Here is a 118,639-nt window from a genome sequence, read left to right as displayed (position 1 = left end):
AAACATTTATACACTCACTCGAGGGTGGGGACATAGACAGAGCCTTGTGAGAGGCAAGGGGGGATTGAGCCCCTCAAATTTTAAAAATTTTTAAGAATTTAATAATAATTAAAATTTTTTTTAATTCTTTTATTAAATTTTGATGAGTTTTAAATTTTAAAAATTTTAAGTGAGTCTAATAGTAATTTTATATAAAAAAAAATTTAAATTTTTTATTAAAAGAATGATATAATAAAATATAAATTCTTGTACCAAAAAAAATCTAAATCGTTATTATTTTTATCCCTATATTCTTCATCAATTTTATTTTATTATTTTCTCATCTAATAAATTTACAATAACGATTTTTGTTCTTTAAAATTTAAATTATTGAATAATATTATTAAAGAAAAATCTAATATAATTCTCTCATATTTTTTCATCAATTTAAAACAATAATAGCTTTCTTCTTGTAATCTCATTATCATTTTGGATATTTTTTTTTACTAAAATATCTTCATACTCAAGATAGGAAAAAAAAATCTTTCATAATATTAAAAGTTAAACCATATTATTTATTTTATTTAATCTATAATTTTAATTGAATTTATTTTTCATAATTTTTTATTTTATTTAATCCATAATTTTAACTGAATTTGCTTTTTATAATTTTTTTTAAAGAAATATATTTGAAATAAATTGGATAAATTTTTTAATATTAGATCATCAGTATATTTTAGCTTTAACAAATCACAATATTAATCATTCATTATATTTACATTATATTGTTAAACTAATAGTAATTCCATTTAATTTTAGCAAATTAACTTTTTTTTAAAAAAATTAAAGCACTTATTTTTCTTGTTGCATTTATTAAATATTTTTATTTTATAATTATGAAACGATTATCATCGTTAATTAATAAATTTCTTCAATCAAAACTTACATAAGTAATTTATTAATAAATTATATATTTTAATTAAGCTCACTAAGCTAAAATTTCGGACTTCGTCACTGGGTGAGAAGAGAAACCCAACCCACGATTGGGTAGGAAAGGAAGGTCCCCTACCCTCGTCGGGCAGGAAAAGCCGCATGACTGCAAAGGAAACTAATTCAACTCGTAATTAAAATTAATTAAAATCAAATTTTGAATCGGGTCGAAAATCATCTAATACAATTTCAGGTCAAATATTACATTTTCATTTATAATCTCGAAAGTATATAATAAACTTAATCTAAAAAATTTAATAATATACAACTGTCTTCAAAAATGATAGGAGGTGACCATTTTCACATCAAAATTTGATCCAATTTTAAAATCTTATAACTTGAAAAATCTATCATTTTCAACTTCTGAAAACTTAGAAGTGGGTGAATTGACAAATGTTCAAAGCTAGTTACAGGCGTTGGCTAACGGGGATGTGTAAATTTCAGAGGCAATATTCGATTGGGATCAGGTTGTCTAAATTCAATGAGACATTAAAGCTCCTGGGAATTTGGGTTGTGCCCTCAGAATCACAGCCAGGGAATCAGATTTGCAGGGCCAGGGTAGAAAGAAAATCCCATTTGTATTTGTAACTTTCGACTCTGAAAATAATATAAATAAATCAGAAAAACCATCAACCACACCCCTTCTTCTCAAGAGGTCAGATAAGAGGTGAACCTAATCGTGGGCCCAGATCTAGTTCAGGGCTTGGGTACCTAGGAAGCCTACCAGTGAATAGCGAGTGCCATAGTCACCAGCCAATGAGCATAAGTTGAATTAGGAATGCAAATCAGCATAAGTTATTAATGAACCTTAAACAAATGTAAGAACTATTAACAAGACCCAAGCACTAACCATAATTTCCTTGAGAAATCAAGTCATGCAGGATGAGGTTAGGCCTTTGCTACCTAAAAGCTTTTAAATCTTCACAATTCTTTCTGTTTTTTCTATGTACAAAATAAACAGGGAAATCTGGGCCCCAAATGCAGACTGCAATGCTCATGCTGATAAGTTAAAAGGTAAGGAATTGCAAGGGGAAGCCATTTTAATGGCTAAATTAGATCGATATCCACCCGTTCTGGATTTCCTCTTTCAGTCTGGTTGTCCACAAGTTCTATACCCAGCTGCCCTTTGTCTCCTGCTCCGAATGCATACAGTTTTCCAGATTCAGTAAGTGCAAATGTGTGAGCATTCCAGTATATGGAATTGGTGAGGCTGATCTGTACCACTCGCTCATTCACCTCTTTCAGTGATGTTACTAATTCTGGGCTCAACACATTAGCATGCCTATTTCCCTAAGAAAAACAAAATACAGATTTTGACATCAGTAATTTAATCACTTAATGCAACATCAATTCTTATCAGCTCGCTACGTTACTAACAACCATCAATCTCTTCTCTAAATAGGTAAGTTCCCAAATGTCCACCTGATACAACTGATAGGGTGCTAGAAAGTAAATAATCTTTAGTTTTAATGTCAGCAGAACACAAACAAAATTAAAAGAAATATTCAGGAATTAAACCACCAATTTACTATTGCATTCAAAGGGTTAATTAAGGAGGCTTATATCAGACATTGTGCATACTCAAGACCTGTTTAAGTATCAGCAACTTGGGCATTTTGTTTCCCATTATATTAATTTAAAGCACATCAACTAATAAACAAAACAAGGAACCATGAAGGAGAAGACCATACCTGTCCATCAGCAACAGCAGCAGCAGCAGCAGCATTATTATGTCCAAGACTGGCCGATTCCCCACAACCAAATGAGTATACATCACCCTCATCAGAAACCACAAAGGTTGTGTAATCCCCTGTAGCAACATGAACAGCTTTGACCTTGCTTAATGCTTCCACAACCTTAGGAACCGACTCGCACTCTTCATTCCCATGACCCAAGCACCCATAACGTCCCCAACCCCATGTGCAAACCCGTCCATCTCGCCCTACCACAGCTGCATGCCAAGCACCCGCTGCAACCACCATAGGCTGAAGGTTCAAAAGCTGAAATTGTTCAACTAATCGAGGATACTTCTCATCAGTTCTTGATCCGTGCCCCAGCTTCCCACCCAAGCCGCATCCAACAGAGTACACTGACCTGATATACATAAAACAGAATTGCACATAACTTAGAAACAACATCCATTGTTATAACTAATTAATTAGTAATCATGGTCATGAAGCCACATAAGTCATTGCCAGATGAAATCAATTGCAGAACTGTCTCGATGAATTTAACTACAATATCACATTCAACCATATGCCTGATTAAAATGCAACTGTAAGAAGATTTTTCTTCCCTTTTTTTTCTCTGGTATATCTAGGAATGTTTTCTTAAGGTAAAACAGATGGAGGAACTCACATCCCACTAGGTTGGCAAGCCAGAGCAAGAAGGTAACAGTATCCAGCTGCAATTTGTACCACCGGTATATTCTCAAGTGCCCCCAACAAAGGATGAGGTTCCACATCATTTGGCTCAGTCTGGTGACCAAGTTTGCCATCACTGCCCCAAGAAAATGTATAAACCCTGCCTTCTCTGGACAATACAGCAGTGAAAAAATTCCCTATTGCAGCTTGGACCACAAATATGTTTTTCAAAGATTCAACCAATTGTGGAGTCGTAACCAATTTAGTTCCTTGAACTCCATATTCAGCTTCACCGAAGGAGTCCTTTCCAAAGGCATACACCTGTCCAGCATCACTAATTAGCATTGTCCTGCCAGGTCCAGCAGCTGCTTGGATAATTCGAATGCCTTGCAGGGATCTGCAACATAGCGAAGTTCCATTAACTCTCTCTAGACAACCATCTCCCTTTGCTTTTTTCCTGCATTCACAATATCCGGTCTTAAGTAATGATCATAGAATTAGCAACCTGATTTGTCGAGGTCGCCATTCCTCTTCAGTGGTGCCATGACCAAGTTGTCCTGAGCTGTTAGAGCCAAAGGAGTACACTACGCCCTTAGATGTCACAGCAATACTATGACCAGGTCCTGCTATCGCCTGGGACTTCTCCCTCCTGCAACATGCTTCTCCGGCCAGTAAAAATCTCAGAACTAGTTTCCATGAGCCCCCACAACTTTGCTTCAAATCTTGACGTTCTTCTGGAGTCATAGGCTTAAATATGGCTCTCTTTTGGCACATATCCAGAGCTGCAAGCTCTGATATGGACAATTCATAGTCAGGGGCAAAATTTGCAGGCAGCCTAAAGAAGGAACATGTTGCCTGTAATAAACACATTCAAAATCAAATCAGCAGCATTATCAATTCTAACAGCTAAAAATGGTTTCATAATTAAAAAGAATTGCAAAAGGGAACTTGCCTCCAGTTTTGCAAGATCTTGAGGATCCAAATTACAATCAGTAAGCACATGGAGGACAATGGATGGATTAGCAGCCAAGGGGAATTCTCCAGGAGTGGAGTCCCCAAAACAATGGCGTTGATTTCGTTGAAATGTCGATATAGGAGCAGCAACAATGGCAGTAATGGGCTGGTCGGTTATGTTATGATATTGTATACTTGAGGTTCCACTAGTTGTGGCATCCATGGGCACTGCTTAAATTATTGCAGTGCCCAAACTTGGCAGAAAAGACTATCTAAGTTGCTGGATAATTAATAGAAAAAAAGACACCAAAATCACTAAATTAGTCTCTCCAATGATCCAGCATATCACCTATAGTTTATAAATTTATTACTGATATTAGTTTTATATAGCAAATTAAATCTTGGTCCAAAGTATCTACCTTAAATAATGCACTAATCAGCAAGCTTCAATTCTCAAACCTACAAGTGAAAATACGCTCAGAAAATTTCTTTACATGGCAGGAAGTTGAAAACAAATTGAAATATCAGAAAAAACTCAAACCAAATGGTGAAGAAAAGCAAAGGGTGCTTTAAGGTATCAACTGATGTGTATATAAATAAAAGGGAACACTTTAGCAAACTAATGAATTAGATAATCTAATGAAAGAACAAGCAAAAAAGATAAAACCTAGAGAAGCAAAAAGGGAGACCTGATGGTCCAATATTAAGCTTGTCCAAAGCAATTTAGACCATCCAATTGAATTGGAGACGAAATGGCAACCTATAGAAACACGTAACTGAGAAATAGTAACAAAACTCGCGGATATCATCGACAGGATGAATTGGAAACTTAGAATAGAAGAGTACTATTCTTGGATGAAAGGATATTCCGCACCCAAAAGAAACTCAGAAAGCAAAGAATTCCAACATCAAAAGAGAAACTTCTGTTCACGTAAACTCATTAAAACAGCCCCAAAAAAATTAATTAATTAAAGTCTATTGTCGACCCGATCAAATAATATCCACACAATCAAAATCAGAATCCATGGTTTCAAAACCCAGAAACAGGGGATGTGATTATCAACACTCTATACACAAAGAGAACTAAAAAATTTTAGCTTTTTTAACATACCCAGATCATAAAAACATCATCAGATAATAGACTGAGTACACTTGACCATGCCACCCACAAGAAGCACAAGAGAATCGCAAGACAAAAAAAAAAAAGAACACAAAACACATGCTTTAACAGCTTTGTCATCTGTACATTAGGATCGTTACAGATCGTGATATAACAATTAAGAAACGAAGATTACATATGATAAAGGCCCGTGATTGCTCAAAACCCAGCTGCATCCATCAATAATTGAATAGAAATTCAAGGCTTCTTAGGCAAAAAACTTTAAAATTTAGATCAAATTGGAGAGCAGAGTGTTAGTATTCTGATCAAAGATTGCTCTGCTCTCTCAAAGAGTGAAAGAAAACAGAAAAATATTGCAAATTGGTTCTTTTTTGAAGGTTATTACAAGAGAGAAAAGAGAAAAGAAATGGATTTTTTTCTGTTGAAGGACAGTGAACGCAAGAGAGAGAGAGAGAGAAGAAGTGTCTCCCTCTGCTTTATGTCTATACGTTATATAAAGAGATGAGCCGATGAGGTGTCTCGTAGGTGGTGAAACAAGTAAAATTGCGACAATCTACTCTGGATTTTAGTAAACTTATTACGCTGTGTATCTGTGGAGAGCTGAAGTTCTCACGAGGACGATTATATTTAATGGTAAATTGAATTTTTATATATAAATTTATACATATTTTAATATAAATATTTAATTTAATAATAATTAAAATAATTTTTATATAAATTTAAATTTATATTACATACATCCAATATATTTAACTCTCCTCATGTAATAAATAAATAAATAAATATATGTATAATATAAAAAATAAATTTCACATTTATATTTTATTTATTTTATAAAAAATATTTTTTATTATTTAGTTATTTGTTTATATTATATATATATAAATATTTTCAAATTTAATAAGATTTTCAAAATTAGGGAGAAAAATATTTTATTTAAAAATCATTTATTTTTCTATTGAAAGTATTTTTTCAATTTTTAATGCAAAGAAAATAGGTACACCTTTTATTCGAAAATAAATCAAATATTTTTGAAACTTCATTCCATCCTAATGTGATAAACTTGACTTAAATTGGGGTATGCATTACTTGGTTATAATCAAATAATCGAACTGAACCGATAAAATTTAATATTTCGATAAAAGTAAATACAGTTCAATTTAGTTTATTTTTTATTAATAGTAATAAAAATTTTCATTTTCAGTTAAATAATCGAACTAATCAAAATAATGGAATTTCAATTAACTAATATATTAATTATAATTTTATTAATATTATTATTTATAATTATTATTTTTATGATTTTTTTAATAATATTTAACTTATAATTATTATCTTATTAATATTAAATTATATTTATTATTTTTAATACATAAAAAATATAAATATATTTCATTAATATTTTATTAAATAATTAATAATATATATATATATATTTTTTTTTTCAGTTAGTTCAGTTATAACTGATAACCAATCAAATATTTTCGATTTTGATTAATTTTAGTTTTCTTTCAATATGTTTCGGTTTGCTTAATAATTTTAAAGTTGGTTAATGATTCGGTTAGTTGAAAATTCAGTTTAGTTCGGTTCGGTTCAGTTAACCGAATGCTCACCCCTAAACTTAAATGTTATATGATTGAACTATAAAATTATTCGTACTAATGTATGTGACTATTAATAATTTTAATTTATATATTTTATTTTTATTTTAATATATATAAACAATATAATGTCTTAAATTTTATATTAATTATTTGATATTTTATATTTATTACTTTTTTCTCTCAAAATTTTTAATAAAAATTTCATAATAGGAATAATTAATATATATATATATATAATAAGTATAAATATATATAAATATACGTAATTAATATATGTTAATATATTGTAACTTATTTAACTACTTATTATAAAAATAATGATTACTATTAAATAAATTATAACTTACATGAATATATAATAGAGAGTATCAAGTGCTAGCATTTGAAAGAGAATGCTATGTGTGGACTTATTGAGAATATATGTCTGTTTTTATATATAGAGAGAGATTTTTAAAACAAACTAAAATTTAATAATAACAATTGAATTTATTTATATAAATAAATAATTAAATATAATATATATTTTTATAATATTTATAAAACTTTTGAGCTCTTAATTTTAAATAAATTAATTTAAATATTTTAGGAAAATATTTAATTTTTAAATATAAATTATTAATAAAAATATTTATGCCCCGCCTACGCATTTAAAATATTTAAATTTTTTCTATTATTCTAAATGTGACATTTTAATATTAAATTAATTATGAACAACGCCATATCATCAATTAAGCAAAGCACAAATTTATATATATTTTTATAATATATATAAAGTGAGAAGAGAATAACTTTTAGATGAAAATATATTTTATTATTTATATTATTTATAAATATATATATATATATATATATATATATGAATTTATCGTTAATAATATAATTTAGTGATAAAGAATCTATCGCTCAATTTGGAGTTACTAAATACCCCTAATTAGTTTTTGAAATTTTAAATATTGAGTTGAGTTTAGAAAAAAAAAATTTAAGCAATATAAATCAATTTATGATTAAACTCTGAAATTGATTATTATTTAAATTTTCCAATAGATTGCAATCTATTTTCTTAATCAAAATCAACTTTGTTTTAAGGATTAGAAGTAATTTTGCAGTGTATAATAACAATGATATACCAACACACAGAAAAATGGAAGATAAATAGTAAAATTTTGGGGGAAAAAGCATGTTATTGTGTGGGTTTGCAAAAGAAGATTTTTTTTCTTTTTTATAATCTATAGCTTTTAAAGTAAGTTTTAGTATTTTAATTAAAATTTAAATATTATATCTCTTATTTATATTATTTAATAATATAATATTTATATTAGTATTCAAATATTGAGACCGTTCATAAAAAATTATTCCTCGTAATTTTTAAAAATTAAGAGAATAATTTAATTATAATTAATAAAATTATATCATTATTTTTATATTTAATAGGTATCCAACACTTATATTATAATATTTATATAAATAATTAATTATTAATAATTAATAAAATAATTAATAATCATTAAAACGGTTAATAATAAAAATTATCAAATGGTACCTAAAATAATAATAATTTAAATCTGGTACCTGCCAAATCAGCGATAGCCTTTAAACACGGCCCAGCTTGCAAAAGAAGACTTTTAATTTCCAACTAGACAGAAGTGGACGTGTGTGACAAGGTGCATTATTTTGGGCAACGCAAGATGTAAGGAACTTTTCAGGTCAATAGGAGAAATTATTTGGTAAAATTTAATGTATATAAAATTGTTAATTTTGATTAGACTTACATAAAATCTATTAAAATTAATAATTAGAATAAAATTTATTAATAAAATAAAAAATACTTATCATTAAATTATTAATTTTGCCTGACCAGAAGTTGGAGAATATAATATATATCTTAACATATGATAATGGATATGAAAATGGAGGGATCACAAACAAGCTTATTAATTTATATTTTTTAACAGTTAGCAGTCTAATTAGCTACCCATTTCATAAAATTACATTGCTGAATAGATTTTTTGGAGAAATTAGTGAATTTAGTCAACCTTGTTAGGGATGCCAAAGTTGAAATCATGTGCAATCCTGTGCTCAGATGTTGTGGGTTTGCTGATTGATTAAAAATTGACATTGACATGTTATTGCTCTAATAGAATGTGCTAATACTTAGTTTGGAAGAAAAAAAATAATAATTGAATTTTCACATAATTATTTATTTTTATTTTTTAAAAAATATTTTTTAAATTAAAAAAATAAAATTTTAAATTTAAAATATGAAAATTGACAAAAAAGAAATTAATTAAATTAAATTTTTATAAAGTTTTAGATTCCAAATAGTGGATGAGTGAAATTGAGCATTTTTTTTCCCATAAAATTGCCTCTTTTATTCTCAAGAAAGATGAAATAATGATGAATTAAAATTATTTTTAAAGGTAAAAAATTTTAAATGAAATAAAATTAATTAAATTAGAAAGATGGAGAATTTGTGTACAATTACATATATGCAAGTTGAGGAGAATTTTGATATTTCACAATAAATAAATAAATAAATATTTTTAGTAGATTTGCTTTTGATTTTGGTTGGCATAGAAAGGAAAGGAGGGTTTGAACAGAATAAAGAAGAAGAAATATTCTTGGATGTTCTTCTATGGTTAATAAGGCCTTTCTATGGTTCTTTTTAAATTTAGCAAAGGGAACACACAACTTGCACCACAAATTAAATTCTTATTATATTAAACCTTTCTTTTGATTCTTTTTTTTAGAAGGCTGTACTTGTTGAAAAAATCTCTATATGGATTTAATACATAGAGAATTTAATATTAATAATTTTAAAAATAATATATATATATATATATATATATATTTATGATTAAAATATATGAAATTTGATTATAAATTAATTTTTAATATATTTTAATTAAAAATTTAAGAAAATATTTTTCTTGTCAATGCTCTAACATTAATACTAAGAGGGTATTTATCTTAACTTATAGATTGATTTAACTAGCTTATAAACTCTAAAAATAGACCAACTTATTTATTTATATCAATTTTTTAATTTATAAATTGAGTTTATAAGTTAAAAAAAAAAAATAAACTGAGAGACCTAATTTTTTATTTTAGTACTTAAAAATTTTGTACTTATAAATTAGTTTGACTAATATTTTACTATATTAACTTTATTTAATTTTTTAAATTTCATCATAAATTCTATTTAATATTATTTTTATCATTTTAATGATAAATTTATTTATAAGTTATTTTTTACCAAACATATCAACTGATTATATGTTACTTATAAAAATTTTGACCAAACATATAATTACTTAAACTTTTAAATATTTATAAGTTCAAATTAACTTATAAACACTTAGTACTTATGAACTAATTTTAATAAGTTAAGCCAAATACCCTCAAAGCATGTTCTCTTATCTTGTCTTAAAATTTTCATTACAAATGTGAAAACTGGCATGAAATTATGATCACTATTTAAATTCTACTCTAAACACTAACGGTATGGTTTCATTAAATTAAAAGTTCTACTTTGCTCCACAAATAATCATTATAATTTCTAAATAATGCAACTAATAATTCATGTTAGATGTAATTTATGGTCTAATGGAGTTAGGAAAAATACCACTTTGGGCATTCTTAGCTTTTTTGTTGCCGCCCTAGAGTGTTTCATATTGGGGTCTTTTTTTCAAGAAAAAGAAAAGAATTGAAAGAGTAAATGTCACTTGTATACTTGTCTAAATATATATATTTTTTTAAGTAGGTAGATTAAAGAAGTGAATATTTAAATCTGAATAACATGCTTTTAACTATTAAATCAAGCTAAGTTAAGCCGTCTAAATAATTTTAATATATAGGTTATGGAAAATGTTTGGAACATTGAAACAATAATGAAGGATGGTTATGGAGTCATCTTCATCATCCATTATTTACAAGATTTATCATATGTTAATTAAAAAAAACTACTTTTGGAATAGACTACCTCATGTCTCCATGTGAAAACTTACTTTGTTTTTTATTTCATATCTTTGTGCAACTCAATAAAGACGCTCACTAAATTATTCCTTTCTTCCCCACCACATACCCTTTTATTTCACTCAACCACTATTTTTATTATAATTTGGAAGTTACCCAAATAAGAAAAACATTGGATTCATGACTTATGTCACGACTCAACCTATAGGCCGGACCGGCACTAGGACCTGGACAGGTATAAAGCCCTCGAGACCCGTAGTAAGTCTTACTGCTCTCAAACCCATGACCAAGCCCATAATTTAGGCCCAATATGCATATAAAATAATTTAAATTAAACTGTTAAAATTTTATTTCGGATCAATTTAACCCAGTAATTATCAAAAACTAAAATTAGGGAAACCCAGCTCAATCCTGTTACATCATTTACAAACTATTTAAAACTCATAAAAAAATTTTATTTGTTAATACAAAGCTTAAATTCATGCAGTTCATGAGAGGATTAATGCTATTACTAATACATGCGGAGTTCTAAATTACAAATTTAGATAATAATAATATAGTTAAGTAATTTTTTTTCATAACCTGAGAGGAAAGGAATAGGTTATTCTGGAAAAAATATGGTGAACAGGAGTGAGCATTCGACTCAGAGAGTAAAATACCAATTTTAAGTACAATTTCTATAGCTATCTAAAGCTAATGCATCCTAAAGAGTGGAATGCAACACTCTCAAAATTTTTATATGCATCACATCATAACAGCAAAAAGGCAATTTGGAGCATTCACACACCCAACACTGTTCAAACAGTACATATATGGGAGCCAATCTCCTATACAGCTCTTTTAATCTAACCTCTGCCAGCAAGTGTCTCTCAAGCCGGACTTTCGCTTAATAAACCAAATACGGGGTCCCAGCGAGTGTCTCTCAAGCCGTGTCTACCTCGACTTATCCATAAAGGACCGGGTCCTAGTGAGTGTCTCTCAAGCCGTGTCTATCCGTCCTGTTCATATCCAATACCATACCATATGCATGCCAACGAACGCACACTACTCCATATAAGTGATGCATGAGCATGCCTGAATATATAATAATATTGAAATTATAATTAAAATTAATATTTTACTCACAGACTTAACTGAGGTCACTGCGGCGGCTGGACGGAGGAGAAAGGCTGTCCCGGCTCACCTGAAAAATTTTATTACAATTATTTAATATATTTGACTCGATACAAGCTTAGAAAAGATCAAAGACACCCTAAGTCATGCCGAAAATCCGGCAGAGTCTCTCCTATACCTATGACCTACTCAACCTGTAAAAGGGTTTAAAATACACTTCTATATCCACAAATCTCACATTCACAACTCAATCACATCACATAGCCCCTCCTGGGCCCATCCAACAATCAACAATCACAATGTGAAAAATTACAGTTTAGTCCTTACAATTAACCCCTTTTACAAAAACTACCCATATGAGCTCTAAAAATTCTAAAACTTTACCTCGCGGTCCTTAGCAATATTATTAGGCTAATGCAAAAGGAATTATAATTTTCTAATCACCCATGAATATTTTATGAATTTTATTCTAAATCGGTATTAGCCGGAAATAAGCAACTTGGAGTTCGAATTTACCTATGTCAATTTTGACACCTGGAACGCGTCCAGAATGTTTAAAAATGTTAGAATTGACTATAATATCAATCACATTCTGAGACGGGCTGTCGGATCCGGCTGAAAATGTGATCCCGACTCTAGTGAGCTATCCTCGATCCGGTTGCACCTAAATTAAGTCCAAATTGTGTTAATAATTATCATAAAATTATTTTTAAATTTTAAAAATCGAAAAAGTGTGAAAAACTCATAAAGCGATTTGGACTGTCCGATTATCGCCTTTTTCAAATGATGTTCGATCGGAGCGAGACCAGTCCTATCTCGAAGATTTCGTCGGCCTGAGTCCATTGGTGATCTCAGATTTTCGATCCAACGGTCAAATTGCCGGAAAAGTGGTCGAAAAGGTCGAAAATGCTCATTTTTCTCTCTCCTCGATTTGGGCAAATCCGATGATGGTTTGCGACACCGATGATCAGAAAAGGGAGCCCGTTTCGTCAGGAGTCCATAGCCACTCGTCTCACATGAAATTGAGGTTAGAATAGCCCGGAATTGACCGGAGAAGTTTTAGCATTTCTCTCTCTTCGCCTGCCGTTAGAGCTGCTGCCATTGTCGAAAAACGCGGCTGCTTCGCCCACTGATGGTGTCCTTGCCGCCTGGAGCTCCTACCAGTGTCGCCTAAGGGAGGAGGTGTGAGGTACGCCGGCGTTGTGGCCCTTGAACGGAAATAAGAATGAAGAAAGGGAAGAGGAAGAGAGAGCCGAAGGGAGGGAAGGAAAAAGAAAAAAAAAAAAAAAGCTATTGGCAGGGATGAACCTGGACATAGCGGTGTCTAGGTTCATTCTACACATGCACAAATCTATGTAAAATTTTATTTTAAATCCTAATCTTCGAAGGATTTTTCATGTAAATCCAAAACTTTTTCAAATTAGTCCAAATTCATTTTAACTTATTATTATTATTATTATTATTATTATTATTTCACCAAATCCATTAAAACAAACAATTAAATAACTTTTGATTAAATTTCCTTAAAATGCACTAATTAGTAATTTAAATACTGTAACCAAATATTTATGTTATTTCATTTAACTAAATATAAATGAAAATATAAGTATAATTAAAAAGCATGATAATATTAATACTTTAAAACAAATTTATATATATTTTATTTAAAATTGAAACCTTAAAATGATTTTGCAAAATATGTTTAAGAATAGCATTAAAATTTATGCATAGATGAATATATTACAAAATTATAATTTAGCTAGATAGCTTTAAAATAATATTTGAATAATGTAGAAAATACAAATTTTATATTTTAAAAGAAATTCAGGTTATTACTACTTAGTGACAAAATAATACCTTAAAGTTTACATTAAAGACATTTGAGTTCATTATATAATCACAAAATAATATCTTTAATATGACATGAAATTGTTTAATATATTTAGTATAATATATTCTGAATTTCCTCACAACCCATTTATAAGTATAGTTGTTAGATTGACATGTATCTTTTTATGCATCAAAGTATTGCGAATTGGCAAAGGAACCAAAATGATTTCCTACCATCATGCCTCACCAAGTAGCAGAATGCTTGGAACTTACTTAACCAGCATGTGTACCAACATTTTGATACATCAAAAGGTCAGGTTAAGGTCTTTTACAAGTTGAGCGTCTGCTGCTGTCTCGTTATTGCGTATAAGAAATTAAAACTCAGATCTCACAATTCTGAAAAATGATTCGAATGTTATTTATCTAAAACTTGTTAATAATGATATGTATTCTCAAAAAGCACAATAAGGAAAATGAGACTCAAGATTCAAGAAGCCAAGTCACTTGGTGGAAGGAAGTGAAAGAAACATGCAAGGAAGCAAGCAATGATCCATGTTCCTGGTCAAGAATGCAGATTTTCTCAAAAATTTTGTTCATAAGAATCAGGATGGGCTAGGTAATGCAGTCAGTCACCGAATGAGAGACATGCCACAATTGAGTCAACCCAAATATCAGCACTAATAATTGTTATATTTTGGCTCAGGTGATCATTTGTCATCTCAGCATATAATGGAAATTTACAATTTAGTCCCTATGTTTTGCTCTATATTGTATTTTAATTTTTAAATTTTAGAATTAATTATTTAGTTCCTGATTTTGCACTATATAACACTTTGATTTCTGAATTTTTGATAATAAATTATTCAGTCTATGTAATTTTAATATATAAAATAATTTAATTCTCCTATCAATGGATGACATTATTATAAACATTTAAGTTACAAGGATTAAATTATTTTATATATTAAAATCAAAGAAACTAAATAATTTATTTATCAAAATTTAGATACTAAAATGTGATATAGTATAAAAATTAAGGACTAAATAATTATTTTTCAAAATCTAGGGACTCAAGTGTAATATAAGACAAAATCTAGGGATGAAATTATAAATTCCCCTACAAATAATCATTTCTAATTCTAGCTCAAAAATCCTACTCTGTCTCTCATCACCAAGGATTAATACATTTTTTATATATATTTATAAAGAATATTAGCCTTAAAATTTGATCTCAAAACTTTTTCATATTAAGGATCTCTTTCATATTGTTATTAAACAGAGAAAACTAATTTTTTAAATAAATTTGTGAATATTAAAAAATAATTTGATATGTTTTAACAATATAAATATTAAAAGAATAAAATAATTTTTTAAATTACTTTATTTTCTCTTCGCTCCTTTTAATTTAGTGATTGTAAAATATGTGCAAAACCCAGAAGAGTTGCAACGTCTACGGCAAGGCATTCAAAGCATATTCATCTAGACCTCTCAATTTTTCTAAGCCGCAGTTTAAAATAACAACACCAAACAAGACCTAGATCAGTCTACCTTCCATGCTAGTTTCCCATTAGCACCAAATAAGTTGAGCCCATTAAGGCCACCAGTGGGGATTAGCATTAGCAATTCTTGAAACTTTATTGTCTGGTCTAAAAGCCTGAATGCTAGAATGCTCTCTAATAGATGTATGAGTCAATAATAAACAGTGAATACAACTATTTAATGCTCTGCAAATTACCCAAAAAAAAAAGTACCAATCAAAAACATCATTTCCAATCCACTCTGCTTGCAAATGAATTATTACCCTCGAGTTTCTTGCAACCATCAGTGATGGCACCAGGACAATAAACAAGCGTGGCCAACTGGCCATGGCACCAAGCTTAAGGTGAAAGCTGAGAAATTTGATAGCCATGATAACAAACATGAGCATGGCTTCCCGTCACTTCACTCTGGTGACAAGCAATCATATAACTAAAATATCATATGAAAATAGTCCATTATTCTTATACAACATGCAGCAAAATCAACTTTCTATGATAATATGCAAGAGCTTCTGCATGATATGCCTAAAAAAATAAGTGCAAAAACTAATTTGTGAAATTTCTCCACATAATTCATTATTTCTTCTCTTCTTCTAAAAGATGGAAAAAAGATTTAACTCCTATTGTTCTACTTGTACAGTGAATTTTGTTTCCAAGAATCTGAAAGTACATAAAATTGCCTTTGATACAGACCACTTAAAAAAAAAAATTTCCTATCAAATGGGATGCCCCAAAATTTCTACTGATTTAACCATTCTACCAATCCTTTACACCCAATATGCCTCAGAGAGGTCACCAATCAGAAAATAAAAGAGATACAAGTGAAGGCTGCTTGCTCACATGCTCCTTTTAGCAAGAAGGATACAAAACCTTGCTCTCCACATTCAACATAACGTGTAAACAATAATGCCTGTTAATCTTGCTTCATTTGGAATACCACTATAGTGGCCATACCCCTCTTTCATCGCTCCCTTGTGGCTTGATGCACGTCTTCTTCAGAAAGTTTGCTATCTGTTATCATGCTACCATGTACTTCTACTTCCTGAGTGTTATAAATTGGCAATGACACAAGTAGAAAAGAAATAAATAAAGATAAGTTTTGATTACTTAAAAATCAGAATTAAATGTAGGAAACAATTTACAATTCCCATATCAAACTCTCAAAATATAAAGAAACAAATTTCAACATTGAAGGCTACCCCTGAAAGGAGGGAAAAAACCAGGGTTCACAAATGACGATCGAATGTATGAATATAGGAACTAAGAAAGTGAAATTTTGGTTATGGATGCAATGCATTAGCTGGAAATGATTAGAGGTCAACTTTATTTCTCATGCCTACTGTGGAGCAGCTCTGGTATCAATATGATCCAAACAAGATGCCACCAATATTGACTGGTAATTGTTGGGAATACTTGTCCCACATTGAAAGAACATAAAATGAAAGGGCTATATATAAATGGTTGGATTGTAATATTAAAATTGACTAGTCATTTTGATGTGTAAAATAATCCAATCACTTATATAAGCCCGAATTAAAATGATAATATGTAATTTGCCTAGCACTCTCTAAAATTTAATAATAATTCATATAACAAACATCTCATTGCATTCTGCATGCATTTTTGCCACATAATGAAGAAAATAGATGCCCCCATAAATGAGATTTTTACTGTCCACACTTCAAACACCAAAAGACAGTTGCTACAAGAAACACAAATCTACTAGCCATACACAAGTAAATTCCACCACTGCCTCAGTCAATCTCCCTTCCCTTTGCATGTGCATGAACTAATCTAAATTTATGCATGACCAAATCCCATGGATATTCAAGAAGAAGAATTTTCCAGCCAGCTCACCCTTCTCTGCTCAGTCATTCAACAAAACAAATAAGCACCATGAAGAACAAAGAACAATTAAGTATTGCACAAATCAAGACAACAATATGAATTCATAATGCAACAACAAATTTGATCTGATTGTTATCAAATAATGAAGAATATGTCAGTTCCAGATCATAAAGCATTGCTACAATTGTACCTTTTGTTTATTTTCATAGGACTGATGTTCAACCCTTCCAGAGGCCTCAGAATTGGAAACTTCACCTTTTTCCGTACTCAAAATTGAAGTTGTCTTTTCATCTTTCTTAAGGTTCTGCCCAGATAAATCAACTTTTACAACTCCAACAGTAGAGGAATTGTTAATGCTGTTTGCAGACTTCTCGTCAACTACATCAGCACTAGCCATGCTTGCTCCATTATCCATATCAGATGCATTTTCAGGACTACCATTTACTATTGAACTACTTTTTGCAGCAGCCTCTTCAGCTTTCCTCTTCTCTTCTTCTCTTTGTAGTCTTCTTTTGGCCTCTTGCTCCTTTAGCTGTTTAAATCTGATGAATAGACAGATTTAGACCATAAACAACCATGATTGGTGGAAAATAAGGCAAAGATTGAAAAACCGAAGAACCTTTCGCCAGGACGTAACCCTTCTGGTGTCAAATTTTCAACTTGTCCAGCCTTAGTTTTTGTGGAATCTTCTGGTGTCAATTTTTCAACTTGTCCAGCCTTTGTTTTTGTGGAATTTAATTCAGAGACTGACTTCTGAATCCAGAGTTGGTCTTCTTGGCTCACAGGATTCTTTGCACCTCCCAACTTCTGAAGCCACACCTGTTGCACTGTGCTCAATATGTTATTTGTGAACCTGCACAACATCACAAAGAAGTTCTAAAACAATATATATGGAAAAATATGGTGGGAAACATTTTTTATGAGAATGCCTCTAAAAATATTCAAAAGGAGATGACTCTATGTTCATAGAATTCAAGGGCTTTGCATCTGCTCACCAATAAAGGCTTAGACCAGAAGGAACTGAAAGAGAAAAATAACCAATCATTAGTGGAAGGATCTTCGTTATTGCTTGAGAACTCTTCATGTTTGGATCATTTGTCTGCAAAAAATAACAAGTGCTAAAACATGAAAATGTAATGGATTCTGGCATCAAATTAGTATTTTGCAAACCACAAAAATCTAAAGTTTACACTATCATCGAGAAACTTGATGAAAAAAGAGAAACAAGTTGGCAAAATCAGATAGACATGTTCTATTTTCTTCACCCAAACCCATTCCAACTTGAGGCTTTAGCTCGTGGGCTGGGTACATACTAAGTTCCTTAAAATGTGTAGAAGAAACAAGTCAGTCAAAACACAATGCTTTGATAAAATATAATGATTTTTCCTGGTCCATGTTAACACCACTTTCTTGGTTGGATTAAAAATTAAAAATAAATAAATAACTTGTCATATCATTCACGAGAAAAAAATTTACAATAGTGTTCAGTTGTGTCACAAATGACTGCACCAGTTCAGTTCTCTTTTGACTTGACACACATAGGCTCTAACAAAGTTCTAATTTGCTAAAAGGTTTGGATATCATAGCCTATAGTTAAAAAAATGGCATCTACACAAATAAGGAAAAATTGGAAGAAAAAAATATCCGACAGACCTGAACTATTGGTACAACAAATTAGTTGAATATATATATAGAGGAGTAAATTCACATTTGGGAAATGACTTACCTGTGATGATTGCATGATTTGAACAGAGATGTATTGTGAAACAACCAGCAATACTGGCAAGACAAGATATGCCAAGGTATCAGACCACCCAAGCGGTGGATGTCCATCCTGAGGGGGAAAAATCAAACCATCAAGATTTTCACAATTCTAATTTCCAGGACAAGAACCATTAGGCATGATAACTTGACTAGAAATTGATTTATTATTTTTTTAAGAACAAGAAGAAATGAGAGAAAGTGAATCTTAAGTAAAATACTATAAATTTCTGAATATATATATATATATATATATATATATATATGGAAAAAACCAAGTCCTTATGCTTTCAGTTGAGGGCCAAATAAGCCCAAAATTTATTTTGGGCTAAAGAAAAACTGAACTTTCTAATTAAGGCCAAATAAATCCTCAAATAATAAAATATTAATTTTTTTATAATAAAATATTATTTTTTAATAAATATTAAAAATTATTTATTTTTAATTAAAATAAAATTAAAAAAAGAAAGAACAACAAAAATTATTAATATTAAAAATATTTTTTAATGATATTTATTATTAAAAAATAGAGAAAATAACATTTTATTTTTTTTTTGGGCCAAAAATTGGGTCTATTTGGCCTTAATTAGAAAGTTTTGACCTTATTTGGCCCAAAATTTATTTTGGGATTATTTGACAATCACTGAAAGTACATGGACTTATTTGATCCTTTTTCTTATATATATATATATATATAAACCAACTCTCTGAAGACTGCATTATTTGATTAAATACAATTTGCACTTAGGAAAGCATGATAGAATTTTTTTTTTTTTTTTTGAACCAAGGAGAGCATGATAGAATCAATAAATCTTTAATGTAAAAAGAATGATGGTTCAACTCATTCCTATCATATGAAGAGCAACAAGATGCTTGCATCAAGTATGATACCCACAAAGTTCAAACATATTTAATTTTTGTATAAAAAGAATACAGAATTTGAACCAACAAACTCACAACAAAAGGGAACAGCCAAGAGATGCCACTGCCATTTTGACGAGCTGCAACTGTAGTTGGACCAGCAAGGGATGGTATCCAAAAGAATCCTTCAGTAAGAAGTCCCTTCATATCAGACAGAGGGATTCAATTAGAAGAGAGAAATAAATAAAAAGCCAAAGAGCTAAAAGCAACAAAAAAGAAACAATCAATAAATTAATAAGAAAAGAATGGTACCTCATCTGCTACATTCGAAAGGGCTCTATATAGTCCAATCCACACAGGTATTGTGGCAAGAGTAGGTAGGCATCCTGTCAACAACAGTAAAAAGACATTAGAGAGGCTGTGAGTTTAGATTATTTCCTATTGAGAGGAAAAGAAAATCTATTCAAGTAACACCATTAATCATGCAGTTACAGTCGAGATAAATTGCAGAAGGTGAATAGATAAAAAAGAATTAATAGTTCCTGTAAAAATTCTCTTTTTTTAATTGTCTAAATATAACATTTTTATTCAGATGCTACAAACAAACTGGAAAAGGTTTAAAGCCGGAGCCTTAAAAAGAACCATTAGTGTCTTCTAGGTGGGTACAGATGAAGTTCCCAATTATAAAAAAATTTTGAATCAGTTCTTAGAAACTTTTATTGCTACTAAGCTGAAGCTGATAGCTCGTATATAGAAGTTTGCTTAACTTCACAGAGAAGAGGGATTGTTTATAAGTGCTTGAATTTTTCTGCAAGCTATCAGTATTTGTAAACACATCAATGCTTGTCCAAACTCACTCAAATCATCAATGAAAGCATAGTGATATCCCAATGAATCATAATTTTCAGTTAGAGACTGTAGAAAATCTGTAATAACCAAGTAATAGAAAAGCACCTGCAAATGGGTTTATGCCAGCTAGTTTATACAATCTGGCTGTCTCAAGTTGAATTCTCTCCTGCCGGTAAACGCAAGTAATAAACTTGATCAATGAAAAGGGAGAAGCTCAAAAGTTATAGAACTGCTGTTAGTTTGTACTTTGTACTGACAATACATAACGAAACATTCACCTGATCTCCAGGATACCGTTGCTGAATAGCCTTTATCTGAGGCTGCAAGGATCGCATAGCCATTGCAGATTCTACCTGCCCAAAACAAATTTACAAACATATACAAAATTCTTCACACAAAAACTCAAAAGAAAAGCTTCAACATTGACACAAACCTGCTTCTTAGTCAAAGGAAACGTGGCAGCTTTAACAAGAACAGTTAGAAGTATAATAGCGAACCCATAAGCATAAGGAACATGCAAAACAGATAACCCATCTTTTAAGACCTGAAATGAAATTGAAATACACTGCCATTTTAACTGGAGAATCCCTGGCTCAATAAAATTATACAAAAAATGTGAAAGTGAAAGAACAAACCTTTAAAACACTTTCCATATAATAGGTAATACCAGAGAGCCAATCATTGTTCTGTTTGGTTGTAGCGGTAACTGTATCCGAATTTGATACAGCAGCATCAGCAATCGTATAAAGAATACTCTCAGCTCTACTAAACAAGTCCGTAATCACCCCCTCAGCCGCGCCATCCCCGTCCGGAAACAGACCGGGTTTGAACCAGAAACGAGCGACACAGGCCGACCCACGAAGAAACGGTTTGTGGGTAGAAAGGGAAGCGAATTGGGCGCGGGGAAGAAGAAGGTTTGGGGTTCTGGTTCGGTCAGGAAAGGGCGAGAAGACGAGGTTGGGTAACGAGGAAGACAGAGAAGTGAACATTTGGTATTTGTTACTCTGATTTGAAGGTGAAGGGGTGAGGTATCTATGTAAAAGACTAGGTTTAAGGATAGCGAGCTCGGAGTCAAAGAGTCCGTCGCGGAGTAAGCGGGTGAGGTGTCGTGGCCGGAGACGAAATTTGGGGGAGGTGGAGGAGGAGACGTGAGCTTCCACCTCTGGAACTGAGAGTTTGAAAAGTGTGACACGTTTCTGCCCATTAAATATCCGTTTTTTCAGGTGACCTTTTTCAATTAAAATCGTGGGTATCCTTCAATTTTTCTTTTCTTAATTATAAATAAAATAAGAGTAATGCTATATATATATATATATATATATATTTTAAATAATGTGCACAGTTTAATTTTGATGTTAAAATTCTCTCTCATTATGTTACTCTTTTTTATTTTTTATATACTTTTATTTTTTTATTTTATAGTATAATTGAAATAAAATTTTTTGATATTAAATTAGTTAATTATTATAACAAAAGGTCTTAAAAGAAATATATATATATATATATATATATATATATATATTAAAAATTAAAATTTCAATTAATGTTCTTTGACTCTAAAATTTTATCAATACTTTTGTGATAAATATATTTTTATTATATACACTCATACTGCTTGTTTATTTTTATGAAAAATATTTTAACATAATGTATAAAAATTATTATTAAGTAAATATTAATGTTTTTATAATAATAATAATAATAATATTAATAAAAAATATTTTTTCATACAATCTCTTATTTAATGGAGAATAAAATTCTAATTCATCAATTAATCTTTTATTATAAATTTATATTTATAATATTTATATATATTAATTATTATATATATAATAATAATTAAAATGATCTACTTATATATTTTTAGATTTATATTTTGTATATGATTATAAAATAAAGACAATTAGATATATTCACATAAGTCTAGGTATGAGGTAGCGCTAGGGATGGCAACAAAGTAGATTTTTGTGGATATCCGATCTAACATAATCCTAATATGATGGATTTGTATAGCATATGATCGGGTTTGAGACGAGTTTGTATTCAAAATTTAATATACGTGACAGGTTCGAGTCGATTTTGAGTTTTACACGTTAGGTATCTACTATCTAAACTTGTTTATATAAATATTTAATTAAATGTAAAATATATATTTTTTTATAATAATAATAATATTTATAAATTTTTATATATTTTATTTTATATAAAATTAAATTGAAATATTTGATGGAATTATTAAATTTTTAAAATATAAATTATTAATAAAAATAATTTTTGTATTATTTTTAATTAAGATATAAAAAATTGAATAGGTTCAGATATTTTTCAGATAATAATAATCGGGATTGAAATATATTCGAATTTTAAAAATATTAATCAAGCTCGGATTAGAATAAGGTGATCTATGACTTACGTTCATGATTTAAAAAATGATCCAAAATTGTACACTCAATTTTACCAATTTTTGGATGACCGTATACTTATTGTAAACTGTAGGAGCGGAAGCATGAAAATTGTTAAATTAGAACATTGAATTCAAAAATTTCTTATAGGGTTTCATGCATCATGTCATGTCCATTATGTACCTAATTGATTTCAATGTTCAATTGCATATTAAAACTCTTTTAATATGTATTAGGATCTACATTTGCCATTTAAGATTTTTGAATTAACAAATTAATTCATTAGAACTCTATATTAAAAGAATAACATGTGCACTAATCGTTTGATGCACTGTAGATGTAATTGGTACATTTGTGAAACACTTAGGACCCCAAGAGTCGTCCCTCTAGCTTGTCCACACCAAGATTACCAATGGGCAGCCCCTAAACCAGCTTTTCAAGTCTTGTTAACAAATTAAAAATTAGGGATTTGCCTTTAGAGAGGTTGTAGATGTGTATATGACACTAAAAATAATTTCTAGCAATTTTAATTCAAAAGAATTTGGACAATTCTCTTTGAATTGATGAGAGGAGAAGAAGAAGAGAGGAGAACATAGAGGTGGCGGCACACTTGTGGGAAAATAAGAAGAGTGGCTGATTTTTTTTATTTTCTCATAACATCACTTTATATAATTAGATCATCACTTAAAACCCTTGCCACATGTCATCACCTGTTTGCATCTTAATCTTAATTGACCTAATCACAGTAAGCCAAGTGTCAAAGCTAGATTTAATATTGACTTTAATCACATTGCATGATAGGAAGATAAATGACAAACTTATATGGTACCATGTGTCACCATCTCATGGTACCACATGTCACCCTGTGAAATGACCAAATTACACTTGTGTTTTAATTTTGAGTTTTTAACCCAAAATAATTATTTCTCATATTCTAATCAATTTATATCAAATATAAATTAATTAATTAATCTCTATTAATTAAATTCATATTTAGACACTTTAAATATAAATTTAACATATACTATATATCCAATAATCTAGATTTAGTTTCAAGTTATGCTATGGACTTTACAATCTTATTGCAAACCAAACATATTTAATTAATCAATTAAATTCTTTAATTAATCAATTAAATCACGTTTAACTTGGTGATTATCTTGTGTATGTGTGTGACTTACTAGACTCATCACTGATTGGCAATGAGATATGATATTAACTCTTAATATCATCAGAACTCTTTCTTACCATAAATGATTTATCTAAATCATTTTAGGTATCTCATAGACCATGATTGACACCTAGCATAGCATGCCATGACCACTCAATCAGTAAAAGGAATACCTTTAAATGAACCTATAATCATATGTTACCATGCACTAAAATCTCTCTGTTATAAAATCACAATTCCAGCTGGAGCCATGGTTAATGTCAAACTCCAGTTGCTATAAATATTATATTCTCTTTTCATTATAATTCTTGATTAAAAAGATTTTTTCATCAGAAATACTTTTCTGATTAAATCTGTCTGTCCTGACTAGGAACTTGAAACATCAAGAACAATTAAATGAAAATAGGACTTTATCTCTCTTTACTTAGGGTAACAAATTCTATTTTGATCAACACCTACCTCCATATATAACTAGTAGGAGCCAACACATGCCCATATACCTATACACAGTACAAGTATGAAAGCAGTATCAAACTCAAACCACCTATATACAAGATAACTGTGTTATCTCAGGTATAAAGATTATATGCACTGATATGATTTATTACAATGCATTGACAAGAGTAAACTCCATGTGCATGTCATAAATGTCACTGGTTCGACCTACTTATCATGCATAAGTGCCTATCATGTTTATTATATGGCATGAGACTCACAATTCCATCTTATTTACATCTCATATAAATAACTTGGGAACAAACATGATTACAATCTTTTTGGATAAGTCATGTCCTTATTGTGAAGTATCATCGATTGTGAACCAATTTATGATACTTTGTGCTAAAAATACTGTCACTCATATTCTTAACAACTTAAGAATATAATTTCTAACAAAATATCAATGGACATTTTCTATTACACATAAATATATTATGTAAACGAAAAAGTGAAAAATGCATTTTTATTAATAAAATATGTACAAGATACATACTAAATGATATGTTCTAGGGTATACTATTAACGTAAACGTCCTTAATTGAAACTTTTAGGACGATAGATTGAACTCTTTTTTTTTTTTAATATTTCAATAACATAACTTCTATAAATTATTTTAATTTAATTAGAGCAAAGTTGTTGAATGCAATAGAAAGAGTAATAACTTTATTGATAAAAAAATGATATTTCACATAGAAGAACACATTAAAAAATTTAAATTTTTAAAATTTAAATTAAGTAAAATTTCACATTTTTATATAATTAAAGACTAATTATTGACATTTACTCAAAAAAAATCAAAATAATAATATGTCATATATGTGTATAATATATAGTTATATAGTATAATAGAAATATTATTATTATTTTTTATTTAAAACAACTCATTGAAATGAGAATGAATATATCCTTCTTTGCTCATAAATCAAAAAGCAATAAAAGTTAATTGGAGGGGAAAATTTTAATTAGTTGCCTCCAAAAAAAAGAAAGGTATTAAAGATTTTTTATATTATTGAAGATTCATTGATCCACATTTAATATGGATCAACTTGAGTTGAGAATCATTTCTGATAAAATAATAGTTAATCAAAGGCAACTTGCATTTCTAAATATTATTATGAGATAAAGAAATAAAGTAAATAAAAACATGAGAAAATACAATTTAGTATTATATATTTTTGTGCTTTTTTTATCCAATGATTAAAAAAAGTTCTGTGATAAATCGATAATTGAACTATCGCCCCATTATTAAATTGAAGGAATGTAACTAATACCGTTGAGTGTGCTTACATATTGCTGATGTATTATATTGACATCAGCGCTATGTCAGATGTGGAATGTTAATATTAGTGCCATATTATAAGGGCATGCTAGCATCTGCATCAACATGCATGTCAGATGTGGTTCTGATGTCAACATATTACATCTGATAGCTAATATTTTAATTATCAATTTGTCACAAAATTTTCTTCAATCATTAAATTGAAAAAATACGAAAATATATGGTACTAAATTGTATTTTAACTTAAAATTTAAAATTTTTATAATTATATAGAAAAAAATATTTGAAGTGAAAATTTTTTTAAATCATTGATTTAATGGCTAGAAATGAAAATTTTTAAAAATATATCTTACAAAATTATGGATTTCTCAAATTCAAATATATGATTTTAAAATATTAAATTTTCTTATTATTTTATAAAATCCCAATTTAAACAGAGTGCTAAGATTAGTTTCTGATAGAAAAAAAGGAGTGCTAATATTAGTGATATCTAATATTTAAATTAGAATTTATAAAAATTTAATGTTGAAATAAATTTAAATTTTAAAATCAAAAACGTTATTTTTTTTTAATTTTAAACACGTAACTTTCCTATGTTCGGTTCAAGAATGCCTTATAAATAAAGTTCATCTGAAGATCAATTTTACGCTACTGATTTAATTACTTGTTGATTTAAAAAAAAAATCAACTTTAATTTCAAATAAGATTAAAAATGTTAATTTTGTAAAGAGAAAAAAAAAATCTCTATAATTGCTTCTCAAATGACCCATTCATAAGCAAAAACTCAAAGATTAAAAAGGCCTTATTAGTACATGAATTACTTAAAATTTATTTGATATTGTTATTAAAACAATAATATCTTAAAATATTTAATAAAAATTTTTAAAATTTTATTTAATTTAATTATAAATATTTAAAAAACATAAATAAATTTCTCAAATCACTTTTATTAATAACATTTAAAATATTATTTAAAAAAAAGTAATTTCAACTTTAATTTCAAATAAATTTTACATTAATTTAGTTTAATGGGCAAATATTATGCAAATAGGTAGGGTTTTTGGGCCTCTAGGTTCCAACTAACGCTTCCATGTTAGTCTCAATTTGGTTTCAGCCAGATTGCCCAAATATTTTGGGCTCTCATGTGCAAAGGTAAAAGCAGGAAAGGGCTAAAAATAAAAGATGTTCAAAGTGAATAAAAAGCCCATCTTTTTACAATCAATTTGTACAATTAGGCCACTAAGAGGGTAGTTATGGACCTTATTAACATTAACCCCATTAGATTAAGAATCTTGAAAGCAAGTGATAAGAGATTGAAATGTGAGGTCCATATCTTACCATTTCCACTCTATCGATAAGAGAAGAATCCAGAAACCATAATTCCATTGGACCTCATTTCCCTGTCTTGGCCTTACAATCTTGTCTTGTCAAAATTTCCCATCATTCCAATCCAGTAGAGCTCAAGATCATCATCACCCAGGAAAAACTAGAGCCACCCCATCATTCATCAATCCATGGCAGCAACTATGGCTACAATGGCAATGCTCAATGCCAAGTGCTTGAGCATTAACTCAACAAAAAACAAGCCATCCACAAAACCCATTTCCCTTCTCTCCATGCAAGACCTCCCTAAAGGTCTAACCATCTCAAAGCCAGGAGAGAAGACAGCTCTTGCAGGTACTGCCATAGCTGGAGCTATCTTTTCTACCTTAAGCTCATGTGATCCTGCTTTGGCTGCCCAACAAATAGCAGAAATAGCAGAAGGGGACAACCGTGGCTTAGCACTCTTGCTTCCCATAATACCAGCTGTAGCTTGGGTGCTATTCAACATCCTCCAACCAGCACTTAACCAACTGAATCGCATGAGAGAGACAAAGGGAGTGATAATTGGGGTTGGTCTTGGTGGGTTGGCCACATCAGGGTTCATGTTGGCCCCAGAAGCATCAGCTAGTGAAATTGCCATGATTGCTGATGCAACTAGTGACAATAGGGGTCAGCTTCTGTTGTTTGTAGTTGCTCCTGCTCTTCTTTGGGTGCTCTACAATATTCTACAACCGGCTTTGAACCAACTCAACAGGATGAGGTCTCAGTGAGAGATTTGTATATGTGCCTGTGGGTTTTGTTGGGAAGGTGTAATGGCAGAAAAAATTTAATTGTAATTGCACCTTATGTTAATGAAACTCTCTTTGGTTTTGTTTTTTTCCCCTCTTGTTTCCTCCAATTCTGCCCTCCCTAATTTGAAGTTTCATGTGCAAGTGCTTAATTAATTGTTTATTATATATAGGCCAAGTTCATTGCAATTTGCAAACCCCCTTTTCTTATGAATTAATTCTTCTATAATTACGGCATTCTATTACCCAAAAGATTCAATCTAGTCTAGGATCTACAGTGAAAAGGTTCTCTCAGACCAACTCCTGGAAGAGGCTAGAATGATAGAACAAAATGTAAAACTTGATGTCATGCGCACAGCCTATACCGCCAATTTCAAAGAAACAAGCATTCAAACGTCAGATTGTTCCAGTGTCCTTGTAGTGCTTTCCATATCACAAACAAGGTGAAACAAAAATCACTTGATTGCCTGAAGCCCCTCTGTTTTCAGCCAAAAATAATTCCAGGAACAGTGGACGCCTCTGCAGACCACCAATAAGAAAACAAAACTCCTGGAGGAATATAAAACTCAAACATGACAAACAACTGGGTGATTCAAGGGTTTGCTTCATTCTCAGGGGTGAAATCAACAGGCTGGCTTTCTGTGTCCTCAAGTTGTGATTGAGAAGCTGTTAGCTTGGCCTTCTTGTATCTGCTTGAACTTCTAAGAATTGTATCCAAGGTCATGCCAGAAGAGCTGCTTCAATAAAAGGAAGACGATAAAGTTAAGAGAGTGATCACATTGAAAAAAGTACAGAAAATTCAATTTCTTTATAAAGACATTAATTTCTACACTTTGTTTTTGAATGATAACAATGCGAGAAGGAATCTGCTTTCACTCACAATGGTTTTGAGAATGCTTTTCCACCTCCCTCCTTTCTTTTCCAGCTGTGAGATCCTATAACAAATTTCAATTTAAATGAAAGCTTAGCATATTATTTATTTCAAAAAGTGAAAAAAAAAAAAACAATATCAGTAATAATACTAGTGCCAGATATACTATCTGTTCAAAGCTGTTGACATGTCTAGGCTTTCCTTGAAAACCAGACATGCACCAACTGATGCACATCTAACAGTTTTGGCAATAAATTGAGAAAACAAGCATCTGTTATATTTTCACTCATTCTAAAAGGCACAACAATGCAAACACGCAAGTGATCAGACAATAGTCATTTGCTCAACCTTAATAGGCGCTAATAAGTCCACAAAACATATTTCATATTACCATTTTGGGATAAGTTAAAATCTGCATTGCTTTCTTCATCTGAATAGTCAGAAGAATTATCTGATTGAGTTCTGGTGCTGGCATCTGAATTATCAGCTTCATTTGAAGAAGCCTCATTACTATCATCATTGAATATTGAACCTGATACTCCTATTAAGCTCTTCTTATGTTGTGAGTTATTCACAATTTCCCCAGTATTAATCGTGGATGATTTTTTACCATTCATATGATTGTCATCCTCATGCGATTGATGCCCATTAACTCTTGTATTCAGAAAATTTGTTTTTTTAGAACGTTCCAAGCTAGAATTTGACGCAGCCCTTTTACTCTTTGCATGGGCACTGATCCCAGAGGGCTCGACAGTGATAGATCTTCTAGCTTCTTCACGAACATTATTGAACTCATCAGAGTTGCTAGATGGCAAAGCTATTACCAAACTATCAGAAGCATTCAAAAGCTCCTTGTTTGGTTGACACGTGATCTTTTCAGACTTTGAATTTGACAATAAACTCTGAAGCACTATAGTACTAGAGTTGTCAGCTTGAGGCTTTGCTCCAACTCCATGGTTCTCATTTAACCCCTGTGAACTCTGTAAATCAGGTGAAGGACCATGAGAATTCGCATCATGCTTCTTTTTGCTCTTTTTAGCTTTCATCTTACCATCTAATCTCTTCGTTTCGGTTGCTCTGTCAACAAGCACCTCAGCAGAACCAACAATTTCATGGCTATGTTGGCTAGGCACAAAATAATAATTGAAGTTGATCCTGTTACTTTCGCAACAAACTTCCTTATCATCAGTATCTTCATTTGCACGGCCACTTTCAGAAGGATTAACATTGACAACAGCTTTGAGACACCTTCCCTCACTGTTGCTTTCCAGTCTATGTGGTTTAACTTGGGATGATTGAGTACTGAGAGGATCATTTTCAACCCTAATATCCTTTTCACCCTCCAAATTTGATCCATTTAATTGAATTATGGAATCTGTATTTGCCAACTTAGCTTGTTTCATCACCTTAGCTACCTCCCCTACGTTATCAGCTGATGCAGCAGGTTTATCACCAACATTCTCATTTTCTTTTTTGGATTCTGTAATATCCTTTACATCTGAACTCCGCTTCTTCCTAGTTTTCTTTCTTGATTTCCCATTCATATTTTCAGAATCCACTTGTCCTTTTCTGATCTGCTGCACTGATTCCACCACATTCTGGATTACATCATCAATTTCCTTATCAGTAGCCAAAAAAGAAGTACTAATTGTATCTATTTCTGATGCTTCTTTCCTGTCCTTTGAAGGTACATTGAATTCCTGTTTATTATTGTTATCATCAGAGTGATCTCTATTGGCAGTTTTATTAGGCTCAGCTGGAGATGTACCACTAATACAACCTTTAACCCATTCCTTAACAGATATGGACGGTGTTCCACTCACTATATCCTTTGCTTTTTTGGACTTCTTTCTTTTCTTTGAAGATTTTGAAGGATCCACAATTTCACTATGTCTGCCTTCCACATTGCTGGCTTCTCCGTTGACTATATCAAATTCTACAAAAGATCACAAGAATATCAGCCATTGATGTCTTCTTATCTATTTTGCCTTCATTTCATATGAATGGAGAAAGGAAGACACTAAGCAACAATAGAAATTTGCCTACACACATAATCAGGGGCCGAGGGAGGGGGACTAGGGGGAGCCTAGGCTCCCCCAACCCTTTTAAATTTTCCTTGTATACTTAGGGAAAAAATGATTTCATTTTAGCTATTGAACCCCCAAAAAATAAAGTATATTATTTTATTATGATATAAGTAATATGAAATATTAGAATTATTTATTTCTCATCCTATATTCAATAAATTTTTAAACCATTGACACACTTAAAAATTTTTTGGCCCCCTCAAAAAAAAAAAAAAATTCTGGCTCCGCCCCTACAAGCAATCCATGCCACTTACCTTGGGAAGAGGGCCTTAAGTTTGCTTCTTGGAAAGGATTTCTATGCTTTTCTTTCAAAGAGACCACAACAAGCTCAGAACTTATTACACCCTGGACGTGTTTTCCATGGACAAGTTCTGCATCAAATTCTTCACCCAAATCCTTGGGTTCCCCACAATTCTCTTCCCTAACATTTGCCCCAGAAGAAGGAACTGGAGCAATTTCTTGATTAAGAGTGTTTGATGATTTCTTTTTCTTCTTTCTCTTTTCATTGGTTGGATATACTGACTGCAAATGGACAACTTCAGGAGTGTCAGTAGATGAACCATCCCAAATGCCATCTATATTTTTCAGTTTGTCCACTAGGGAGTGCTGAGAGATTGTGGGAGTCTCAAGCATATCAGAAATCAAAGTTCGATCTTCTTTCAGCAAATATTCATCATCTTTTTTTTCTTCTTCAAATTTACGCTTTTTCTTTGCTACTGGCTTTGATTGTGAAGTATCTTCCACTGATTTAAAACACTGCACATCAATGTCAGTTTTTCTCGATTTATCATTTTTTCTTTCATTATGTTTCTCTAGCATTCCAGTCCCCTCAATCAGAACACTTGCACTTGGCATTACATAATCAGTCCCCTTATTGGCATTAGAATAGGAAACCATTCTTGGCTCATCATTAATATTCTCATTTTCTGTCACTGTATCCTGTGGAACTACTCCAATTGCATTTTCTAGAAAACTTTGTGACGCTATAATCTCTTGCTGTGATTCATTCTTACCAGATTCAGGTAATGCAGCATTGGTTTCTTCCAAAGTTAGGTCACGTACAGCATGTTTACATCTTTTCCTACTTTTACGTTTTTTCTTTGTACGAGATCCAGTTTCTAAAGCACTTTCTGGCAGTAAGCTGCCCTGCACATCATCAATTCCAGTCTTGAAGCCGCTTTCCCTACCTCCAATTGGTGTTTTCTGACTTTCGTTTTCATTATCGCATTGATCCCTTTTCTCTTGTGTGTGAGAATCTGGCCTATTGTTGATATGTGCAGATTTAGTTTCGTCATTATTGTCACCCATATGTTCAACTCCTATCTCCAAATTATTTAAAACGTCTCCCCCAGCAACATCCAAACCCAACCGATCAGTAACAACAGCTTTTGGATCAAAGTGCTGTTTATCCATAACATTGGACAACTTTTCAGGATGACCATCAAGAAGAAGCTTAACCCCTTGAGCAGAACCATTGCTGATGATACCATCGCAAGCAACCATGTTGTTAGAATCAAGATTGAGGCAATGCTGATTATCATCATGCTGCTTTGCACTAGAGGCATCAACACTAATGAACCAACTTTTATTAACTCCATGAAAGGCACTTTTCACCAACATGGAATCCGATAAATGATAATAACACTCCCTCCTCTTTACCTGAAGTTCAGAAAATATTGCCAAAATGATTGACATAAATAATATAAATCCAACCAAGCAGTCTAAGGCACAACTAAATACACCATTAAGCTTTAGCAACCACACACCCGTCATCTCTAGTAGCATAAGCCTAAGGTCTCAAGTTCAAATCTCATAAAACAAAGTACAACTAAAGACTATACCTTTATAGCATGGATTTTAATCTCCCCAAATTGAGGAAAGCAAAGTGGGTGTTCATGGATTATCTTCTCTGCAAATTAAAAGCATAAACACATCATAAATAAATAAATAAAACAAATTTATACTTCAAAACAGAACTGGGATTGTTCAAGGCATTATAGTGTACATCAAAAGAGAATTTAAAAAAAATAAAAAATAAAAAATATAAAGTGAAGCTATATGAGATGTTCAAGGGGTAAAATGTTAAAAAAACATATGAACTGAATGGATGATTGGTTACGCTTGAGATCGGTAACGGTGTCGGTGCTGGAGACGATAGTAGCCAAGTGAGTGCCGAGGCCGGTGTCTATGAACACGGCGCGGTACGGCGTCGTATCATCGGAGTTGGAAGCTGAACTAGGTTTCGCCATTGACATGACTCAGGTACTTACGGTGTGTTCAGAGAAAGAACAACCGGTGATAGGGTTTTATGTTTAGCGTTTGGGGTTTGTGAAGCGGCGAAGATGCTCTACGGTGATCTTTCTTCACATTTTTCTATAGCGGCACGGCGGTAATGGGAAGAAAAATAAAATAAAATCTAAACGACACCGGACAAGAGTAATTCTACATTCTGCAATGCTGCGTCGCCACGCGCTCGGTATAAATGATCAGGTGAGCTGCTGGCTTACAATAAGATTAAAGTGTTTCCTTCTTAAGAGGCTTGATTAGCGGTTAAAGGAAAATCTCTTAGCTCAACTTAAGAATTCAATTCAATTTCTTTTTAATTAATTTTCATATTTAAAATAAAAAAATTTAATCTTTTTAACTTAAAAAAATTTTAAAAAATAAACTCAAATATGAGGTTATGATAATTTTATTAAATTTTTTTCTTACAAATAATTTAATTAAAGGAATTCAATAAATGAAAGAATTTAATTATTTTAACTTAAAAAATTATTAACAAAATAAAAATTAAGTTAAAATTTATATGATTTTGTAAAAATTCAATTGAATTATTTTTCTTGTTTAAATTTATAATACCCATAAATTATTAAGTGTATTTAGTATACATGTACCAATTTTCATAATTATATGAAATTCATTCTCCAAATAATAAGAAAGGCCCGCTTAAGTGAATGAGGGAGCATCACTTTTGTTTATATCAGTAGTATTTTATAATTTTTTTTTATAGGACTTATTCTGTGTAAATATAAAAAAAAAGATGTATAAATTTTATTTTATTGTAAAAGAAAATACTCAAAACAATAATATATTCTTTTAGCATTGACAATTCTATTGTATGACTCTTCAAAACATGATGCTTCTTGATCAATAGAGGACCCGCAAGAAGCATGACACTTCCATTTTTAGCCAGACTTGTAGCTCTTCCAAATTGCATGAAGAATGATTGGAGACAAGGGGAATGCATGTATTTCAGGTTTTTCCAACAGTATTTCGTTATAAAGATTGATTGAACTCTTCAATTTCACACCATTTGAACCATGTCTTGAGAAAACCAAGGCCCCCAAGAACCGAAGTTCAAGATAATATAGGCATGTTAATGTTTTGCAACTTCTCCATAAGAGTACATGCAAAAGGTAAAAGGTTGTTCTTAGTACTAAAATGCAAAAGAAAATGTAGGAAAGATGACAGAAAAGATTAAATTCCAAGAGTTCAATCCACAAACTGAACAGCCAACCATGGCTAGCTACCCTGTCTCGATTAATACAAGAGAGTACTGTTTACTCCTCCTTCCTAGAATCCTTCTGTTGTCCTTTCTTTCGAATCCCAAGGCAAAAGCGGAGTCGCCATGCATCAATAATGGATTCAGGCAATGCATATAACAAGCCCCAAAGAAGAGAATGGGGCCAGTAAGGTGTGCAACGAGGTTCATGGCCTATCCATCGCAAACCTGCCCGGGCATAGCCATCTGTTGATGGAATGAAGAAGGAAGATCTCCTAATTGATGCCATCTTTGTTGCCACATAGAGAGGAACCTGGATCAAGAAATTTTTTGTTTGATTATAACAGCACTGAGCAAAAGAAATTGAAAACGTATAGTTCACTGTAGCAGAAAGGTTCATGTGCTTAAACCAAATTAACTGATACACTATATTTAGAAGTGGAAACTAAATGCTTTAAATATGTACACACATTAACAGACTACAACTGGAGCCGCTAAACCTTCACGTCCAGTTATAGGAAAAACAAAAACTTGTATGTATCAGCAGGAAGGGTTTTAATCAATAACCTACATTTTTGGCCCTCTCATCACATGATTCATTTCATCTGTGCTTACCATATCATTGACACTGGGCAGTTGACATAAAGGGCAGAATTGTGGGTGAAATCTTTAGGTACGAGAAAGATATCCAAAAGAAGGGGAAGAAAAAAAGATGAAGTCCGTTAATGAATAAAAATAGGATTTCTATCATATATAAATATATATAGCATTTTGTATAATATCATACAAACAAATAAGGAGCCCATTATGAGATCCATCCTTTCAGAATGTAGTGGATTGCCTTGTCAAAACAGCATCAGCCCATCATATAAAAGGAAGTCAAAAGCTAGTTGCCCAGTACATTTGCTATGGTTATCATAAGTTATTTGGTAGGTAAGGCAATGCTATAAAATTAACACTAAAAGGTTAACTGAAACACAATTAAGTCATGGGTGAATGAAGGCAAAGATAGACCCTTACCTAACCACTATAATCAGGAAATCACATAATTAGAATCATGTTTGACACGTAAATTATTTTCTTGAATAAAAGAAACGATTAAAATCAATATGAAATGATAATAACAAATCACCTTTTGATTACACCAACTTTGCTTTCTCATTGAAGAAACATAGATTTTTAGATTGTGCAAAAACAGAGCAAAGGCAAAGCATCTGCCCTGTTTCTATCAATCCATACTTCAGGTGGTAAAGAGTTTTATTCAGAGGTTAATCTTGAATAAAGATAGGGCCTACTGATATGTTAAAATATCAGAAGAATGAGCAGAGTAGCTATATACACCATCTTTCCATCCACTGTTACCCTAATTTGCGGCTCTTTTTACAAATTTCCCATGAAAAAAGCAAATATTAATATTCATTCTCATTTGATAAAAGCTATCGAAAGAAAACTAAAACACAAGTAATTCATGCGTGAATGAAGGCATTCTTCTTCTAGTCTCTTATTTTGATCTAAAAAAGAATCCCCCTACCTAACAACTTTAATTAAGAAAACCCATTGTTATAATCATGGTTGACATGTAAATTATTGCCTTAAATGCAAGAAACCAAAAAATCAATATGAAATTCTAATAAGCAAATTAGATTTGATTAGAACAACTTTCCTTTCTTACTGAAGAAACATATATTGTCTGAAAACAGAGGAAAGTCAAAGTAGCTGCTCTGTTTATGCTATTTTCTTGCAATTTTCCAATGTAAACAGCAAATATGAATATTCATTCTCACTTAGATATCAGCCATCCTAATCAATTATAATGATATTTCAGAAAATAATACCTATATAATGATTATTCAATGATTAACTAACAAAATATTCTGGAATTAAGAAATAATACCTGACACTGCACATCGATCCCACTTTTCTTGTATTCAACATAAAGGCACCTGGAGAACTGATCTATATACCTGTAAACAAGCAAAAACAGAACTGCTTAGACCATTAAAAAATAAATAAAAACGCAAGATTAACCTTCTCAAATCCCTAGTTAAGGACTTAAATCACTGGGAAACATCAAAACAATTGCTTACGCTTTGGTGGCAGCATAAACCGCATAGAGAGGATCAGAAGGAATGACAACTGCTGCGCCAGAACCCATATTAACTATAGCACCCTTCTTCCTCTTCAACATACCAGGTAAAACAGCTTGTGTAACTTTAGTAGTGCCTTCAACGTTTACTTTGATCAAGTTCTTCAACAACTCCTCATCCACCTCATGGAAAAACCTCGCGTAGGGATATGAAACCCCAACGTTATTAATCAAGACACCAACATCCAATCCTTCAATAGTCTCCTGAATTTTCTTAACACCCTCATTGATATCGCCGCTGAAATCAACAACAACGGTCTTGATTTGGACCTTGCCATGTTTGGACTGAATAGAATCCGAAACATCTTTGAGCTTATCGGGATTTCGACCAACCAATACCAGATTGATACCCTTTCGAGCCAATTGAAAAGCGAAACCTTTGCCAATACCGTCAGTAGGTCCGGTTACGAGAGCCCATGATCCATATTTCTTCAGATTCTTGGCCGGCCTGAGGAAATTGACGTAAACCCATTTGAGGAAAGCGAAGAAGAATTTCAAAACTGATAAAGAACCCATAGTGAATAACACAAGAAGCCAGTAAGGCTGTTCTTTGAGCTTATCTACAAAACAAAGCTCCATTTTGGAGAGCAACTGTTTTCTTCGATCTAAAATGAAAAGAGAGAGATCTGGGAAGTGGGTTTTGCTCAAGAAAGAATAATATAGACAAAAAAGAGAGTATCCCTGTTCCTATATTGGATTTTGAGATTGGTGGGAATGGGTGAGAATTGACTACACAAACAGTAGCTAACAAAGAAAAACAGAGGGCGAAGTGAAGCAGAGAAGAAGTAGGGTTAGGCAGAAACAGTTTAGAGTGAGAGATTTATTAAGATTTGAAATGGGCAGAGGGTGGCAAAGTAGATGAGCTGAAAACCACCGCATTTAACAACTATTGATGAACAGCCATACCAGAACAAGAGGACAGGACCTCTGCTTCCTTCTTTCGAGTAAATTGCATTGTCCCCTTTTTTTTTTCATTTTTGGATAATTAAAAAAAATTATCAGAAATAAGATATATTTTGTTTTTTGTTTGAAATTAGAGCCAAAGATCAAAAAAATATGAAAAATTGAAAATTTTTATTTGGACTCGTCCTTATTCTATATATATTCTATATATATTATATCTTAAATTTATAATAAATTAAATATAAAAAAAATTAAAATATTAATATTTTATAAATATTAGAATTGATTAAATTTAATATGATTTATTAATTTAATTTTAATATATTTAATTTAAAATATTTATAATTTTTTAATATATATAAATTGAAAATTATTTAAGTTAATTAATTATAAAATTAAATATTGTAAATTTTCAATTATATAATCAGCATAATTATTTAATTAAAAATAATATATTTAAGTTTATTCAATTAATTTGTTTGATTTTAAAATTAAATAAATAATTTTTTTAAAAATAATTTACATACCAACTGAAAAAAGATTAGAGATAACGTGCAATTCAAAATAATTAAAATTATTCAAATTCAGATTTATCTTATTCAGCCCCTTTAATATTTTAAATGCTATTTTCCTTCATTTTATTTTTAAGGTAAAAAACAGGAATTTCATCAATCTAAAGCTTGAAAATAATATAAATAAATTTTGCATAAAAAATGTATATATTAGGGTAAATATAATTTTTAATTAAATATTTTCATTAAATTTATATTAATTATTTTATGTAAATATATTTTTGCTTTTACAAATATTTATAATTATTTTATATAAATATAATTAAATTTAAAAGCCCAAACCCGAATCAATCACGGGTATTATTTTACAAACTCAAAACTATCCCAAACTTAATTATATAATACTTAAATTTATCTTTTAGGACTCGATTAGATCGAATATTCATAAAAATTTGACCTGTTGTCATCTCTAGTTTGGAGGTCTGAAATTATTTTTTTGAATAAAAATATAATTTTAAATGATATTAAAAAAAATAATTAAAAAAAAATTATTTTATTGACTTAATATTCTTATGATTAAAATTTATCAAATTTAATTTTAAATTATTTTTTAATATTTTCTTACCATTCCGCCCAAGAATAGTCACCATGCATAACTTAAAATCCAAACTGAAAATCAAAGAGAGCCTCAAACCGAGGCTTCACTGTTCCAAGCAGATTATCCCAGGCCGAGAAAAATCAGAGAAATTCAGGGTGGAGGAGGAGGTGGCAGAGCTCTCGGCGACCCACTCACGCTTTACGGGCCCATAAAGAATCTAATGAGATACCAGCCTCTACACAGAGCACATCCTCATGTCATCAGCAAGCCGAAAATCACACCAATACCCTCTCTGTCATAAAACTTGCAATGCATAAGCAGGAAGAACAACAGAAAAAGCAACACAACACCGAGTAGCACATATCATCCCTTTGCATGAAAACCTAGTTGCTCAAAAGAACCATAACAATATATACATCCCAATATCGGAGGAAGAGGGGGAACCCATGGCCGGGTTAGGGGGAAGGGAAACCCTCCCCTGCTCGGAGGGGCAGCGAAAGACCAATAAGCAGCAAAGACGAGAACGAACCCTACAGAGATAAGGAAAAAAGTTTTAGAGAAATTTGTAGAATCACAATGTATTATTTGTTGTGAGGAAAGAAATTTGTAATGCTTGAAACTTTGAAAATTATTAATGAATTTATTTTTTTATATATATATATATATATATATATAAAAAAGAAAATTTGGTGATATTTGAAAAGTATATCACAAGGTTCCGAGCTAGGTGAAAGAAGAAGCTAGTTAGTTAAACAACTTTAGTTTGGAATATCCGCCAGTCCATTTCAAGACTTGTTTGGAAGCTGAAATAGTTATGCAGAATCACTATTTGCTTAAAGAAAAAAATGCAAATTCTTTCAGTTACGAAACAAGGCACAGGCCATGCTAGTTCACTTTCAGGCTCCTAGAAATGTGAGACTTCAGTTCCATCACCCAACACTTTCAGGCTCCTGGACTGATCGTAGGAACACAAAACTCCCTCTCAAGCCTTGATAGGCTCCTTTCTTTCCAATTCTTAATCATCCAATGTGAAACTTTAATCCCATCATCCAACACTCTCAAGTTCCTGGACAGGATTTGGACTGGCTCAGTAAGGTATGACAAAAATCACTACTTAAATCTCTTTATTTTTTATGAAAAATAAGTTAGTTTTTGAGATATGTTTCTGTTGACAAAATAGGGAATTAGTGAGTTAAAAACTATAACATTATTTCACTTTTTGTAATAATTTAGTCCCTGTAAATACCCTAAATTTATTGAATCAAACAAAGTGGCTTCCATGTAGGCTGGTGAGCTTCTTTTCTAATTTCCCTTCGATCAGGAATATGATAGGAAGGCTGGAAGTGATCCCCTTGGCCAAAGAGTATTCTACTTGTATTCAAGAAAAATTAGAGGTGGCAGTAACAGAAAGGTCGGTGGTTGTTGGAGCCATTTGAGGGAAGAAAAGAGGAGGATGTATTGTATTTGCCGATACAATTTCTCTGTTCAACTATCCATCAGAATTGGACTTTCATTTACTGCAAAAGAAGTGAAAATTGAACACCCAGCAGCCACTCATCGACACTAGTAATTATCATGTGGAATCATTTAACTTTATGAATTTTTTATAAAAATTATTAAATTTTAATTTTTTTTATAAAAATTATTAAATTTTAATTTAATTTCATAAAAATTACTATAATTAAAAATTAAAAATTTTCAAGATTAATTTACTTATTTATTAATTATTTTATAAATAAAATTATCTGATTAATTATTATTGATGAGAAAAAAAAATTTAATGATTGGAGAAATAGCAAGATGTGTTTTATTTATTTTATTTTTTTTTAAATAAATAAAATAAAATAATTTTATTTATAAAATTATCTATAAATTAATAAATTAATATTAAAATTTTTAATTTTTAATTCTAACAATTTTTATAAAATTAAATTAAAATTTAATAATTTTTATAAAATATTCATAAAATTAAATGATGGAATATTTACCCCACCAACTCCAATACACTGAGTTTTGCAATTAAAACAAGGGGTGGCCCTGGTCCCCCTTCCCAGTTTCCAGGCAATTGCTAGCTGTCGTGTCAGCTGTTCATCCTTTTGGCCTCTAATACTTAAATTTCTTCAAGGATCAGTCTTTATCATAAGATTTAGACATTAGGCATCTAATACTGAGATGATTTCTTGAATCTGTCTTAAAATATACTAAAAACTCCTCAACATCAGGATGAGAATCAGATGAATAATCTTGTGCTTTCCAAAAATATCCAAGAATTTATTGTTATTATTTAGACAGATATTTAGATCTTCATCTGGGTTCCAATGCTAAATATGAGAGGCAATTTGGATGATGGTAAGCATATTTCATTAGAGAGTTAACAAGATGCACCTCTTGTAGTACAACTAGCCACCATAAATAGAGTTGAAAAACCATATATAAATATTACAGCACACCTAATTTCCCTTGGCTCTCGAGGAGTCCTTCTTTAGTCCCATGCTGCGCATTCCAAGATAGTATCGGAAAAGAGACCAATTTAGTAAAGCATCAGGCAATGCTTGGAGAATGAACCACTGCACAGAATGTGACCAAAAGGGGCAGCATATTCTCTCATAACCAATCCATCTTATGCTTGCTTTGGCATATTTCTCAGGTGATGCAACCATCAAGCTTGATTTCTTTATCCTTATCAACTTTGTAGCTACAAGCATAGGAATCTGAAATCCCATATGTAAAATCACCATCAACAGCTTAATTAATTACAAAAATGTTACGCATTAATTACTATCTAGAGATTAATTAATCACCTGGCACTGAATATCAATTCCCTGATGCTTGTATTCTAAACTGATGCAGTTTGAAAGCATTGCTAGGTACCTGCTGGCAGAAATATAGGTTAGTCCATCCATATTTACTGTACTGCTATTAAAGAAAATATTAAACAAAAAAAATTCTTCCCTCAATATTGAACATGCTCTAATTATATTTAGATGGCTTCATTTATTTCAGTTGACAGAGACATCCTCCTCTTTTCTTGCTACTTTGGTTTTGCAAACATGTTAAGTAGCCATGTAAAGCAAGAAAACCTCAAATGGGAGTAAGGTCACTTGTCATATAGACAAGACTGAAACAAATTAATTGTAGATTGTCCATTAGTGGCAAGAACAGTAATGAGGTCACATCTGAATTACAGCGAGCAGCAAGAAATGGCAGAGTACACAGTACACTTGCAAAAGGTAAGGTTATGGAAATGAAAGTTTTGAGGATGAGGAAATGATAAGATTAGAGAAGAAAGAGAGGTCTAAAAAGCATATGATTCCCGGTACATATAAAAAGAAAATCTCCATTCTTTGCCGATTCTTTGATATGCAAAACTAGCATAAGATCAGCATAATAATGGTAGGATTCAAACACTGGCAATTACTCCAAAAGAATTGAATATCAAAGAAAACAGCAAACAATTCAAACATCCTTGTATTTCTTGGTTTTTCTTGTAAAGAATATAGGGCAATAATGAATTAAATTGATTTCTTTCATATTTGGGCACAACAAAAGTGAAAAAGGAAGGGAAAGCATACGCTTTGGTGGAGGCATAGATGGCATTTAATGGGTACGAAGGGATGGCTACAGATGATGCAGACCCAATATTAACGATTGCACCTTTCTTCTTCTTCAACATCACAGGAATCACTGACCTAGTGACCCAAGTTGCTGCCTCTGCATTCACCTTGATAATGCTTTCCATCAGCTCCAAATCAACCTCATGAAAGAACCTGGAATAAGGGTAGGCCAATCCTGCATTATTTATCACAACACCAATATCTAACCCTTCAATACACTCCTCTATTGCCCTTGATATCTCCTCTCCATTAGACCTTGCAAGATCTATGACGCTTGTTTTTATCTGCAGTTGATCATTATTCTTGCCATTTCTTGCTCGTATTTCTTTAGCTGTGGCTTCAAGTTTCGAAGGGTTTCGACCCACCAGAACTAGATTCAGACCCTTTGATGCGAGCTCGAATGCAAGAGCCTTGCCAATTCCATCAGTGGAACCAGTGACTACTGCCCATGAACCATAGGATTCCTTCAAATTCTTTGGTGGCCTCAAGAACATGACCCATACCCACCTGCAAAATCTCACAATATTTTTGCAGAGAGAAACGAAACCTAGGTAACTGAAGGTTATTACGATGATATCTAGCAATTCCATTGCCGTGAAATTTTCTGCAGCTTGTCCGCATAAAACAGACAAAGGTATATAGTACTGGATGCGTTAATGAAACGTACGTACTGTAATCAATGGCAGATCTAGGGCAATTGGTAGGACACCCTCAAAAATCATACCATTTAAATTTAATTTTAATTAATATTTTTAAAATTTAATTTTTTTTATTTTAATTCATTTTAAACCTAACTGTTATTATCTGAAAATTATTTGAATTAATTTAATTTTATATATTTAATTTATAATTTATATAAAAAATTATTTTTATTAATAATTTATATTTTAAAAATTTATTAATTTCATAAAATATTTTAATTTTATTTTATATAAAATAAAAAAATATAAAAAATTATAAATATTATTAAAAATATATATATTATATTTAATTAAATATTTATATAAACAGATTCGGATGATAGATACTCAACTTATAAAATCTGAACCCAACTCAAATCCATTACGAATATTAAATTTTAAACTTGAACTCATCCTAAATTCGATTATGTACTACCTAAATTCGTTATATTAGAGTTCAATCGAATTGAGTATTCACAAAAATCTGATCCGTTATCATCCCTTTCTGTTTAAAAAATGAACCCTAATATATATAATTCTCCATATATACATTATATTAAATTAAAATTATTTAATTTAAATATTTAAAGGTGAAAAAATAAATTAATTATTTTGATGGATTATTTGTTAATATTAAAATTTAAACGTGAAAAATCAAATTAATATTAAAAATTTCATATTATTCATAATAAAATTTCATATAGTTAATAAAAAGTTGAATTCAAATATAAATGAGAAAACTGCAACTCTACAACGTGGGCTGATTCATCACTTTGATGACTTGTTCGCACTAACAACGTGGAACGAGAAGTCTAGACATCGACGTTGAGTTATAAATTACCCTTAAAAGATAATATAATTTATTTTTTGTTTACTCGATTAATATTTTTTTAATATTAAATCAGTTAATCAAGAAATCAAATAAAAAAACTTAATTAAATTGATTCGATTCAATTTTTCAATTAAAATCGATGAGTGTTTATCCCTAATTGATAAGGATGAAAGCTGTTTTTTTCTTGGTTTGACTTTATGAGAGAGAATTTTAATTAGGAATTAGCATTCGATTTGAATCGAATTGAATTAAATCATGAAATTTGAATTATATATTTTAGAAATCAAATTGAATCAAAATGGATAAAAAATCAAATCGAACTGAACAGCTCTATTTCGGTTCAATTCAATTCAAACTGATCGGTTTTAATTTTTTATTGATTTTTTAATTTAGACTTAATTTTCAAGTTATTTGATCTAATTTTGATTTTAATTTGAACCTAATAATCATTAATTAATGAAATTAAACTATATATATATATATATATATATATATATATATATATATATATATATATAATTTATAAATTTTCCATAAAATTAAATCAATTTAAAAATTGATTCGATTCGATTTGATTCGATTTGAATATATAAAATTACTATTTAGTTCGATTCGATTTAACTAATTTTTTCTCTTCAAAATCGAACCGAACCAAACTAAAATAACTAAAATTTTTATAATATAAAACCGAACCGATTGAATTTTAAAAACCAAACCGATTGAACCGAATTGACTCAGTTCGATTTAATTTTTCCGTTTAAACAGAAATCTGCTCACCTCTAATTTTAATATTATTTATTTTGAATATTTCATAATGATGCAGAGAAATGTACCTTTAAGATCATTTGAGGAAGGGATTTAGGGCCTATTTGGTTTAACTGTTGAATACAACTGATAATGGTTAGCTGATAGCTATTACTGTTAGTTGATGATAGCTGATTTATTTTAAGTGTTTGATAAAATTATGTTTAACTGTTGTTGTTGATATGTGAAATGATCAATAAGGGTATATATTATATAATTTATTTTATTATTGAAATAAGAAAATAATTATTTAAAAAAAATAATTAAATAATTTAAAAAATATAAATAAAATAATAAAGTAATTATTATTATTAATAAAGAAAAAACTTATAATTAATTTTAAGTTTTTAAATATAAATAAATATTTTACATTTTATGTTATTAATAAAAAATATTTTAACAAAGTTGAAATGTGTTAATTAAAATATTAAAATTATAAATATAAAAATATTAATAATATTAATTTTTGAGTTAAATAAAAAAGGATAATATGATCAAAATAAAAAATAAAATCAAATCAGCTATTAGCTAATGAGAAACAGTTCTAAAAATAGAGCTAATACAAACTGCAGCTGATGGGTATCATATTAGCTACCCATCAACTATCAGTTTTATTTTTTAAAATTTATCAAACACTCTAGTTCACTTGTTTGGATATCTATCAATTATTAATTACACTCAATAAATAAATTAAATACCCTCTTAATCTTGATACATAAAAGCCGGAGAATAATCTTGTGGCATCTTTTATAACTTGAATCCCACTTACAACTTCCCTAGAAAAATCAAAATCACAATCATGATATTGTTATCTGGAAACTCTGCTTGGATTTGTTTTGAGCTTGCTGGGCTTTCTGCTACTAGTATTAGGTTTGGGCCTTTTTAAGCTAGTTGATGAGCAGAGCCCTTGCCTATACCGTCAGTGGCTCCTGTGAAGAGAACCCATGAGCCATAGTTTTCTCTTAGATTCTTTGGCGGTATGAGAATGTTGCATAGACACGGTTGAGAAAAAAGAGGGAGAGATTGAGCGAGGAGCCTATAAATGAGACAAAAAGAGGCAATGAGGGTTGGGCTGCAATGTGGTTGCTGCATGCTGAAAGCATTTTCTTATCAGCTGTGGTTTTGAGTACAAAAACTGAGCTGTGGGCATGTATTTTGCTTGAATTTAAAGACAAGTTGTGGGTACAAAAATTTGATGCTAATTTGCATATTATACTCTATTTGATGAGGCACGCATGTGAAATGAAATGTGTGAAAATGATCAAGAACCGTGCACGTACATGCTCAAATTAGATAATAGAGAGAGCGCACATGCCCTTCCCCTAAATGTTTCATTATATAAATATATATCCATAACATCAACATCAAATATATATATATATATATATATATATATATATATATATATATATATATATATATATATATATATATAGCTGCTGAAATGGGCACTTTCCCTCCAAAAGAGTAAATAGTATTTAACATGAACGTATGTCTAATCAAAATAAGACTTGTCTGCCACCAGAGTCCATGCATCTATCTAATAACTTTCTACTGGACTACATGAAAATCCTGGAAGTAAATTGGGGAGATGGGTTACTTTACTTTCAAGTGTCACTGTTCAGATTAAATCAATGTGGTCATGCTGAGGCCGGCCCCACTAACAAAATGAACATTTTTGCCTGTATAACATTGAGCGATGACACTTAACATGGTCATGTCTGTATAAATGTAGTAGATGCATTAGTTTCCCACCTCAATAAGCAGTTCACCTCCTTCTTCTCTCTATTCATCCTTTTTCACTCCTTTTGTTTGCATTTCATCATATTTTGAATCTTATGTTGAGGGTTCATTATGCATCACTTGTTATACTTGGTATGCCATGCTCAATCGCTGAATCAACTTTGCAGTAAACCAGCACAATATTCACAATTCTTGGCTTTTTGTGTCTGAATCAATGCCCTTCACAAGATGTTCTTGATGGAATGGATCATCAGTGCCATGTACAGAACTCAATCTAGGAGAGAAGTTCCAACCTGCCATCTGTTCCAGGTCATGGTCATTGGATCTCATATTGGCTTCTTCTTTGAATTTGATGAAAAACATGGATGTCCAGTAATCTTTTGCTAAATTCTTCAGGGATAAAATAGCTACTTCAGATATGTATTCAAATTTGGAGATATATTGCCTATTAAAATAAATTGCAATATTACATTGACTTAAGCAACCCACCATTTTCATTAGCTGCAGCACCTCATTTATTGCATTATTAAAGAGATCAGGGTGTGCTAGATCAACTGTAGTCAATATTTCTTGCCGCGTTCGGTGAGATATGTTCACCTCTGTTGCTGCACCTATGCAGTAGAAAAATCATTGGAAGTATCAGAGAGAAATGCAATCCTGAATATTTAAAGTTAGTGAAAATGAAAAAAGAATTCCATAGAATATAATTCTTCATTGTTTGATTCATAATTCCAAAGTGCAAACCAACATCAATAGTTTAACAACTCCCTATCTCTAATGTAAGCCTATCCTAGAAGAAGAACTGTGTTAGTTGGATATAAATTGTACTTTAAGCACCGGGGAAATAATATTGAATGTAATGCAAATGAATGCAAAATATTTATCCTTTTTAAAATCACAAACCTGCAACTATATATTTCTCAATAATATGCCGGGTCATATAGATCCTTCTTACTGTGTCATCTATTGGGATTTTGCCACGCTCATGCACTTCATTATAGAAATGAACACTCTCCCCAGCCAAACAACTGCAATTATGATAAAAACATAAATATTACACTCAAAGATTGATCCTTTTTCCTTATTTCATCTGAAATTTTATCTAAGCTTCTCCAGTCTCCAAATTGTTCCAAGGAAAAATAAATTATGAAAATATCTGTTAAGAAGTATCCGAGGAAACACCATGAAAAAAATTCTCTCAAGGAAAGACCACAAGTATTAATTTCTATTAACCGAACTATAGAGGAGAGAGAAACCTGTCAGCAAAAGCCATAAAAGACTGACGGAATCTTTTGTTCAGAAGAAGCTTGTCCAGTGGTTCATTAGGATCTATGACTGGAGCTGGATCTCTTTGCATTAGTAGTCCACTATCAGGAATTCCCAAAGCCTGGCCCATTGTTTCAAATTGTAGAGGTTCTCTTTTCCTCAAGCTGATTTGTGAAAGCAAAGGTTGTGAACTTGATATAGAGAAGAAAGCCAGCACAAGAATACTTGCCTGCGGATTATACCTTAGATCTGTTAGCAATATGCATAAGCTGAAGCCTAATGACTTCAGTGAAATCAATTATTCATGCCAACAGGTAGATGAAGGTATAAAAGAAAAAGAAAATAACACCTACAGTAATTAGAAGAAAAAATCTGGAGACAACTTGAAGCCATGAGATATCATCATGAATTTCATTCAAAATATAAGCAACCACCCATACTCCTGGAAGTAGAAAAAACTACAAGTTAAAAAGTGAAAGCCAAGGTGGTAGATATTTATCATCCAAAAACTACATTACTAATCATCTTAAAGAAGAATTTGGAAATGATCTGCCATCAAATTAACAGCAAAAAACAATTTGAATAAACATTTTTTTCATAATGCTCACATACATTGTACAACCTTTCTAATGAATGTAGACAGCAGCCAAAAGAGCTAACCATAGGAGACATATTTGATTCCTTGTAGAATTTCCACAGCTATAATATTTAAATTAAGCTTAGTTATGCAATAATATAGTTAATTCATTGATTTTTCAATTTTCCATTTCACCAGATGACTGGTTGATCAAACTAAGGGGTCTGATGACTTCTTTGGTATACAAGGATAGTAAAAGAAAAAAAATTAAATATTAAATTAATCACACAGCCGCCTAAAGAACTGGCAAAAAACTGACCAATAGATGATGCTGAGACAAGTATCCCCAGCCACAGGTCTTTGAGTTCATCAAACCTGAACTCTATATGTCGAATTGCCCCTGTGAATCCAACCAAAGAAGCAACATAGGATGTATGAAGGCACACAGCAGGAATGACCCAATGAGTTCCCATATGGCATCGGGTGTTCAGTGGCTTCTTCACATGTATAACTACAAACAGAAAGATGATCCTTCTTGTTAGAAATAAGCATTTACAATAGATAGAGAGGGTGACGTGTTGAAAGCGAGTTGATTTCCAAATAAGTAAAATGATTAATGTTTGCAAGATTCTTACGTGCAGCCCCAGCAAGCCATGGCAAGAGAATTAGAGGAAGAAAAATATAGGATCTAATTAGTGGTAACTGCCTCCTGTAATATCATTATCAAATAGTTAGTGTAAAATTTCATTGATAGTTAAATAGTACAAGAATTAAAAAAAAAAGAAGCTAATTATTAAATAGGTTAGATTGGAAGAACTCTGGGACCAACAAATCTCTCTATCTGTGAGCAGTGGGAATAGTATGGTGACCTAGCTGTCATACAGTTATATCAAATGCTAGTAAAAAAGTCAGCAATTTATGGCAAGTTCTACTCCTAATTTTAATTTATTTAATCAGTACACTTTGCACTCACTTGACAAATATGTAATACAGTTGGTAAGCCTGTGTTATGCGACAGCAAAGCAGCAAGCCAAATCCCAGTGGACCTTCAAACCAGACTGAAAAGGAAAAAAGACAAACTTCATAAAACATTTTTTAAAAGAAATATGCAAGTACGAAATTGAATACCAGCAATATTCTCAAAATGTAACTTAAGAGGTCTAAATGAAATTGCAAGCAGTAGATAACCTGCCCAAACATAGCACGATTGCCACCAATGCCTCTTTTTGAATTTCAGGATATTGATGGACATCTACACAGAAGAAGATAAGAAAAACATGACATGCTACAATGTTAAAATGCCCATTATGAATTTCCAAATAGATAAAGCCACTGAACAATAACAAGGTGGAGTCGTATCTCATGTTTACCACAATTGATAACAATAGGTTGAAGCTGCCAAAAATTTGAATTAGAGGAATCCAGAACCCACTGCCATTAATACGAGGAACCTTGTGGACCAAAAAGGGAAAAATTGACCGTGAAAGAAGCCTGAAAAAAAACGTGCCACTTGGTAAAAGGAGGCAAATTTATCTTTATAGTAATAAAACTTCTCTCTTAGAATGCAGATCACAACAACATTAAAATAAAATATTGAAATTGAACATGATATATCTTGGAATGTAAAATATTGGATTATATATACATACACGCAAAAAGAGAGAGAGAGAGAGAGAGAGAGAGAGAGAGAGAGAGAGAGAGAGGTTGATGTTAAAAATTTCTTATCTCCCATAGTCTTATAGTGTCTTCTGCGACCCCTAGACTTGATATGCCCAACTCACCCTTATATGGAAGATTCAAAGCTCATTAGTCAGCAAGTTGAGCTCTGAAAAAGAAAATACACCTCAAGCAGCATATCCAAATACATTCATGATCTGCATCATGATGACCCAGAAAACTCTTAAAAATATCAGTTTAAATTTAAGTTGCCATGAACAATCCTATCTCAGCTTCCCTAAGCACTATTCTCCGTCTCTCTCTCAATCAAGGGATTTATTTAAAGGCCAAAACTAAAGAACAAATCTATTGTTGTTAAAGGCACGCCTGAGGAGCAAGGCACAGCAGGCGCAATCCTCAGGGCCTCAGAAGCAAAAGGATGGCGATGTTAGCAAGACATGCCTAAGGTGCGCACCTTGCACCAAGCGCAAGGTGCACCCAAGCATGCCCCAAGCACATTTCACTCATCCTTGTTTCTTTTTTTTAATTTTAACCTAATAACAACCACATCCAATCATATCAGCACAACACCCTCTCATTGGGCAGTCCATAAACGAAAAAGAAAAAAGTTTTCAAGACATTAGTATCTTAATAGTTTATTTTTATTTTATTTGTATTGCAAAAATAGTGCTACTTGTATGCTAATTATTATCTTTAGTTTTATTTCATTTGACTTTTAATGGATTATTCCCATTTATTTACTTGTTAGAATTTGAAATATAGTTTGGTTTTTTAAGACATTAATATTTATAAATATTTTATTTTATTTCATTTGAAATTCAAAAATACTTGCCTATTTGAGTGTTAAATATTACCTGATATGGATACAAACAATTGTCTTATATGATATATTATTTTATTTTTACTATTTTTTTTGTGCCTAACGTAGGCACACACCCAAGGACAGACCCATGTATGGGCCAAGGGGGGCAGGGGGCATTGCGCGCCCCTCCCCTTTGAGATTTTGAATTTTTTATTGGCTTTGAGATTTTGAATTTTTTATTGGTATAGTGATATTTCTCAAAAAGAAAAAAAAATCCTATTACTATCTATTAGATTTTGATGGCGCACTGGATGGACCTCCTAGTATTTTAAAAGTTTTTAGAAATTTATTAATAATTTTGTAAAAAAAATTCTTTATTGTCCTATTAAAAGAAAGATACCAACAGTGAAACACAAACTTTCTTTCCAAAAGAAAAAACTCTAGACCGTCATTGCATCTTGGCCTCTTATTCTCCATCAATTCTACTTTACTGTTTTGAGATAAATTGGACAAACATTTTAATTTTAAACTATCAATATATTTTAAGTTCAATAATTCATATTATTAAACATTCATTGTATTTTTGAATTAACAGTAATTCCATTTAATTTTTGCATGATAATTTAGCTTAAAAAAAATTATCATGTTTATTTTTGTCACTATGTTTATTAAAATTTTTTTATAATTATGGAATGATAAAAAAAAAATAATTCAATCATTGCATAATATTATAATCAGTCAATCAATTTGTTCAACCAACACCTAAGCAAATAATTGCTGAGTAACTTCAGGTGGATATAGAAAACCTTCATTCTAATTCAGGACTACGACATAACATAACAAGATATCCACCTAATATGAAGGAAAGTTCCATCTTTTAATTGGACCTTCTAAGTTGAATTTCTGCATCCGTCCCTCACCCACCTTTCCTTTTTGAGCATTTTTAAGGGCCTCTATGATGGCTAGGAATTTATTCTTAGTTGGTTCATCTGTAATGCACACCCTAAGTCTCTAACATACAATATCTTCACAAACAACACAGATGAAAGCTGAAGTTAATTTTATATGCATCACACAAACATCAAATGTTAAATAATAATGATTATGTAAGCACGCAAGTGGGACAAAAATTGTGGAAGGCAAAAGTTAGAGAAGCAGAATAGCCGATCTTTCTAATTGTTCATATCAAGTTCAATAGAGGAATCTATAGGTATAGGGTAAGCTTAACTTCTACTAGAGAACAACGCTCGCAATTTGAAGAAATTCTTACCGCCAACAAAAACAACAAAAAGCTTATAACTTTACCAGTGGCAAAATCGGAAACTGGTTATTTTAAATGCTCTTATTCATTAAGGCATAGCATCAAACAGCTAACAATCAAAAAAGGAAATCATCCCAAACCAAGCAAAAGAATAGAATCTCAAAATTCTTCAAAAGAAAACATGGTTTAGATAATCCAGCAACAAATTCATCACGGTACTAATAAATGCGAACCCAAATTAACCTGGGAAAAACCACTGAACTAACCACAAACACCACCCCCCACACAACCATCCCCCCAACACACACACACACACACACACACACAGACAGCTACGAAGCAAAATCACTGAAGAAAAAAAAAGAGAACAATTTTTTCTTTAAAAAAAGAAGGAGATGGAAAACGCACAAAATCATGGAGAGGATGGCTATGGAAATAGCAATGTAATCGGTAGCGCAACCTCCTTCCACTGCACAGCTTGCCATTCTCTAGCATTTACAGTGATCAAATTTTTCTGGGTTACTAGGATTCTAGGAAATCAAAATATTACCAAAAACCTTGCACCCTTATGATCTAAATCTAAAGATTGACCATTCCCCATGGTTTTTGAGGCGAAAAGGAAAAGGAAAAGTCATTGGCTGTTAGCACTTGGATTTGCGAGTCCATCCTCCTCGCTGAAAGCGAACAATAGTTGAAAAAATGGATAATGAAGACGTCTTAATTTGACTACAAGTATAAATATGGAAAATAAAAGGGCAATTTTTACATCTCATTCTGAATTTTATTTTATGTTTTACCCATATTTCTTTATTTTAATTTATTATTAAAAAATTTTTAAATTTTAATTTTATTATATAAAAATCTCTCTAATGTATTATAACATGTTTATAAATTAAACAAACAATCCATCCTTCCATAATAAAAAAAAAAAATATCATTTCAATTACTATATAAATCTATTATAAAAAATATCAATGTATTATAATAATTTATTTTTTTTTTTTAAATTATTTTTTATCAAAAATTATTTAAATTATATTTATATTTATAGACGTGAAATTATAATTTAAAATAATTTTTTTAATTTAAAAATTTATTATTATAAATTAAAGAAATTTTTTATAAAATAAATTAAAATTAAGTAATAAAAATAAAATATAAGATAAAATTTTGTGACAGTAAAAATTACCCCAAAAATAAAGCAACACCCTCTATTTGTGAAAGAGGAGACGTCGTTTACTTACTTTCAACGTGAAAATTTATTTACTTTTAAAATTTGGCAGAATTATAAAATTGGACCAATTAAACTAAAAATTTAATAAAACATTTAGTCAAAATTTAGTAATGTGCGGTATAAAAAAGTGAATAACCTAATTATTAAAAAATAAATTATATTATTATTTTAATTAAAGCATTATTTAAATTTTAAAATTTTATAAAAGTAATGAGAAAGTTCTAATTTTTTTTTTCAACTTTTTTAAAAAATAAAGAAATTTTTTAGATAAAAGCTTTCATCGTTGGAATTATCAATGTTTGTTGAATTTTTAATTGAATTTCATTTATCATTTATAGTGATTAATTGCCCAAAAACACCCCTTGAAATTGATAAATTCTTATAAGAATTCAATCCATATCACTTGTATTCATAGATATATGTCATTTGATTAATTTTAAGAGACAAGTATGGTAATTCTAGCACAAAATTTGATAGCTCTTTTTATTAGATATATGTATATATAATGATATAAGTAATTAGTACACATTTTGGGTAATGAAAAAGATTAATGTTTATTTAGTCTAATTTAATTTAAATCAACCAAAAATTCTCACACACATATATATATGATTTTAATTTTATTTTGATTCAATTATTCAATTTCGATTTAATTAAATTTAATAATTAAAATTTCTTATATTAAAAAATAATTTTAACTTAAAATCGAACTGAACCGATAAAAATCAATTTAGTCTGATTCAAATAATCTAAATTTTTTCACTTACCATTAATATTTTTATTTTGTAAGAGGAAAAATAATATTCTTTATCTTAATTGATTTTTTGAGCCTAATAATAAAATGATATCAACTTAAGAGTAAAGATTAATGTCCAAATCTATATCATTATCAAAATCTTCTTCCCTAATGCTAAAAAAAATCTATAATTTTTCTATTAAACTATTTTTTTATACAATTGACTCTGAATAAAAAACTAACAAAGAATTTCTTAATAAAATATTTTATTTTGTAAAAGTGACAATAAATGATTAAATTCAGCAAAATCAAAGATATAAAATTTAATTGATATAAGAAAAAAAATCTTGAACTCAGATTTTTTTATCAAAATTGATAATTAAGTACACCTAAACCAATTAAAAAATTTAAGCCATTTTAAAATTGTGCTGTTAAAAGAAAAAAAATATGATAGGCTTCTGTTTTTCTTGGAAGTACTTAAAAAATAGAATCTTCTTCAGAATTATAAAATAATTAAAAAAATAATAGAATATAATTTACTTTGCTATTTTTTTTTTGGGGGTTGATAAATATATCATTACTAAGCTAAACAGCACGTGGGTAATAAAATTAGGGTTAAACATTCAAATCTGTTTCCTAGAATGAAGGGCAAGTCTCCAAATTTTGTGATATTTGGGTTGATTTTAAGAAAGATTTTAAAGGCCAATATGAGTCATGAGAAGAAGTAAAAGGCAGAAATTCCCTCCCTAGTTTAACTCATGGAGAGACATGTAAGGATAATCAAGACCTTTAGCCTCCTCAAACCATGGATCTTAACTTGCTAATTTTAGGATCAAGAAAGGTATAAAATGTACAAAGCCCTGCTTGTTTATTCATCAATTAGAAAAACAAAAAAAATATATATATATATATATATATATACATATATAAAGAGAAAACTGAAAAAAAATAAAAAAGAAAAAAAAAAGAAAAAGAAAAAACAAAGTCCTTAGTTGAGGCTACAAGATGAGGAAATTTGAGTTTTTCTTACTTTGTATTTCACTATTGATTGTGTTTTCGTCATTTTCTGTTTCTTATGGTCATGGCCAGGTTTCTGGTTCTGGTTCTGGTTCTGGGCAGGTAAGTTTTGAAACTTCTTTTCAAGGTAAACATAGTGCTTCTATGTCTGCAAGCAAGCAAGGTTCTGCAAGCCAACAAGGTTCTGCAGGCCAACAAGGTTCTTCAAGCGAACAAAGTTCTTCAGGCCAAAGTTCTTCAAGCCAACAAAGTGCTTCAGGCCAACAAAGTTCTTCAAGCCAACAGAGTTCTTCTGGCCAACAGAGTTCTTCAAGCCAGAGTTCTTCAGGCCAACAGAGTTCCTCAGGCCAACAGAGTTCTTCTGGCCAAAGTTCTTCAGGCCAAGACAAAAAAGAAAGTACTGCTGCTACTGGCCAACAAAATTTGTCAGGCCAAAGTTCTTCAGGCCAACAAAGTTCTTCAGGCCAAGACAAAAAGGAAAGTACTGCTGCAGCTGCTGGCCAACAAAGTTCATCAGACCAAAGTTCTTCAAGCCAACAAAATTCTTCAGGCCAAGACAAAAAGGAAAGTACTGCTGCAGCTGCTGGCCAACAAAGTTCATCAGACCAAAGTTCTTCAAGTTCTTCAAGCCAACAGAGTTCTTCAGGTCAAGACAAAAAGGAAAGTACTGCTACTGCTGGCCAACAAAGTTCATCAGACCAAAGTTCTTCAGGCCAACAAAATTCTTCAGGCCAAGACAAAAAGGAAAGTACTGCTGCAGCTGCTGGCCAACAAAGTTCATCAGACCAAAGCCAACAGAGTTCTTCAGGTCAAGACAAAAAGGAAAGTACTGCTACTGCTGGCCAACAAAGTTCGTCAGGCCAAGACAAAAAGGAAAGTGCTGCTGCTAGCCAACAAAGTTCGTCAGGCCAAAGTTCTTCAAGCCAACAAAGTTCTTCAGGCCAAGACAAAAAGGAAAGTACTATTGCTGGCGAACAAAGTTCTTCAGGCCAAAGTTCTTCAAACCAACAAAGTTCTTCAGGCCAAGACGAAAAGGAGAGTACCGGGCAACAAAATGAGAAATCTTCTTCTGCCCAAGAGAACCAGAAAAACAATCAAAATGCTTCCCAAGAAAATCAAAGCAATTCCTCTTCTGGCCAAGCTAGTGATAAAAATGCATCCTCATCCAGCCAAGAAAACAAAAATAAGTCTAAGTCTCAAAATAACGATGGTTCTAGCCAAGATAAAGGCCAGAACACTTCTGCTTCCGATCAACAAAATCAAAATAATTCCATTTCTACCTCCCAACAAGCTTCTTCCAGCCAACAAACTCAAAGTAGTGCTGCTGCTTCTGGCCAAGCTAACGGCCAAACAACTGTTTCTTCCAGCCAACAAACTCAGAGCCAAGGCTCCTCTGCTTCAAATTCAAGTATCAACTTCCAAGGACAGTTTGCAAAAGTTTATGCTTTCGGAGACGCATTTACCGATACTGGAAATGCTGCCACCATGGATGGATTCAAATCCTTTGTTGGTAAAATGTTTGGCAAGTCAGATGGCCATAGAATGAGCAATGGTAAATTGCTTATCGATTTCCTCTGCGACGATCTTGGTTTGCCTTCATTACAAGGATATAAGGAAAAATCGGCTAACTTCGCTGGTGGCGCTAACTTTGCAATAGCAGGATCAACTTGTCTTTCAGCAGATGCCTTTGCTACTAACAAAATTACACATTCTTTAATGTTTAAAGCAAAACCTGAGAGCACCTTGACTGAAATAGATTGGTTCAACAAGTTTCTTCTAGGTGTGGATTGTAAGGATAAGGATGAGGCACAATGCAAAGCTCACTTAGCAAACTCCCTCTTCTGGGTTGGTGCTCTTGGCCTTAGTGATTATGCACGCATATTTGGATCTTCTTTATCTGCTAAATCACTTACAGAAGCATCTATGGATCATGTTGGCAAAATTCTCAAGGTATGCATTGGAAAGAACAAGATTTTTATTGTTGGAGTTTGAACTCAAAACTTCAAATTCCTGGAAATAACTCCATAACACTAAACTAAACCTCGCTGGAATAATATCAAGATTTTATTTCTCACCCAAATTTTTCTTCTTAAAATGTTGTGATTTTCCATGGCAGGCAATTCTGGATAGAGGTGCAAAGTATATTGTGGTTCAAGGACTTCCACCAGCAGGTTGCTGCCCATTACAATTGCAACTGAACCCACCAAGGGATCGCGACAATATGGGATGTTCATCAGGCATGAACGCATTGATACAAGCTCATAATGATTTCCTCCAGAAGAAGTTGGGAGAAATTCGGTCACAGTACAAAGATGCAGTGATCATATATGCAGATACCTGGAATGCATACAAAACAATATTGGTTAACTATAAGAAATTCCAATTTGAAGAGCCCTTCAAGGCATGCTGTGGAGCTGGAGGAGGACTACTCAACTTCGACTTGCATTCTCTTTGTGGATCAACTGGCACCAGTGTCTGTAAGAATCCACAATCCTACATCAGCTGGGATGGGATTCACTTCACTGAAGCTATGCATAAACAACTAGCTGAACTTTTCTTCAAGCAAGGCTTCTGCTCCCCATCGTTTGACAGCTTGATTGAAATCAAGAGTAAGAGTAGTAAAGCTGCTTAGGCTACTGCTGTCCATAATTTGATGAGTTGATTAAAGCAGACAAAAAAAAAAAAAAAATGTAATGTACCTGTTGCTGTGGCAACAAGTGTACTAGTATAGTATTAAATAAGACCCCAGTGGTTAAGAATATGAATTTCCACTGTGAGGTTCCTCATTTTTTTTCATTTAAAATTAGAGAAAAAATAATGGCATGTACCTTTTATTACTTTCAATTGACAAATGGAAGGTAAATTGACCCTTCCTTTGAATTCAGAAATTTTTTTTTCTAAATCCGCCTCTGATGTAGTTATTGTTTTTGGAAAACTAAATGTATTGTCCATTAAGGCTTTAACGGCTAAAAATAAAAATTTCCAGTGTCTAATTTGCTTTCAATTGACAGCATTGTATCCTTTACCTCAATTTATAGCTTACTAATTACTGGATAACAAAATCAAACTGCTACTTTGTTTTGTTAATTTAAGTTATTAAACCATGGTCGTATTTTTTTTTTTATTGTTTTATTTATATTGGAAATTTAAAAAGGGCATTTTGGCTCTTGTAGCAGAGCTCCTCCTGTTTGCCAAGGCCAGTGAACAATAAATTTCTCTCTAATAAATATAAGCCATAACCCAATAGCTATTACTTAAAAACTCGAGATTGCCAAGAAAAGCTTTATAAAGTTGGAAAATTTTTCAGGAACCTATTAAACTGCATAGGTAAGGCATATATGTATATTTGCTCATACATTAAAGGCATTGCTGAGTGAAATTGTATTGGAAATCTTTGTTTAAACTGCTTTTTTTTTTTCAGAAATAAGAATACAAAATATATCTTAATCATAATCATGTTAATTGCAAGTAAAAGTGGCTAGAATCTAAGAATATTTGCAAATACAAAGTTAATGATGAAAATTTTGAGGCCTCTGAATCCCAAAGCTTCAATCTTGCCTAGTTTTAACCACCATACCAAGGCCTCATTGGACATTAATTTGCCTTTTGGGCCATAAGTAGCTTGGTTTGGATCCCCAAAAGGGAAACGGAATTTTACATTCCAACTGGACTTCTTTTTTGCATGCAGTAGCTGTATAAAGAGACCAAGTAGCCTTAACAAAAAGAATTCTGTATGTATCAATGCTGGCAAATTTCAATCACAAGTGGTGAGAACTAGTAAACAAGAAGGAATTCACATGGTCAAACCAAATCGTACTGTAATGAAACGAAGGCCACCATAACTTCGGCAAGGCTTTGTCCAATTAATGCCATTATGATCGTTCAAAGCGAGAAACACAAGTTGGTTTTGCCATTGAAAAGCATAAACAAGTACAGAAGTGCTTTTACGTGCACTTTCAACAAGCCTGTGAGCTTAAATTGAACCTTTAAGAGCCTCTTCCATATTACGCACGAGGAAATGTACCTTTCCACCAACAAGAGCTTTGACATTAAAGCTTAGGCTAATTGAATTTGGAAACTCCAACAAACATCAGTTGAGATTTATTTTTTTTGGTCTAAGAATCAGAGGAACAATCGTGTGCTTACCAGACTCTATTTACATTAGAGGGTCGGCTTTTGCTCTCTGTACATCACTCCTCTCATCTTCTCTAATTCACATTAGATATTCATAATATACTAAGAAAAGAGCATCTGGGTAATCTTTTGGCAAGCTGTTGATATAGAGGTAGAAGCGCAACAAATCCTCCTTGGATATTGTTTTTGTGTCAACCACATCGTTGTTACAAGTGAGCACCCATAAGTCTTCTGAGTTAACTCTCTTTAAGCTCCCACGACAAAAAGGGCAGGATTCCGACCTTGTGTTCCTGCATATAAGAAGGAAAAGTGAATAAAGGCAACTCTATTCCATATCAAGTATGCATAACAATTAACAAGAGGATTGTTGATATAACAAATATTTTGAAATTTCTGGTTACCAATTGCGGTAGCATTTGATGCACATTGCATGGCAACAATTAGGCAGGACCATTTTTGTGCAAGGCTCCAAGCAAATTCCACATTCATCTTCTCTCTCTATATCAACATTGGCAAGCCTAATATCTCTTTCCACTCTCTTTTTCCCCAAACTCTCCATTCCCAAATGCCCTTCCTTAACATCCTCTAACTCCTCCAGATTACTATGAAGCCGTTGAAGAGATGGTAATATAACACCTACAATTTGAGTTTTTTTAGAAATGAACAAAATCAAAACAAATACATAACAGTGACTGCTGGAAAGTGGAAACTAGTTGATCTTCAGTTATATTTCTATGCAAAGTAGTTGATGCGCAATAAATAGATACCAATCGCAAACATCTTTACATACCATAGAATTCCTTAATTGTTGCTTTCCTTCCATGTGTAAATAGGTTTGGTCTACCATCTGCATATACCTGCATGACATCAAAGAGCAAAGAATACAAAAATGCACAAATTACATACAAGAAGAAAATGGAAAAGGATCTTATTCAAATTGATACGCTAAAAATAAAGCCTACCTTATATACAAGTATGTGAAAGAGATTTAGATATCTAGGGAGTAGACATATGCAAGAACAATCTATCCGTTGTAGCAAAAAGAGAAAGAAGGGAGTCCATTGATTGCAAACTAATTTCATCTGAAGACGTGCACCACTCTTGCCTCTTGGAATTGCAGCAGCCCTGATAAACATAAAGTTGCAAATTAGTTCAGTCAATCCATGTTGTTATTAAGATTTAGATTCTAATTTCATACGAGCATGATAATGACCACATCTCAAGAACACAGCTTTTAGCCCATTTTGCTAAAAACCAAACAAGGGAGAGACAGAGAATTCTATCCATCTCTGCTTGATATTCCAATAATAGCCAAAGCAATCAAGTTGAGCTAAAATTGACTAAGCAAAAAGTACAGAACCAACATCAAGATAAATCCTTGTGTGCATATAAGCAGAATAATCACAATCAAACCTAGAAACTGCAGTCTCTTTATGTTATCTTACAAATTCCCACTTGACTATTGCTTTCCAAAAATTCCCAAAATTTACAAATTCCATAGCCCAAATGAAAATTGAGCATGAAAACAACATACACAGGCCCCAAATTTTTTCCTTTTTCCCCCGTCGATCAGAAGAACAACCAAGCCAAATCATGAAGATTTCCATCATGAAAGATACTAAAATCCAAAGAGAGAGAGAGAGAGAGAGAGAGTGGTAACATATAAAAGTGAAAAGAATCAAAATTTAATTAGAGACTGAACACTTACAATGCATTAGCATGCTGTATATCAGCCTCGAGAACTTTGAGAGACTCCTGGTAAGAGGAACTGCCCACCTGCAAATACATCATCTCCATCTCTCTCTCTTACACACAAACACACACACGCAGTGTCCAAGAATAGCAACTGGGCTTGACGTCTTAATATACCTAATCCACCAAAAACCAAAATTGAGTTAAAAAGGAGAGAGAGGCATCTCTCTCTCTCTAGCTTTCTTTCTGGGGCGGCTCTGCTAAAAATTCCTTTTTTCTTTCTTTGTGGGTTCTGAATTCTGATAGCTTTTTATGGTTAGAGAGAGAGAGAAACTCCAAACGAGAAAAATACTTCTTTTTGTAGGATGAAAGAGGACAACATTAAGTGTATTGTTTACCTTGCTCTTATTTAATTTTTATTTATTAAATATTTTTTTGAAAACTATTAAATATTTTGTTCTTATCATAATCTTTGCTTTTAAATGCTCTTATTATTATAAACTCCATTATTATTTTTGTTATATGATCATTATATAACTTATTTCACATGGACCTTAGTAATGATGCTAATCTTTGGAATATCTTAGTGTGCTTTTTATGACATTTTATGATTCATTATCTAATTATTTAAAGAACTTATTTTCTTTTTTTTTTTAATTTTAAATCTTATGTATGACTTATCTTTTATGAATTGAAGTGGTCAACATAATATAATATGCAAAACCTTATCTATCATATAATTTCTTTGCAATTAACCAAAAAAAGCCCACAATTATCATAGTGATGGAATGAATTTGTAAATTTTTTTATAGTCTTATTTTTTAAAAAAAATATATAATGTTTCTCAGCCCTACGATTGAATAAAAGACTAATTCTTTTCCGTCAGAGGGGGATTAGAGTAAATATCATATGCGATTACTAAACTTTATTAGTATTTTCATAGAAGTTATTAAATTTTAATTTTTTTTTTATAAAATTTACTGAATTTTAATTTAATTTTATAAAAATTATTATAACAGTAAATTAAATATTTTTAAATTAATTTATTAATTTATCAATTATTTTATAAATAAAATTACTAATTATCGATTACAATAACTTTTATAAAATTAAATTAAAATTTAATAAATTTTATGTAATAAATTAAAATTTAATAATATTCATAAAATTAAGTGACCGCATATAATAATTACTCAGTGCGATTATGTTAAAATCATTGTCGTGAATGGCCACCCCACTACCCAAACTTGACATAACTCTCAAATAATTAAAATCATTTAAATATAAAAAAATTAAATCTCTTAATGAGATTTTATAAAATGAAAGAAAAAAAAACTACTTTTAATTTCATAAATTTTCAAATTATAAATAAAACCCATGAATTTAAAATCAAGATTTTCAGTTTCTTAATTTTGAACAATTTCATGTAAAAATAATTAAAAAAAAAACATATTGGATCAAAAGGGTTTGTTTGGAGGAGTATTTATTGATTTAATATTTTTAGGTATACTATTCATCATCATATTTAATTTGGATTTTTTTTATGTGGTTAATGATTAAATATTTAAGTTGCCTTGATGAATTTGGTGACAGTTAGGCTTCTGATACAAAGAAAATCCCTAATTATGTGGTCAAATCATATTTAATAATTGTTTAATGATTTTAAAATAACCAATTATTTACTCTTCAACTTGTAATACAAGATTTAATTATTTATTTAATTAATATGATTCTTAATTTAATTAATACTATTAACAAACATATGCCAAAATTGAAAAAGCCCTATCCCTAGTCCATTTATTTAAGGTCTTGTTTGTGGCTGCTGAGTTCTCATTAAAAGCAGTTTTAGGAAAAAGCATTTTTTTTTTCAATGATTTGGCCAATTTTTTTTTGGTTTAGAAAGGAAATTCCCTTTCACCAAAGAACATTCAAAGTGACAATTTATGTTCAATAAATTTTATTTTGTAAGAGTCAACAAATAACAACATCAAACAGGACCTAAAATAACCTTGGACCACAAGGCTCACCAAACTACCTAACCATGTGGCAGAGTAATTAATTTTTTTTTTTTTAGCAAATAATTGGGAATTGGAGATTTGAACTTAAATATGTTAAATGAGTTAATTAATACCCATTGAGAACATCATTGTTAAATGCAAAAATTGTTTGATTCTTCTTGAGAACCAAGTCTATAGTAGGTGTCTTTTATTTATTTATTTTTGCCTTTTAAATAGTGACTTCTGTTAAATAATATTAATTGTAAGGATGTGTTTAGTAAAAAATTAAAAAAATTAAGGATTAAACGTTACATTAATAAGTTTTAATCTTTTAAAATGGTAATTATTAATTTAGATCTCTAAGATTGATATTTAACTTCTTAAGATATAAGTATTAATAAAATAAATATTAATTTATTATTTTTAAGTATTCAAATAATATCATTGAGTAATTAAAAGTTACAATATAATAATTATCCCTCATCAATCTTGTAACAAAATAACTCATCATATCATTTATAATAACAAAGGGAGACTTGTGGTAAAAACTTTTGCAAGTTATTTTAGATCCCAATCTCATCATAATTGAATTGTGAAGATACTTTGTTACACATTACCACTCTATAAAGCATAACATGATCCCGTAGTATACTTAATGAATTACCGACTTTGTCTACTGATAACCCATTAAATATACTACAAGGGATTTTAAAACAATTTTCTTACTTTTTGAAAGTGGTGAGCTTTTCTAGCAGGTATTAAAAATATTTACTTGAAATTTAAAGATTTGATAAAATTTTTGTCCATTTTTATTTTTTCGTAAATTTTGAAAAAATTTCGACAGAGTGCCTGTTATATTTGAAAAAACAGAAAATTTTACCTGTAGAAAACACTTCCAATGTAATACTTCATCAAATCACAATCACTATTTCAACTCAAATCAACACAAATTAGCTCACTCCCATAATTCAAATGAAAATTTAACAACTCAAGAATTTCAATTCAAATATTTCCAAAAATAGAGATAATTGGTTTCATACACATTGCATTAAAGAAAAATTAATTTACATACATCAGTATAAATTTACATCTAAAAATCTAAAATAATAATATTACAAAATCTGTACAACTGCTCATGACTAGTCTATAAAATGCACATACAGCTAATTACATAAAAATAATCATGTATAATCAGGGTATAAAAATTATACTCGACAAAATATCTGAAAGTAGCACAGCAGTCCTTAGCAGCTCACTCAGCTGCTCTACCAGTCTCTTTACCTACGACAGCAATAAAAAGTTATCGCTGAGTACTATGACTCAGTGGTGCACAATATACTAAAATATAATTTTATGCATAAATCAAATCACATTTATTCAATTAAGGTGCTAAAAATGAAAAGCAAATACAAAACACAATTTATACTTTTAATCAAACATTCTCATTTCGAAAATCGAAAAACAAATTTCAGAAAAACACACAGTTATATCATGCCTTCAGTACAATGTTCATCTCAATAGCTAGAGGCTTATAAGGAATCACAAAGCTAGCCAGCACAATCTATGGGTACCCATTCAATTTCTTCCTCTATTGGCACACACCTCAACACTTCAGCCAGAGAGGGAATCAAAATTCAAAACTAATTCCTCCCACTAGTCATGCTAGTGAGATATTCAAATATATGGTAATGATACTGTGGTTTCAAAACTATCTCAATAATTTTCCAAACATTTAATGACAATTAACACACATGCACTTTGCAATCACCATTTCGCAATATAAATAAATCACAATTCATTTTATGCACTTTGCAAAGGAAATTTAAAGAATATTTTATGTTGCGCACAAACCTCGTGCAAGTAGCCTCTAGGCCTTGACTTGATGTCTCGGGTTCTTTCCCGATATTCCTTTCAACTGAAACACAAAATTTCACAGTGTTTCAGTTTACAACTTATAATAAATCCAAAAACAAATTCAAATATATTTATTTCTAGCTCTAATATACTTAAATTGACGTTCTTTAAAATTTGCATTTCGGGGTTACTATTCACAATACTATTCAAGTCAATTTATTGACTTTCTTATACTTAATAGGTATAGGGATTTCAATTTCACCCACATACCATATTTTGGTTACTAATTTTGTTAGTTTTAGTTGCTCCTTAGATTTTTAGGTCTCCTAGGCACAATTTTAAATTTTTTAGATTTGGTGTCATGTTTTGTACTATTATATTGGTTATGTTACTGTTAGAATTTGAAAAAGTGTTCTTCATAAAACTTGTTCCTTATTGTCTTAACTTTAATTCCCTTTTTGAATCACTCTATTTGAAGTTTTGTAACCCAAGTTATGGCCATTTGAACAGGGCTAGCTGGATTGGTCTACCCATAATTTCTGGGCACCTAATTTGGTTATGGCAATTTTGGACCACTAAATTTGGGTGGTAAAATGACTGGGTTATGGACAGAATTTGGGTTGGTTTCTTCATAAAAGTTGTAGTTCTATATCATACCTTTCCAATGCCACAAAAATCAAATCATTTGGACCTGTATAGCCCAAGTTATGGCCAAATGATTCATTTGGTCATTTTGGTACAGTGGCAGCACACTACACCCGAATTTGACCTAATTGTTCACTATTCTAATGTCATTTTCTGGGTATAGTTCCTAAATGAAAATTAGGCCATTATGTGTTTATTTTCATTCCCAATTGGCCTCACACCAATTGGGTTGGTAAATTTTCAGTTTTATTTCCCGAAAGAGACCTAGGTCAAGCTGCCAGAATAGTGACCCTAACTAATCCAAATTGTACTTGGTTTCTACCAAATCAAACATACAACAAATGGTCCCAAATGACCATTTCTCACTTCAATTAGGGTCATTTGCACCAATTGACCATTTTTCAAAATTTTCTCCCAATTTCTAAAGCTCAAGAACCCTAATTTACTAATTTCACTCACTTAATGAAATCAAAGTATATATTTTTAATCTATATACTTAATTCAACTCACTTAACCCTTCAATTTCATCAAATTCAAGAAATTTCACTCCTCCTATATGCTGGCCAAAATTCACAAGAATCCCACACACTTGATTTCTTTTAATTATTTGTTAATTCCAAGTGTAACTTAGCTATTTAACATAAATTCAAATAGAGAGTGAAGAAAGAACACTAACCTCAATTCTTTGATTTATAATTCACCAATTCTTTCAATTTATCCTTTCTTTTTCTTCCTCAATCTTCTTATCTACTTGTAATAACAAGGTTTTAGTGGAGATTTTGGGGGATTTATGGCTAATTTGGGGGTTTAGAGAGCTTGAAAATCAAGCTTCTATGGTGAAAATATGAGAGAGATGAAAGAGAGGGATGAGGGACGGCAAATGGGTGTGGAAGACACACTTTTTCTCTTCTTTTTTTTTTTCATTTGATTTTGCATAATTATCTAGCTTTTTGACTTAGTAAAAAATTAAAGAAATTAAATTGATTTTTTGACATCATATATGATGTCACCACAATGAGGTCATAAATCCTTTCCTTTTTCTTTTTCCTTTATTTTTTCATAGTTCTTTAATTTAATTTTATATTCCGAAATTTTCATTTCTCCGATTTTATTGGACAGTTAGGTCAGGAGTCAGCTCTAGGGATAAATTGACCAAATTGCCCCTCGCCGGGTCGATCCAGTTTACAAGTAATTCAATATTTTTTTCGGATTCCTGACCTAATTATTTGACCTACTTAACAATTCTTTTCTGTGATTTTCTCTTTTCCACTGTGTTCGCAATAGTCCTTAGGACCGCGGCATCACATTTTCGTGTTCAAAAATCTGGTTAAGACTGACCTCGCAGTCACTTCCCGGGAATGTCACCCATCGCTGTGACGCCTGGCTCATTTAAATTTTTGTATTCTGTTTTTCTTATTTATACTTAACTATCTGACAATTGCTAATTATTTGTATTCAGGGCTTATCTAGGTGTCTTAGATGTGATTCTAATCTCATTAATTATCCAGACCGACACCGATCACTGGAACAGTAAAATATAATAGGCTATGCATACAGGGGTGTTACATACTTATATAAGAAAAATACTTTTTAAAATTCATTTGATAAAAGAAAAATATAGAGAATTTTAAGTCATTGTACTTGTAGGTAGAGGTGGAAAATTTTTATTCAACCGGTCAATTAAATTCCTTTTTGTTTAATTTAAAATTGTTTATAATTCATTTTCATTCATGTAAAATTTAAGATTATCCAAATTCAAATATTTAAAAATTTAGGGATTTAATTGATAATCAACTTAATAATTTGGTTCAAAGCTATTTGGTTTAAATTGACACTAAAAAAATAATCAGAATTGCAACTAATTTTTGTAATCGATTGAATTTGATTCATAATTTCAATTTTTTTAATGAAATAGTTAATTTTTTAAAGATTTAGCAATCGATTTATAATTAGTTGCTAATTTGATTGCTAATTGATATTAGAAAAATCTTAAATACATGATTAGCAATTAATTTTGAAATCGATTGATAACAATAATTTATTTAAGAAATCTGTTAAATTAAAATATTATTTTAGTTGGCTTCAAAATTAGCAATTGATTTGTAATCAGTTACAAGAATTGATTGTTAAATTCGATTGTTATTTATAACCGATTCTTTGTCGATTGCTTTAATTTTTGCAACCAAATCGGTTGCTAAATTTTTTCTGCTAATTTTTTGTTTTTTTTTTTTATTTACAGTCGATTTGTAAATTAATTACTAATAGCAACTGATTTTGTTCTTTAAAAATTCTCGCTCAATTTTTTTTTTATTTGTAACCGATTTGTGAATCAATTGTTAACAATGGATTTTTCCTCCCAAAAATTCCCTTTCATTTTTTTGTCACTACCCAATCTATGGGCCGGACCGGCACTAGGACCTGGGCCAGCCTAAAGCCCCGAGACCCGTAGTAAGCCTAACTATTCCTCAACCCAATTCTAAGGCCCATTTGGGCCCAATTTTAAGAATTCAACTGAACAGAATCCGGCCATAAAATGGACCTTTCAACGGGGAGTTTTTGACTCACCCGACCTGTAAACACAATATATAATCAATTGGGGAGCTCAGTTCATCCTCAACATACTCATATGTCATAAAAATAAATGAGAGCTCAGCTCCCTCATCCAGTCCAACATACATGCATATAATAATAAGTTTACAGGTCCAACATAGTAATTATATTACAGACCCAAATCAAATGAATATTTCTAACACATGCGAAATTATAGAAGTTAACAGAATTACACAAACATTAATAAACAATCTGCGAAGGAGAAAAGCAGGTTAACCACAACAATAATCCTCCTGTAGCCTGAAAAATAATGAACAGGAGTTAGCATTCGATTCAGAGAGTAAAATATCAATTTTAACCATAATCTCTATAACTATCTAAAGCTAATGCACCATGTAGAGTGAAATGCAACATTGATAATATTTTCACATCATAACAGCAAAAAGGTAATTTGGAGTACTCACACACCCGATAATGTCAAACAATACATATATGGGAGCTGATCCCCTATACAGCTTTCTTAATCCAAACTGTGCCAGCGAAGAACTCAAGCTCGGACTTCCACTTAATAAACCAAATCGGGGTCCCAGCGAAGAACTTAAGCCGTGTCTACCCCAAAGGACCAGGTCCCAGCGAAGATCTCAAGCCGTGTCTACCCGTCCTGTCCATAGCCAACACCACACCACACGCACGCCAACTCACGCACACTGCTCCAAATTACCACAACAACATCCATAGCACTTTAACAATTATGAATGCAACATAAAACGTGCCTAGTGTTTAACTACATAGATAAATATTTATAAGTAATGCATGGGCATGCTTGAATATATAATAATATCAAAATTACAATTAAAATTAATATTTTACTCACTGACTCAACCGAAGTCACTGTGGCGGCTGGGCGGAGGAGGAAGGCTGTTCTGGCTCACCTGACAATTTTATTACAATTATTTAATACAACTGACTCAATACAAACCAAGAAAATACCAAATACGTCCTAAGTTATGCCGAAAATTCAGTAGAGTCTCCCCTATACCTAGGACCTACCCAACCTGTAAAAAGGAAAACACACTTCTATATCCACAAACCATATATTCATATCTCAATCACATCACACAGCCCCTCCTGGGTTCATCCAAACAGTCATCAATCACAATATGTAAAATTACAGTTTAGTCCTTATAATTGACCATTTTTGCAAAAACTAATCAAATAATAACTTTTCTCCGCGGTCCTTAGCAATATTACTAAGCAAATGCAAAAAGAATTATAATTTTCTGAGCTACCACGAATATTTTATGGATTTTTAATCCCATTTAAGCACTAGAAAATTACGAAAAAGCAAGGTTCGGGTTTACCTATGCGGATTCCGACTTTGGGGACGCGCTCGGGACGTCTGACAATGGTGGGGTAACTAAAATCTAGATCCAATTCTAAGACTTTTTCGGTAGCCGGTCTGTCTGGCCAGAAATTCACAGACCCGACCAACCGTTAAATTTCCTCGAATTGAAGGTACCTACACGAAGCCCACAACACGGGAGTTAGTATATAATTTTTACGAAATTTTCTAAGCTCATTTAATGCTCGGAAAAACACTACAAAGTTTCGTGGGACCCACCGAAAAACGGTATCGAAAAATTTCAAAATTTATATTGCCGCGAAGCTCTCGACGAGTGGAGCGCTCTAGTACTCTCGGTTTTCTCTTGGGGTTCACGGTTTGCGAGAAATCTAACCCAAAAATCGAAATGGGTTAAAACTTCCCGGACAAAAATTAGACAAACCGCTGGATGGATTTTAGTGTTCTTGGTGTCTATAGAAAGCTCTCGAGGTGTAGATGGTGTTTGACATAAGACCCAGCCCAATCGGTGGCTGGATCGACTGGATTTCGATCGAGAAGCCGAAACGGTTCTTGGCGTTCCAGGCGGCGGCTAGCGATAAGAGAAGGCTGAGGCGGCGCGCCGGCGAGGTGGGGAGGGCTGGGTGGCGATAGCGCGACCTGGGGAGGAGGGAGGAGAGAGAAAACGGGAGAGAGAGGAAGGAGGGTCGGGACGCGCGGGGAAGAGAAGAAGAAGAAAAGAAAGGCCGGTCCGATTCAATCTGTCCGATCCCGCCTGGTTCGATTCGGTCGGTCCGATTTAGGATACAAAATTTTAAATTTTTACTCTACCTTGGGATCGAAAACGAGGCCCAAAAATTTCAAAAAAATTCTAGAAAACTCAGAAAAATTCATAGACTCCAAATATATTTTTAGTTTTGCCACATGGTCTTTAAATTAATTTTTAAAAATCACTAAAGTTTTATATTTTCGGGAAATCAAACCTGATTTCGAAAATCCGAAAAATTTCAAATAATTTCCTACAATTTAAATAAAATAAAATATTAATATTACTCACAAAATAATAAATTTAAAAAATTTGGAGTGTTATATTTTTTTTTTATTTTGATTTGTAACCAATTTAGAAATTAATTGCTAATAGCAGCCAGTTGAAATTAGTTATTTTTAGTTACCGATTGTGAATCAGTTGTAAAATTTTACCCTTAAAAATTTTCGCTCAATTTTTAAAACGAATTAACAACTGACAATCAATTGCTAAAATCAATTGCTAATTCACGTATATAAATCACTACTTATTTTATTTCTCCACTACTTATTTTCTTTTCTCATTATTCATTTTCTTTCTCTTTTTTTCATCTTTCTCCATTTTTTTCATTCCCATTTATTTTTTTAATCATATTTTTCATTCTCATCTATTTTCTTTATTATCTTTTTCTTTCTCATATTTTTTTCTTCATCGTCATCATCTTTTTTATTTCATTTATTTTTCTTTGGCATAAAATAAAGATTTTTATATAAATATATTTTTTGTACGTAAATTATTTGTAGTATTAATTTTTAATAAATTTTTACTATAATATATATATACGATAATATTTTTTAGTAATTTGTCTTATAAATATCTTTTTATATTTAATTTTTTGTTAATATTTTTTTATAATAGTTATTATTAGTATTTTTTAATAATATTTTTATATTCATTTTCTTTACTAATTTTTCATTAATAATTTATTATTTTAGTAATTTTTTGAAAAATTTATTTGTTTGAATTTTTTACTTGAAAATTTAATTTTTTTGATAATTTTTAAATTAGCAATAATTTTTTATTGTTAAATTAGTCGCAAATAACAATTGATTTATAAAATGGTTACAAAATTACAAAATTAAAAATATCAAAATTTTTGTAACTGATTATATTTTGGTTGCTGAGTTTGATTGCTAAAAAAGAATTATAGTTTTTATCAATTTTTTTTAAAATTTAATTAATTTGACAATCGAGTTAATTGTCGATTACTATTTTCAACCAGCTTTACTGCAACCGACTGAATCGATTGCTAAATCGATTAGCAACCGATTTTAAGGATTAATCAATTGCTAATATTTTTTTAGTGTGATTTGATCAATTAAATTTTTATTTTAAAAATAAATTAATATTTTTTGAAAAAGTTGATGCAACCCATGAATAGACTCAAATTTTTTTTAGTATAGTGACATGATGGGAAACTTGAATCAATCCATAACCCAAAATATTTCCAATCAAATTCACTTGTAAAAAACAAGACTCGAAATGACTTTTTTTTAAGTAGGGATTGAAGGAGTGGGCCTGCTTTTACTTGGTGGGTGTATATTTAGCCACTAAATTAAGTCAAGTTAGCCAAAATGACATGTAATTTGAAATAATTTAAACTCAATCAAATTCGTTCACATATACTAGTAGATCAATGATAGAATAATTATCTTCTAGTACATATGATTAGAAGTTTAAATCCTGATGGCTACATGTTACCTTTAAAAATTTTAGAGTTACAAAGAAAAATTGTTCAAAGTGCTTATCTACGTTATTTGGTATGGGCAAATGCAGGCACAAGCAAACAACACAAATGATTACATGGTGACTATTTGTTACAGTTATGAGTAGTTTTAAACCAAGACTTGGAAGAAAAATTATCTGGCAGCTGGGGCTAAGCAATCATTTGATAAGTGAGGGCTCTCAATCTCAAGGAAACTCGTGAGTAATGTTTTTCTTGAAGATTGTGCCTTGGAGCTCCCACTGCCAGAAAGTTTATGGGCTCCATCACTTCCTTTCTCTATCTTGGTGCCTTCTTGTATTGCCAAAATTACTTCCTGCATCTTTGGCCTGGAAACTGCACGTTGTTGAACACATTGGATTGCAACTTCAGCAATCCTCCAGATTGATTCGATTTTTGCATTCCCTATTAGAACAGGATCCACAATGCTCACCACATCTCCTTTACGAATCAAGGCTCTTGCCTGCAAAATAACAACTCAGGTTGGTCAAGACTTTAATTTGTGCATTGTATAGTTCTTTAGTTAACCCAGATCATTTTTTTGGTTTTCTGGCTTTGATCGGGACTCCAACTCGAGACATTATGGACTCTGGAGACGACTCAAAGAATGAAAATGGCAAGCGTGCCTACCCAGTGAACAATGTTCATTTCAGAACCAAAATCTTCTGTTGAGACAGGTTTTTTTCCAGTGATAAGTTCTAGGAGAACAACCCCAAAACTGTAGACATCACTCTTTTCTGTCAATTGCTGATTTGCATAATATCTGTTGAAGCACATGCATGACAAGTTAAGCAAAAACAGGAAGAGAATGCAATTAATTATGCACACCTGACAAGTATTGCTTACTCAGGATCAAGGTAACCAACTGTCCCTCTTGCCACACTTGATATATGGGTTAGATCATCTTCAGCTTGCCTTGAAAGTCCAAAATCTGACACTTTTGCTCTCATATTGATGTCTAAGAGAATGTTGCTTGTTTTTACGTCTCGGTGTATAATACTGGGGTTGCATCCAGTATGCAAGTATTCAAGGCCTGCAAACATATAAACCTGTGTTTATTCTATGAACCTGAAAATTATACAGTGAACAAACAAGCGATGAGATGTTTTATATTGAACCCTTGGCAGCATCTTCAGCAATTTGTAATCGAGTTAGCCAGTCCAAGCGTTTCTGGTTGACAGAACCTGCCATAGATCTTGTCATTGGTTTCAATTCGAAACATTACTATCAAAATCAAAAGAGAGAAGACAGGTTGATGGCAGATATGCAGACCATGTACGTGATCCCTCAATGTCCCACTGTGCATATATTCATAAACCAGAATTCGTTGGTTTTCTTCTTCGCAGAATCCAATTAAAGGAACCAAGTTCCTGTGATGAATTCTTGACAAGAGAGCAACCTGCAAGTATGCTTCTATAGTGAACCAATATTGAAGTTCATGATATAAATCAATAATGCTATCAGGTTTCTTTTTCATCATGTCGAATTTGAAAGTTGAAATCAGTAGCTGTTTTTCAACAAATTCTTTGGCTGAATATGACATTACCTCAGTCACAAACTGCTGTGTGAGATGGCTAGATGAATCAGCCATTATCTTGACTGCCACTTCTTTTCCATCTTTCATTTGGCCATAGTAGACAGTCCCAAAACTTCCTTTTCCAATTTTCCTGGAAAAGTTTTTGGTAGCTTCTTCAAGCTCAGAGAATGAAATATAGTACGAAGCACCTTCATCCACGAGATGCCAACCCCGAGAAATAGAGTAAGCAGTTGAAGGTTTAATACCGGTGCGTAAAGAGCTACCTGGTTGACACAACGAAAATGAGGAAAATGCAGAAACAACTGAGTTTATGCATCCAATGAGCTTTAGCTTAATGGTATTAAAGTTGTCTTTGAGATTGTGAGATCTGAGTTTGAGTCCCAAGAAAACTGAGTTATGCATACCTTGGTTATTGCTTTTCTGATGCGATGTCTTCTTTTGCAGATTACGCAGGTGCACTAGACTTCCTATCAACAGAACTAACAGAACTGCAAGTATGCTAATTGAAGTTCCAAGTATCAACTTAAAATGCATCCTTTTTGCTGTCTCTTTATGCAGTCCAGGATTATTTTCGTAGCTGCAAGATACATGCTTCATAAATTCTCTATGCCATGCCATTATCTATACATTTTGAAGTAACGAGTGACATACCTAAAAATTACTTTCCCAGTCAACAGTGCTTGAGGTATTTTCCCACTAAAAGAGTTGTTTTGAATGTATCTGCCACAGAAGATTTTCACAATTACTGAATACCCTATTCCATTTACATGGTGAATGCTTACATCAGATTAAAGCACACCCAAACGCACTTCCTGAGTATCTGTAATCAAATATCCAGTGAAATATGAATTGCCCTCTGTTGCAAGTAATAATAGTTAAAAAAGTCCTTAGTATTACTTACAATTCTCTTAAGGTTGGCAAACTAACCAGGTACTTAGGTAATGAACCAGATAGTTTGTTGTTCTCTAGATGCCTGCATGTGCATTAAATAAAAGCAGGACATGGATTGTTAGATGCTTTCTAGGTTAATGCAAATCCACTGAAACATGCACCACTGTGAGGTGCACTTTTAGTGGAGATGAGGGAAATGTAAAGCTTTAAAGTGGAAAACTTACACAATTTTCAATTTGACAAGATGGCTTATATCAGGTAGCGGCCCTGTGAGGGAGTTTCCATCCAACCACCTGAGAAAATGGAAGGGGTTATGATAGGGATCAATAAGAACAAGCATTATTACTTTATAGGATTATAGCACTTACAACTCAGTTAATTCCTCCATGTTGTTAATCTCAGATGGGATCTCCCCTTTCAAATTTTTTCCTGACAGTGCACTGCTCAGCATGTCAGTTCAATCCAATTTTTGTAACAGGCTACTGTATTTTTCAGAATTTAGCTATGAACTTATTAATACAGTGACATATCAACGAACTGCTTGGATAAATGCAATAAAATCTGCGGTCCTACTAATACTACCTGTGATAAGTTGGATTTGTTGAATGTATGAGGTTATTAGTTAGAAGTTCTACAGTGTGAAAGTAACCTGATCTTTCAGTCAATAAATGAGAAGAATTTACATTTTTGTGATTCTTGGTGGTGAAGTTGAGGAGCAAGTCACCCATTCCCACTGAGCTGGGACACAAGGATCACCTCCTTCATTTGTCCAAGAACTTCCAACAGACATGGAACGAAGGAAATTGAGAACGGCCACTGTCAATAGTACATTTGAATGCATAGTTATTTCTATGGATAATATCAATCAAGCACATCCGTCCACATATTTGCAGGAAATGATGCACTTACCATCTTGGCTTTCTGTCTTCGATTCGATCTTCAGGTATTTACTAATCTCAATTGCATTTAGGAGTGGTCCTTGAGTAGAATCGCGAGTCTTAACAAACGAAAATGACAGAACAAAATCTAGACTCACATTCATGTAGCTGGGTTCATAAAGTCTGTAGCTCCCATTGGCATTTTCTGCAATATTTACCACTGCATTGCTATAGTCAGGCATATCAGGATGCATTATCAGTTTGAATTTCCGCGTCTCATTAGCTCCCAAGTCTTCAATTTCAGCAAAATATGCATATGCTCTGGCGTTCGCGGGGAAATCTTCGAGGTTCAATCTATAGCTGAGTGTTCCTTCTTTGCCAACAACAGCTGTTTGCATTACTTTGACAGGAGGGTATTCTCTTGTCTGAATATCTATATTCTTTGATGTATTGATTCCAACTGTGCCAGGGGCCATCCCTACGAGGAAATTTTGCCTTTTAACAAGATCTGAGTCCCAAATTCTATCATAAGGATCATCTGGGTACCTGAGAAAGACAATGTCATCTGCACATCTTTCCACTAATAGTATCAGGTTGTAACCAAAACTTTAAATTAGCTTACCTTAAGGCATCTTCAGTTGGAGCACCAAAATTTACTCTAGCTGCTAATTTTAAGAAGAAACTATCCTCATAATCTGTTGCATACATTGAAAGGTTCAGAGGCCGAAGCTCGACAGTGGAAATGAAGGGAGAACCAGTTGTAGCACAGCAGATGCACACATCAATAGAACTCGAGGGAGCCCTGATGATCATTTCCTCAACATAAATTCTCGAAGCATCCAAAATTGTCACAGTAGACCACTTAGTTGCATCCAAATAGAGTTCAAATTTGGGGAATGAATCCTCATTTTCTAACCTGCCATACTGAAATGTTGCACGAGCAATATACCTTCTTCTCTCTTTGGTGCTTAAATTGTAACAGTACTTCTTGCTGTCTATAGGAAAGTCTCTGCGTCTCCGATACTGCACCCACTTTCCGTCTGGATTTTTTACTTCTACGGGTTTGCCATGGTTCATAATTCCATTGTCTGAAATCCATTCTAGCCCTGTTCTTGGATCAGTATAGTTACTTGTGCTTCCACAATCTATACTGATGAACTCTATGGGTGGAAATAGATCATAACACATATCATTAAAACTGTTAGTAACTATATCACAATTCTAATGAATAGCAGAATAACAGTATCAGCCTGCAAGACACAGATTGCCATTCTTATAATTTCTACAGTATCATTTTGTGAGTGACTTTTGTTCTAGCAGGCAATAGACGAGGGAAATTAAGTGGGTTAGATTTCTCTAACACTCCTCTAGTTAGAGCAAGAAAATGCATTCTTGTTTCTACAAGAAACAGATTTATTGATATAACCTCAAATTGAATGGAAAATTCTTCAAAGAACAGAATTATTGCAGATTCAAGAAAGAACATACCTGTAACTTGGCACACAACTGAAGATACAAAGAAAAGATAAAAAACCAGAAAATGAGAATATAAAGCCATTGAAGAACAGGAGGGCAAGCCAATCCTTATGATGTATTGTTGTGTTAAAGCATTTTCAGTGATTACTGATAAAATCTTTAGACGTTAAGTATCTATCTCATTTTTCATCCCCCCCCCCCCACTACTCACGCTTCACCTTTTTTTTTTTCCTTTTCTTTTGGATTGATTGATGAATTTGTGAAATGTTCATTCACGGTTGTATCCACTATCCTCAATTTGGAATCTTCTTTTCCCAAGAAATAAAGATCTCATTGTTGTTTCTGCTTTATTTCTTTTGAAAACGAGTAGCTACTGTGACACATGAAGCTGAATTAAAAAGTGAAAAGAGAACTGTCAACTTTTAGAGTTGTTTATTTTTATTGTTTTTTTTTTTCCCAAAAACTGAAAATAAAATCAATTAGCAAATAATTATTGAATTTATTTTATTATTTTAGTAACTTCTTATTCTTTATCAATAATTAAATCAAGAATTGTATTGAATCATATTAAATTATATTAAATAAAGATGAATTCAGTTAATAAAACTCACCCAGTGCTCTTATTAAGTTGAGAGTTTAAGTTTTACAGATCATTTTTTGTGGGCGATCGGTATTAATAATTTATATTTATAATTTGCTCTTACTAATTAAGCTTTATTCATACCTAAAATTCCAATTAAAGTATTTTAGGGGAAATAAGAAAGGAAAAACATTGGCCATGCAAACAGCATATGTAAAGAAGAAAAAAGGATTAATGACCTATTTAATTAGTTAAGTATAGTTTGCTTTAATTTACTTTTGCTTTACCAAACCACAAAATCTTCTTTTATGCCCATTTGGACCAACCTGTCTTTAGCTTTACAAATATTATTATAATTTTCAAAAAGTATGCTAATTATGGTCCCCATTTCCATGCTAATCTATGAACTTGACAAATTCAAGACCAAAAAAACCAGAAATTATGCATCCCAACATCATGAAAAAGTGGATTTGTTCTCTCATCAAGACATTGACCATTTATCTTTTTCATGGACAGGTGTGACCAATTATGAAATTGAGCACCAATAAAGTTTTTTTTTATTATTATTTCTCAAACCCTTCAATAATTTTATTTTTTTTATATTCAAAGTATCTTATTATAATAAATTTAATCTTTAATAATATGTCATATATATTATTAAAAATTTTAAATATCTTTATCAAATTTTTATTAAATCAAACTGATTAACTCCATCTATTTTTTTTCTTTAATTATATTTTGTGAAATTGAGAGGAGCAAAATCAGAATTACTTTTACTGTTTATCTGGCACAGTGGTCCAGATGAGGAGACTTTTGCCAACCTAGCCTTAAAATTTCAAAAAGATGATTTATATTGGGCCCCAGAACTCTTGCCTTTTGGACAGCTTCCATTACCAATAGAAAACCTGCTGGATTGCCAATTGGACCCACATTACTATTGGGTCCATGAAAACCCAAAACCTAATGAGAAGCCAGATTTGGGCTTGGGTTCATGCACACAAAACTGCATTTTTTTTCTCCTACATCACTCTTTTTCTTTTTCTTTTTCATTTTATTTTATATTTTATTAAAATTATAATATTTAAATATATAAAAATAAATTATTTTTTAATAATAAATAATAATATATTAGTATATGAGGTGAGTCACTGAATTTCAAATTGAGGAGAAAGTCATCCCGTTTTCATCCTATATAAATCAGAATCGGAGCAGAATAAAAAAATTGATCAAATGCAGGACGAGTAGAAAATTTTTGCCATCTCTACTGAGGGGACGGATTAGGAACAGTCCCTCTGGAGCCTTCACCAGACAGGTGCGAACAAGGAAACTTTAACTGTTTATGAAAACAAGTTCTTGCGAATATTGACACGATATGATTTCTGCTCAATAATTAATTTAGTAATTTATGCAGTTGCTTTTTCTCAATAATTAAGATTAGCTGCATATGGAGCAGGAGTCTTTTTTCTAAATCATTACTCTATCCTTTCCTTTCCCTATCAATTATCAGTCACTAAAGACTAAAGAGACATTGTCACCTTTCGTTTGTTGGTAACCCATCGTAGTTTCACTGTATCAGTGTGTAATTTTTTATTTTTTTTTATTTTTTAAGCTCGCTTCAAATTTAAATTTATAATTTCATAATTAAAAATTGATTTATTTTTAATTTCTAATATCAACTCATTCATATTAATTAATACTCTTTACCACCTTAATTCCATCGGCTTTAATGTATTTTAACCTGAATTAAAAAAAAAATCTTGCTCATTGGATGAATAATAAAATATCATTAAAAATTGTCCAAACTGAATGTCCCAAGTTTTGGGTTAAGGAATCATGGTATAATTAGAGTACCAATGAATAAATATTAAGCAAAAGGAAGAAAAGTCAGACAAGGAATTATGGAAATAATTGGCAAAGATGAGCGGTTCAGGAAATAATGAAGGCAAGGTAAGAAAGATAAGATGCATTAGACAGACAAGGCATCCCTTTCTTTTCTTCAAGCGTGAGAAGTTTGAACCCTAAGCAACCTTGCACTTCTCTCTCTCTCTCTCTCTTCTTCTCTTTTTTAAAGGTCCCCATCTAATCTTTTATCTCCGAACATTCCCTCAACTGACTAAAAACCACTCTCCTCAAAAGCTACCCCTTTTCATCATTCTCTCTCTGTTCTCTCTTTTTTGAGTTCTTTTGTCTCTAATTTTCTTATCAAGACTCCAAAGGAGGGAACAAATGTGGCAAAAACAGCCTAATAAATCATCTTCCTTCAGAGAATCTCTCAAAGCTCTTGAAGCTGATATACAACATGCCAATAGCCTGTAAGTTTGTGTTATTTTTATCCATTTATTACTTTATTTGTTTACTTCTTGGCATAATATTCCCCTCAACTTAAACTCTGTGGAACGCATAATCATTTTGGTATTTTATAGGAGCAATTCTGTCCTTTCCTGGGTTTTTGTTCTAGGTCCCATTTCATTTGTGGTAGGTGCGCTAGAATTTGTCATCAACAATGGTAAAGTTGGTGAATTTTGAATTTGGGAAATTGTGGTTGTTAGAAATTAAAATAATAAAAGATAAAAGTCGGTGATTTTGAAAATTGAATTTGGGTTTATGAATGTGTAGGTGACTTTGGCATATGGTTTCTTAATGGATTTGTTGTTAGAAATGCTATTATTGGAAATGGGATATGCTCATTATACTTCCAATTCTGGTCATTGAATTGGTTAACTCGTAAAGTTGCATGCTTTGATAATTTAAGTATGTATAATTATAATGCCTTTTTTTGCTGAATGAATGTTAACTGGTAAATGTTCATTTCTGAATTGGGGTGTTTGGGTGGGTTTTGCAGGGCAGCAGCTCTTCCAGGAGATTATGGTGGGGATCGTGTACATATGAGATTATCATATAGCTCCCTTGCCCCTTTCATCCTGTTTTTGGTTGAATGGATGGACTATAGTTGCACAGATGCCCTCCCTAATTATTTAGGCCTTCTCCACATCCTTGTGTACAAGGTGATTGTGTTCTGTTGCAGCTTATTATTACCTTTTCTCTTGTTGACACAGATTTTTGTGATGTTTTAACTGTTGAATTGCAGTTTTTAGCTCCTTTTTGCCTTCTTAAAAACTCAAAAGAAGCTCTTCATACTTTATCCAGGTTTATGTTGATGGAATGCCAACATTGTCCTCTAAAGAAAGGAAGGCCACACTAAGGGAATTTTATGGTCTGCTCCTCATGGACTTCTTAACAACTTGCTGTGCTACATTTCTTCTTCTCTTTTCTTTTCTCAATATTTTTGACATTTGAATGCTTTTAATTGAAATATTCTTGCAGCTATTATATACCCTTCTCTTAGGCTGCTTGAGGGAGAGTTCATTGAATTGGAAGATAAACCTAGGAGAAGCGGAGGCACTGAAGTTTTGAGCAGACACAGAGTTGAAGAAAAGAGGAAGCAATCTGAAAATGAATTTGAGGGAGATTATGAATGTGGGATTTGCATGGAAGATAGTGCAAAGATGGTATTGCCTAACTGTGGGCACTCCTTGTGTAACAGCTGCTTCCACGACTGGTACCTCCTATTCCCATTTCTGCCATTTGCTTTTAATATATTGCTTTCATATTAGCATTTAAGTGAACATCGGCTGCTGATATGTATTTCTGTCATAATGTACTTCCATTTTTACAGGAATGCGAGATCTCAATCCTGTCCTTTTTGTCGTGGCAGCCTTAAGAGAGTGAACTCTAGAGATTTATGGGTTGTCATTAATAATAGTGATACAATTGACACATTGACCCTTGCAAGAGAGAACCTGAGGCGTTTCTACCTTTACATTGAGCAACTGCCTCTTTTAATGCCTGAGACTCATGCTGTTGTGTTTGATTACATGATCTGACTTGCAGATAAAGAACGTAATAAACCATAGCTATGGCCAGCTGCACATTGTATATAGAGTATATGGTGAGGAAAGCTTCGATCCCATCCACTACAGCTGGTTGAGAAGATACTGGGAGTTAGCTGTATATAATTAACTAACTGGTGGTTACATTTGGATGAAATTCAAACCAGTTGATTAACAGGTGACTTTGGAAGTTCATGAAACTGCGAAAAATTAAGCAAAAGATTAAGCACCAACAAGTGGCAAGGATAGATGTAAATAAAAATACTAGAAAGAAAGGTATGCTTGGCATTCAACTCAGCTTTTTGGAACCTGGGTGTTGGAATGGAAGTAGCTAGAAATTTGCTTGTGTAATTTGGATTCTGCTTCCTCATAGGTTGTATGAAAATCTTATGAATCAAATCTATTTTCCTTTTTTTTTAATATTATGACACTTGCCTTCCTGAATTTCATCAAGAAATTGCTGATATCATTAAAAGGCTTAGCTATGGCTCTTCTTTTCTTCAAATGATGAAACAATAAATGGAATTTTATTGTAACATAAGTGAAACTCCTTATGGCTGGTTTGGGTGGTAGGCATAACTCAGAACTCTTTATATCTGATTTTTCCCCCTTTTTGACATTTCTGAGGTAGTTGACATTCTAAGAAAGTGACTAATTAAAACTCAAGACTGTAGCTTTCAAGAATGGCATAGAGATTATTTGGTTTTAGCTCATGGATGAAGAAAAGGCATATAGTTTAAGAGAAAGAGACTATTGTCCATTATTTATGGCTGTTTTCCATGTAGGCTTCATATGACAGCCTTTGTGATGTATTGTGATGTTAAAGTAGTAAATAATTTTGTCATGTCTAGAGAAGAATGAGAGTGGTAAACTATTTTACTTACTATGATTTATTGTGATTGAAAGTGATTTTACTTGGATATAATTGTGTTAATGTGTTGTGAGAGGGTTTCGAGTTTATAGATGCATTTTTTAATGGATTTTAATAGTGGAAGATGACATGCCAGTAGGCGTAGCCCGAATGAGAGGGTGAACCATACGATCAAATATTTTTGTTGTAATTATTTACTTTATTTGTTTGTGATTTTAGCATCTGTGCCTTCTAAGATTTGTTGTGTGTTTATCTTGCAATGAGCACTTAATAATCTCCTTAATTGCAAGCAAAAGACTATGCTTTGCTATTAATCTTGGTCGTTTAACTTCACTGTATCTTTAAGGATAGAATCCTGTAGGTGTAATGGGATTATATGGCTTGATTCTGTGCACCATAAACACTTTAGAAAAGGAAAGCGCAGGAGTTAACAAAAATGAAAAAGCAAGAGGCAGCAGAAAGAAGAATCATGATGGGATTAGGCAAAATCTCAAGTACTTCTGAATCAGGAAACAAGAATGCTTAATGCTTGTACTGTGTGAAGAAGCCAAGTTCTGAAGTTGATTGGCTTCAAATATAATCTGTCATCTTTGTTAGCTTTGCTAATAATAAAAAGGAAAAACAATAAGAGCAAGATGAGTGAAAGGGGGAAATTTTTTTTTTCCTGTAGAATCATTTTTAGCAGCTTTTATCAGAAGACTTGAACACGAAATCTAACAGTCTTAAAAATGACTCTAATATCATCGAATTAAAGTTGGCTGGTTTTTTACACAGCATGCTTGAGACAAAACTTAGTAGAAACTTGTTGATTTCCCATAATTCATGTCCCCATCAATGGTGATGAGGGGAAAAAAAAGAGTGAGAAATCAAAAGAATAAGCAGCCGAAGACAATCATAGAATAAGCAGCTGAAGACAATCATGAATGTATTTCTTAGTGATTAAGAAGAAACTTCCTCCACCCACGTTAACGATTAAATATGCACTTAAATCTTTATGTTTTAAAAAGAAAAAAAATTGATGATCTCAATACTTTTTCGGATTTTTAAACTCAATTAAATTTGAATTTGAGTTTTTTTAAAATCTTAAATAATAAATGGTAGCAAAATGTTTAGCTTAAAATTATGAGATATTAAAAGATTATATAATTTATATGTGGAAAACTGTGAACTTAAAATAGTTCATAAAAGGAATTTAATTTTGATATGTAAAAATTGATTTGAGGATATTTTTAATCATAAATATTTAAAAGATTATGAAATTTAAAACAAATAAATTATTTAATAATTATTTAATATTTAAAAAAGCTTATTTTATTAAAAATAATTATTTGTTTTTTAAAATAATTTTTTATTGAGAAAATTACTATTTAGTTTTTATATTGTAACGAAATTGACTACTTAGCCTATGTATTTTGAAAAATATATTATGTAGCCCTTATATTTTAATTTCGTTAAGCTCTTTAATTCTTTCGTCAAATTTTTTATTAATTAATAATAGTCAAATTATTATTTAATTCCTTATATTCGTGAAACTAATTAATTAGCTTTTATATTTTGAAAAATACTAGTCAGTGGTAGATCTAGAAATTTTTTTTTGCTGAGTCAATATATAAAATTTAAATAATAAAATATTATTGAATAATTTAATTAAAACTGATTCATCAACTAATTACACACATAATCATATTATTTTGCCTTGATAAAATTCAATATTTAAAAAGTTATAATAGAATTTTAAAAGCAAAAAAAAATTTTGAATGCATAACATGCTTATTTGTCTTAAATAATTTTAAATTTCATCAAAATGAGGGTTCAATAAATTAATAATTAAATTTATAAGAGGTCAAAATATACAAATATATATAAATACAAAGAGTATTTAACAGAAAAGAGGCGTCAATTGACCTCTCTTTTCATGTATTAGATCTGCCATGCATTTAATCTCTTTATTTTTGTAAAATTAGTTAGTTGATTTATATATTTAAAAAAAATATTGTGAAAACATTTTCTTGTATGAAAATAAAAATTTTGATGTGCTAAGACAAAATATGAATTTTTATTTTTTTAAAAATTGTTCAAATATTTTCATTCAATTCTATGAGTTTTTTTGTTATTTTCTATATTGAGAAATAATTTTTCTATATTATCATGTTAATTACTTATATCATTTGAATCCATATCATAAGGTGTGACGAAATTTTTACGCTGGTTGTCACCTACCATAACCCTCCTCCTTTATTCGGGCTTGGGACCGGCTAAGCGCAAACTACTTAGGCGGAGTAGTTAAGGTGGATGAGTGGCCATGCTAGACTAGATAAAGTCCGTAATGAGAGTATTAGAGAAAAGGTAGGAGTGGTGCCAATTGAAGATAAGTTGAGAGAAGGGAGATTGAGGTGGTTTTGTCATGTGAAGAGTAGAAATACGGAGGCTCTAGTTAGACAAGTAGAACATATTAAATTAGAGGATAGAAAAAAAAAAAGGTAGGCCTAAATTAACTTAGAGGAGAGTAGTACAATATGACCTAGAAGCATTACACATTTCTGAGGATTTAACCCAAAATCGTTTAGAGTGGAGAAAGCGAATCCATATAACCAACCCCAAATTTTTGAGATAAAAGCCTAGTTGAGTTGAGTTGAGTATCATGTTAATTACTTAGAGATTTAGGGGAAATATTTAACTTTTTTATACAAATAACTTGTACCATTATCTATCTAAAGATGAAAAATAAAGATATAATAAAGAGAAGAAGAGAAAGGAAAAACATGCGAAAGAAGAAATAAAAAGTACAAAATCATGATAATTTTGGTGTAGAAAAAAATTGAAAGGATTAAAGAGTTAATGAAATGAAATTACATATAATAATTAATGTGTTTTTTAAAATATAGTGATCAATTAATTAGTTTTTATTAAAATAAAGAAACTAAATATTAATTTGATGACATCAAAATCTTTGGCTAACAGAAAAATTAAAGTATTTTTAAAATAAAAAATTAAATAATTAATTTTAATAAAATACAGAATTAAATAATAATTTTTCTTCTTTATTTTAAAAATTTAAATGAGTACGCGTCAACAACCTCATTAAGGAATTAAAGTAAATTTTTTTTAATATTAACGGCTGTAATAATTTAATTTACACGAAATTTAAATGTTTAATCAACGCCTGCCTAGCCCGCGCAGGAGTGCGAAGCCCATACATTTGTATAAAATTAAAACTGTCACGAGAGCTCCTTTGAATATCTCAAAGGCCCAGCACCTCTAAATTAAAATTTATATAAAAGAAAGAAAAATAATCTTATAAGATTACTCCCATCCGTGAGATGAATCTCTTTTTCTTTATGAATTAGAATTTGATTTTATTAAAAAAATATTTAAAAATTATTTACAAAAGTTAATTTTAATATACATAAATTAATAAAAAATTATCTTTACTGTAAATTAAAAAAATTTTCCATCAATGTTGATGACACATTTTATCTCATCATTCTCATCAAGAAAACTATTGTATAATGTCCAATTAACACTCATCACTTATAGCAATGAAGAATTTGCTAAAATGATGCAATAATAATAATAATAAATTGTCACTAAATTTTATTCATATTAGACACCTCCATCAACTAGGCCAAAACTAAATTTTATTCATGTTAGACACCTCCATCAACTGGCCCAAAACCTAGACCTTGACACATTCTTGGGACAAATTCATCATTGTGGATAAAATGTATCGAATTTAATTATATTTTAAAAGTTAATTTAAAAAAAAGAAATTTATCAAATTTTATATGTAACACAATTACAATTCAATGTGGGATAACGTATTCTCCTCATATCTAAATATGAAAATGTAAAATGTAAAATTTATAGGCAATCACATGTATAGGTAGTATAATATTATAGTAGAATAAGTTCTGATATCACGTAGAAAAAATAAATCTTTTTAAATTCATTCTAAAAACTAACTTAAAGGAATGAGATTTGCTTAATCATTGAATTGCATTTTATTCAACACTATCTCGGCGATTACAAGAAATTAAATACTCAAAATAAATAAAAAAAAAAGGTGAAGATCAAGTACCGAGGCAGAACAAAAGAGAGCATCAAGAAGAGCTACTATATATTCTTTGTAATTGATTATTAATTAAATTAATAAAAAGCAGCATCCCACTTAAGAGAAGTTGCATGGAGTTCATCATTCCAATTTGTTAATCACCAATCATGCTTATCCTCTCTTTGTAAAATAATTCTCTTTAACATAAAGTTGTTGTTAGTGGGCATTTCCTTTTAGAGCCATTGTGTTTATTTTTGAATCCTTTCCTTACCCCACTCTCTAAAAGGATGCCTTCAAACCTCTCTCTTATGAAACCTCAATCAATAATATCAAATCATCAACTAATTACAGCCTCAATAATTAGTAAACTAATTACAATCATATTATTACACTAATATGTTTTAATGATACGGAAGATTATAACCACTAATAAGTATTTGAGATAAAATGTTTAATTTAGTCCTTATACTTATTAAGAAAGTTCAATTTAATTCATTTTTAATTTTTTATTTAAATTAGTATTGAAATTTCAATTTAAACTCAATTTAACCTAAAAATTAAAATTTATGAACTAAATTTCTTAATATAAATAAAAAAAAAGAAATTCAATTTTTTAATTTTGAAATTAAATTTCTTAATTTAATCTCAAAAATGAAAAAAGCTTAATTTCTTAATTTTATTGATTTTTAGGTTAAATTAAACTTAAATTGAAAATTTTAAATTAAATAAAATTAAAAATTAAAAATAAACTAAATTAAAAAAAAAGAATGAAAAAAAATAAATGATGCAATTGAGATTATAATCTCGATATTATATGAGAATGAATTTAATAATTATTATATTAAAGGTTTACATTTACATTGACACATTAATTATATATAATTTAATAATGATTTTAATATAAATTTTAATATAAATATTTAATTTAATTATTATAAAATATTTTTATTTTATATAAAGTGGAGCTCATAATACATTTCTTTTAAAATCAATGGTATTTATTTATGAAGATGCCACCTTGTCAATAACAACATAATTGTGGCAGATGGCACTATAGTGATCTCACATCTGTCTTTTGGTTGCCATTGCCTCTACGCATATTATTTTAACTAGCTTTTATATTACGTGATGCATTAAAAACGACACGAAAAGATTTATTATCAATATTCTTCCAATTATTTTTTTAATTTTCATTTAATTTAAATTAAAATTTCATAATTTAAAAGATTAGTTCAATACCACATAAAAAGATTACTCCAATATTCAAAGATAAAAGCAAAAATAAATCAGTAAAAAATTAAAATTTTCCTAATTATTATATTTATACAATAATAATTAAGTCTTAATATCAAAAATTCAACTATATAAATTATTTTTTATTATTCAATTACATTAGACATTAAGTCTATATTAATATCTAAAACTTATAAGTTTATATCATAATGATTCATATTAAAAGAAATAATTAAAATTTATTTAATATTATTATTAAAATTACCATTTAGTCAAAGCATATTAAAAATTAATTTAAAATTAATTTTAATTATAATAATATTTAAATAATAAAATAATTATTTTAAATAATATTTCTATTAAAAAAATAATTTTAACTTCATAATTTTAATATCAAACAAGCACTAATTGTTTTTTTTTTTTTTTTTTTCTGGTTGCCAAACTATCATGACCCTCTTGTTTTACTTGGACTTGTCATCTTTTGCTAGATTCAGAAAACTAGGGTTAATAATTTTATTTATAATAAAAAAATTATATAAAAAAGGTCATGAAATAAATAAGTGACAAATGTAAATTAAATTAAGTATTTAGCCCTTTTAGTGAAGAGAAAGAGCAAGAAGTCACTTTTATTAAAAGCTAAAAAGTTAATGTCCTTTCATGGTAAGCATTACTTTGCAATTCATTATTTCATTACTATGAAAAGCATACCATTTAAACCCAAATAGTTCTTCAAGATTAAAGGGTGAGAAGCACATCCCAATAAAATTCAGACAGCAAATCAAAGATTTCCCTCCCACTAAGGGCAGATGAGATGTTTTGTCAGTTAGTACTTGGAGCTTTGTGTTTGGAGGATTTTATGGAGCCAAACACTTGTCCATAGGAAGAGAATTTGAGACTTTCCACGGGTCTTTAAATGGGTTGCTGTTAAGCTAAAATATTAATTAAAAATTCTTTTTAATATATTTTAGGATTAATTGTAAAAAAAAAATATAAAATTTATTATTTTTATTATTAAATTTTATAGTTTATATAATTATTAATTAAATTTTTATATTTAATTGATATTTTAAATTAATTTAATTAAATTATTAATATATTTTAATAAATAAAAAATTATAAATTAAATTTTATTATATTTTTTATAATTTAACTCTATAAATTATTAATTAATTTATTATTTCTATAATATTATTTACTAACCTCCATCAATTTTTATTTTATTTTATTATTAATTCTCTTAAATTTTATAACTTTCTTTTTAAAAATATCTTTTACAATGCAGTAAATATGTCAATAACACCTTCTTCTCTCAATCATTTTAAGTATCAAATCATTAGAAAAAAAAATTATTTCTTTAATAAATTATTTATTAATATTAATTATCAATAAATTTATAAAATATAATTTTTAATTAAAATAATTAAAATAAAAATTATTATAATTATTATCAAGCATCATTTATTGATAATCGTATTAATTTAAAAAATTAATTAAAAATAAAAATTTAATCGATAATTATATAAATTTTAATTATAAAAATTAAAAAATTTTATAATTTTTTATAATTAACCTTATATTTTAATTATTAAAGATTAGTAATAAAAATAATATTTTGAAAAATTTTTAATTTTTTATTCTTAGAAAGGCAAGCTGGAATTATTTTTAAAATTAATTTCATAATTATAAAATTTTGATTTGAAATATTAATCATAATTAATTGCTTAAAAAAAACCCGAAAGGGCCGCAGCCACAGCAATATTCGTTTGCGCTTTATTTCTTTCGTTCTTTTGCATTTTTCTTTCACTTTCTCGCTCTTTCTTCTCAAAAGCCCAAACAAACAAATTAAAAAACCGCACACTCTTCTCATTTTAAGACCCTTTCTCTGTCTCCCTCTGTCTGTCTTTCTCTTTCTCTCCTTCCTTCTGTATCTCACTTGAAAGCGCACTTTCCGTCTTTGTTTCTTGATTCTTGAATCTCTACCGGCCATGATGGACAATGGTTTCTCTTCCCCTCGAAAGGATGCTTTTCCTGTTGGTCTTCGTGTTCTTGTTGTCGATGACGATCCCACCTGGTTGAAAATTCTTGAAAAGATGCTCAGGAAGTGCTCTTACGAAGGTTAATTCGCTCAACCTCTGTTTCTTGTTGGTTAACACTCAATCAAGCTTGCTTCTTCTCACTGACACTGTTGATTATGAACTGGGTTTCTTTTTCTTTGGTGGTATCTAATTATTAACGTGTCTTTTCCATTTTGTTGTTCTGCTACATGGGTGCTTTGGTATAGCTTGTTTTTCCTGTTGAAAATTATATTTGAAGTTCGAAATTTATGATTTCTATCTCACTAAGAATGCTGTATTTCTTGTTTAAGCGTGAAGTTCGAAATTTACTGGCTGCAATTTTTTTTTTTAAACTTTTTCGGTTATCTCCCATTTTCTGATATAGAGAGATGGATGAATCAGACTACAAGTTGTAATCATGCACTCTTGCAAGCGTTTGAAGATAACTTTTCTGAAAGGTCCAAGTGCTCAATTAGGAAAGCTCAAGTACCATAAAATGTTGTCTCATGGAAATTTTCAAGTTCATGACATGAAATTTTTTATCATCAGATGTGTTGTGCTAGTCTATGAAGTTCCTTCTTTTTTGGTTTGGTAGTTGGCTAGGTTAATAAGCAGAAATTGTTTGTCATGAGCTGGGTCTTGTCTCATTATAAGGTTCATTCAAGTTCTTCACCAAGCAACAGAATTGAATTGAAAGGATAATCACAAGAGAAGTTCTTAAAATTTAAAAATTTTTTAATTGAGTTTTCCTAATTCAATAAACGGACCTTTTGAAATGCATCAACCAAGTTCTAATTGCATGAAGTTGTCTCGCATGGCGTTTTAATTCGGACGACATGTGTTTGGTTCTCATCCTATTTGAACTCTATTGATGATTTTAAAAAAGCTCAACTACTCAGTTGGGGAACAAAATCTTGGAATCAATAAAAATTCATTCAAAATTCAAGTACTCCCCATGTAATTATTTCTCAACTTAATTGTAGATTTGAGGCTCACTTGTTTGATGAAATTGAGTCAACTATATTAATTTGATTCCTGGGCTTGGGAACTACTAAGTATTATAAATGATGGATGTTGAGGCTTTGGTTTTACCCAACTGGAACATTTCGTTAACTTTCAAGATTAGCACATAGTTTTGGTAGGGGTCACTACAATCAGTTTCTTAGCAAGTCTTTCCTGAGAAAAATCAGCTACATAAAGGGTTTACATTTTAGAGGTATCTGTCATGCCGTTTTAACAATGCAACCTAGAAAAAAGAGTAAAAGAAAAAGAAAATAAATTAATAATAGAGGTGATGTGAGGACTGAGGAATGATAAAGCATTTTAGTGAGCCAGTTGAATATGTATTAGTAATAGTTAGCATTTTAGTTGATGGGACTTTTGGATTCTTGATACAGATTACTTCATGTAACTCTGCGGACACTTGAATTCTAACCCACATTACCATAACATTTAAGTTTTTGACATTTTCCTATTGTATTGATTTTGTGTTGTTCAGTGACCACTTGTGGTTTAGCAAGAGACGCTCTGCACTTGCTTCGTGAGAGGAAAGATGGATATGACATTGTGATCAGTGATGTCAACATGCCAGACATGGATGGTTTTAAACTTCTAGAACATGTTGGACTCGAGATGGATCTTCCTGTTATTAGTAAGTTCTTTTCCATTAACAAGTGGACTTTCATCTTGAATGCCAAAATTTTTTCATATTTTTGTATCTTATATCTACTGGAAGAATGCTTCTGACAAATGTATTCATGTCACCTCACAGTGATGTCTGTTGATGGAGAAACCAGTCAGGTTATGAAAGGCGTTCAGCATGGAGCCTGTGATTATCTTCTCAAGCCAATACGAATGAAAGAACTTCGAAATATATGGCAGCATGTATTAAGAAAGAAGATAAATGAGGTAAGAGACATTGAAATTCTTGAAGGAATGGAAAGTATCCAAATGGCTAGAAATGGATTAGATCAGTCCAATGATGGTCACTTGCTTTGTGGAGAAGATCTGACTTCAGTCAAGAAAAGAAAAGATGTTGAAAGCAAGCATGATGACAAAGATCCTGGTGACAATTCTTCCACAAAGAAAGCCAGAGTAGTTTGGTCGGTAGACCTTCATCAGAAATTTGTAGAAGCTGTAAATCAGATAGGATTTGATAGTAAGTATCAGTTACATCTTTGATCACAAAATTTAGTCACTGGATCATGATCATGAATTGTGGATCTTCATATGTTTGACAAAAATTTGTTGACGTATATTTGTCATTTATGTGATTTCAATGATATGGCCTACATCTTTATCATGCTTCCATGGAGCCATGACATGTAATCTCTGTTTGGCAGAAGTTGGTCCAAAGAAAATCCTTGACTTGATGAATGTGCCATGGTTGACAAGGGAAAATGTTGCAAGCCACTTGCAGGTATTCCTTGATAATGAAAAAAAAGGCCTCACATCCTTGTTTAATGTTAAACAGTATGAATTCTTGATGAAGTTTCTTGATTCATGTACATTATGAATTCTCAGAGGGAAGGTTTTTCCCTTAATGCAGAAATACCGCCTCTATTTGAGTAGATTGCAGAAGGAAAATGACACAAAAATTTCTGTTGGTGGGATAAAGCATTCAGACTCACCTTTGGGAGATTCTGCTAATAGTTTTGGTACTCAGAACTCAATCAACATCCAACAGAATGATGTTTCAAGCCGCAGCTGTGGATTTTCAGGTAATAGTTTACTTGTCCAGAATGTGGAGCCTAGAAGCCATGACAATGATCGAAAGGGAATTGTTTCAAAGATTGTTGCAGAACCCAAAAGAGCTTTAACTGTTGAAGTTCCTGATCCGCATAAGCCGAGGAGCTCACAAATGGAATTTGGTCATTCTTTAACATCTTCGGCATCAGAAGTAAACTATGCAGAATATGATTCAAACTTCCCAACAAAGTTTTCATGGTGGGAAATTCCACAAAGTCGACTGAAGCAAGAACAGAAGCCACTCCATTTAGATGATGGTTTTAGCCACCTGACATGGCCTGGTAAACAACAGCACATCCAAGTTGATTATCCACAGCCAGCTCCACCCATTATTTCTGGATCTTCTGTAACTGGAAGAGGCATGGGTGGCTCTGTTAAAATTAAACCTTTGTACGATGAGTGCAGGAAGAATGGTAGCCAAGTAAGTTCAACAGAGAGCACAATCGAAGCTAGCCACGTTCAAACCAAGACCTATAAGGTGAATCATCAAACTTTTGAGCCCATTTCCACCAACACATCAAGCCTGAAAAATCAGGCTTCCAATCTGAGATGCATATCAGACTTGGAATCAGCGCAAAAGAATATAAATTGGGGCATGTCACCTTTTGCAACATTGGATGATGATTTTCAAGTCCGTTGGGTTCAAGGTGATTGTTATGCTATGAATCTTGGACTCGAAAATATCGATTTTCCAGAGTACTTTGATCGGGGGCTCCTTGCTGATGTTCCAACACACCTGTATGATGCAGTGAGTTTTGACTACCAGAATCTCTATGATCCAACAGAATGTTCTCTAATAGAGCAAGGTTTGTTTATAGCATAACCTTGCTCTACCACCTCCCATGGAATTTCATCATTTCTTGTTTAAAATATATGAACAATATATAGGATGAAGGTTTGAAACTCCTCAACATTATTTCCATGACAGTCGATGGTCTTGGATGTTGAAACATGTATAATCGGGATGATGACAAAAATTTAGCATAATAAGCTTGCTTCTTCAAGTTTCTCTAACATGCGACTTTCATTACTAGTGTATAATGTATGTATAATGTAAGATTAAAGGGGGCATGCATATGGATGCATGTGGCAGCCATTGCCATTATTCCTTGGAACTTTTGCAAGTGAAGGCCATTGCCACTGGAAGCAAAATATATCATCTCCTTGCAAATATTATTCTAAATTTTTAGTTGAAAGGCATTGCAATTAGGATTTGTTTGGCATTACTATTAGTGTCTTGAAAAAAAAAAAAAATCCTTAAATATATTAGTTAAAAATATTAAAATTTTATTTAAAGTTAAAATTGATATATTTTAGTCATTAAATTTTTAATTTACTATTAATTGCATCGAGATCTGCTTACCTGATTGATTTTAACTTTGAAATGTGACTTTGGTGTAATATACAAGACAAGAACAAAATCAAGGGAAGAAAAGCATCGAGTACAAAACAGAAACATCTGTTAGCTCTTCCTTCCTATGTCACAAATAATTCATTCGAGGACTCGGACTTTGTATACAAGTATATCAGTATTTGTCTCAAAGACCTTGGTTAAATTATGTAACAAATACTATTGGAAAGCTAACCATTCACAATTGCAATAAAGCACAAAACTTTTTACTTGCAGTCATGTAATAATTATGCCAACTTTGATACAAAAGTAATACATGCAACTATCTTCCCAAAACTGCTCTCCTTTTTACGTGCAGATAGAAGGACAACTATGAAATTTTGCTAGATGTTGAAAGCAGCCCTCAAAAAGACCATTCTCTTTCCAGTAATATTCCCCTAATCTGAATCCCACTGCCATCGCAGGATTATTTTTCTTCTCTGTAGTGTGTAATTACAAAAGAAAATCTGCAATGGTTCAATCAATTCAACAGAAAATCTGTGGATGCTTCCTTGAAACACCCTTTCTATGGAAGCTCAACGCTGGATATTCGGAGAAGCATTCTCATGTGCTTTCTTCTTTTTAGGCAAAGTGACTGAACGAGTAGTACTTTGATTAACCTTTGGTACAATACGCTTGGAGCTTTCAGCATTGACTGAAGGCCTCCGAGGAACCTGAAAGTTTGTTTCCTGGACCATATTGGAAGAGGGTTTTCTTCCAAGTTTTGGAGATCGAGGTCGTGTCAATGGAATCTGCTATACATGATAGATCAAAAATTAAAATGCATGCAGAGGTAACTACCACAAAAACATTGGCACCACGACAAGGTTATAATAAAAGAACCTTAGATTTTACTTGCAAATGTGTTTTCTCCGCTTCCTTTGCATTGTTTTTCTCTTCGAGCTTCTGAAAGAACTGGCATAGCAAATGAAAACAACATATCAACAAAACTACAGTGAACTTACAAGGAGTCAATGAAAAGAGCTATAGTTTTTAATCTTGCCTCTTTACGTTTTGCAGCTCTTTCTTCACTCCTAAAGCTAAAAGGAGAGGATATAATAGGAGATCGTGCTTTGCTTCCACTTGCAGTTGAAGATTTTGCACGGCTGCCATATAATCAGTTTAGGATAATTTAGATCATGCAATATATGGTGCATTTCTGTTTCAGTTGCTAAATTATGCAAGCTCCATAAGGAAAGTGATATGGAAAATGAATGCATAAAAAGCTGATGAGGTAGGCAGTAAATTCATGGCTTCAAAGTTAACTTCTATACTTTCAAGGTATATGCATAATATGACATCAGGGAACACATAATAAATATAGCAACAAGTTCCTGAGAAATGGTTCAGAAATGAGCTCATGCTTATTGCTTGATTAATTAAGGTAAGCATTTAAGGTCTATACAAATATGATCTATCTTGAAATTTAGGTAGCACAGTTCTTACTCCCCAGAGAGGGCCTGCAATATCCCGCTCGCTATTGCTCCTCCAGAAACTGATTTATTGAATAGTGAACGAGTTCTGTAAGAATAAAATCTTAAATATCAGTGAAAGGGACAATTGCAAAGGGCCAACTGCAGGGGTTTGTAGGGGGAAAGTACCTTCTATCCTCTGACTGGAGATTTATCGAAGGAAGAAGCTTTGATATCGATTTCTACAGTTTGGAAATATAACTCATCATGGTGTGTAACAGATATTTTTCAAAGAATAACACTCAGGTAATGTGTGCATGTGCACTGACATAAGGCAACTGAGAGCATTACATAAAGAAAGGAAATACCCTTGTTGGATTTTGTGTAGCAGTAGAGCTCTCTTTCAACATTCTGACAGAACTTTGGTTGGTTTCTCCAGAGCTAGGAGCCAAATTGATTGACATGTGGACAGATTTTGGAGTTAATCTCCTTTTATCGATGGAGTCTACCACAGATTTTTTGCTGTTTGGATTGACATTTGTTCCACCTTTCAGTTTTGTGGAACTGGCCTGTTTAGTAGAAGACTTTGGGAGTTTGGAAGCTCTGCTGTGACTTGATGATTTTGATGATGAATTCATTTGTCTTTTATTACTTGGCAAAGCCACATTCTCCTTCTCGGTAGCTTCCTGATTGAAATGCTTATAAAACAGAATTAATGGGATATATGAAAAAAATACAAGGTACGAAGTGACAATTTACCTTGTTGGGAATTTTCTCTTCTGGTGTGGCAGCAATCTTGTTGCAGTCCTCAGCACTATCAAGCTGCTTTGAATTTTCCACCTGAATAAGGTTCTCCCCCTCAACCTTTTCTTCTATTACCTCTTCAGCTCTTTCCACTGATGCATTTTGTAAATTATCATTTTCACCATTTGGATAACATGCATTTGCATCAGCAGAATGAGCTAGTTCAAGGACACCTTTTTCCGGTTGTATATTGACTACAACATCACTAGTTGCCTCAGCCAACACTGAATCCATAGGACAGTCATTGTGAGTTTCTTCTGCAGCTTCCACTTCAGGAACATTATTAGCTGCAATTTCTACTTGAGGTGCATTACAAACCTCAGCATTTGCTTGCTCAAGCAAGGCTGCTGCTTTCATGGCAGCTCTCTTCTTGTAATGAGCTTCGAAATAAGCTCTCTTCTGAGCAACAGAACCTGGCTTGGAAAACTGCTCAACTTCTTCTAAGTAGCGGTTGTGAGAGAAGGTTGACCACTTTTCCCAAGCTAAAGATTCTGACATAAATCTCCCAAACGAGATAGATTCTGTTAGGGCTCTAAGAGGGTCACCCTGTAATCCAACAAGTTTCCCAGGTTGCATTAGTGCTGTTCTTTAATGTTATTGAAATCCAAAAAAACAATAAACACAAAACTGCAGGAAATTCCAGAGTTTTGCATTTTCTTGATTAGAAGCTCAACATGTTCATCCTTGATACTATAATAAAATAAAGTTGCTTAAGCTATCATAGAGATATTTAACCCAAGAAAAATAAACTCAAAAGAATTTAAATAAAGAAAAGAAAGGCAATCATAAATATCAATCCAAATATGTACCAGAAAATGGCAATCATCAAAATTAGTCGGAATAATTCAGAGTATGAAACAGAACAGAAGGCACCAACAAGCAACATTAAAGCAAATAAAAGAAACAGCTTAAAATAACTTCTTTTATTAGGGGTGTCAAAGCATTCAGCATAATCAAGAACTTGATTCTTTAATAGCCCTTTGTCCAAGATTCCTCCATTTCAACCACAACCCCTCTACATTTTCCAAGATTCATCAATAGCCAAATAAGGAATAGAGGTAAAATAGCAAGAATTCAACCCAAGCCCACGAAAGATTGCTAAACAACAAGAAATACCCATTAATTAAACATAAAATAAAATGACAGCTATCATAACATAATCTATAGGAAGAAAGTTTCACTCACTAACCTCTTTGGCTTCACGGGAAGCATTAGATGGATGAGAAAATGATCTCATAAGACAAGTTGGTTCACCCATCTCACTCTTCCGTATATCAAATCCTTCTCTTATCAAAACCCTTGTTTTTTTTTTATTTCTCTCCTTTAGTTTGATACTGCTGGTTATAGTTTTGCTTATTCTATATATGTTTATCAAACCCTCTAGTCTCTCTTATGGAAAACCTCTTCAAGGGCTCTCGTTATACTCTTTCATTCATTTAATAAGTTCAATCTTGGACTCATAACTCAATGGGTCCTTTACATGTCCAGGCAAGAAAGAGAGAGAGAGAGAGAGGAACTGGGATTTGCAGAGAAAGAAAGAAGTTTAGTGTGTGGGTATTTTTGTATCCCTTTAAAGTGCAGCTTTTTATTTATATTTTTGGTTGTGTGGTGTATATACTCATAATTCACTCTTTGGACACTGATTTTTCTGTTGTGTCTGAACCAGTTTATTATTATTATTATTATTATTATTATTATTATTATTATTCTGCAAAATTATGGACAGGAGGACGAGAGGATGAATCTGAAATTCCTGAAATTTGTGGTGGGACGCCATGTGGGCAAAGCTTGTAACGTCTAGTTTCTGTTTCTTGATTTGGTTAAATACATAAAATTTAGGTGGAGAGAATCTGCAAAGACTTATTAGTATTAGCATGATTTTGGTTTGCTCCACCATTTATTTGAATTTGAAACGAGCAAAGTAGACAAACCCAGTCTTGTAATAGCGATTTAGCAACGGCTTTTGTCTGCAATTATTGATGACATATACATGAGTCAAGCAGACATTAATCTAGTGATAGAATTAATCTATTAATCAAATTTGTATTGAAAATTATTAATATTAAATAAAAATGTGTAATATTATATGAAAAATTGCACTCATTAGAAAAAAAAATTATAAATTTAATACTCACTAAATTAAATATTTATATTATATAAAATTAATTAAAGCGTGCTTATATTATTGAATTATTTGTATTTAGTTTGTTTTGCAAATGTATTGTAAATTAATTCGGTTCTAATTATGATTATAATGCATTTTATGCTCTATCTTCTTAAAGAAATTAAAATAAAAAAGGTTTTATTTATTTTATTTTTTTATTGAAGTATATTCATGATAATTAATGTTAGGGCATTTTTTGCAATAAAAATTAAATGCTATAAAAATTACTTTTTTAGTCCACTTAAAGAAAAATAATTTATTTTTATATAGTATTATTATAAATTTTAAAATTCATTTAAAATGAAATGCACCGTTTAAGAATTTAATTAAATTTCACATAATTTATTTTTAATATAATTTTAAAATTAAAATTTATTTATCCTCATTTCTTAAACTATCTTTTTAAATGAGCCAAACAAACTCTTAGAGAACTTTGATGATTGAGCAATCAAGGAGGTTAATGGGTTGCCATCCATAGTCCATTTTCAGAATCCCATGATTAAAGGCGTTTCCTTTCCTGGATAGTTAATTAAGATCCACTGATTGCATTCTCTTTTATTATTTTTTTTTTTAAAAAAAAAATAAATTTCTTAATGAATCAGACTTAAAAAAAAAATAATTTTTGCTTTTTTTTAATAAAAAGTATAGAAATAATTAATTTTTAATTAAGTGAATAAAAAATAATTTAATCAATATGTTTATATAAAAATAAAATTATCTAATTATTTCTTTAATTATTATATAAAATTCAAATTCGACAGATAAAAATGTCCGAATATCACATTATATGCATAATCTAAAAATAATATCTACTTGAGAAATATAACCTTGTCACAAGTTGGTAAGCAATCAACACACAAGTCATAACTTCTAGTTGCATCTACCAAACTTTCATATCTTTTGTTGTTATGGTGACCCCTCGATTGATTCTACCTCAAGATTTTATATCAACTGAGCTACAAAACAAACCAGCAAGTCCCTTCTATCTTTGACACCACTCCAGAACCTCAACATTAAGGAGTTGGGGAAAATGGCAAAGAAATGACCATTCAGCTATTAGTTAGCCAATGTCGAAAAAGCAGTATGGACACTCAACCACGAGTTCTATTACAGTCTCCTTGAGAGGCCAAAACCAATGATTCTATGACATGTCAAGAACACATTTCTGAATGGCTTCCGGGATGCCACATAGAGCTCTCAGTTCTAGTCCACAAATTATAGACCAAGCTTGGAATTTTCATGCATACGCCAAGCCAAGGTGATAGTAAGAGAAATGGCTTGTTAGCCATTTGGAGGAGTATAGCCATGAAGCTTGATTAAAGGGGCCTGTGATCTGATTGAATTTGTTGTAAATGTACCACTGAAGCCTCAGGGAAAGCTAGTCAACACTGTGAGTTAGCGATTGCTCTCTCTTGATGTTCATGAATCCCTCCCCTAGCCCAAGCAAAACGACAACCATTAGACCCAAGATCGATAAGATGGATGATGGATCTCCACCACAAAATATTTGAAGGAGTCAATAGTTGCGGACGCTGGTTGTGTTTCTTGAAATGGTTGGCTCTCTTTAAAAGTGAAAAATCACCTAAACTGGGCGTCACAGGCAGGCTCCCTCTACCATCCTCCCTTGGACCATTAGTGCTCTCCCCTCATTGGGCGTCATGACAAACAATCTCCTTACCCTTATTTCTTTATCTACAATTTTAATAAGATTTTTAAAATTTTTTAGAAGGAGTTTATCAATAATTTTATAGGAAAACTCTACATTTTTTTTATCAACCATAAAACATAAATCTTTTTAAAAAAAATTTAAAAAATCATTGTTTCTTAATCTTTTATTCTATATCAACTATATTTTACCGTAATCACTAATTTTTATTTTTTAAAATTTAAATTATTGAATAAAATTATCAAATGAAATCTAACACATTTCTTTCGTATTCTTTTCATCAATTTAAAATTTTAATGACTTTATTATCATAATTTCATTGTTATTATTAATATCTCTTAATTGCTATAATTTCATTATACTTAAATTGAAAAAAATTCTTTCATAAATTAAAATTATATTATTTATTTTATTTAAATATATAATTTTAATTAAATTTATTTTTCATAATTATTTTAAAAAATTTAATTTAAGATAAATTTAATAATTTTTTTAATTTTTAAGCCATTAATATATTATAAGTTTAATAATTTATAATGTTAAACATTCATTATATTTTAATTAACAATAATTTCATTTAATTTTTATTATGTCAATTTTATTTAAAATAAATTCTTATTTAAAAAATTATATATTTTAACTATATCCCTAAATTGAATTTTTGATTCCGTCTTGCGTTTATTCTCTTGATTTTCCTCTCTTATGTGTTGATTATTAACATGACCAGGCCCTCCTTTCTTGGCCCATCTTCTGCCTTCTTTCGCTGCATGCATCCACTTACCATATTTTATGATTTTCCTCTACCTGTGCTCCTCTGTTATCTAGGCAGGGCATGCTCCATCTCATTTAGTCGTCCAATCATAATTCAGAACTATAAAAATATATTTAAAATTCAAGTCATATCACTGAAATTTCTTCCACTCCATAAAGCTTGCAAAGAGCTTAATGTCTTGTATACCTTATAGCTTTGCACACCTTGCAGCTCTTCCTAAAGCTTCACAACAATTAAATAAATTAAACTCTGTAAATGCGAGACTGATGATTACTAGCAAAATCATTCACATTGCCAATGGATTGGGAAGAATTGGGTTCATCTCTTATCTGAACATGTAAGGAGAAAAGGGAAAGAAAGAACAATTTTTTTGAACTAAATAACTGGTTCGCTTTACACCCAAAAAGGGCAAAACTTTCTTCCAAGTTAACCAACAAAAACCATAGAAATCTTTACATATAACCTAAAAGCCATTTGCATGTAGATACAGAAGTGATCACTTAACATCAATATCAAGAATTTTGCCAGTGGTACTGGCTTTAGGGATGGTTATATACAAGACCCCATCTTTAACCTCAGCCTTGATCTTCTCAAACGCGATGTTCTCAGGCAATGCTATTCTACTGCCATACTTTCCATAGCTTTTGCCAGACCACTCCTCCTCCTCCTCCTCCTCTTCTCCATTATTTTCACCATTCACTTTCTTCTTAGGCACTTTCTCTGCCTTCACAACCAGTATCTTCTCCTCAATCCACACCTTCACATCTTCCTTGGTCATTCCAGGCATGTCAAACCTCATCTTGTACTCGCTTTCTCCCTCTTTTATCTCCCATGGTGTCCTTCCTCTGCCATACCCACTTCCAGTCGTAGGCGGCTGTGGTGGTGGTGATTGCCACCCGCCGGAGTATGCAAATGGGTCCTCCATCATCCTCTCCATCGACTCCATCATCTGCTGCACTGTTCTGGCTGTTGGGAATCTATCCCACAACCCTGCAAAAATCAAGTATAACAGAAATGATTAGCAAGTTGGGTTTTTAAGTAGAAAGCAATCTGGAAAATTGAGAAAGAAATAACAAATTACCTACTGGTGCAACAGAAGCCACTCTTTTCTTGGGCTGAGTCTGTTGCTGTTGCTTGCTGGCCCTCTGCAGGTGGACAAGATTGTCTCTGTTATCAGCTGCCATGGCCTTAAGGGAAGAATTAAAGCCTGCCCCATTTGTTTTGAAGAAGTAGAAGTTTCTTGATCCAGAAGAGCTGCTTCTTGAAGATAAAGGAAGAGAAAGGCTCAAATTCGACAGAGCTTGGGACATGTTTGATGTGATCTCGTGACCAACGAAAGATTTTACACAGGGCCTCGAGATAATAGTTGAAATAGAAAATGGAATTGGTGATATTTAAAGAGAAGATTGGTCATTTCTGGAGAGACCATTTTGTGATAGATAGGATTGTGGCATTTGGAGTAGACCTTGGTGTTCTGGAAAGCTCCAGAAATCCCTCTAGCTCGGATGAGGATTCTCGTTATTGAGCTCTGTTCCTGATGTTGACCCCATTTTAGGCCACATATTGGACCAGGCCCTCATTTGGTTTTTTCAAAGGAAGAAGCTGGAAGCATGTATTGTTAGTAAGTTTGGACAGATTTTATGGGAAAAAAAATACACATTTTAAATAAATTTTTATTAATTTTAACAAAATAATAATAGAAGTGTAATTATTTTTGATATACAATATTCATTAATGTGGCAAGTACATAGCATACTTTAATTTATATTAATGTCTTGATTACAACACTTTCACACTTTACTATTTTCTCTCATTTTCTTTGGATATGAATTCTATTTCTCATTTCACTCTAATTCCCATAACTAAAAACCTTAAAGGAGTTTGGCTATTTATAGGCACGTAAAGGTCCTATTGCATTTAATGCAAATTCAAGAAAGTTTAAAAAAAAGATCTATTTCAAAGATATTGGAAGATTTTAACCATGTGACTTAATCTTAAAATTAAATTAGTGTTGATTTCAATACTCTCTCTGATAAGTGCATAATTTATTAATTTTACTTCCATCACATTTAATATTTCTAGAATATCTTTATGTCTAATTCAGTTGATTAAAGTATAATTATCTATTAGGCATATATTTGGAGAGTTGTTGAAATAATTATGTTAAATGGAGAAATTATTAGTATTTGCATTAATTTGGCTCTTTCTATATTTTTTATGGTTTTGGTGAAGTTTTAGAGCATAAAAGTGTGGAAGGAAGCTTGGAAAGGTCGAAGGATTGAGAAGCGTTAAAGAAACAAAGTACACGAGCCGTGTAACTTGACCCGTGTAAATCTTAGAGACCCGTGTAATCTTCTGTGCCAGTACGAAACCTACCCACTCAGCTCCAGTAAGTTACACGGCCCTGGGCCGTGTAGTGATACACAGTTTGTGTATCTGTCGACAATCAGTTTCCTGATTTTGCTTCAGTTGTAGTTTTTGACAGAGACTCTAAAAACCTAACCCTATACCATTTATTATAAATAGAAGAGGCAGCAGCCGACTCAAGGAATCCAAGTTTTCAGCTGCCTCTCCATTCGTCTTTTAGAATTCTTCTTTTTCTTCTTTAATTTTCTATAGGCCATGAACATGAGTGGCTAAGTTTTTAATTCAGTTTAAGGGATTTAAGTTCTTATGCTTGATTTGTGAGATCAGGTTCTTAGTTTAATTTATGTTTTTTTGAATATCTATTGTTTTCTGATTTAATTGTTTTTATCTATTGAATGATTTGCTAAAAAGGCTTATTAGTTAATTGTTTGATTTGATCAATTGCTAGTTCATCTTCATAATCCGTAATTGTTGTGTAAGATTGAATATGAGTAGCAATTATGTTTTATTGATTATGATCCCAGTTTTTGATAATAACCTAAGGAAACAATAGGATTGATTAAATAATTTATGCTTCATAAGTTGTTGTTCAGCTTAACTACTTCCTTTTCTTAAAGCAGTTATTAATTTGATGAGGATTGCTTAATACCAACTCAGTTAATAATTAGAGTCAACAAGAGTGTTGGGCTCAAATTGATGAGTATAGGGAAGGCAGAGGTTTACCTCGCTGTTTGGTAAATTTACGTTAAGTATTCAATAAGAGATAATTGTATTTCTTTTGTCTATTATCAAATCAATGCATTGGAATGGGAATTACCTTGGACTGAAGTCTGTTTAAATTGAGATTTTCATATTCAGTTCTTGAATTTTTGATTTCTTCTGATTTTGTGTTACAAAACCCCCCCAATCTTTGTCTCTTCCATTTTCTATTACACAAGTGCACGAAATTTAGTAATTCAGTATTTAACGTTCGACCTGGATTTACCACTTACTACAGAAAATATTTCATAATTGGTAATTTCAGTTAATTTAATTTCTGGTGGATTCGACAACCTACCAAGAATTTTGGCGCCGTTGCCGGGGAATGAAATTTATTGAATTTCATGTTTTCTGTGTTGTCGGGGAATGAAATTTATTGAATTTCATGTTTTCTGTGTTAGAATATTCTGTTATTAATTTTGTTTGTGAGTTGTTGCTATTTTCAGGTTTTTGAAGAAAAAAAATATTACGGTGTTACTGTTCAGTGTTACTGTTCATTAAGAATTTTGGTTGAATTTGGAGGGTGGCTCATACCTATTTTGAAGGAAATGATGCTCTGATCAAGACCAATCAATTCATAGGATTTCTTGGCCCCACCCTCTTGAGGCAAAATTCGATTGTTTTCTAGGGTTTTGAAGCATTTTTCTGTTTTTACTTTGATTTCTTTTTGTTTATGACAAGAATTTCTCAATCTAGTGAGTTGATCTTTGATCCAGAAGTAGAAAAAAATAGCTGAACGGTTGAGAAAATTGGCTAAGCAAGCTAGGTAGATTCAGAGTACATCCGAAGGAGTCTAATCTCCAAAGGAGTTAAGTTCAGATTTGGAGTTAGAGTCAAATACTGAAAATGAAACCATAGCTGCTAGAACTTTGAAAGAGTTGGCTGCTCCTAATTTAAACCAATAGCCTTTGTGTATCCAATACCCTGCTTTAAATGTTGCTTTTGAGTTGAAATCTGGACTAATCCATTTGTTGCCTAAGTTTCATGGTCTTGCAGGTGAGGATCCACATAAGCATTTAAAAGAATTTCATATTGTGTGTTCCAGTATGAAACCTCAAGGAGTTTCAGAGGATTAGATTAAGCTTCAGGCTTTCCCTTTCTCACTGGAAGGCACAGCTAAGGATTGGTTGTATTACCTTCCTTCCGAATCTATCAACTCATGGAATGGGATGAAGCAGATATTTTTGGAGAAGTATTTTCCTGCTTCCCATGCTGCTAATATAAGAAAAGAAATTTGTGGCATTCGGCAGTACAATGGAGAGAGTTTGTATGAGTATTGGGAGAGATTTAAGAAGTTGTGCGCAAGCTGTCCCCATCATCAAATAAGTGAGTAGCTGTTAATTCAGTATTTCTATGAGGGACTTCTACCAATGGACCGCAGTATGATAGATGCTGCTAGTGGAAGAGCTTTGGTTGATAAGACACTAGAAGAGGCAAGGAGGCTAATTGCTAACATGGCAGCAAATTCTCAGCAGTTTGGAATGAGAATGGATCACACACCTATGAAGGTTAATGAGGTAAGTACATCTAACCTTGAGAAACAAATTTCTGATTTAACTTCTTTGGTGAGGCAGTTGGCTGTAGGGAACATGCAAACTATTAAGGTATGTGCAATTTGTTCGGGTTTGGGTCATGCTACTGACATGTGTCCTGCATTACAAGAGGATGAATCAATGCAACATGCTAATGTAGTAGGACATTATGAACAGCCACAACGCAGGTATGATCCCTATTCTAGTACTTATAACCCAGGATGGCGAGATCATCGCAATTTGAGTTATGGGAATCAACCAGTGCAAAACCGATACCAGCAGCAAAGACCACAAGTGAATCAACCACAACCACCTCCACCTCCACCTCCCTTAAATCAAGGTATGTTACTTGATGAAATTGTTAAGGCTTTGGCTAACAATACACAACAGTTTCAACAGGAGACCAGAAATAGCATTCAAAATATAGAGAGGCAGATTGGTTAGTTAGCCTCATCTGTGAGTAAGCTGGAAGCTCAAGGTTTTGGAAAGCTTCCATCACAAACAGTCATGAATCCCAGAGAAAATGCAAGTGCAATACTATTGCAGAGTGGGAAAGAAGTTGATAACCAGACTCCACATGAGCCAATAAAAAAGAAGAAGCAAGGAGAAAAAGAGTCTGAAGAGTCTGAAGTTGAGGTAAATACTGAACCCAAACTGAATAAGGTTTATAATTCTGCTCTTCCTCCGTTCCCATGCAGGTTGGCTAAAAATAAGAAAGAAGAATAAGAGAAAGAAATTTTGGAGACTTTCAGGAAGGTAGAGGTCAATATACCTTTACTTGAAATAAGTTCCCAGGTATGCTAAATTCCTTAAAGAATTATGCACTACAAAGCGCAAGTTGAGGAATAATGAGAAGATCAGTGTGGGGAAAAATGTGTCAGCTTTGATTTTGTTTGGAAGACCTTTCCTAAAAACTACCAAGACAAAAATTGATGTGGATGATGGTAACCTAACTATGCAGTTTGATGGAGAGACTGTCAAATTTAATATCTTTGATTCCATGAAGTATCCTGCTGATAATCGTTCTGTTTTTTTCTATTGATGTTGTTGATACATTTGTGCAAGATGTTTTTGAGTTAAGCATGGAGGATGAGTTAGAAAGAAAATCACATTTGCATGAATTAGAGGAAATTCGCCTTAAGGCTTATGAAAATTCTAGGGTCTGTAAAGAAAAGACAAAGGCATTCCATGACAAACTAAGGAAGCAGTTTGTGATTGGGCAAAAAGTTTTATTGTATAATTCCAGATTGAAGCTGATACCTGGTAAGTTGCGTTCTCGTTGGATTAGACCCTTTATTGTTACTAATGTGTTTCCTTATGGTATAGCTGAAATTTAAAGTTTAGGAACTAACAAAGTGTTCAAGGTCAACGGTCATGAACTCAAGCCATTTTATGAGAGGTTTTAGGAGAATTCAGTGGATTAAGGAGCTTTGTCATGTCGAGCTAACGACGATAAATAAAAGCGCTTCTTGGGAGGCAACCCATGGGTGACTTGTTAGCCACAATCAGATTTGTTTTCTTTCCCTTATTTTATTTTATTTTCTAGCATTTTTTCTTTCTTTCGTTTGCATTTGGGCTTTACATTGGGACCAATGTAAGTTTTAAGTGTGGGGGAGGAGAAATTTGTTGCTTTAATAAAAAAAAAATTAAATAAATAAATTTATTCTCATAAGTTTGATTCATGATTCTATATTAACTTTCGGAGAGAAGTGCTTTGTCCTTGAAATGACTTTTCTATTTTAGATTGAATTTTTGAAATTTTAGGTAAGGTAATAGTAATTTTAATGATGGATTTTCCCTTTTCTCCATACCATACAGCAAATTTTTTTTTTCTGCATAAATCATTTAGGCTTGATTTAATGGTGAAATGATTAGTTATGTGTGCTTTAAACTAGTGTCGTGCATATTTCAGAACTTTGCTTAATCTATCAGGGCACTTTATAATATGTAGATGCATAAATTGGGAAAAATAAAAGGTTGAACTTGAAAATTGCTCCACTATTTTAGTTAAGCAAACTAACCAGGGGTCTTCATGAACCCCATGTCGATTCTCAGGCCAAAAGCTAGCTAGGATATGAGCAAGGTACTTTTCTGAAGGTGACAGTTGAAAAAAGAAAAAAAAATAACTGTGACAAGAGATAAGTACCAATTTCAAATATAAAAAAAATAAAAAAAAGGGCATTTCTACCTCCCTTAAGATTTGTAAAGAGCTATAATTATTGTGCCTTGATAAATTAGCCTTGTGTTTTGGTATGTATTGACTTAAAATTTTATGAAACTTTAATTGTGTGAGCTTAATTGATTTCAAGCCTATTGTTTTATGTTGAAAAATTATTGATATATTGGTATGGTGTTGATAGAATTTGTTGTGATGGTTATTACCTTACTTGCCTCTTCTTTCAAACTTTTAATCTTTTGCTAGAGAATGTTGTGATAGGATGAAGTTAAGGGACTTCTAAGTGGAGTTGATTGAGAGTTTAAGTCATACTTGAGGACAAGCATGAAATAAGTGTGGGGGAATTTGATAAGTGTATAATTTATTAATTTTACTTCCATCACATTTAATTTTTCTAGGATATCTTTATGTCTAATTTAGTTGATTGAAGTATAATTATCTATTAGGCATATGTTTAGAGAGTTGTTAAAATAATTATGTTAAATGAAGAAATTATTAGTATTTGCATTAATCTGGCTCTTTCTGTATTTTTCAGGGTTTTGTTGAAGTTTTAGAGCATAAAAGTGTAGAAGGAAGCTTGGAAAGGTCAAAGGATTGAGAAGCATTAAAGAAACAAAGTACACGGGCCATGTAACTTGACCCGTGTAAATCTTGGAGACCTGTGTAACTTTTTGTGCCAGTACGAAACCTACCCACTCAGCTCCAGTAAGTTACATGGCCCTGAGCCGTGTAGTGATACACGGGCCGTGTATCCGTCGACAATCAGTTTCCTGATTTTGCTTCAGTTGTAGTTTTTAACAGAGACTCTAAAAACCTAATCCTATACCATTTATTATAAATAGAAGAGGCAGCAATCGACTCAAGGGATCCAAATTTTCAGCAGCCTCTCCATTCGTCTTTTAGAATTCTTCTTTTTCTTCTTTAATTTTCTGTAAGCCATGAACATGAGTGACCAAGTTTTTAATTCAATTCAAGGGATTCAAGTTCTTATGCTTGATTTGTGAGATCATGTTCTTAATTTAATTTATGTCTTTTTGAATATCTATTGTTTTCTAATTTAATTGTTTTTGATCTATTGAATGATTTGCTAAAAAAGCCTATCAGTTAATTGTTTGATTTGATTAATTGCTAGTTCATCTTTGATTTGATCAATTGCTAGTTCATCTTCATAATCCGTAATTATTGTGTAAGATTAAACATGAGTAGCAATTAGGTTTTATTGATTATGATCCCAGTTTTTGATAATAACCTAAGGAAACAATAAGATGGATTAAATGATTTATGCTTCATAAGTTGTTGTTCAGCTTAACTACTTCCTTTTCTTAAAGCAGTTATTAATTTAATGAGGATTGCTTAATACCAACTCAGTTAATAATTAGAGTCAACAAGAGTGCTAGGCTCGAATTGATGAGTCTAGGGAAGTCAGGGGTTTACCTCGCTATTTGGTAAATCTACGTTAAGTATTCAATAAGAGATAATTATATTTCTTTTATCTATGATCAAATCAATGCATTGGAATACGAATTACCTTGGACTGAAGTCTGTTTAAATTGAGATTTTCATATTTAGTTCTTAAATTTTTGATTTCTTCTGATTTTGTGTTACAAAATCCCCCCAATCTTTGTCTCTTCTGTTTTCCATTACACAAGTGCACGAAATTTAGTAATTCAGTCTCTAGGGTTTGACTTGGATTTACCACTTGCTACAGAAAATATTTCATAATGGGTAATTTCAGTTAATTTAATTTCTGGTGGATTCGACAACCCATCACTCCCTCAATACTAATTATCTCTTTCCTTGAAACTATGCCAAGTAGCTTTTGAAACTTTTCTATCTTCACACCCTTGAGACCTTTTATAAAAATGTTTGCTAATTGGTCGTTGGTCTTTATTGGCATCATTTAAATCTGGTCTTATAAAACTTTGTCCCTTAAATAGTGATAATGCACCTCTACATGCTTTTGTTCTAGCATGGAATACTGGATTCTCAGCTAGAAGTATTGCTGATAGATTATCACAGTATAATTGTACTATATAATCTATTGGTTGCCATAAATCCTTCAACAACTGTATCAACCAAGCGCATTCCTATGTTGCCATGGCTGCTGCTCTATGTTATGCTTCTGTGCTTGATAATGACACCGTTGGTTACCTTTTACTGCCCCAAGAAATTACTCTTGAGCCAAATTAAACACATATCCAGTTATTGATCTGCAAGTATCAAGGTTGCCAGCATAATCTGCATCACAATACCTTTGTAATTCACATGTGCTTCATTTCTTGTAGAAGACACCATAATAAGCAGTTCCTTTAATATATCACAAAATCCACCTAGTAGCATCCAAATGAGGCTTCTTTGGCTTTTGCATAAACTTACTAATAACACTTACAACATATGAAATATCCAGTCGTGTCATGGTAAGGTAGATTAAATTGCTAACTAGCTGTCTGTACATTTTTGCATCTTCTAAGTCTTTGCCTTCAGTTGGACATAGCTTGGCATTGACCTCCATAGGAGTTGAGATGGGCTTGCAATCAAGTAACCCAAACTTTTGTAGCAAATTCTTTACATACTTATGCTAACATAATAATACTCCATCTCTTGATCGTTCCACTTTTAGACCAAGAAAATGCTTCAACTCTCTAAGTTCTTTCATTTGAAATCGCACACCAAAATTTCTTCATACTTGTTGGATTTCTTCTAAGTCATCTCTAGTGACAATCAGATCATCAACATATACGAGTACAACAACCATTTTTCCATTTTTAACTTTTATGAACAAATTTGAATTTGCTGGAAATACAATACTGTATACTAGAAATTCAGCAATCTTGCCATACCATGCTCGTGGTGCTTGTTATAGCCCTTATAGAGCCTTTTTCAGTTTTTAACATACTCTGCATGACACTTGTTTATGAAACCTTTTGGTTGTTCCATACAGATGTTTCGATCCAGCTCACCATGTAAGAATGCATTTTTGACATTCATCTGCCAAAGCCTCTAAGCTTTGCTTATCGCAAGTGATTGCAACACACGAACTGTGGAGATCTTTGCTACTGGACTGAATGTTTCATCATTGTCACACCTTACCTCTCTGTAAGATATGACATGATCCCATAGTATACCTAATAAATTACCGAACTTCACCTACTGATACAACTCAACTCAACTCAACTAAGCCTTTATCCCAAAAATTTGGGGTCGGCTATATGGATTCGCTTTTTCCACTCTGAACGATTTTGGGTTAAATTCTCAGAAATGTGTAATGCTTCTAAGTCATGCTGTACTACTCTCCTCCAAGTCAATTTAGGTCTACCCCTTTTTTTCTTTCTATCCTCTAGCCTAATGTGCTCTACTTGTCTAACTGGGGCCTCCGTATGTCTACGCTTCACATGACCAAACCACCTCAATCTCCCTTCTCTCAACTTATCTTCAATTGGCACCACTCCTACCTTTTCTCTAATACTTTCATTACGGACTTTATTTAGTCTAGTATGGCCACTCATCCATCTTAACATTCTCATCTCTGCAACTCTTATCTTAGATGCGTAGGACTCTTTCAGTGCCCAACACTCACTACCATATAGCATAGCCGGTCGTATGGCTGTACGGTAAAACTTCACCTACTGATAATCTATTAAATATACTACAAGGGATTTTAATAAAACAAATTCATTTTTAAGTTAGGAGTGGTGATAAAAATTTAAATTCAGTGTTTTCAATTCAGGTATGCTTCATAAAACTTATTTAGAATTAATTGGGCATTTTTAAAATTTTTGTTGAAAATTTGCGTGGTGACGGCTGAAAATACAATTAAATAGTTCTTTTAACCTCTGAAAATCAATTCATAAAAATATATCTTCCACAATTCAACATAGTCAAACTCAATCTGAACTCAATCAAACATTGAATCATCTCAGTTCGTCCTTAACAAATTCCCTTATAAAGGAAATAATTCACCTTTTACAAGACTCAAAAAGAAATTTAAATGTTTACATTCATTGAAATAATAAAAATTAATGATTACAAAAATTTCCAAACTATTAAACTCAAAATAAATAATATTACAATAATTTACATTTGATTAAAGTTTCAAAATAATATTACAACTGTTTCTGTACAACTGCTCGAATGTAATTACATGCATATAACTACATGAGTACATCAAAACTTAATATACAAGGGTATACCTATGTTATACCCGTAAACAACTTCAATTCACAGCTTCAAGTGGCCTCACTCAGCTGCTATATCTTCTCTTTCACCTACGATAGCATACAAAGCTATCGTTGAGCAGTGAACTCAGTGGTGCACAACTAATTAATTAAAACTCAATATGAAGCATAATTTATTAAAACATATCAAATCACATTTTATTAATCCATAAAAATAATCTAATATTCATCAATCAAAATAAATATTTTATTTTAATCACATGTATTTAAATCCTTCTATTTCCAGGAAATCATCATAATAAGTTATAATTATTGACAAAACATTTAACATATAATCACAGTTTAAGAGTGTTGCCAACAATTCTCACAGTTAGACCCATGACACAAAATTTCACGATCAATGCCGTGTTGTACACTATGACAAAGCAAACTCTCCCTAATAACCAAAGCTAAAGGGAGGTACCAAAGACTAGCTAGTATATATGAGTACTCATCCGAAATCTACCTCAACTGGCAAGCCAGAGAGGATGAAACTCAACCGCAACAAGTGGAGGAGATATCTCACTAGACAAGCTAATGAGAAACACAAAGCACATTGCCATGTCAATTGTGGTTTCAAAACATATTTAAAGAAATTCCATTCACAAAACACATTTATAAATCAATCAACATATTTTATTATTGTAAATTCATGCACATGGTTTGCAACACATCAAGTTCACAAAAGCACTTCAAAATACATTCAAATACCGGCTCACCCCCTTGCTACAATGAAATCAAGGGCCAACATCCACCTTTCCACAATAAAATTTCATTTCACAATTCACAACTTTCAAAATAATGTAAATAATTCTTTAGATGCATAGGAAAAATCACATTTAGTTCATACAATTTCATTGAATAATTTAAAGCTATCTATGCAATAAAAATCATAAAACATTTATATAAGCTTATTCAAATCCATTTCAAAGTGGAAAACAATTAAAAAAGGTTAGTTGTGCACAAACCTCTTTTACTTATCTTGACTTAACCCAATCTATCTCCTTTCTTGGAAGGCTCCTTTTCTACTGAAACACATAATTAAAGTGTCTCAATACTCATCCTAGATGTTTCCAATAACTAATTCAATAATTGTACTATACATACTTAAGTTATTTATGAAGTTTTCTAAGGTTTGAGTTCTTTGCATTTGATGTTCTTGTGGTTACTATTTATATTACTATTCATATAAATTTTTGACTATTTCATAATTAATAGGTATACAAATTCTAATTTCATATTAGTACCACATTTTGGGTTATAAACTTGTTGCCATTAATTGCCAATTACAATTCAAGTTTTCCTAGAAGAAATTCCAAAATTTCAATTTTTGTCACTAATTTTTACTATTCTATTGGACTAATGTACATTGGGAATTTGACTAAAATTTCTTCATCAAGGTTGTTCCTTAATGTCTCTAATTTAATTTTCTTTTTGAATCACTCAATTTAGAGTTTTGTAACTCAAGTTATGGCATTTTTACCATAACTGGCTAGATTGGTCCATGTCCAGAATTTTTGGGCAATTTGTGGTTCTGGCAGTTTGATGAGCTAAATTTGGTTAGCAATTTGATTAGGTTGTGGTCAGAATTTGGGTTTTTAGTTCTTCATGAAAGTTGTTTTACTATGTCTAAGCTTTCCATGGATTCAAGAATCAAGTCATTTGGACCTCTCTATACAAAGTTATGGCTATTTGAACATACACTATTCATTTAGTCAATTCTGTTCAGAATCAAGACACCAATTTCGGATTCAAGCCAATTTTATGTCAACTTGGGGTCAGTTTTTGGGCAAGGTTTCTTCATAAAAAATGTGACATTATGACCCTAGTTTCATCTCCAATTAGCGTCACACCAATTGGAGCAACAAAAATCTACTTATGGCCATCTAACCCTGTTGGACTCATTGGTCCAGAATTCAGCAATTCAACAATCCTCAATTTTCCCCAATTCCATTAATCAATTCTCAATCCTAAGCACACTAAATGACCATAATTAAGCATCACAAACATCAATTGGTAAAAAACACACAAAACCCCCATTGTTTCCAAAACCCTAGCCACCATAAACCCTAATTCTCCCAAATTTCACAATTCATGTAATTCTCAACATCTCAATCATATCTACTATTCCAAACAAGCTCAAACTCATGTTCAATTCAACCAAACAACATCAAACCTTAGCATACCCATGGCTGGCCAAATTTTTGTCCCTTCATACATGCATAATTTTTATGTTTTCTTAAGTTAAATTCCCACATCTAATCTTAATTTCATGCATACATACTTATGTAAGTGAGGGAAGCAACTTACCTCTAAGTGAACCTTTGCAAACTCCAATCTTCTTTAAATTTCTTCAAGTTTCTTTCTCCCAATCTTTTTTTCAAGGCTAATTAACAAGGTTTTACTTTGTTGGGTATGAAACTTATGAAGAAAAATTAGGGTTTAAAGGGCTTAGGGTGACCATTAATGGTGGAAGAAACAAAATGGAGAGAGAGAAGGATGAGAGAAATTCAACCACATCTTAGAGAAGAAGAAGGCAATGAATTTTCTTTTATTTTTAGCCTTTTTATGTAGATAATTATCTACACAATTTAAATAATTAATATTATAATTTTTTTTTGTGTCATGCTTACCTCATAATGACATCATAATGGAATTTAAGTTAAAATTTTCATTTCCTTTTTTCCACCATACCTCTTCATGTTTTTAATTTTTTTTCATAATTTTAATTTTCTACATTTTATGGACATTTAGGTTAAGAGTCACCTCTAAGGGTGAATTGACCAAAATACCTCTCGTCGGTCCAGTCCATCTTTCTAATAATGTTCAGTAACTCCTTGAATGCTGATTTAATTATTTGAACTTGTTCTCTATTCTTTTCTGTGGTTTTCACATTACCATTAATTTTGCAATTGCTTCTCGGGTCGGTCACCCATTGCCGGGACCTTGGCTCATTTAACCGATTATGCTTTGTTTTTTTTTTTTTTATTTCCATTTCACCTTTATGTGGTTTTATTAATTTTTATCTATGGATTTTCTAGATGACATAAATATAGTTCTAGATATCTTGACCGTCCAGACAGACATTAGTCATCGAAACAGTAGAATATATAGACTACTCAGTAGAGGGGTGTTACAATCATAGTCTAGTCCATACTGTCATGAGAATACATGAGCTACAAGCCTTACTTTGTACCTTTCAATTGATCCATTTGATCTAGTTTTCACTTTGCACACCCATTTACAAGATATGGGTTGCACATTCTTGGGTTTTGGCATAAGTTCCCAAGTTTCATTTTTCTCCAGAGCTTGAATTTCTTCTTCCATGGCTAATCTCCTGAGATTTCCTTCATGTGATAGTCTTCCATCTAACTTGGCCTTTCTTCTTCTTTTTGATACACTCCTATTTGCCACGGACTCTTCATCTTTGATGAAGACTTTCTTCATTGCTGTTATTTTCTAATTTAACAATATCTTCATCTGGTTGAGCATTTTCATCTGTTGTCTGCTATCTTAGTCTTTCTTGCAATTTTTCTTCAATCTCCTTGCAGTCTGGCAATAAAACTGCTTGTGATGACCATCAAAATGATGATTCATCAAACACTATGTTTCTTGACACTTATCATCGTCTTGTTATTGGATCATAACATCTCCAACCTTTACGTTGATCATCATACGTAACAAATATGCATCGACATGCCTTTTTATCAAACTTTCCACATATATGGTCTTGTATGAAAATGTAAAATACACAACTAAATATGCGAAAATGGCTAACAACTGGCTTCTTTTTCCTCAACTTCTCAAATGGAGATTCAAACCCCAATGTAGCCTGAGGCAGTCTATTGATGACATGGGTTGTTGTTTTCATACATTCTGCCCAAAAGTGAGGTGGCACATTTTTGGCATGCAACACTCCTGCATATCTCTGCTAAATGCCTATTCTTTCTTTCAGTAACTCCATTTTGCTATGGTGTGCTTGGATAAGTTAGTTGCCACTTTATCTTGCATTGTTGCAAGAATTGCACAAACTCTGTTGATGTGTATTCTCCTCCATTATCTATATGCAAACATTATATGTTTTGATCCAATTCTTTTTCAACTTTCTCTTTAAACTCTTTGAATTTGCACAAAGATTTTGACTTTTTTTTTAGAAAATCTACCTAGATATATCATGAGAAATTATCAATAAAGGTTATCACGTACCGAAAACCACTTACTAATGATTATTTTATTGGACCAAACACGTCTGAGTGAACTAGCTCTAATGGTACCTTGGCTCTGAATTTGGACTCCTCATATGGTAGTTGGTGTGCCTTAACATATTGACATCCAGCGCACACAATGTCCACTCGAACTTCTAGTTGAAGAAGTCCTTTCAACATTGACTTCTTCATCATCACTTTCAATTTCTGATAATTGACATGTCTTAGCTAAGCATGCCACAAATCAACTATCTCATTCTTTCTTGTCTTATCAACATATGCAGTTTGAGCAGTTATCACATAGACTGACTCAAGCCATTTGCCTTTCATGATTGGCTCACTTGTAGCTTTCAAACTTCTGTACACCTTGACATCACTTGGTCTGAACAACATAAAATTATCGAAGGTTGTCAACTGTGATACTGACAACAGATTCTTCTTCATTCCAGGCACATGTTAAACATTTTTTAGTCGTACTTAGTGTGAGTTGAACCGAGATATAACTATAGTATTACCGATGTGAGTAATTGGTAACTTTGAATTGTCAGCAGTTATCACAACTCTACTTCCCTTATACTCTATCATATCTAAAAGCTTGCCAGTGTCTCCAATCATATGATTTGAACACCCAGAATCAACAATCCAATCATCTTTGTAGTTTATAGCTTCATTACAAGCAGTTGTAAGAGCCACTTCCTCTTTAGATTTTGACAGTTTACATAAGTCTACTTCTTCTACAACTATAATAGAGTCCTATAGGTCCCATTCTACTTCATTGCCATTTGAAGTTGATGCAGCAACATTGCCTTCTTCCTTTTTGTGTCAACAATCCCAAACAAAATGATCTTTCTTGCCACAATTGTAGATCATTCTTTTTGTAGCTCTTTTGTCTTTCTGTTCATTATTATTATGAGTGTTTCATTTTGCTCCCCCTTATTAAGAGCTTCAATTTTGATGATCTTTTTGCCAATCTCTTTGCTTTCCATTCTTCAACTTTTCTTTAAAATTCATCTTCTTGTTGCTAAAAAGGGCTTTCTCCTCATCTTTAATTGTAACTCCAGACATTTGCTTGTTTAAAGCCTCTTGATTGGCTAACATATTCTCCAACTCTATCAAAGTTGCTTATTTGGCCCATCCTCGAGTGGCAGTAACCAGAGTAGCATATTCTGGTCTTAGACCATGAATGATAATTCTTCTTACTCTTGAGTCATCGATCTTATTCTCAAGATCAAGGTTTAAATGTTGGTGCAGATGGAATTCACTTTGGTAAAGTACTGGCTAATTGTCAAGTTCGCTTGTGAGACCGACCTGAGTTCATTCTCAAGTCGCTACAATTTTGCTTAATTTGTTCTTGTGAACAATTCTGCTAGAGTGTCCCATGCTTGATCTGGTACTTTGGTATCTTTAATGTGATGCAATAACTTGTCCTCCACTGTGATTGAGAATGTGTACATAGCTTTCCTAGCTTTAATTCTCCACTTTCTAACCCCCTCCTCATCAATTGGTGGTGTAGTATGTAACACCCTCACATTGGGCAGTTTCGTACATTCTATTGTTCTAGTGACTGGTGTCTGTCTAGACAGTCAGGATATTTAGAACCATATTTAAGCCATCTAGCAAAGCCATAAATAAAATTAATATAAATCATATGAAGGTAAAGTGGAGATAAGAAAAACAAAGTATAATAAGTTAAATGAGCCGAGGTCCCGGCGATGGGTGACCGAAATGGGAAGCGACTGCGAGCTCAGTTCCTACCCTAATTTTGTGTGGGACCCTGTGACACCTCAGGCCTAAGGATAATTGTAAAGCTAATGGTATTGTGAAAATCATAGAAAAGAAAAGAAAATAAGTTCAAATAATTGAATCAGCATTCAAAAAGTTACTAAACACTATTGGAAAAATGGATTGAACCGACAAGGGGCATTTTGTTCAATTCACCCTATAAGTGATTTTTGACCTACATGTCCATTAAAATGTAGGAAATTAAAATTATGAAAAATAGATTAAAAGTGAAGAAGTGTATGGAAGAAATGAAAAAGAAAAGAAAAATTCTAATTAAAAGGATTATGATATCACCATAATGATGCAAGCATGATCTAATTAAAATTATAATTTTAAAATTTGAAAATTTGAGGATAATTATACAACTAAAAAGACAAAAATTAAAAAGAAACAAATTTGGTCTTCTTCCCTAAATGCGCCGTCCCTCTCTCTCTCATCAATTCTCTCAAATTTTCACCATTGTTAACTCTTGTAAGCTTGATCTTCCTCCCTTTCTTACTATAAAAACCTCAACTTCCAACATTAAAGTTTGATTTTAGACCTTGGTAGAGTGATTGAGAACAAAAAGAAGGAGAAAAGAAGGAGATTTGGAGAACTAGACAATCCATAAATTAAGGTATGTATAAATTAGTTTTAAATTCTTGAATATTACTTGAAATTTAGTTGAGATGCATGGAAATTATGAAGAAATGAGGAAAATTTTGTATGAATGGTAGGTAGAGAATTCAGCCAGCCATGGTATGGTGAGGCCTTATTATGTCTTAATCCAATTAAAGATGTATACAAACTTAAATTAGTAGGTAGATGTGATTAGTATGCTTGAATTGCATAAATTGTGACATTTAAAGAATTAGGGTTTATGGTGGTTAGGGTTTTGAATGAAATTGGGGGTTTTTGAAAATTGATAACCAATTGATGTTTTGATGCTCAATTTTGGTCATTTAGTAAGTTTTGAATTGTGAATTTATAATTGGAATTGAGTTGAGTTGTGGATATGGAATTGTGGAATTCTGGACTAATGAGTCCAGCTTGGTTAAAATGCCATAAGTTGAATTGTGTTGCTCCAATTGGTGTAAGGCCAATTAAAGATGAAATTAGGGTCATAATGCTACATTTTTAATGAAGAAACCTTGCCCAAAAACTGACCAAGTTGGTCTAAAATTAGGTTGAATCCGGAATTGGTGCCCTGATTCTGGGTAGAAATGACCAAATGAATAGTACAAGTTCAAATGGTCATAACTTTATGTAGAGAGATCCAAATGATCTGATTTTTAAACCATTAGAAATCTTAGACATAGTAGAACAACTTTCATGAAGAATACAAACCCAAATTCTAACCATAA

The 118,639-nt window shown here is 31.7% G+C and overlaps 14 protein-coding genes, 1 long non-coding RNA gene and 1 other non-coding gene across 23 annotated transcripts; 4 read left to right on the top strand and 12 right to left on the bottom strand.

The window, feature by feature from the left end:
* Positions 1–1,736: 1,736 nt before the first annotated feature.
* Positions 1,737–5,998, bottom strand: LOC110646021 (ultraviolet-B receptor UVR8). Of its 2 annotated transcripts, XM_021799308.2 has the most exons (7): positions 5,582–5,997; positions 4,706–4,745; positions 4,285–4,566; positions 3,838–4,187; positions 3,328–3,729; positions 2,661–3,063; positions 1,737–2,259 (listed from the first exon to the last, which is right to left on the bottom strand). In XM_021799308.2, the coding sequence occupies exons 3-7, from the start codon at positions 4,507–4,509 to the stop codon at positions 2,017–2,019; spliced, it is 1,623 nt and encodes a 540-aa protein (XP_021655000.2). In that variant the 5' UTR covers positions 4,510–4,566; positions 4,706–4,745; positions 5,582–5,997; the 3' UTR covers positions 1,737–2,016. The 2 variants fall into 2 exon arrangements, with proteins under 2 accessions (XP_021655000.2, XP_021655001.2); XM_021799309.2 differs by lacking the exon at positions 4,706–4,745 and having other exon boundaries at positions 5,582–5,998.
* Positions 5,999–11,343: 5,345 nt separating this feature from the next.
* Positions 11,344–12,754, bottom strand: LOC110646020 (uncharacterized). Its single transcript, XR_009140570.1, has 2 exons — positions 12,612–12,754; positions 11,344–12,165 (listed from the first exon to the last, which is right to left on the bottom strand). It is a non-coding gene; the product is annotated as an uncharacterized LOC110646020 (long non-coding RNA).
* Positions 12,755–16,013: 3,259 nt separating this feature from the next.
* On the bottom strand, positions 16,014–21,973 carry LOC110646032 (ALBINO3-like protein 1, chloroplastic). Its single transcript, XM_058128919.1, has 11 exons — positions 21,418–21,973; positions 21,216–21,326; positions 21,061–21,135; positions 20,888–20,948; positions 20,246–20,319; positions 20,030–20,134; positions 19,038–19,145; positions 18,307–18,410; positions 17,931–18,164; positions 17,502–17,853; positions 16,014–16,505 (listed from the first exon to the last, which is right to left on the bottom strand). Exons 1-11 carry the CDS (start codon positions 21,769–21,771, stop codon positions 16,425–16,427), a joined length of 1,659 nt encoding a protein of 552 aa, XP_057984902.1. The 5' UTR covers positions 21,772–21,973; the 3' UTR covers positions 16,014–16,424.
* A 5,542-nt stretch (positions 21,974–27,515) lies between these two features.
* LOC110646023 (photosystem II core complex proteins psbY, chloroplastic) lies at positions 27,516–28,331 on the top strand. Its single transcript, XM_021799312.2, has one exon. The coding sequence runs from the start codon at positions 27,647–27,649 to the stop codon at positions 28,223–28,225; it is 579 nt and encodes a 192-aa protein (XP_021655004.2). The 5' UTR covers positions 27,516–27,646; the 3' UTR covers positions 28,226–28,331.
* Positions 28,332–28,605: 274 nt separating this feature from the next.
* On the bottom strand, positions 28,606–33,654 carry LOC110646022 (uncharacterized). Of its 2 annotated transcripts, none has more exons than XM_021799310.2 (6): positions 33,321–33,654; positions 33,043–33,110; positions 31,456–32,860; positions 29,506–31,050; positions 29,124–29,178; positions 28,606–28,980 (listed from the first exon to the last, which is right to left on the bottom strand). In XM_021799310.2, the coding sequence occupies exons 1-6, from the start codon at positions 33,454–33,456 to the stop codon at positions 28,836–28,838; spliced, it is 3,354 nt and encodes a 1,117-aa protein (XP_021655002.2). In that variant the 5' UTR covers positions 33,457–33,654; the 3' UTR covers positions 28,606–28,835. The 2 variants fall into 2 exon arrangements, with proteins under 2 accessions (XP_021655002.2, XP_021655003.2); XM_021799311.2 differs by having other exon boundaries at positions 28,606–28,977.
* A 797-nt stretch (positions 33,655–34,451) lies between these two features.
* LOC110646031 (very-long-chain 3-oxoacyl-CoA reductase 1) lies at positions 34,452–37,934 on the bottom strand. Its single transcript, XM_021799324.2, has 3 exons — positions 36,791–37,934; positions 36,598–36,667; positions 34,452–35,016 (listed from the first exon to the last, which is right to left on the bottom strand). Exons 1-3 carry the CDS (start codon positions 37,426–37,428, stop codon positions 34,762–34,764), a joined length of 963 nt encoding a protein of 320 aa, XP_021655016.2. The 5' UTR covers positions 37,429–37,934; the 3' UTR covers positions 34,452–34,761.
* Positions 37,935–41,206: 3,272 nt separating this feature from the next.
* On the bottom strand, positions 41,207–43,171 carry LOC110646036 (very-long-chain 3-oxoacyl-CoA reductase 1). The gene is made up of 3 exons (XM_058128918.1): positions 42,435–43,171; positions 41,664–41,733; positions 41,207–41,573 (listed from the first exon to the last, which is right to left on the bottom strand). The coding sequence occupies exons 1-3, from the start codon at positions 43,064–43,066 to the stop codon at positions 41,313–41,315; spliced, it is 963 nt and encodes a 320-aa protein (XP_057984901.1). The 5' UTR covers positions 43,067–43,171; the 3' UTR covers positions 41,207–41,312.
* A 3,073-nt stretch (positions 43,172–46,244) lies between these two features.
* Positions 46,245–52,830, bottom strand: LOC110646034 (regulator of G-protein signaling 1). The gene is made up of 11 exons (XM_058128917.1): positions 52,527–52,830; positions 49,749–49,869; positions 49,567–49,630; positions 49,352–49,436; positions 49,014–49,087; positions 48,698–48,889; positions 48,155–48,243; positions 47,792–48,030; positions 47,439–47,563; positions 47,025–47,146; positions 46,245–46,925 (listed from the first exon to the last, which is right to left on the bottom strand). Exons 1-11 carry the CDS (start codon positions 52,601–52,603, stop codon positions 46,719–46,721), a joined length of 1,395 nt encoding a protein of 464 aa, XP_057984900.1. The 5' UTR covers positions 52,604–52,830; the 3' UTR covers positions 46,245–46,718.
* Positions 52,831–55,093: 2,263 nt separating this feature from the next.
* LOC110646038 (uncharacterized) lies at positions 55,094–58,109 on the top strand. Its single transcript, XM_058128777.1, has 3 exons — positions 55,094–55,724; positions 55,836–57,055; positions 57,222–58,109. Exons 1-3 carry the CDS (start codon positions 55,094–55,096, stop codon positions 57,735–57,737), a joined length of 2,367 nt encoding a protein of 788 aa, XP_057984760.1. The 3' UTR covers positions 57,738–58,109.
* An 889-nt stretch (positions 58,110–58,998) lies between these two features.
* LOC110646024 (E3 ubiquitin-protein ligase AIRP2) lies at positions 58,999–61,294 on the bottom strand. The gene is made up of 5 exons (XM_058128916.1): positions 60,948–61,294; positions 60,202–60,364; positions 60,030–60,096; positions 59,641–59,875; positions 58,999–59,529 (listed from the first exon to the last, which is right to left on the bottom strand). The coding sequence occupies exons 1-5, from the start codon at positions 61,034–61,036 to the stop codon at positions 59,319–59,321; spliced, it is 765 nt and encodes a 254-aa protein (XP_057984899.1). The 5' UTR covers positions 61,037–61,294; the 3' UTR covers positions 58,999–59,318.
* A 10,422-nt stretch (positions 61,295–71,716) lies between these two features.
* LOC110646026 (probable LRR receptor-like serine/threonine-protein kinase At1g67720) lies at positions 71,717–76,983 on the bottom strand. 3 transcript variants are annotated; one of them, XM_021799321.2, is made up of 16 exons: positions 76,639–76,980; positions 76,067–76,310; positions 75,773–75,952; positions 75,182–75,696; positions 74,956–75,088; positions 74,641–74,712; positions 74,497–74,565; positions 74,283–74,354; positions 74,033–74,101; positions 73,786–73,958; positions 73,391–73,644; positions 73,117–73,243; positions 72,963–73,028; positions 72,691–72,877; positions 72,475–72,607; positions 71,717–72,307 (listed from the first exon to the last, which is right to left on the bottom strand). In XM_021799321.2, exons 1-16 carry the CDS (start codon positions 76,706–76,708, stop codon positions 71,981–71,983), a joined length of 2,691 nt encoding a protein of 896 aa, XP_021655013.2. In that variant the 5' UTR covers positions 76,709–76,980; the 3' UTR covers positions 71,717–71,980. The 3 variants fall into 3 exon arrangements, with proteins under 3 accessions (XP_021655013.2, XP_021655010.2, XP_021655009.2); XM_021799318.2 differs by having other exon boundaries at positions 75,773–76,310; XM_021799317.2 differs by having other exon boundaries at positions 73,391–73,958; positions 75,773–76,310; positions 76,639–76,983.
* A 2,161-nt stretch (positions 76,984–79,144) lies between these two features.
* On the top strand, positions 79,145–81,514 carry LOC110646040 (E3 ubiquitin-protein ligase AIRP2). The gene is made up of 5 exons (XM_058128915.1): positions 79,145–79,518; positions 80,049–80,211; positions 80,354–80,420; positions 80,531–80,765; positions 80,883–81,514. The coding sequence occupies exons 1-5, from the start codon at positions 79,433–79,435 to the stop codon at positions 81,088–81,090; spliced, it is 759 nt and encodes a 252-aa protein (XP_057984898.1). The 5' UTR covers positions 79,145–79,432; the 3' UTR covers positions 81,091–81,514.
* Positions 81,515–89,007: 7,493 nt separating this feature from the next.
* Positions 89,008–93,067, top strand: LOC110646035 (two-component response regulator ARR11). The gene is made up of 5 exons (XM_021799333.2): positions 89,008–89,366; positions 90,804–90,956; positions 91,077–91,463; positions 91,648–91,724; positions 91,854–93,067. Exons 1-5 carry the CDS (start codon positions 89,237–89,239, stop codon positions 92,874–92,876), a joined length of 1,770 nt encoding a protein of 589 aa, XP_021655025.2. The 5' UTR covers positions 89,008–89,236; the 3' UTR covers positions 92,877–93,067.
* A 429-nt stretch (positions 93,068–93,496) lies between these two features.
* LOC110646039 (protein WVD2-like 7) lies at positions 93,497–97,227 on the bottom strand. 4 transcript variants are annotated; one of them, XM_021799339.2, is made up of 8 exons: positions 96,849–97,227; positions 95,615–96,205; positions 95,224–95,541; positions 95,045–95,097; positions 94,890–94,964; positions 94,447–94,549; positions 94,287–94,358; positions 93,497–94,198 (listed from the first exon to the last, which is right to left on the bottom strand). In XM_021799339.2, exons 1-8 carry the CDS (start codon positions 96,915–96,917, stop codon positions 93,980–93,982), a joined length of 1,500 nt encoding a protein of 499 aa, XP_021655031.2. In that variant the 5' UTR covers positions 96,918–97,227; the 3' UTR covers positions 93,497–93,979. The 4 variants fall into 4 exon arrangements, with proteins under 4 accessions (XP_021655031.2, XP_021655033.2, XP_021655034.2 ...); XM_021799341.2 differs by having other exon boundaries at positions 94,299–94,358; XM_021799342.2 differs by having other exon boundaries at positions 93,497–94,195; positions 94,299–94,358.
* A 3,304-nt stretch (positions 97,228–100,531) lies between these two features.
* Positions 100,532–101,716, bottom strand: LOC110646017 (small heat shock protein, chloroplastic). Its single transcript, XM_021799306.2, has 2 exons — positions 101,343–101,716; positions 100,532–101,251 (listed from the first exon to the last, which is right to left on the bottom strand). Exons 1-2 carry the CDS (start codon positions 101,569–101,571, stop codon positions 100,758–100,760), a joined length of 723 nt encoding a protein of 240 aa, XP_021654998.2. The 5' UTR covers positions 101,572–101,716; the 3' UTR covers positions 100,532–100,757.
* Positions 101,717–104,604: 2,888 nt separating this feature from the next.
* LOC131169889 (small nucleolar RNA R71) lies at positions 104,605–104,711 on the bottom strand. Its single transcript, XR_009140836.1, has one exon. It is a non-coding gene; the product is annotated as a small nucleolar RNA R71 (small nucleolar RNA).
* Positions 104,712–118,639: the final 13,928 nt, after the last annotated feature.

This window comes from Hevea brasiliensis, chromosome 10 (assembly GCF_030052815.1).
Source record: "Hevea brasiliensis isolate MT/VB/25A 57/8 chromosome 10, ASM3005281v1, whole genome shotgun sequence".
Taxonomy (NCBI): Eukaryota; Viridiplantae; Streptophyta; class Magnoliopsida; order Malpighiales; family Euphorbiaceae; genus Hevea; species Hevea brasiliensis.
Note: the sequence above shows the minus strand (reverse complement) of the source record. Positions and strands in the feature narration are given on the sequence as shown.

Excerpts from the sequence above, each read along its gene's own strand:
- LOC110646026 (XM_021799317.2), bottom strand. The coding sequence starts at position 76,708 with ATGGCTTTATATTCTCATTTTCTGGTTTTTTATCTTTTCTTTGTATCT. Across the intron at positions 75,089-75,181 it reads GAAGACAGAAAGCCAAGATG|TGGCCGTTCTCAATTTCCTT; the intron begins GTAAGTGCATCA and ends TACTATTGACAG. Across the intron at positions 74,566-74,640 it reads ATGGAGGAATTAACTGAGTT|GTGGTTGGATGGAAACTCCC; the intron begins GTAAGTGCTATA and ends CCATTTTCTCAG.
- LOC110646022 (XM_021799310.2), bottom strand. The coding sequence starts at position 33,456 with ATGTCAATGGCGAAACCTAGTTCAGCTTCCAACTCCGATGATACGACG. Across the intron at positions 31,051-31,455 it reads CTTAAGGCCCTCTTCCCAAG|AATTTGATATAGTCAACGGA; the intron begins GTAAGTGGCATG and ends GATCTTTTGTAG. Across the intron at positions 29,179-29,505 it reads TTTTAACTTATCCCAAAATG|GATCTCACAGCTGGAAAAGA; the intron begins GTAATATGAAAT and ends AATTTGTTATAG.
- LOC110646032 (XM_058128919.1), bottom strand. The coding sequence starts at position 21,771 with ATGTTCACTTCTCTGTCTTCCTCGTTACCCAACCTCGTCTTCTCGCCC. Across the intron at positions 19,146-20,029 it reads CTTGGCTGTTCCCTTTTGTT|GATGGACATCCACCGCTTGG; the intron begins GTGAGTTTGTTG and ends TTTCCCCCTCAG. Across the intron at positions 17,854-17,930 it reads GGGTTACGTCCTGGCGAAAG|ATTTAAACAGCTAAAGGAGC; the intron begins GTTCTTCGGTTT and ends TCTATTCATCAG.
- LOC110646035 (XM_021799333.2), top strand. The coding sequence starts at position 89,237 with ATGATGGACAATGGTTTCTCTTCCCCTCGAAAGGATGCTTTTCCTGTT. Across the intron at positions 89,367-90,803 it reads CAGGAAGTGCTCTTACGAAG|TGACCACTTGTGGTTTAGCA; the intron begins GTTAATTCGCTC and ends TGTGTTGTTCAG. Across the intron at positions 91,725-91,853 it reads ATGTTGCAAGCCACTTGCAG|AAATACCGCCTCTATTTGAG; the intron begins GTATTCCTTGAT and ends CCCTTAATGCAG.
- LOC110646036 (XM_058128918.1), bottom strand. The coding sequence starts at position 43,066 with ATGGAATTGCTAGATATCATCGTAATAACCTTCAGTTACCTAGGTTTC. Across the intron at positions 41,734-42,434 it reads ATCTATGCCTCCACCAAAGC|GTACCTAGCAATGCTTTCAA; the intron begins GTATGCTTTCCC and ends TTCTGCCAGCAG. Across the intron at positions 41,574-41,663 it reads GAATTGATATTCAGTGCCAG|ATTCCTATGCTTGTAGCTAC; the intron begins GTGATTAATTAA and ends ATGGGATTTCAG.
- LOC110646024 (XM_058128916.1), bottom strand. The coding sequence starts at position 61,036 with ATGGAGATGATGTATTTGCAGGTGGGCAGTTCCTCTTACCAGGAGTCT. Across the intron at positions 59,876-60,029 it reads AACAATTAAGGAATTCTATG|GTGTTATATTACCATCTCTT; the intron begins GTATGTAAAGAT and ends CTCAAATTGTAG. Across the intron at positions 59,530-59,640 it reads ATCAAATGCTACCGCAATTG|GAACACAAGGTCGGAATCCT; the intron begins GTAACCAGAAAT and ends TCTTATATGCAG.
- LOC110646031 (XM_021799324.2), bottom strand. The coding sequence starts at position 37,428 with ATGGAGCTTTGTTTTGTAGATAAGCTCAAAGAACAGCCTTACTGGCTT. Across the intron at positions 36,668-36,790 it reads GTTTATGCTGCCACCAAAGC|GTATATAGATCAGTTCTCCA; the intron begins GTAAGCAATTGT and ends GCTTGTTTACAG. Across the intron at positions 35,017-36,597 it reads GGATCGATGTGCAGTGTCAG|GTTCCTCTCTATGTGGCAAC; the intron begins GTATTATTTCTT and ends TTCTTGATCCAG.
- LOC110646038 (XM_058128777.1), top strand. The coding sequence starts at position 55,094 with ATGAGGAAATTTGAGTTTTTCTTACTTTGTATTTCACTATTGATTGTG. Across the intron at positions 55,725-55,835 it reads ATCAGACCAAAGTTCTTCAA|GCCAAGACAAAAAGGAAAGT; the intron begins GTTCTTCAAGCC and ends AAAATTCTTCAG. Across the intron at positions 57,056-57,221 it reads ATGTTGGCAAAATTCTCAAG|GCAATTCTGGATAGAGGTGC; the intron begins GTATGCATTGGA and ends TTTCCATGGCAG.
- LOC110646023 (XM_021799312.2), top strand. The coding sequence starts at position 27,647 with ATGGCAGCAACTATGGCTACAATGGCAATGCTCAATGCCAAGTGCTTG.
- LOC110646017 (XM_021799306.2), bottom strand. The coding sequence starts at position 101,571 with ATGTCCCAAGCTCTGTCGAATTTGAGCCTTTCTCTTCCTTTATCTTCA. Across the intron at positions 101,252-101,342 it reads GGCTTCTGTTGCACCAGTAG|GGTTGTGGGATAGATTCCCA; the intron begins GTAATTTGTTAT and ends TGATTTTTGCAG.
- LOC110646040 (XM_058128915.1), top strand. The coding sequence starts at position 79,433 with ATGTGGCAAAAACAGCCTAATAAATCATCTTCCTTCAGAGAATCTCTC. Across the intron at positions 79,519-80,048 it reads ATACAACATGCCAATAGCCT|GGCAGCAGCTCTTCCAGGAG; the intron begins GTAAGTTTGTGT and ends TGGGTTTTGCAG. Across the intron at positions 80,421-80,530 it reads CACACTAAGGGAATTTTATG|CTATTATATACCCTTCTCTT; the intron begins GTCTGCTCCTCA and ends ATATTCTTGCAG.
- LOC110646034 (XM_058128917.1), bottom strand. The coding sequence starts at position 52,603 with ATGGCAAGCTGTGCAGTGGAAGGAGGTTGCGCTACCGATTACATTGCT. Across the intron at positions 48,031-48,154 it reads GATTTTTTCTTCTAATTACT|GCAAGTATTCTTGTGCTGGC; the intron begins GTAGGTGTTATT and ends TATAATCCGCAG. Across the intron at positions 46,926-47,024 it reads TGCTGCAGCTAATGAAAATG|AATTTAGCAAAAGATTACTG; the intron begins GTGGGTTGCTTA and ends TTATCCCTGAAG.
- LOC110646039 (XM_021799339.2), bottom strand. The coding sequence starts at position 96,917 with ATGGGTGAACCAACTTGTCTTATGAGATCATTTTCTCATCCATCTAAT. Across the intron at positions 95,542-95,614 it reads AAGAGAAAATTCCCAACAAG|GAAGCTACCGAGAAGGAGAA; the intron begins GTAAATTGTCAC and ends CATTTCAATCAG. Across the intron at positions 94,199-94,286 it reads ATTTGCAAGTAAAATCTAAG|CAGATTCCATTGACACGACC; the intron begins GTTCTTTTATTA and ends TATCATGTATAG.
- LOC110646021 (XM_021799309.2), bottom strand. The coding sequence starts at position 4,509 with ATGGATGCCACAACTAGTGGAACCTCAAGTATACAATATCATAACATA. Across the intron at positions 3,730-3,837 it reads TGGCGACCTCGACAAATCAG|ATCCCTGCAAGGCATTCGAA; the intron begins GTTGCTAATTCT and ends GCTATGTTGCAG. Across the intron at positions 3,064-3,327 it reads GCTTGCCAACCTAGTGGGAT|GTCAGTGTACTCTGTTGGAT; the intron begins GTGAGTTCCTCC and ends TATGTATATCAG.